Source organism: Pseudophryne corroboree, chromosome 3 (genome assembly GCF_028390025.1).
Source record: "Pseudophryne corroboree isolate aPseCor3 chromosome 3, aPseCor3.hap2, whole genome shotgun sequence".
NCBI lineage: Eukaryota > Metazoa > Chordata > Amphibia > Anura > Myobatrachidae > Pseudophryne > Pseudophryne corroboree.
The window spans coordinates 703,425,722-703,532,938 of NC_086446.1; the positions used below are offsets into that span (position 1 = coordinate 703,425,722).

At 46.1% G+C, this 107,217-nt stretch overlaps 1 protein-coding gene across 2 annotated transcripts; it reads left to right on the top strand.

Annotated features, from left to right (window-relative positions):
• Window positions 1-22,777: 22,777 nt before the first annotated feature.
• On the top strand, window positions 22,778-97,625 carry SLC35G1 (solute carrier family 35 member G1). Of its 2 annotated transcripts, none has more exons than XM_063962086.1 (3): window positions 22,778-23,225; window positions 90,318-90,495; window positions 93,966-97,625. In XM_063962086.1, exons 1-3 carry the CDS (start codon window positions 22,943-22,945, stop codon window positions 94,723-94,725), a joined length of 1,221 nt encoding a protein of 406 aa, XP_063818156.1. In that variant the 5' UTR covers window positions 22,778-22,942; the 3' UTR covers window positions 94,726-97,625. The 2 variants fall into 2 exon arrangements, with proteins under 2 accessions (XP_063818156.1, XP_063818157.1); XM_063962087.1 differs by lacking the exon at window positions 22,778-23,225 and adding an exon at window positions 45,755-45,943.
• Window positions 97,626-107,217: the final 9,592 nt, after the last annotated feature.

The window sequence follows — 107,217 nt, forward strand, 5'->3', positions numbered from 1 at the left end:
AAATTCCAGAAAAATAATTATTTTGAAAGTACCAGTGTGTAACTGATCTAGTCCTGCTCTACAAATATAAAATGAGAAGAAAGAAGAAAGAAGAAAGAAGAATACAGGTTGAGTATCCCATATCCAAATATTCAGAAATACGGAATATTCCGAAATACAGACTTTTTTGAGTGAGAGTGAGATAGTGAAACCTTTGTTTTCTGATGGCTCAATGTACACAAACTTTGTTTAATACACAAAGTTATTAAAAATATTGTATTAAATGACCTTCAGACTGTGTATATAAGGTGTATATGAAACATAAATGCATTCTGTGCTTAGACTTAGGTCCCATCGCCATGATATCTCATTATGGTATGCAATTATTCCAAAATACGGAAAAATCCGATATCCAAAATACTTCTGGTCCCAAGCATTTTGGATAAGGGATACTCAACCTGTAATAATAATAATAATAATAATAATAATAATAATAATAATAAATATTTGCTTGGTCCTAATGCAGCTTTAACATTGCATTGATTAGGTTTGGCCTATTAGTTGGAAAGTGACCAAGTAGACATGAGAATGTTGACATTGTCGTAATGTGAACAGAGAACATGTTGACATTCAACATGTTTACACTGATGAAATGTATACCTATTCACAGTGTTTCCAAGTTTGCCTAACCCTAACCGCAATCCCAAAACCTAACCTTAACTCTAATACTAATGTCGGCATTTCCACTATGTCATAATGTCATATATCTACATTTTGTCAATGTCTACATTTTCAATGTGTCAACATCTATGCTGACATTTTAACCATGTTGACATCATAACTGTCGACATTCTTGTGCAGACATTATGACATAGGGAAAGATGACTGTGATTGCATACCTGCTGATTCACATTATAATTGTTTTGTTAATGAGTGACATAGCACATACTGCCTTTGTTAGGGAAACATTTGTAAAAATCAGGGACACATGCCTATGATGCAGCTGAATATAGTCTTTCATGCACTAAAATCCCCCTGACCATGATATGTATGGTTAGTTATAATGTAATTATTCTTTTTCTTTTTCTTTTTTAAATGCACATCCTCAGTACATATTAATGTATAAACCCCATAGGTGAAGATCAGGTAATGATAGTTAGTGATGAAGAATACTCAATGAGAGGTAGTGATAAAGAATAGACAGTGAGAGGTAGTGATGAAATATAGGTAGTGAGAGGTAGTGAAGAAGTTCAGGAAGGGAGAGGTAGTGATGAACTATAGGTAGTAAGAGGTAGTGAAGAAGTTCAGGAAAGGAGAGGTAATGATGAAGAACAGGCAATGAGAGGAAGTGATGAAGAATAAGTAGTGATGAAGAACAGGTACTGATAGGTAGTGATGAAGAACAGGTACTGAGAGATAGTGATGAAGAACAAGTAGTGATGAAGAACAGGTACTGAGAGGTAGTGATGAAGAACAGGTACTGAGAGATAGTGATGAAGAACAAGTAGTGATGAAGAACAGGTACTGAGAGGTAGTGATGAAGAACAGGTACTGAGAGATAGTGAGGAAGAACAGGTACTGAAAGGTAGTGATGAAGAACAGGTACTGAAAGGTAGTGATGAAGAACAGGTACTGAAAGGTAGTGATGAAGAACAAATACTGAAAGGTAGTGATGAAGAACAGGTACTGAGAGGTGGTGATGAAGAACAGGTACTGAGAGTACTGAGAGGTAGTGATGAAGAACAGGTACTGAGAAGTAGTGATGAAGAACAAGTAGTGATGAAAAACAGGTACTGAAAGGTAGTGATGAAGAACAGGTACTGAAAGGTAGTGATGAAGAACAGGTATTGAGAGGTAGTGATGAAGAATAAGTAGTGATGAAGAACAGGTAGTGAAAGGTAGTGATGAAAAAAATACTGAAAGGTAGTGATGAAGAAGAGGTACTGAGAGGTAGTGATGAAGAACAGGTACTGAGAGGTAGTGATGAAGAACAGGTACTGAGAGGTAGTGATGAAGAACAAGTAGTGATGAAAAACAGGTACTGAAAGGTAGTGATGAAGAACAAGTAATGATGAAAAACAGGTACTGAAAGGTAGTGATGAAGAACAAGTAATGATGAAAAACAGGTACTGAAAGGTAGTGATGAAGAACAGGTACTGAGAGGTAGTGATGAAGAACGGGTACTGAGAGGTAGTGATGAAGAATAAGTAGTGATGAGACACAGGTACTGAAAGGTAGTGATGAAGAACAGGTACTGAAAGGTAGTGATGAAGAACAGGTACTTAGAGGTAGTGATGAAGAGAACAGGTACTGATAGGTAGTGATATAAAAATACTGAAAGGTAGTGATGAATAATAGGTACTGATAGGTAGTGATGAAGAACAGGTACTGAGAGGTAGTGATGAAGAACAGGTACTGATAGGTAGTGATAAAAAAAATAAGAATTTACTTACCGATAATTCTATTTCTCATAGTCCGTAGTGGATGCTGGGGACTCCGAAAGGACCATGGGGAATAGCGGCTCCGCAGGAGACTGGGCACAAAGTAAAAGCTTTAGGACTAGCTGGTGTGCACTGGCTCCTCCCCCTATGACCCTCCTCCAAGCCTCAGTTAGGATACTGTGCCCGGACGAGCGTACACAATAAGGAAGGATTTTGAATCCCGGGTAAGACTCATACCAGCCACACCAATCACACCGTACAACTTGTGATCTGAACCCAGTTAACAGCATGATAACAGAAGGAGCCTCTGAAAAGATGGCTCACAACAACAATAACCCGATTTTTGTAACAATAACTATGTACAAGTAATGCAGACAATCCGCACTTGGGATGGGCGCCCAGCATCCACTACGGACTATGAGAAATAGAATTATCGGTAAGTAAATTCTTTTTTTCTCTAACGTCCTAGTGGATGCTGGGGACTCCGAAAGGACCATGGGGATTATACCAAAGCTCCCAAACGGGCGGGAGAGTGCGGATGACTCTGCAGCACCGAATGAGAGAACTCCAGGTCCTCCTCAGCCAGGGTATCAAATTTGTAGAATTTAGCAAACGTGTTTGCCCCTGACCAAGTAGCTGCTCGGCAAAGTTGTAAAGCCGAGACCCCTCGGGCAGCCGCCCAAGATGAGCCCACTTTCCGTGTGGAATGGGCTTTTACAGATTTTGGCTGTGGCAGGCCTGCCACAGAATGTGCAAGCTGAATTGTACTACAAATCCAACGAGCAATCGTCTGCTTAGAAGCAGGAGCACCCAGCTTGCTGGGTGCATACAGGATAAACAGCGAATCAGATTTTCTGACTCCAGCCGACCTGGAAACATATATTTTCAGGGCCCTGACTACGTCCAGCAACTTGGAATCCTCCAAGTCCCTAGTAGCCGCAGGCACCACAATAGGCTGGTTTAAGTGAAATGCTGAAACCACCTTAGGAAGAAATTGAGGACGAGTCCTCAATTCTGCCCTGTCTGTATGAAAAATTAGGTAAGGGCTTTTATAGGATAAAGCCGCCAATTCTGAGACACGCCTGGCTGAAGCCAGGGCTAACAGCATTACCACTTTCCATGTGAGATATTTTAAGTCCACAGTGGTGAGTGGTTCAAACCAATGTGATTTTAGGAATCCCAAAACTACATTGAGATCCCAAGGTGCCACTGGAGGCACAAAAGGAGGCTGTATATGCAGTACTCCCTTGACAAACGTCTGAACTTCAGGAACAGAAGCCCGTTCTTTTTGGAAGAATATTGACAGGGCCGAAATTTGAACCTTAATGGACCCTAATTTGAGGCCCATAGACAGTCCTGTTTGCAGGAAATGCAGGAAACGACCCAGTTGAAATTCCTCTGTAGGGGCCTTCCTGGCCTCGCACCACGCAACATATTTACGCCAAATACGGTGATAATGTTGTATGGTTACATCCTTCCTGGCTTTGATCGGGGTAGGGATGACTTCATCCGGAATGCCTTTTTCCTTCAGGATCCGGCGTTCAACCGCCATGCCGTCAAACGCAGCCGCGGTAAGTCTTGGAACAGACATGGTCCCTGCTGGAGCAGGTCCTTTCTTAGAGGTAGAGGCCACGGGTCTTCCGTGAGCATCTCTTGAATTTCCGGGTACCAAGTCCTTCTTGGCCAATCCGGAGCCACGAGTATAGTCTTTACTCCTCTCCTTCTTATGATTCTCAGTACTTTTGGTATGAGAGGAAGAGGAGGGAACACATACACTGACTGGTACACCCACGGTGTTACCAGAGCGTCCACAGCTATTGCCTGAGGGTCCCTTGACCTGGCGCAATATCTGTCCAGTTTTTTGTTGAGGCGGGACGCCATCATGTCCACCTTTTGGTTTTTCCCAACGGTTCACAATCATGTGGAAGACTTCTGGGTGAAGTCCCCACTCCCCCGGGTGAAGATCGTGTCTGCTGAGGAAGTCTGCTTCCCAGTTGTCCACTCCCGGAATGAACACTGCTGACAGTGCTATCACATGATTCTCCGCCCAGCGAAGAATCCTTGCCACTTCCATCATTGCCCTCCTGCTTCTTGTGCCGCCCTGTCTGTTTACGTGGGCGACTGCCGTGATGTTGTCCGACTGGATCAACACCGGCTGACCCTGAAGCAGAGGTCTTGCCTGACTTAGGGCATTGTAAATGGCCCTTAGTTCCAGGATATTTATGTGAAGTGACGTTTCCATGCTTGACCACAAGCCCTGGAAATTTCTTCCCTGTGTGACTGCTCCCCAGCCTCTCAGGCTGGCATCCGTGGTCACCAGGACCCAATCCTGAATGCCGAATCTGCGGCCCTCTAGGAGATGAGCACTCTGTAACCACCACAGGAGAGACACCCTTGTCCTTGGAGACAGGGTTATCCGCTGATGCATTTGAAGATGCGATCCGGACCATTTGTCCAGCAGATCCCACTGAAAAGTTCTTGCGTGGAATCTGCCGAATGGAATCGCTTCGTAAGAAGCCACCATCTTTCCCAGGACCCTTGTGCATTGATGTACTGACACTTGGCCTGGTCTTAGGAGGTTCCTGACTAGGTCGGATAACTCCTTGGCTTTCTCCTCCGGGAGAAACACCTTTTTCTGTACTGTGTCCAGAATCATCCCTAGGAACAGCAGACGTGTCGTCGGAATCAGCTGTGATTTTGGAATATTTAGAATCCATCCGTGCTGTCGTACTACTTGAGATAGTGCTACTCCGACCTCTAACTGTTCTCTGGACCTTGCCCTTATCAGGAGATCGTCCAAGTAAGGGATAATTAAGACGCCTTTTCTTCGAAGAAGAATCATCATTTCGGCCATTACCTTGGTAAAGACCCGGGGTGCCGTGGACAATCCAAACGGCAGCGTCTGAAACTGATAGTGACAGTTCTGTACCACAAACCTGAGGTACCCTTGGTGAGAAGGGCAAATTGGGACATGGAGGTAAGCATCCTTGATGTCTAGAGACACCATATAGTCTCCTTCTTCCAGGTTCGCTATCACTGCTCTGAGTGACTCCATCTTGAACTTGAACCTTTTTATGCAAGTGTTCAAGGATTTCAGATTTAAAATGGGTCTCACCGAGCCGTCCGGCTTCGGTACCACAAACAGCGTGGAATAATACCCCTTTCCCTGTTGTAGGAGGGGTACCTTGATTATCACCTGCTGGGAATACAGCTTGTGAATGGCTTCCAATACCGCCTCCCTGTCGGGGGGAGACGTTGGTAAAGCAGACTTCAGGAACCGGCGAGGGGGAGACGTCTCGAATTCCAATTTGTACCCCTGAGATACTACCTGCAGGATCCAGGGGTCCACTTGCAAGTGTGCCCACTGCGCGCTGAAATTCTTGAGACGGGCCCCCACCGTGCCTGAGTCCGCTTGTAAGGCCCCAGCGTCATGCTGAGGACTTGGCAGAAGCGGGGGAGGGCTTCTGTTCGTGGGAAGAGGCTGTTTGCTGCAGTCTTTTTCCCCTTCCTCTGCCCCGGGGCAGATATGAGTGGCCTTTTGCCCGCTTGCCCTTATGGGGACGAAAGGACTGAGCCTGAAAAGACGGTATCTTTTTCTGCTGCGAGGTGACTTGGGGTAAAAAGGTGGATTTTCCAGCCGTTGCCGTGGCCACCAGGTCCGATAGACCGACCCCAAATAACTCCTCCCCTTTATACGGCAATACTTCCATATGCCGTTTGGAATCCGCATCCCCTGACCACTGTCGCGTCCATAATCCTCTTCTGGCAGAAATGGACATCGCACTTACTCTTGATGCCAGAGTGCAAATATCCCTCTGTGCATCTCGCATATATAGAAATGCATCCTTTAAATGCTCTATAGTCAATAATATATTGTCCCTGTCCAGGGTATCAATATTTTCAGTCAGGGAATCCGACCAAGCCACCCCAGCACTGCACATCCAGGCTGAGGCGATTGCTGGTCGCAGTATAATACCAGTATGTGTGTATATACTTTTAAGGATATTTTCCAGCTTCCTATCAGCTGGTTCCTTGAGGGCGGCCGTATCAGGGGACGGTAACGCCACTTGTTTTGATAAGCGTGTGAGCGCCTTATCTACGCTAGGGGGTGTTTCCCAACGCGCCCTAACCTCTGGTGGGAAAGGGTATAATGCCAATAATTTTTTAGAAATTAGCAGTTTTTTATCGGGGGAAACCCACGCTTCATCACACACCTCATTTAATTCATCTGATTCAGGAAAAACTACGGGTAGTTTTTTCACACCCCACATAATACCCTTTTTTGTGGTACTTGTAGTATCAGAAATGTTCAAAACCTCCTTCATTGCCGTGATCATGTAACGTGTGGCCCTACTGGAAAATACGTTTGTTTCCTCACCGTCGACACTGGAGTCAGTGTCCGTGTCAGTGTCTGTATCGACCTGAGGTAACGGGCGTTTTATAGCCCCTGACGGTGTTTGAGACGCCTGTACAGGTATTAACTGATTTGCCGGCTGTCTCATGTCGTCAACAGTCTTTTGTAAAGTGCCGACACTATCACGTAATTCTTTCCATAAGACCATCCAGTCAGGTGTCGACTCCCTAGGGGGTGACATCACTAAAACAGGCAATTGCTCCGCCTCCACACCATTTTCCTCCTCATACATGTCGACACAGCGTACCGACACACAGCACACACACAGGGAATGCTCTGATAGAGGACAGGACCCCACTAGCCCTTTGGGGAGACAGAGGGAGAGTTTGCCAGCACACACCAGAGCGCCATATATATATACAGGGATAACCTTATATAAGTGTTTTTCCCTAATATAGCTGCTGTTTAAACTTTTACTCTAAGCAGCTCAGGAGAGCCACCTAGATTGCACCCTTCTCGTTCGGGCACAAAATCTTAACTGAGGCTTGGAGGAGGGTCATAGGGGGAGGAGCCAGTGCACACCAGCTAGTCCTAAAGCTTTTACTTTGTGCCCAGTCTCCTGCGGAGCCGCAATTCCCCATGGTCCTTTCAGAGTCCCCAGCATCCACTAGGACGTTAGAGAAATAACAGGTACTGAAAGGTAGTGATGAATAACAGGTACTAAGCGGTAATGATGAAGAACAAGAACTGAGGGGTAGAGATAAAGAACAGGTACTCAGAGGTAGTGATGAAGAACAAGAACTGAGGGGTAGTGATGAAGAACAGGTACTGAGAGGTAGTGATGAAGAGCAAGTAGTGATGAAGTATAGGCAGTGAGAGGTAGTGATGAAGTATAGGCAGTGAGAAGTCGTGATGAAGTATAGACAGTGAGAGGTAGCGATGAAGTATAGGCAGTGAGAGGTAGTGATGAAGTGTAGGCAGTGAGAGGTAGTGATGAAGTATAGGCAGTGAGAGGTAGTGATGAAGTATTGGCAGTGAGAGGTAGTGATGAAGTATAGGCAGTGAGAAGTAGTGATGAAGTATAGGCAGTGAGAGGTAGTGATGAAGTATAGGCAGTGAGAGGTAGTGATGAAGTATAGGCAGTGAGAGGTAGTGATGAAGTATAGGCAGTGAGAGGTAGTGATGAAGTATTGGCAGTGAGAGGTAGTGATGAAGTATAGGCAGTGAGAGGTAGTGATGAAGTATAGGCAGTGAGAGGTAGTGATGGAGTATAGGCAGTGAGAGGTAGTGATGAAGTATTGGCAGTGAGAGGTAGTGATGTAGTATAGGCAGTGAGAGGCAGTGATGAAATATAGGTACTGAGAGGTAGTGATGAAGAACAAGTAGTGTTGAGACACAGGTACTGAAAGGTAGTGATGAAGAACAAGTAATGATGAAAAACAGGTACTGAAAGGTAGTGATGAAGAACAGGTACTGAGAGGTAGTGATGAAGAACAGGTATTGAGAGTTAGTGATGAAGAACGGGTACTGAGAGGTAGTGATGAAGAATAAGTAGTGATGAGACACAGGTACTGAAAGGTAGTGATGAAGAACAAGTAGTGATGAAACACAGGTACTGAAAGGTAGTGATGAAGAACAGGTACTGAAAGGTAGTGATGAAGAACAGGTACTTAGAGGTAGTGATGAAGAGAACAGGTACTGATAGGTAGTGATATAAAAATACTGAAAGGTAGTGATGAATAACAGGTACTGATAGGTAGTGATGAAGAACAGGTACTGAGAGGTAGTGATGAAGAACAGGTACTGAGAGGTAGTGATAAAGAACAGGTACTGATAGGTAGTGATAAAAAAAAAACAGGTACTGAGAGGTAGTGATGAAGAACAAGTAGTGATAAAGAACAGGTACTGAAAGGTAGTGATGAAGAACAGGTACTAAGCGGTAATGATGAAGAACAAGAACTGAGGGGTAGAGATAAAGAACAGGTACTCAGAGGTAGTGATGAAGAACAAGAACTGAGGGGTAGTGATGAAGAACAGGTACTGAGAGGTAATGATGAAGGACTGAGAGGTAGTGATGAAGAACAAGAACTGAGGGGAAGTGATGAAGAACAGGTACTGAGAGGTAGTGATGAAGAGCAAGTAGTGATGAAGTATAGGCAGTGAGAGGTAGTGATGAAGTATTGGCAGTGAGAGGTAGTGATGAAGTGAGAGGTAGTGATGAAGTATAGGCAGTGAGAGGTAGTGATGAAGTATAGGCAGTGAGAGGTAGTGATGAAGTATTGGCAGTGAGAGGTAGTGATGAAGTATTGGCAGTGAGAGGTAGTGATGAAGTATAGGCAGTGAGAGGTAGTGATGAAGTATAGGAGTGAGAGGTAGTGATGGAGTATAGGCAGTGAGAGGTAGTGATGAAGTATTGGCAGTGAGAGGCAGTGATGAAATATAGGTAGTGAAGAAGTTCAGGAAGGGAGAGGTAGTGATGAAAAACAGGTACTGAAAGGTAGTGATGAAGAACAGGTACTGAAAGGTAGTGATGAAGAACAGGTATTGAGAGGTAGTGATGAAGAATAAGTAGTGATGAAGAACAGGTAGTGAAAGGTAGTGATGAAAAAAATACTGAAAGGTAGTGATGAAGAAGAGGTACTGAGAGGTAGTGATGAAGAACAGGTACTGAGAGGTAGTGATGAAGAACAAGTAGTGATGAAAAACAGGTACTGAAAGGTAGTGATGAAGAACAGGTACTGAGAGGTAGTGATGAAGAACAGGTAGTGAAAGTTAGTGATGAAAAAATACTGAAAGGTAGTGATGAAGAAGAGGTACTTTGAGGTAGTAATGAAGAACAAGTACTGATAGGTAGTGATGAAGAACAAGTAGTGATGAGACACAGGTACTGAAAGGTAGTGATGAAGAACAGGTACTGAGAGGTAGTGATGAAGAACGGGTATTGAGAGTTAGTGATGAAGAACGGGTACTGAGAGGTAGTGATGAAGAATAAGTAGTGATGAGACACAGGTACTGAAAGGTAGTGATGAAGAACAAGTAGTGATGAAAAACAGGTACTGAAAGGTAGTGATGAAGAACAGGTACTGAGAGGTAGTGATGAAGAACAGGTACTGAGGTAGTGATGAAGAAGAAGTAGTGATGAATAACAGGTACTGAAAGGTAGTGATGAAGAAAAGGTACTTAGAGGTAGTGATGAAGAGAACAGGTACTGAGAGGTAGTGATGAAGAACAGGTACTGATAGGTAGTGATGAAGAACAGGTACTGAGAGGTAGTGATGAAGAACAGGTACTGAGAGGTAGTGATGAAGAACAGGTACTGAGAGGTAGTGATGAAGAACAGGTACTGAGAGGTAGTGATGAAGAACAGGTACTGAGAGGTAGTGATGAAGAACAGGTACTGAGAGGTAGTGATGGAGAACAGGTACTGAGAGGTAGTGATGAAGAACAGGTAATGAGAGGTAGTGATGAAGAACAAGTAGTGATAAAGAACAGGTACTGAAAAGGTAGTGATGAAGAACAGGTACTAAGCGGTAATGATGAAGAACAAGAACTGAGAGGTAGTGATGAAGCACAAGAACTGAGGGGTAGAGATAAAGAACAGGTACTCAGAGGTAGTGATGAAGAACAAGAACTGAGGGGTAGTGATGAAGAACAGGTACTGAGAGGTAATGATGAAGGACTGAGAGGTAGTGATGAAGAACAAGAACTGAGGGGAAGTGATGAAGAACAGGTACTGAGAGGTAGTGATGAAGAGCAAGTAGTGATGAAGTATTGGCAGTGAGAGGTAGTGATGAAGTATAGGCAGTGAGAGGTAGTGATGAAGAATAAGTAGTGATGAGACACAGATACTGAAAGGTAGTGATGAAGAACAGGTACTGAGAGGTGGTGATGAAGAACAGGTACTGAAAGGTAGTGATGAAGAACAGGTACTGAGAGGTAGTGATGAAGAACAGGTACTGAGAGGTAGTGATGAAGAAGAAGTGATGAAGAACAGGTACTGAAAGGTAGTGATGAAGAAAAGGTACTTAGAGGTAGTGATGAAGAGAACAGGTACTGATAGGTAGTGATATAAAAATACTGAAAGGTAGTGATGAATAACAGGTACTGATAGGTAGTGATGAATAACAGGTACTGAGAGGTAGTGATGAAGAACAGGTACTGAGAGGTAGTGATGAAGAACAGGTACTGAGAGGTAGTGATGGAGAACAGGTACTGAGAGGTAGTGATGGAGAACAGGTACTGAGAGGTAGTGATGAAGAACAGGTAATGAGAGGTAGTGATGAAGAACAAGTAGTGATAAAGAACAGGTACTGAAAAGGTAGTGATGAAGAACAGGTACTAAGCGGTAATGATGAAGAACAAGAACTGAGAGGTAGTGATGAAGCACAAGAACTGAGGGGTAGAGATAAAGAACAGGTACTCAGAGGTAGTGATGAAGAACAAGAACTGAGGGGTAGTGATGAAGAACAGGTACTGAGAGGTAATGATGAAGGACTGAGAGGTAGTGATGAAGAACAAGAACTGAGGGGAAGTGATGAAGAACAGGTACTGAGAAGTAGTGATGAAGTATAGGCAGTGAGAAGTCGTGATGAAGTATAGACAGTGAGAGGTAGTGATGAAGTATTGGCAGTGAGAGGTAGTGATGGAGTATTGGCAGTGAGAGGTAGTGATGGAGTATAGGCAGTGAGAGGTAGTGATGAAATATAGGTAGTGAAGAAGTTCAGGAAGGGAGAGGTAGTGATGAACTATAGGTAGTGAGAGGTAGTGAAGAAGATCAGGAAAGGAGAGGTAATGATGAAGAACAGGCAATGAGAGGAAGTGATGAAGAATAAGTAGTGATGAAGAACAGGTACTCATAGGTAGTGATGAAGAACAGGTACTGAGAGAGTGATGAAGAACAAGTAGTGATGAAGAACAGGTACTGAGAGGTAGTGATGAAGAACAGGTACTGAGAGGTGGTGATGAAGAACAGGTACTGAGAGGTAGTGATGAAGAACAGGTACTCAGAAGTAGTGATGAAGAACAAGTAGTGATGAAAAACAGGTACTGAAAGGTAGTGATGAAGAACAGGTACTGAAAGGTAGTGATGAAGAACAGGTATTGAGAGGTAGTGATGAAGAATAAGTAGTGATGAAGAACAGGTAGTGAAAGGTAGTGATGAAAAAAATACTGAAAGGTAGTGATGAAGAAGCGGTACTGAGAGGTAGTGATGAAGAACAGGTACTGAGAGGTAGTGATGAAGAACAAGTAGTGATGAAGTATAGGCAGTGAGAGGTAGTGATGAAGTGAGAGGTAGTGATGAAGTATAGGCAGTGAGAGGTAGTGATGAAGTATTGGCAGTGAGAGGTAGTGATGAAGTATTGGCAGTGAGAGGTAGTGATGAAGTATTGGCAGTGAGAGGTAGTGATGAAGTATAGGCAGTGAGAGGTAGTGATGAAGTATAGGCAGTGAGAGGCAGTGATGAAGTATAGGCAGTGATGAAGTATAGGCAGTGAGAGGTAGTGATGAAGTATAGGCAGTGAGAGGTAGTGATGAAGTATTGGCAGTGAGAGGTAGTGATGAAGTATAGGCAGTGATGAAATATAGGTAGTGAGAGGTAGTGAAGAAGTTCAGGAAGGGAGAGGTAGTGATGAACTATAGGTAGTGAGAGGTAGTGAAGAAGATCAGGAAAGGAGAGGTAATGATGAAGAACAGGCAATGAGAGGAAGTGATGAAGAATAAGTAGTGATGAAGAACAGGTACTGATAGGTAGTGATGAAGAACAGGTACTGAGAGATAGTGATGAAGAACAAGTAGTGATGAAGAACAGGTACTGAGAGGTAATGATGAAGAACAGGTACTGAGAGGTGGTGATGAAGAACAGGTACTGAAAGGTAGTGATGAAGAACAGGTACTGAGAAGTAGTTATGAAGAACAAGTAGTGATGAAAAACAGGTACTGAAAGGTAGTGATGAAGAACAGGTACTGAAAGGTAGTGATGAAGAACAGGTATTGAGAGGTAGTGATGAAGAATAAGTAGTGATGAAGAACAGGTAGTGAAAGGTAGTGATGAAAAAAATACTGAAAGGTAGTGATGAAGAAGAGGTACTGAGAGGTAGTGATGAAGAACAGGTACTGAGAGGTAGTGATGAAGAACAAGTAGTGATGAAAAACAGGTACTGAAAGGTAGTGATGAAGAACAGGTACTGAGAGGTAGTGATGAAGAACAGGTAGTGAAAGTTAGTGATGAAAAAATACTGAAAGGTAGTGATGAAGAAGAGGTACTTTGAGGTAGTAATGAAGAACAAGTACTGATAGGTAGTGATGAAGAACAAGTAGTGATGAGACACAGGTACTGAAAGGTAGTGATGAAGAACAGGTACTGAGAGGTAGTGATGAAGAACGGGTATTGAGAGTTAGTGATGAAGAACGGGTACTGAGAGGTAGTGATGAAGAATAAGTAGTGATGAGACACAGGTACTGAAAGGTAGTGATGAAGAACAAGTAGTGATGAAAAACAGGTACTGAAAGGTAGTGATGAAGAACAGGTACTGAGAGGTAGTGATGAAGAACAGGTACTGAGGTAGTGATGAAGAAGAAGTAGTGATGAAGAACAGGTACTGAAAGGTAGTGATGAAGAAAAGGTACTTAGAGGTAGTGATGAAGAGAACAGGTACTGATAGGTAGTGATATAAAAATACTGAAAGGTAGTGATGAATAACAGGTACTGATAGGTAGTGATGAAGAACAGGTACTGAGAGGTAGTGATGAAGAACAGGTACTGAGAGGTAGTGATGAAGAACAGGTACTGAGAGGTAGTGATGGAGAACAGGTACTGAGAGGTAGTGATGGAGAACAGGTACTGAGAGGTAGTGATGAAGAACAGGTAATGAGAGGTAGTGATGAAGAACAAGTAGTGATAAAGAACAGGTACTGAAAAGGTAGTGATGAAGAACAGGTACTAAGCGGTAATGATGAAGAACAAGAACTGAGAGGTAGTGATGAAGCACAAGAACTGAGGGGTAGAGATAAAGAACAGGTACTCAGAGGTAGTGATGAAGAACAAGAACTGAGGGGTAGTGATGAAGAACAGGTACTGAGAGGTAATGATGAAGGACTGAGAGGTAGTGATGAAGAACAAGAACTGAGGGGAAGTGATGAAGAACAGGTACTGAGAGGTAGTGATGAAGAGCAAGTAGTGATGAAGTATTGGCAGTGAGAGGTAGTGATGAAGTATAGGCAGTGAGAGGTAGTGATGAAGAATAAGTAGTGATGAGACACAGATACTGAAAGGTAGTGATGAAGAACAAGTAGTGATGAAAAACAGGTACTGAAAGGTAGTGATGAAGAACAGGTACTGAGAGGTAGTGATGAAGAACAGGTACTGAGAGGTAGTGATGAAGAAGAAGTAGTGATGAAGAACAGGTACTGAAAGGTAGTGATGAAGAAAAGGTACTTAGAGGTAGTGATGAAGAGAACAGGTACTGATAGGTAGTGATATAAAAATACTGAAAGGTAGTGATGAATAACAGGTACTGATAGGTAGTGATGAATAACAGGTACTGAGAGGTAGTGATGAAGAACAGGTACTGAGAGGTAGTGATGAAGAACAGGTACTGAGAGGTAGTGATGGAGAACAGGTACTGAGAGGTAGTGATGGAGAACAGGTACTGAGAGGTAGTGATGAAGAACAGGTAATGAGAGGTAGTGATGAAGAACAAGTAGTGATAAAGAACAGGTACTGAAAAGGTAGTGATGAAGAACAGGTACTAAGCGGTAATGATGAAGAACAAGAACTGAGAGGTAGTGATGAAGCACAAGAACTGAGGGGTAGAGATAAAGAACAGGTACTCAGAGGTAGTGATGAAGAACAAGAACTGAGGGGTAGTGATGAAGAACAGGTACTGAGAGGTAATGATGAAGGACTGAGAGGTAGTGATGAAGAACAAGAACTGAGGGGAAGTGATGAAGAACAGGTACTGAGAAGTAGTGATGAAGTATAGGCAGTGAGAAGTCGTGATGAAGTATAGACAGTGAGAGGTAGTGATGAAGTATTGGCAGTGAGAGGTAGTGATGAAGTATAGGCAGTGAGAGGTAGTGATGAAGTATAGGCAGTGAGAGGTAGTGATGAAGTATAGGCAGTGAGAGGTAGTGATGAAGTATAGGCAGTGAGAGGTAGTGATGAAGTATAGGCAGTGAGAGGTAGTGATGAAGTATAGGCAGTGAGAGGTAGTGATGAAGTATTGGCAGTGAGAGGCAGTGATGAAGTATTGGCAGTGAGAGGTAGTCATGAAGTATAGGCAGTGAGAGGTAGTCATGAAGTATAGGCAGTGAGAGTTAGTGTCACGCCGCCGCCCCGTCCGCCTTTCTTACCTCTCCGGGCGCGCTGGTCCTCCCTGCGGCCGTCCTCGCTGGCGGCTCCCGGCTTCCGTCGCTCGGCCCGGCGTCTGGGCGGGTGACGTCATCAGGCACTTCCCACCAACCAGATGGTGGTGGGAAGTATAAATTCAGGCGTCAGGCACTGCATCAGTGCCTGAGTATCATCTATTCTGCCTACAAAAGTTGTGATCTCCAGTGCTCCCGCATTCCTGTGGTTTCCAAGCATCTCCGTGCCTCCAAGCACCTCCGTGCCTTCAAGCACCTCCGTGCCTCCAAGTGCCTTCAAGCACCTCCGTGCCTCCAATCACCTCTGTGCCTCCAAGCATCTCCGTGCCTCCAAGCACCTCCGTGCCTCCAAGCACCTCCGTTCCTTCAAGCACCTCCGTGCCTCCAAGCATATCCGTGCCTCCAAGCATCTCCGTGTCTCCAAGCGCCTCAGTGCCTCCAAGCGCCTCAGTGCCTCCAAGCGCCTCAGTGACTCCAAGCGCCTCAGTGACTCCAAGCGCCTCAGTGACTCCAAGCGCCTCAGTGCCTCCAAGCGCCTCAGTGCCTCCAAGCGCCTCAGTGCCTCCAAGCGCCTCAGTGCCTCCAAGCACCTCAGCGCCTCCAAGCACCTCAGTGTCTACAAGCGCTTCAGCGCCTCCAAGCACTTCAGCGCCTCCCCGCACCTCAGTGCCTCCAAGCACTTCAGCGCCTACAAGCACTTCAGTCTCTCCAAACCCCAGTGCACTTCAGCGCAGCTTGTGCCTCCAGCAGCTGGTATTCCTCACTGATTCATCAGCACCTTTCAAGTTCTGTCTTTCAGGAGACCTTCAGCGTCCACGCGTGCCTCCTGTCTGCCGACCTGATCCTGCATGAGGAAAAGGTAGAGGCTAGATCCAAGTGGCCTAAGGGACCTTTTCCGTCAGGGGGAGGAGCCACGACACAAGGGGGAGGAGCTACACCAGCGGTACAGTTGGTCTAGTATCCACACCACCAACTATTACCTTTAGTAATTAGGTCCGCGGAGCGAGCCACCGTGCCCGAAGCGTGGCGAGCGAAGCGAGCCCGCGAGGGTACTTTTCGGGTACCTTGTTCAGCCGCAGCTCCTCCCCCTGGTGACGGGTCTCCTCCCCTAGGTACGTCAGAAGGTCCCTTCTCCCACTCCAATATAGAACCAACCATGAGGAAAACTTACATTCGGCCATCTCTGCTGCGGCCCAGTTGCGGTTCCTCTTCCCGGTAACCGGAAGAAACCCCGAATCCACAACACTCCCAAACCAGGTCAGTGATAGTATACTCAGGCCTCATGGACCCGGGGGATTGGAACACGGACTCAAGTGCCATCCAGAATCTGGCTTCCCGAGTACAAAGTCAGGAAGCGGCACAAGGTCAGGTGATGCAGTACCTCCAGGAGTTGTCCGGGCGTCTGGATCAGATTCAGGTGTCCCTAGCCTCGGTAATTCCAGCACCAATTCCAGTAGCCGCACCATTTGCCGCTTCCAGCAATGTTCGGCCATCGGCCGGTGCCACTCCGCGCCTTCAGCTGCCTACTCGGTCCCGTTATAATGGGAATCCTAAAACTTGTCGTGTTTTTTTATACCAATGCGAGGTACATTTCGAGCTACTTGCACATAACTTTCCTACAGACCGGTCCAAGGTGGCATATATTATTTCTCTGCTGGAAGGATCTGCCTTGGATTGGGTGTCTCCATTATGGGAACGTTCTGATTCACTGGTTTCCAATTACTCCGAATTCATCACGTCTTTTCGACGAATTTTTGACGAGCCCGACAGGATGACTTCGGCCTCTTCTGACTTGCTCCGCATCCGTCAAGGCTCCCGATCCGTGGGTCAGTATGTGGTTCATTTTCAAACCATTGCCTCTGAACTTCGCTGGAATAATGAGGCTCTGAGAGCTGCTTTCTGGAACGGTCTCTCTGATCGCCTGAAGGATGAGTTGGTCACTCGGGAGCTTCCGGATTCTTTAGAGGAATTGATCTCTCTCTGTGTCAAGGTAGATCTCCGGATGCAGGGACGTGGAGGTGAACATAGTCGATCGGATCATTCTAGGTTCCGGCTTCCCCCTGCAAGGCAAGCGGTGGTCCCAAGTCCGGACGAACCCATGCAGATTAATCGATCCCGATTGTCCCCGGAGGAGCGACAGCGTCGTCATGAAGGTAAGCTCTGTCTGTACTGCGGAGCTGCGGGTCACTTCATCAAGTCCTGCAAATCCCGTCTGGGAAACGGGCAGGCCTAGCCTGTTCCGGAGGAGTCAAGTTGGGGGTTACGACCAAATCTTCTCCGACTTCGGACTGTTTGCTTCCTGTAACGTTAACCACCAAGGTTACTTCCAAGTCTTTTGAAGCCCTGTTGGACTCCGGGGCTGCGGGGAATTTCGTTTCTTCTCTCTGTGTCCAAAGCCTGAATTTGGAAGTACGGTCCATCGAACGGCCTATTTCCTTGACAGCTATCAATGGTACTAGGATATCCAAGGGTATCATAACAGAGCGCACGGTTCCAGTTAAATTACAGGTCGGGGCTCTACATCAAGAATATTTGGAGTTCCTGGTGATTCCGGAAATGCATTACGATCTGGTTCTCGGAATGCCTTGGCTCAAAATTCACAATCCCCATATCGATTGGAAGACCGCACAGATTCGGTATTGGAGTTCTTTTTGTCATGCTAACTGTCTCACCCCTGTCTGTCCGCTTCGTGTTTCTACTAAGGCGGAGGAAGAACTTATCCCGGAGGCGTACCAAGAGTTCAAGGATGTGTTCTCGGAACAGGCGGCTGACCAGTTACCACCCCATAGGTCTTGGGACTGCCCCATTGACCTTATCTCAGGGAAAATGCCGCCCCGGGGTCGCATTTATCCCCTGTCCCTTCCAGAGACACAAGCTATGTCAGACTATATCAAGTCCAATCTTCAGAAGGGATTCATTCGCCCATCTATCTCCCCGGCTGGAGCGGGCTTCTTCTTCGTGAAAAAGAAGGCCGGGGGTTAAGACCATGTATCGACTACCGCGGCCTAAATTATATTACCATCAAAAATAAATACCCCTTGCCTCTAATCACAGAGCTATTTGATAGAGTTCGTGCTGCCCACATTTTTTCCAAGCTCGATTTGAGGGGGGCATATAACCTTATACGCATCAGAGAGGGAGATGAATGGAAGACCGCCTTCAATACCCGGGATGGGCATTATGAGTATCTGGTGATGCCGTTCGGTCTTAGCAATGCTCCTGCTGTCTTCCAGGGATTCGTCAACGAAATCTTCCGAGACATGTTATACCTAAGTGTCGTGGTATATTTGGATGACATACTGATTTTTTCCAAAGACCTTGCTGAACACAGGATACAGGTCAAAGAGGTACTCCGCCGTCTACGTGAGAATCATCTCTATGCCAAGATATCCAAGTGTACCTTCGAAGTAACATCAATACCGTTCCTCGGTTATATCATCTCGGGGATGGAGCTTCGCATGGACCCGGAGAAACTTTCCGCCATTCAGGACTGGGCACAGCCACTCTCCTTGAAAGCAATACAAAGATTCATTAGTTTTGCGAACTATTACAGAAAGTTCATTAGAAGTTTCTCCACTATTGTTGCACCCATTACCGCCTTGACGAGAAAGGGTTCCAACCCGGGTTTGTGGCCTCCCGAAGCCATAGAGGCTTTTTCCCACTTGAAATCGGCTTTTATGTCTGCTCCAGTACTCCAACAACCAAATTTCGAGGAACCTTTCTTCCTAGAAGTTGACGCATCCTCGGTCGGAGTTGGGGCCGTTCTTTCTCAGTACTCCTCAGATAAGAGATTACATCCGTGTGGTTTCCACTCTCGTAAATTCTCTCCGGCTGAACGAAATTACACTACTGGAGACCAGGAACTCTTGGCAATTAAATCTGCCTTGGAAGAGTGGAGATATCTCTTAGAAGGGGCCAAACATGTGATTACCATTTACACTGATCACAAAAATTTGTTGTACATCAAAACCGCACAGTGCTTGAATCCTCGCCAAGCTAGATGGGCACTCTTCTTCACTCGATTCTCTTTTGTTATCAAGTACCGAGCCGGGACTTTCAATACTAAAGCGGATGCACTGTCCCGTTCACAAACTCCCACAGATGAAGAAAATTCTTTTGAGCGGAGTTTAATTCTGAATCGAATTTCTGTCTCCGCTGCCTCAACTACTCCAGGTCCTCCCCCTGGAAGAATGTCCGTACCAGCTAAATTCTGGTCGAGGATACTACAGTGGGCCCATGTCTCCAAGTTTTCCGGTCATCCCGGCGCCCAGAAGATGTACAAGTTTCTGCAAAGATCCTACTGGTGGGATTCCATGAGGAAGGATGTACAGGATTACGTTAATTCTTGTCCACAGTGTACACAGCATAAATCTCCTCGCCTACCTAGTGATGAAGTATTGGCAGTGAGAGGCAGTGATGAAGTGTTGGCAGTGAGAGGCAGTGATGAAGTATTGGCAGTGAGAGGCAGTGATGAAGTATAGGCAGTGAGAGGCAGTGATGAAGTATAGGCAGTGAGAGGCAGTGATGAAGTATTGGCAGTGAGAGGCAGTGATGAAGTATTGGCAGTGAGAGGCAGTGATGAAGTATTGGCAGTGAGAGGCAGTGATGAAGTATAGGCAGTGAGAGGCAGTGATGAAGTATAGGCAGTGAGAGGCAGTGATGAAGTATAGGCAGTGAGAGGCAGTGATGAAGTATAGGCAGTGAGAGGCAGTGATGAAGTATAGGCAGTGAGAGGCAGTGATGAAGTATAGGCAGTGAGAGGCAGTGATGAAGTATAGGCAGTGAGAGGCAGTGATGAAGTATAGGCAGTGAGAGGCAGTGATGAAGTATTGGCAGTGAGAGGTAGTGATGAAGTATTGGCAGTGAGAGGTAGTGATGAAGTATTGGCAGTGAGAGGTAGTGATGATGAAGTATTGGCAGTGAGAGGTAGTGATGATGAAGTATTGGCAGTGAGAGGTAGTGATGATGAAGTATTGGCAGTGAGAGGTAGTGATGATGAAGTATTGGCAGTGAGAGGTAGTGATGATGAAGTATTGGCAGTGAGAGGTAGTGATGATGAAGTATTGGCAGTGAGAGGTAGTGATGATGAAGTATTGGCAGTGAGAGGTAGTGATGATGAAGTATTGGCAGTGAGAGGTAGTGATGATGAAGTATTGGCAGTGAGAGGTAGTGATGATGAAGTATTGGCAGTGAGAGGTAGTGATGAAGTATTGGCAGGGAGAGGTAGTGATGAAGTATTGGCAGTTAGAGGTAGTGATGAAGTATTGGCAGTGAGAGGTAGTGATGAAGTATAGGCAGTGAGAGGCAGTGATGAAGTATTGACAGTGAGAGGCAGTGATGAAGTATAGGCAGTGATGAAGTATAGGCAGTGAGAGGCAGTGATGAAGTATAGGCAGTGAGAGGTAGTGATGAAGTGTAGGCAGTGAGAGGTCGTGATGAAGTATCGGCAGTGAGAGGTAGTGATGAAGTATAGGCAGTGAGAGGTAGTGATGAAGTATTGGCAGGGAGAGGTAGTGATGAAGTATAGGCAGTGAGAGGTAGTGATGAAGTATAGGCAGTGAGAGGTAGTGATGAAGTATTTGCAGGTAGAGGTAGTGATGAAGTATAGGCAGTGAGAGGTAGTGATGAAGTATAGGCAATGAGAGGTAGATATGTAGAACAGGTAGCGAGAGGTAGCAATGAAAAAAAAAGGTAGTGAGAGACAGTAATGAAGAAGTAGTGACAAAGGGCAGGTGTTGAAGTGTAGTGGTGATAACTATAGGCAGTCAGAGCCGGATTAAGGGGTGTACGTACCCCGGGCCCTCTTCCTAAAAGGGCCCCCCGCTACAGATCAGAGCTCTTACCGATCTGCGGCGCTGCGCTGCATTCCCGGCTCCCATTTGGTTGCCCTGGCAACCTAACACTTGAGCCGTGGCGCCGGCTATCAGTACAGGACAGCTGAGCGACGGCTCAGCTGTCCAATAGTGTGTAATGTAACAGCCTGCGGCTCAGTCACCGTCTGAGCGCGCAGGCTGTATCAGAGACTGTAGTGCAGTTCTACTCCAAACACCGTACGGAGCGGTGTTTGGAGGAGAAGGAGAGGAACGAACACTCACTCTCCTGTCTGCTGTGCTACAGCAGCCTGCCAGCAACTGTAAGGCTGGATGGCTGTATTATTATGGCTCACGTCAACACGAGGAACCACTGCACTCGCCATTCCCAGGGGTTGGGGTGCGGTGGGCTGTGACCACTGAACTCAAATATACCAAACAGAAAACCCAGCACTCTCCTAAGCAGCTTCATTCACCTTAAATGCTTTAATATACATCTAAATAAACAATGGGGTTTCGGTTTATGATTGTACAATGCATGTAAGCTTGCGGCCCACTCCACGGGACCCCATTTCACCGCAAGTCCTACTCTATCACATAAACTTTCACATAGATTTTATAGAAACCTGGCAACTGCTGTCTCATAGAGGAAAATGTGCTTATCTGGTTTAAAGCTTACCTGCCACACTTATGGCTTTTAAAAGGTAAGACAGTCACCAACACAAATAACACAACTACACAAGTGTGCTTACCTGGTTTACAACTCACCTGCCAACAGACTACTGGCTTCCAAAGTGAGACAGTCACCAACACACCTAAATAGCAGCTGATCCAGGTTAAAGGTAAATGAGCTTAGGGGTGCATGAGAGAGAGATATGGTCACAAATGGGCCAATTAAAAATTAACCCTGTTATACAAACAAACACGAGGAACCACTGCACTCACCATTCCCAGGGGTTGGGGTGCGGTGGGCTGTGACCACCAAACTCAAATATACCAAACAGAAAACCCAGCCCTCTCCTAAGCAGCTTCATTCACCTTAATGCTTTAATGTTACATCTAAATAAACAATGGGGTTTTGGTTTATGAATTGTACAATGCATGTAAGCTTGCGGCCCACTCCACGGGACCCCATTTCACCGCAAGTCCTACTCTTATCACAAACTTTCACATAGATTTTATAGAAACCTGGCAACTGCTGTCTCATAGTGGAAAATGTGTGTGTGTGTGTGTGTGTGTGTATATATATATATATATATATATATATATATATATAATCTATCTGTGTCCGTGTATATATCTGTGTGTGCACAAACTGCACATACAGTATATGTAAACATACTGTATATGCGTGTGTATATATGTATTTATATGTGTATGCATGTATACATGTGCGTGTGTGTGTGTGTGTGTGTATGTATATATATATATATATATATATATATAACTCAGCTGCCTGCCTTTTAATTAGGGGCCTCGCTCTCTGAAGTGCCCCGGGCCCCCCAGAGCCTTAATCCGGCTCTGTAGGCAGTCTCAATTTATTTAACTGACTTGTTGAGTTGGAAAACAGAGAGAGAGAGAGAGAGAGGAGAGAGAGAGAAGAACAACAACAGGTACTGAGGGGTAATGATGAACAATAGGCAGTGAGAGGTAGTAGTGATGAAGTTAAGTATAGGCAATGAGAGTAATAATCCAGCACACAGAATAAGTTAGACTGTTGGAGCATAATATGCAGTTGGGGAATTTGGACACTAAGGGACGGATACACTGTAAACACCGGGCTGCTATTAGTAGCAGATGGCAGCAATGTAACCTTGCATTGTTCTTCTATGCCTAGGAGATGACACTGCTGTCTCGCCCACTTTAATGATGTCACTGCCGGGTCCTGCTCTCTGCTGCCCCCAGCGGCCGTCTCTATAATGCAGCCGCTCGCTTACCTCGCTCTCTATTACATGACTGCCGAGCCGGCCAGATGATCTGATCTCCCAGCCGCCATGGGCTGCGAAGATCGAGAGGGTAATGAAGACGAACCGGCAGAGCTGGAGAGACTGGGTGGGATCCCCCCTCCAGATAAGAATGGCTTCCTGCAGATCATCCCCTGGAGCAGTGACGGCAGCCAGCCAGGGGTCTGTGCAGTAGAGAGTGACAATGAAGATCCAGGTGACAGCAACCCTTTCACCCCTGACTGCCCCCCAACTCAGGACCATCACAGTGATACGAAGATCTGCTGTCCCCACCTGTCCTGTGTCCACCTAATAGTGACAGATGAAAAGACTGGTAAGAGACCGACTGGTTATATATCAATATTCTCCTACATTGTATTTATCATATATGTCATTTATAATCTCGCCCCACGTGCAGTCACCTCTCCTAGGGTGAGGGGCATAGATCCTGTATTGTGTATCATTACCATATCTAACTCACAGCTTACCTGAGAACTTTTTATGTTACAGTCACTATTACAGTACACTGTCTGCAAGCTTATGTCACTCAGCATCCTGTAAGTTGCATCACTCCCTCCTCTACTTCCTAAGCAGCAGTGGGCAGGTCATGCTGGGATTTATAGTTCCTCACTTTGATTCATTGTTTAGTCACAGAGATGACTGGCCATTTGGAGTGTTATGTCTTCAACAGTTCATGAAGTTTTTTTTAATTCATTATAATGTATTGTACATCATGTGTGTGTTTCAACTGTGTAGTCACAGGCAGCGGTTTGCTCCATGTATAATCCATGGTGAGAAGAAAGCTTCTGGAGTTGTGGGTAGTGCTCCATTATGACTTCTATAAGACTATTTACTAAGCCTTGGACGGGAGATAAAGTACCAGCCAATCAGCGTCTAACTGCCATGTCACAGGCTGGGTTTGAAAAATGACAGGAGCTGATTGGCTGGTACTATATCTCCAGTGACTTTATCTCCATCCAAGGCTTCGTAAATAGACCTGGTTCCGCATCCTTGAAGTTTTACTGGCCGTCTGTTCTTATTCCTATTGCCCTCCAGCATCACAGTTATTACAGCATGGGCTGTATAGATGTATTAATGTACTTGTACATATGTATTAAGAAAAATCTTGTCTCCCAAATTACAGAAATGATTAAGTTGTGGATAAAAACGAAGTTATGTTGTGTTGTTTTTATAACGACATACAGTATAAAAGCAGATGCACAGCGAGGAAAATGACCAGTTGCATAAGCATCATGTGCACAGTACAGTCTGGTCTGCAGACAGCACTTACTAGGGTACGGTACTGTTCTGCAAAGAGCTTTAGTCATAGACCTAAGCCTAAGGAAATTGGCATCAGAGTGACTCTGCATAAAATGATTCTTATGTAATTACAGTGCAATCCACCATGTGTAATATACGTGCAGTATTATTAGTTGTCCTGCAGTCTGAAGTGTATTTATTATCAACAGTATTTTTAATTAATAATTATGCTTAAGTATAGGGCATCACAAAATTCTGTACACTGTACAAGGCAGTAGTACAAAACAGGCAGACGCCATTCCAGTAACGTTACATAGTACGAGTGGTAAATAAGAAGCAGGGTAACATAATAGTGTTCACTCTAGGATTTTTTTAGGGCAGGGTGCTGATCACGGGGAGGGCACATTTTTCATTCGTGAGGGCACATTTTTCATTCGTGAGGGCACATTTTTAAGTTAGAAGGGCAAAATTAGGTACATACTGTAATGCTTGGTGCTCCCATTCCTATAGGTGAAAGCATGGCCAGTGCGCGCCGGAGGCGTGCAGCAAAAATTTAGGGGAGTTGTTTCGTGGGGAAGGGGCGTGACCACATAATAGTACCAAATCACATTATACCACACAATAGTGCTGCTTATACACATTGCACCAGGTAGAACCTCCTATACACACTGCGCCAGGTGTATACATATTGCGCCAGATAGAGCACGTTCTACACATTGCACCAGGTAGAACCTCCTATACACACTACGCAAGGTAGAGCACGTTATACATATTGCGCCAGGTAGAGCACGTTATACACATTGCACCAGGTAGAACCTCCTATACACACTGCGCCAGGTAGAGCACGTTATACATATTGCGCCAGATAGAGCACGTTATACACATTGCACCAGGTAGAACCTCCTATACACACTGCGCCAGGTAGAGCACGTTATACATATTGCGCCAGGTAGAGCACGTTATACACATTGCACCAGGTAGAACCTCCTATACACACTGCGCCAGGTAGAGCACGTTATACATATTGCGCCAGATAGAGCACGTTATACACATTGCACCAGGTAGAACCTCCTATACACACTGCGCCAGGTAGAGCACGTTATACATATTGCGCCAGATAGAGCACGTTATACACATTGCACCAGGTAGAACCTCCTATACACACTGCGCCAGGTAGAGCACGTTATACATATTGCGCCAGGCAGAGCACTGAGGCACACTGCACCAGGGAGAGAACACTAAGGCACACTGCAACAGGGAGAAAACACTGAGGCACACTGCAACAGGGAGAAAACACTGAGGCACACTGCACCAGGGAGAGAACACTGAGGCACACTGCAACAGGGAGAAAACACTGAGGCACACTGCACCAGGGAGAGAACACTGAGGCACACTGCACCAGGGAGAGAACACTGAGGCACACTGCACCAGGGAGAGAACACTGAGGCACATTGCACTAGGGAGAGAACACTGAGGCACATTGCACCAGGGAGAGAACACTGAGGCACACTGCACCAGGGAGAGAACACTGAGGCACACTGCACCAGGGAGAGAACACTGAGGCACACTGCACCAGGGAGAGAACACTGAGGCACACTGCACCAGGGAGAGAACACTGAGGCACATTGCACCAGGGAGAGAACACTGAGGCACATTGCACCAGGCAGAGAACACTGAGGCACACTGCACCAGGGAGAGAACACTGAGGCACACTGCACCAGGGAAAGAACACTGAGGCACACTGCACCAGGGAGAGAACACTGAGGCACACTGCACCAGGGAGAGAACACTGAGGCACACTGCACCAGGGAGAGAACACTGAGGCACACTGCACCAGGGAGAGAACACTGAGGCACACTGCACCAGGGAGAGAACACTGAGGCACACTGCACCAGGGAGAGAACACTGAGGCACACTGCACCAGGGAGAGAACACTGAGGCACACTGCACCAGGGAGAGAACACTGAGGCACACTGCACCAGGGAGAGAACACTGAGGCACACTGCACCAGGGAGAGAACACTAGGAGGAAGGGGAGGACGGGCACAGGGCAGATGCAGAGCGGCACTCACCGTTGCGGAGGAGAGCGCTGTGCCGGGTCAGCGGGGCCGGTCTCTTGATGCTGACGGCGGAGCCCAGGTCAGCGTGCAGCGCCATGGTGAGGGGGAATCAAACTATGCCGGAGGACTGGCGGGAGACACCGCAGGCTCTGATCGGCTGCTCCTCCCCACTACACGCTGACCCTGTCTCCGCCTTCAGCTGAGAGCTATCAGCGCGGCGGGGGGAGAAGTGACAGCGCGGCGGGGGAGGAGAAGTGACAGTGCGGCGGGGGGAGAAGAGCAGTCCTTAGCAGGGCGGGCACAAACGGGCAGGGCGGCATTCTGTCACTCAAAAAAGGGGCAGGGCGCAGCGCCCTGCGAAAGAAGCTTAGAGTGAACACTACATAATACAAGCAGTAAAGCAAACATTAAACGTAAACAAGGGTAACATAATACAAGCAGCAATACAAAACAAGGGTAACATAATACAAGTAGCAATACAAAACAAGGGTAACATAATACAAGTAGCAGTACAAAACAAGGGTAACATAATACAAGCAGCAATACAAAACAAGGGTAACATAATACAAGCAGCAATACAAAACAAGGGTAACATAATACAAGTAGCACTACAAAACAAGGGTAACATAATAGAAGCAGCAATACAAAACAAGGGTACCTTAGAAGGCTATCCAATTATCGTGGTAAATAACCGCGGATAATGGGAGTTATCCAATTAGCCCCAATGACGGTGCTTATCCCCTGATGCCGGCACTTATTAGGGATTATGATATCTCAGATAAAATGGGAATTTTAGAAAGCATAATGCATGGTAAATGCCCGTTTTATCCGGAATAGGTTCTGTGAAAATACATAGGTCCGAGGCTTTTCACAGGGACTTACTTCTTTTCGCACGAAAAACTGGGGATTTTTGTGCAAACTATTTTGATAGGGGGGATAAAACAATTGCAAAAAACACAATTTTTTTGCGGTCGCTTCATTATTGCGGGGACTTGGATACCCCTTTTAATGCGTGTAATACTAACAAAGACAAATGACAAGGATAACGTGGGTAGTAGAGTGTAGATAACATCCGAACAGGTATTTGTGAACCCTCCTAAAACTCTTCTACAGCTATAAACGGTTCCCCGTCTGAGCATAGTCTGGACTAATTCACCATGTAATGGAAATATTGTGGCTTAGCTCTTTTCACTGATACATACCTGGATATACGTGATGTATATTGGGGTCACTTAATTCTGTTACAGTATATCCCATGGAGATTGCAGGTTTGCATCATGTATGAATCTCCTTCTGTTTTTTTAATGTCTATTACAGAAATTGAAAGAATAGGACAGGAGACTTTTATATTCCTGACAGGAAAGTGCAAAGTGAGTTTAGTTTCCTCGATCAACTCCTACCCCCTGCACAGATAGGGATATATTCAATTGAAGTCGGATCCTCTCCGTCAGAAAGAATCCAACATGTCACTATTCAATGCCGGCCGTTTCCGGCAATGCAGATTCAACTTGATAACAAGTCGAATCTGCATCAGCGGTAAACTGTCGAAAACAGATGCGTTTTTGACAAAAACACATGGGGGGTCATTCCGAGTTGTTCGCTCGTTATTTTTTTCTCGCAACGGAGCGATTAGTCGCTAATGCCCATGCGCAATGTCCGCAGTGCGACTGCGCCAAGTAAATTTGCTATGCAGTTAGGTATTTTACTCACGGCATTACGAGGTTTTTTCTTCGTTCTGGTGATCGTAGTGTGATTGACAGGAAGTGGGTGTTTCTGGGCGGAAACTGGCCGTTTTATGGGTGTGTGTGAAAAAACGCTACCGTTTCTGGGAAAAACGCGGGAGTGGCTGGAGAAACGGAGGAGTGACTGGGCGAACGCTGGGTGTGTTTGTGACGTCAAACCAGGAACGACAAGCACTGAACTGATCGCACTGGCAGAGTAAGTCTCCAGCTACTCAGAAACTGCTAAGAAGTGTCTATTCGCAATTCTGCTAATCTTTCGTTCGCAATTTTACTATGCTAAGATTCACTCCCAGTAGGCGGCGGCTTAGCGTGTGCAAAGCTGCTAAAAGCAGCTTGCGAGCGAACAACTCGGAATGACCCCCATGGATCGGCAAATAACTCGCCGATCCACGTGTTCTCCAACAGTGCTGGTTTTTTTGACAGTCGAAAAAACGTCACTTTCATTGAATAAATCGAATGCATATTTGACCTAAAAACTGTTGAAAAGTGCAGTTTTTTCTACTGTGAGAAAAACCGGTACCAGTTGAATACCCCCCTTAGGGGTCTATTTACTAAGCCTTGGATGGAGATAAAGTGGATGGAGATAAAGTACCAGCCAATCAGCTCCTGTCATTTTTCAAACACAGCCTGTGACATGGCAGTTAGGAGCTGATTGGCTAGTACTTTATCTCCATCCAAGGCTTAGTAAATAGACCCATTAGTGTCTTAAATCATGACCTTAATAGCACTTGTGTGTAATACAATTTTACTAGACCTGCAGCCAGAACATGCAGTATAAGATACATACTGTAATAGAGGTTTTAAGTAGGGATCCGGTGAGAATCCCGGCAGTTTGGATCCTGGCAGTCTGAATACTGACGCCAGAATACCGACACTAATCAGAATGCCGACACCTGCATCATGGATAGGGTCACCGGCCCAGCGCAGGAATCCTGACAGCCGGCATCCCGAACAAGCATCCACCGGAACGTCTGACTGGTAAGCCGCAAGGGGGTGGGGGGTTTAGGGTTAGTCTGCTGGGGGAGGGTTAGGCTGTGGGCCAGGGGGGTTAGGTTTAGGCACCCCGGGGCAGGGTTATGGTTAGGCTGTGTGTGTGTGTGTGGAGGGGGGGAGTTAGGTTTAGGCTGCGGGGAAGGGGGTTAGATTGCTAGGAGGGAGGGTTAGGGGTCCATTGGGGGTAAGGTAAGTATACTGTTGGGAAGGTAAGTATACTTACCTTCCCCTGTTGGGATTCTGATCATCAGGATGCCGGCATTTTAATCCCAACCCTTTACGTATCCCCTACTAAGGTGGGCTGGTTCTACTGCTGTGTCCAACGGTTTAATGTGATTGCTGGTATTGTACATGTCTGAAGTATTACAATTCACTGCACTCTATATAAGGCAGCCTATAGATTGTTAAGTGATAATTATACCTTCTTCATGGGCTGATCACACTCACTCAAAAAATCAAGCATTTGGAAACCCCCCTCTAGAAATCCTGGGTTTGTCCCTTTCCTAGATAAGCCATCCCACCAGTGGCGCACACTGCAGAGGCGGAACTCCGGGAGACAGTGGAGTCATTTGCTGCCGGGCTCCACTGTCCCCCATTGCCTGACTGAGGAGCGGTACCACAGTGCAATGATGAGCTTTTTTGAGGAGGGTGGGAATTAGTCGCTAGTGGCGAATTCAGAGAGGAGGAGCGGGGCACCAAGGTACGTGCCAACCCATTTAGTTATTTCTCATTTATAATGCTGCCTCATTATTATGCCTGCCCTGGTGATCCAGTGAAAAATCCGCGAGTCCGCGACTACGATGCTCAGACTGGACTGACTGCCGAGCCGGCATGGGTATGTGATTCTATTACAGTCTGTCTCCTACAGGGCTTCTTTCTCACAGGGCTACGGAAGCCCTGTAGGTCCATATACTTTGTGATGATACGGCTCCTAGCCGGAGTGTACTGTATGCGGTGCTGACAGAGCAGCCGTCCCCACACATTGGTCACACTATGGTCACACATTGCCCGACTCACTGTGCCCCTACCTGGCTAGCTGAGTCCCGGCAGGCAGAAAGCAGTGCAGAGCCGCATGTAGCTGGTGAACGTTGAAGGGGGCGTGTCCTAATGCTGCAAAGAGACCGCCCCCATTGAAGACCTGCACTGGTACTGTCTCTCCCGCTCGCCCCTCTCTCTCTCTTACTGTCACATACACTCGCCCCCCCTCTCTCTCTCTCTTACTGTCACATACACTCGCCCCCCTCTCTCTTACTGTCACATACACTCGCCCCCCCCCTCTCTCTTACTGTCACATACACTCGCCCCCCCCCTCTCTCTCTTACTGTCACATACACTCACTCCCCCTCTCTCTATTACTGTCACATACACTCGCTCCCCTCTCTCTATTACTGTCACATACACTCGCTCCCCTCTCTCTATTACTGTCACATACACTCACTCCCTCCTCTCTCTCTTACTGTTACATACACTAGCCCCTCTCTCTCTCTTACTGTCACATACACTTGCTCCCCACTCTCTCTCTCTTACTGTCACATACACTGGCTCCTCTCCCCCCTCTCTCTCTATGGCATACTCGCTCTCCCCCTCCCCCTCTCTCTGAAACTCTCCACTCTTTCTCTGACACACTCTGTCTTCCCCCCCCCCCTCTCTAACACCCTACACTGCCTTGCTCCTCTCTCTATCTTTCTGACACACTCTCTCTTGCCCCACTTCTCTCTCTCTCTGACACTCTCCACTCTCTTGCTCCTCTCTCTCTGACACACGTCCTTTAGCTCCCTCTCTCTCTCTGACACATTCCACTCTCTTGCTCCTCTCACCCTCTCTAACACTCGCTCTTCCTCTCCCTCTCTCTTGCTCCTCTCGCTGAGTCTCCACACTCTCTCTTGCCTCTCTCTCTTTCTCTTGCTCCTCTCTCTCCCTGACGCTCTCTCCCTCTTTCTCTTGCTACCCTCTCTCTCTCTCTATCCCTCCCTAACACCCTCTCTCTCTCCCACATGATCCACCTACTCTCTCTCTCTCTCTCTCTCTCCCTCTCTCTCTCCCTAACATTCTCTCTTTCTCTCTCTGACACGCTCTCTCTGTCTTGCTTCACCCATCTCATGCGCTTTATCCCTGACACCCTCTGTGTCCTCTACCCCCTCTCTCTTTTTCTCTCTAACCAGAAGTCAGGTTTAAACTTGCTTTACGAAGTTGAAGAGTTGGCATGGGGCGGGGTGGTGGGGGGCACCAAAATTTTTCTTGCCTCCGGGCAACTGGGATGAAGTTAAGTCACTGGCACACTGATTTCAGTCACAGGGTTGTCTAGGTACTAAGAACCCACCACCACCCCTGTCTTGTTTAGTATCTAGAAAACCCAGTGACCAAAATCAGAACCCTGCACCTTATGCCATGATTTGTGGGTGTAGGTAAATTGCTGCATTATGCTGCGAGGGACAGGCCCTAATGCACAATTTACCTCTATCCTTCCCCCAAAAGCTGCTGCATTTCAAGGTGCAGTTGTGTCCTCAGACAGCTAGCCTCAGTACTCCATGTGACACGAGATGCTTGGCACAGCTGAATCGCCAGGTCCCGGTCAATTCTGCCAGCGCCGGACATGTTTTCACGTCTTTTTACCCAAAAATGCCTCTTAGTCACAAGGATGTTGCAAATAGGATGCATGTCTGTCCTCGCAAAGCCTGCGTTTGCCCCTGTCCACAGTAACTATGACATTAGGCTGTCTTCTCTTACTCCTATCTATTTTTCTTACATATACTGCTTGCTTCACCCCTCCCCCTCTTCCCTTTACCCTCTTATGGCTTGTCTCTCTCCTCCCTTTCCTATAAAAGATTAAGAAAAAACAATGGCCATTTTTATCCTCTCTCTGGGTTTCCTATTTTGGATTTTCCGTTATTGTATCAGCATTTTATGAACACTTGTGTTTTAGTGTTACAGATACAATAGTACATTAGTTTCATACTTCTGATGGTGGCATTTGGGACTTGTGATGTCTTTGGTATTGCATAATTTTCTCTTGTTCTTGTTTGTATCGAGTCCTTAAATAAAAAAAAATAAAAAAAAAATAAAAAATAAAAAAAAAAATATATATATATATTTTTTTTATATATATATATATATATATATATATATATATATATATATATATATATATATATATATATATATATATATATTTTATATTTCTCTAACGTCCTAGTGGATGCTGGGGACTCCGTAAGGACCATGGGGATAGACGGGCTCCGCAGGAGACATGGGCACTTTAAGAAAGAATTTAGGTTCTGGTGTGCTCTGGCTCCTCCCTCTATGCCCCTCCTCCAGACCTCAGTTTGATACTGTGCCCAGAGCAAGCTGGGTGCTTTTCAGTGAGCTCTCCTGAGTTTGCTGAGAGAAAGTAATTTGTTAGGTTTTTTATTTTCAGGGAGCTCTGCTGGCAACAGACTCCCTGCATCGTGGGACTGAGGGGAGAGAAGCAGCCCTACTCTCTGAAGCTAGGTCCTGCTTCTTAGGCTACTGGACACCATTAGCTCCAGAGGGATCGTACGCAGGATCTCACCCTCGCCGTCCGATCCCAGAGCCGCAGAGCCGGAAGACAGAAGCCGGGTGAGTATGAGAAGCAAGAAGACTTCAAAATCGGCGGCAGAAGACTCCGTTCTTCACTGAGGTAACGCACAGCACTGCAGCTGTGCGCCATTGCTCCCACACACCTCACATACTCCGGTCACTGTAAGGGTGCAGGGCGCAGGGGGGGGCGCCCTGGGCAGCATGTGGACCTCTTTTTGGCAAAAGTAAACATAAATACAGTTGGGCACTGTATATATGTATGAGCCCCCGCCAAGAAAGTGTATATTTAAGCGGGACAGGGGCCCGCCGTCGAGGGGGCTGGGCTTCTTCCTCAGCACTCACCAGCGCCATGTTTTTTCTCCACAGCACCGCTGAGATGAAGCTCCCCGGTCTCTCCCCTGCTTATACCACGGTAGAAGAGAGGGTTTTAAAGAAGAGGGGGGGGGGGGGCACATAATTCGGCGCAGATAATAACAGCGCTACTGGGTAAACATTAAATTGCTGTGTTTTTTCCTGGGTCATATAGCGCTGGGGTGTGTGCTGGCATACTCTCTCTCTGTGGGCGGGATGTATTAACATACATCGCCGCCCCTCGCCGGTTACCGCAGCGATGTTGATCGCATATGTACTAACATATGCGATCAACATCGCAATGCGGTGACGGAGGCCCCCCGCGATACCTGTTAGGTGGTCTGCGGGGGGTCTCCGTCACCTCCCCGGGGTCCCCACACTGGCTAGATGCCGGGAAGCAGCAGCAGGCTGCCCCCGGCACCTCCTCCTCCCCCCTGCAGCCGGAAGGACGTCCGGCTGCGTTGCTAGGGGGAGGAGGACACTACCTTCCGGGTCCAGGGCAGCCTGGAGGAAGGTAAGCCAGGGGGAAGGGGGGTCGGCGTCTGCGGCGGGGGTCGACGGTGTCGGCGGGTTGCGGCGGTCGGCGAAAAGAAGCCCATAGGCTTCTATAGGGTTTCGCCATCCAGAGATGGCGAAACCCTGGACGCCGAAAACGCTGCGGTAGGGTCTTAGTAAATATGAAAATGCGGTAAAACCCCCGTTTTCGGGGGTTTTACCGCATTTTTGCTTTAGTACATCCCGCCCTGTCTCTCCAAAGGGCCTTGTGGGGGAATTATCTTCAGATGAGCATTCCCTGAGTGTGTGGTGTGTCGGTAAGTGTGTGTCGACATGTCTGAGGTAAAAGGCTCTCCTAAGGAGGTGATGGAGCAAATGTGTGTGTGTGGTGTCTCCGTCGACAATGCCGACACCTGATTGGATATGTGAAATTAAGTGCTGAGGTAAATTTATTGCACAAAAGATTAGAGAACAGACAGGGAATCTACCCATGTCTGTCCCTATGTCGCAGAGACATTCAGAGTCTCACAACGCTCACTATCCAAAATAATAGACACTGATATCGACACGGAGTCTGACTCCAGTGTCGACTACGATAATGCAAAGTTACAGCCAAAATGGCAGGAAAGTATTCAATATATGATTATTGTAATGAAAGATGATTTGCATATCACTGATGACTCATCTGTCCCTGACACAAGGGTACACATGTTTAAGGGGAAGAAAGCTGAGGTAAATTTCCCTCCTCTCATGAAGAAAAAGAGCGGGAATCTCCAGACAAGAAGCTGCAGCTTCCCACAAAGAATTCTCAGGGAGTATCCTTTCCCTACTAGGGCCAGGATACGATGGGAATCTTCCCCTAGGGTGGACAAAGCTTGTCAAGTTTACCCAAAAGGTAGCGCTGACTTAACAGCTATCCTCAGTGATCCTGCAGATAGCATGCAGTAAAAGTACTTTGAAGTCCATTTACACACATGCTGGTACACTACTCAGACCGGCGATTGTGTCGGCATGGGGTTATAGCGCTGTAGCAGCGTGGACATTGAGACCCTAGTATGTGTATACATATATATATATATATAATATACACAATAGGAAGAAAAGTGTCGGCACTCCAGGCAAATGAAGAAAAGAAACTGACACGTAGTGTGCTGGTCAACGTTTCAGAAGCCTTCGCCTCTTTTATCAAGACATGACACATACAGAGTGAAGAAACATTTAAATAGACTCGCCAAACCGTGTGTGGACTCCCGCCGCGCCGTCCTGCTCAAAGCCGATGACCTCATCAGCGCGACACTGCGCTGAGAGCCCAGCTCGGCCGGGTAGGCGGGGCTGGTGTCCAAGGAAACCGTTGCCTAGAAACACATAAACGGTGCATCAAAACCAGTGAACAATATACCTTACTGGAAAACTGCTGCTGCCCTCAATATATTCAAACCATGTTTATGAAATACACATATAATAACACTATATCGAAAGCAATATGTGAACACATGGCTAATATGATCAAATATGGCAATGTACCGGAGCATCTGCATGTCCTAAATACATACATCAATCTGGCAAACAGATAGAGCCGAATGACTTCGATACACTTACTATGCTATATACTAAAACATACTATTCTGAATTAAACTAATGAATATATTATCTGAAAAACGGCTAAAAGGGTAAAGTCCTAATAAGACTCAATGTTAAAATAATTGTGTAAAGTAAGATGCTGCACTGTCGGGATCAATACAGATGTAATGACTACTATACTAATGGGGATAGGGGTCCCTATTTAGCAAGACTGCTTAATGACAAAATATTATCAGAAAAAACAATTAAGACTATTGGTCTCGTTGAGACCAAATGGTTGGACAGTCTGTAAAATATGGATCCATTTAGCTTCTTTTTTGAGCATAGCTTTCCCTCTGTCTCCACCCCGAATCTGTGGTTTAATCCAGTCTATAATTTTGTATCTGATAGAAGCCAGACTATGCTGGAACTCCTTGAAGTGCCTGGCCACAGGCTGATCAGAACCTCTTCCCTCTAGTGCTGCTCGAATGCTAGAACGGTGTAGGGCTATACGCTCTTTAAATTGCCTGATACTTTTCCCTACATACAAAAGGCCACAAGGGCATTTGATATAGTAAACAATAAAAGATGTGGTACAGGTCACGGGATACTTGATGGTGAAAGTTTTACCAGATCGGGAGTGTTGGAATTTGTTGCCAGATTCCAAACAGCTGCATGTAGTGCAGCCTATGCAACGATAATTCCCAGGTTTACGAGTTAAGAAATGGGTGGGTTTAGGGGTGGTAAATGTAGAAATGTCATTATGGACTACAATGTCCTTGATGTTTCTACCACGTTTGTACGCAGTCAAAATGGTACTGTCCTTTAATGCCGTTTAATTCCTTGTCTCTCGTAATAATAGGCCAAATACGTTTGGCATGCTTGTTAATGGCTCTGCTAGCTGTATGGAAGTCTTGTGTCCAAATGATGTTGTCCCTATTCATCTTTTTTGGAACCGACTTGAGTGCATCTTCCTGTGAAAAGGCCATTGCCCTGTTTCTTGCCTCTGTCAGGAACTTAGATTTGTACCCTCTTTGTAAGAATTTGTGGAACATCTTATCAAGGTGGAATTCAGCATCTTTCCGATCACTACAAATTCTGATGACTCTAAGGAATAGGGAGTATGGCAGGCCCCGCTTAGAGGCTTCCGGATGGTGGCTATTTGCTTCCAGCAACGTATTTCGATCTGTTGGCTTAAAATACATGGAAGTGCCAATGCAGCCATGAGCATCAATGGAGATTTGAACATCCAAAAAATGTATGGTGTCCATATGACATTCAAATGTAAACTTAATAGCCGGGTCTTGCTGGTTGATCTGCTCCATGACGTTATGGAAAGATTTTTCATCACCTTGCCAGAGAATGAGAATACCATCTATATAGCGGGTAAATAACTTGATACGTTGGCTGATGTCAGGGTTATCAAAAAACAGTTGTTGTTCTACCCTGCACATAAATGCGTTCGCGAAACTGGGTGCGACGCAAGATCCCATCGCGCACCCAGTCCGCTGGCGGTAGAATTTGCTGTCAAAAAGAAAATAGTTTCTTGATAAAGTCAAATCTAACAAATTAATAAAGTCAATGTTTGGACCATCGTAATCAGGTTGTGACCGTAAGAATAACTCAATGGTTTCTAGACCACGGTCGTGTGGAATGCTAGTGTACAGGTTTACCACATCTACTGTACACAGAAGATAATGTTCCGGCAGTGGGGAAATATCCTTAAGAATGTGAATCAGAGAAGTAGTGTCCTTGAGAAACCTTGGATGTTGCTGAATGAGGGGCTGCAAATAAAAATCTAAGTATTGAGAGACAGAGTGAAATAATGAATCACGTGCCGCAATGATGGGGCGGCCTGGGGGAGAAACTTGATTTTTGTGTTATTTGGGAATCGTATAGAATACAGGAACTATCGGCCAATCCTGTGTCAGCGCCACAGCTGTATTTTTAGTGATAAAGTCGTTCAACAGTGCTTGCTGTAAAATGCGATCTAATTCTGCCTTATACAAACTGGTCGGATCTTGGGCCAGCACTTCATAGGTGTCTGTATTATGCAGTTGTCTGTAGGCCTCTTCTTTGTATTGACTGAGATTTTGCACCACAACACCCCCTCCTTTATCCGCTGGGCGGATAATAATATCCTGGTAGCCACCAAGATTTTTTAGAGCCATACGTTCAGCTTTAGATAAATTCAATTTGCTGTTGGTAGAATGGCGGCTGGTGTCTTCTATGAAAGAATCCATACAGGCAGTGAAACTCTTGATGCTCTTATTGGTAGAAGAGGGATCAAATACCGATTTCTTATAAACTGGTAGGGACTTGTCTAGAGGGGGCGCATCTTTGAAGAACTTCCTCAGTTTCAGTCGCCTATTAAATTTAAACAGGTCCACTTTATCTGTAAATGGGTCCGGGGTGTGTATGGGAACAAATGACCTTGTCGCAATACCTGTAGGGGGCTTTTTTGATGCTATAGCTGAAGAAGTGCTTGCTGCTTCAGTATCATCAAAAAAGCCCCCTACTGGTATTGCGACAAGGTCAAAAAACGACAATGCAAAAGATCAAGAACCAGACGGTCAGGGCAAAACGCAAGGCAAGCGCGCCAAGAAAGCCACTAAGAAAACGTAGTTTTCAATCTATCCCAGCGGATTCTTACTGAAGACGAAATCAGAGTTCTCAATAAAGGCCTCTCATTTGTTCCCACACACACCCCGGACCCATTTACAGATAAAGTGGACCTGTTTAAATTTAATAGGTGACTGAAACTGAGGGAGTTCTTTAAAGATGCGCCCCCTCTAGACAAGTCCCTACCAGTTTATAAGAAATCGGTATTTGATCCCTCTTCTACCAATAAGAGCATCCAGAGTTTCACTGCCTGTATGGATTCTTTCATAGAAGACACCAGCCGCCATTCTACTAACAGCAAATTGAATTTATCTAAAGCTGAACGTATGGCTCTAAAAAATCTTGGTGGCTACCAGGATATTATTATCCGCCCAGCGGATAAAGGAGGGGGTGTTGTGGTGCAAAATCTCAGTCAATACAAAGAAGAGGCCTACAGACAACTGCATAATACAGACACCTATGAAGTGCTGGCCCAAGATCCGACCAGTTTGTATAAGGCAGAATTAGATCGCATTTTACAGCAAGCACTGTTGAACGACTTTATCACTAAAAATACAGCTGTGGCGCTGACACAGGATTGGCCGATAGTTCCTGTATTCTATACGATTCCCAAATAACACAAAAATCAAGTTTCTCCCCCAGGCCGCCCCATCATTGCGGCACGTGATTCATTATTTCACTCTGTCTCTCAATACTTAGATTTTTATTTGCAGCCCCTCATTCAGCAACATCCAAGGTTTCTCAAGGACACTACTTCTCTGATTCACATTCTTAAGGATATTTCCCCACTGCCGGAACATTATCTTCTGTGTACAGTAGATGTGGTAAACCTGTACACTAGCATTCCACACGACCGTGGTCTAGAAACCATTGAGTTATTCTTACGGTCACAACCTGATTACGATGGTCCAAACATTGACTTTTTTATTAATTTGTTAGATTTGACTTTATCAAGAAACTATTTTCTTTTTGACAGCAAATTCTACCGCCAGCGGACTGGGTGCGCGATGGGATCTTGCGTCGCACCCAGTTTCGCGAACGCATTTATGTGCAGGGTAGAACAACAACTGTTTTTTGATAACCCTGACATCAGCCAACGTATCAAGTTATTTACCCGCTATATAGATGGTATTCTCATTCTCTGGCAAGGTGATGAAAAATCTTTCCATAACGTCATGGAGCAGATCAACCAGCAAGACCCGGCTATTAAGTTTACATTTGAATGTCATATGGACACCATACATTTTTTGGATGTTCAAATCTCCATTGATGCTCATGGCTGCATTGGCACTTCCATGTATTTTAAGCCAACAGATCGAAATACGTTGCTTGAAGCAAATAGCCACCATCCGGAAGCCTCTAAGCGGGGCCTGCCATATTCCCAATTCCTTAGAGTCATCAGAATTTGTAGTGATCGGAAAGATGCTGAATTCCACCTTGATAAGATGTTCCACAAATTCTTACAAAGAGGGTACAAATCTAAGTTCCTGACAGAGGCAAGAAACAGGGCAATGGCCTTTTCACAGGAAGATGCACTCAAGTCGGTTCCAAAAAAGATGAATAGGGACAACATCATTTGGACACAAGACTTCCATACAGCTAGCAGAGCCATTAACAAGCATGCCAAACGTATTTGGCCTATTACGAGAGACAAGGAATTAACGGCATTAAAGGACAGTACCATTTTGACTGCGTACAAACGTGGTAGAAACATCAAGGACATTGTAGTCCATAATGACATTTCTACATTTACCACCCCTAAACCCACCCATTTCTTAACTCGTAAACCTGGGAATTATCGTTGCATAGGCTGCACTACATGCAGCTGTTTGGAATCTGGCAACAAATTCCAACACCCCCGATCTGGTAAAACTTTCACCATCAAGTATCCCGTGACCTGTACCACATCTTTTATTGTTTACTATATCAAATGCCCTTGTGGCCTTTTGTATGTAGGGAAAAGTATCAGGCAATTTAAAGAGCGTATAGCCCTACACCGTTCTAGCATTTGAGCAGCACTAGAGGGAAGAGGTTCTGATCAGCCTGTGGCCAGGCACTTCAAGGAGTTCCAGCATAGTTTGGCTTCTATCAGATACAAAATTATAGACTGGATTAAACCACAGATTCGGGGTGGAGACAGAGGGAAAGCTCTGCTCAAAAAAGAAGCTAAATGGATCCATATTTTACAGACTGTCCAACCATTTGGTCTCAACGAGTCCAATAGTCTTAATTGTTTTTTATGATAATATTTTGTCATTAAGCAGTCTTGCTAAATAGGGACCCCTATCCCCATTAGTATAGTAGTCATTACATCTGTATTGATCCCGACAGTGCAGCATCTTACTTTACACAATTATTTTAACATTGAGTCTTATTGGGACTTTACCCTTTTAGCCGTTTTTCAGATAATGTATTCATTAGTTTAATTCAGAATAGTATGTTTTAGTATATAGCATAGTAAGTGTATCGAAGTCACTCGGCTCTATCTGTTTGCCAGATTCATGTATGTATTTAGGACATGCAGATGCTCCGGTACATTGCCATATTTGATCATATTAGCCATGTGTTCACATATTGCTTTCGATATAGTGTTATTATATGTGTATTTCATAAACATGGTTTGAATATATTGAGGGCAGCAGCAGTTTTCCAGTAAGGTATATTGTTCACTGGTTTTGATGCACTGTTTATGTGTTTCTAGGCAACGGTTTCCTTGAACACCAGCCCCGCCTACCCGGCCGAGCCGGGCTCTCAGCGCAGTGTCGCGCTGATGATGTCATCGGCTTTGAGCAGGACGGTGTGGCGGGAGTCCACACGCGGTTTGGTGAGTCTATTTAAATGTTTTTCACTCTGTATGTGTCATGTCTTGATAAAAGAGGCGAAGGCTTCTGAAACGTTGACCAGCACACTACGTGTCAGTTTCTTTTCTTCATTTGCCTGGAGTGCCGACAGTTTTCTTCCTATTGCATATTACACCCACAGGTGTTAGTAGGGCACCCGGCTACGTTGTTACCATCATATGAGTGAGTGCCGGTCATTGTGTTCTGGAATATATATATATATATATATATATATATATATATATATATATATATATATATATATATATATAAACATGCCCAAAGAGACATTAGTCTACTGGGTTCTAGAGTCAACGCTATGTCGATTTCTGCTAGACGTGTCCTGTGGAACATGCACAGGTGATGCCGACTAAAAGAGGCATATGCAAGGTTTACCTTACAAGGCTGAGGAATTGTGTGGAGAAGGGCTCTCGTACCTGGTCTCCGCAGCTATAGCTGGTAATTCTGATCTTTTGCCTTATATTCCCGCACAGCCTAAGAAAGCACGACATTATCAAGTGCAGTCCTTTCAAACACAAAGCAAGAAAGTCCGAGGTGCGTCCTTTCTTGCCAGAGGCAGGGCAGAGGAAAGAAGCTGCACAACACAGCTAGTTCCCAGGAACAGAAGTCCTCCCCGGCCTCTACAAAATCCACCGCAGGTCGCTGGGGCTCCACAGGAGGCCTGGTGGGGGCACGTCTTCGAAATTTCAGCCACAAGTGGGTTCACTCCCAGGTGGATCCCTGGGCAATAAAAATTGTGTCTCAGGGATACAAGCTGGAAGTCGAAGAGATGCCCCCTCACCGATACCTCAAATCGGCCCGACCAGCTTCCCCCCACAAGAGGGAAATAGTGTTAACTGCAATTCACAAATTGTATCTTCAACAGGTGGTGGTCAAGGTTCCCCTCTTTCAACAGGGAAGGGGTTATTATTCGACCATGTTTGTAGTACCGAAACCGGACGGTTCGGTCAGACCCATATTGAATTTAAAATCCCTGAACGTATACCTGAAAAGGTTCAAGTTCAAGATGGAATCGCTGAGAGCGGTCATCGCAAGCCTGGAAGGGGGGGGATTTTATGGTGTCTCTGGACATAAAGGATGCATACCTTCATGTCCCCATTTATCCACCTCATCAGGCGTACCTCAGATTTGTGGTACAGGATTGTCATTACCAATTTCAGACGTTGCCGTTTGGTCTCTCCACGGCACCGAGAATATTTACCAAGGTAATGGCGGAAATGACGGTACTCCTGAGGAAGCAAGGGGTCACAATTATCCCATACTTGGACGATCTCCTCATAAAGGCGAGATCAAGAGAGCAGTTGCTGATCAGCGTAGCACTTTCTCTGGAAGTGTTACGGCAACACGGCTGGATTCTAAATATTCCAAAGTCGCAGTTGGTTCCTACGACTAGTCTGCCTTTCCTGGGCATGATTCTAGACACAGACCAGAAAAGGGTTTATCTCCCGATAGAGAAAGCTCAGGAACTCATGACACTGGTTAGGTACCTATTAAAACCAAAACAGGTGTCAGTGCATCACTGCACTCGAGTCCTGGGAAAGATGGTGGCATCATAGAGGCCATTCCCTTCGGCAGGTTCCATGCGAGGACCTTTCAATGGGACTTACTGGACAAGTGGTCCGGATCACATCTTCAGATGCATCGGTTAATCACCCTATCCCCCAGGTCCAGGTTATCTCTTCTGTGGTGGCTGCAGAGCGCTCACCTTCTAGAGGGCCGCAGATTCGGCATTCAGGACTGGGTCCTGGTGACCACGGATGCAAGCCTCCGAGGGTGGGGAGCAGTCACACAGGGAAGAGATTTCCAAGGTCTGTGGTCAAGTCAAGAGACTTGCCTTCACATCAACATCCTGGAACTAAGGGCCGTATACAACGCCCTGCGTCAAGCGGAGAACTTGCTTCGCGACCAACCGGTTCTGATTCAGTCAACCAACATCACCGCAGTGGCTCATGTAAACCGACAAGGCGGCACAAGGAGCAGAGTGGCGATGGCGGAAGCCACCAGAATTCTTCGCTGGGCGGAGAATCACGTAAGCGAACTGTCAGCAGTGTTCATCCCGGGAGTGGACAACTGGGAAGCAGACTTCCTCAGCAGACACGACCTCCACCCGGGAGAGTGGGGACTTCATCAGGAAGTCTTCGCACAGATTACAAGTCGGTGGGGACTGCCACAGGTGGACATGATGGCATCCCGCTTCAACAAAAAGCTACAGAGGTATTGCGCCAGGTCAAGAGACCCTCAGGTGATAGCTGTAGACGCCCTGGTGACACCGTGGGTGTTCTAGTCGGTCTATGTATTCCCTCCTCTTCCTCTCATACCCAAGGTGCTGAGGATAATAAGAAAAAAAGGAGTGAGAACAATACTCATTGATCCAGATTGGCCACGAAGGACTTGGTATCCAGATCTGCAAGAAATGCTCACAGAGGACCCGTGGCCTCTGCCTTTAAGACAGGACTTGTTGCAACAGGGGCCCTGTCTGTTCCAAGACTTGCCGCGGCTGCGTTTGACGGCATGGCGGTTGAACGCCGGATCCTAGCAAAGAAAGGCATTCCGGATGAGGTCATTCCTACGCTGATAAAGGCTAGGAAGGACGTAACAGCTCAACATTATCACCGTATATGGCGAAAATATGTTGCTTGGTGTGAGGCCAGGAATGCCCCTACGGAGGAATTCCAGCTGGGCCATTCCTTCACTTCCTACAGTCAGGAGTGAATTTGGGCCTAAAATTGGGTTCCATTAAGGTCCAGATTTCGTCCCTATCCATTTTCTTTCAAAAGGAGTTGACTTCTCTACCTGAAGTTCAGACGTTTGTAAAGGGAGTGCTGCATATTCAGCCCCCTTTTGTGCCTCCAGTGGCACCTTGGGATCTTAACGTGGTGTTGAGTTTCCTGAAATCCCACTGGTTTGGACCACTCAAAACGGTGGAGTTGAAATATCTCACGTGGAAGGTGGTCATGCTATTAGCCTTGGCTTCGGCTAGGCGTGTGTCAGAGTTGGCGGCTTTGTCACATAAAAGCCCCTATCTGGTTTTCCATGCGGATAGAGCAGAATTGCGGACCCGTCCATAATTTCTGCCGAAAGTGGTTTCATCCTTTCATATAAACCAACCTATTGTGGTGCCTGTGGCTACTACTGACTTGGAGGATTCAGAGTTGCTTGATGTGGTCAGGGCTTTGAAGGTTTAGGTAGCCAGAACGGCTAGGGTCAGGAAAACAGAATCTTTGTTTCTCCTGTATGCTTCCAACAAGCTTGGTGCTCCTGCTTCAAAGCAAACTATTGCTCGCTGGATCTGTAACACGATTCAGCAGGCTCATTCTGCGGCTGGATTGCCGCTGCCAAAATCAGTTAAGGCCCATTCCACTAGGAAGGTGGGCTCTTCTTGGGTGGTTGCCCGAGGGGTCTCGGCATTACAGCTTTGCTGAGCGGCTACTTGGTCAGGTTCAAACACTTTTGCAAAGTTCTACAAGTTTGATACCCTGGTTGAGGAGGACCTTGTGTTTGCTCAATCGGTGCTGCAGAGTCATCCGCACTCTCCCGCCCGTTTGGGAGCGTTGGTATAATCCCCATGGTCCTTACGGAGTCCTCAGCATCCACTAGGACGTTAGAGAAAATAAGATTTTACTTACCGGTAAATCTATTTTTCGTAGTCCGTAGTGGATGCTGGGCGCCCGTCCCAAGTGCGGACTTCTTCTGCAATGCTTGTATATAGTTATTGCTTCAATAAGGGTTATGTTATGGTTGCATCAGGGTTGGACCTGATGCTCTGTTGTCATACTGTTGACTGGTTGTTATAAACTCAAGTTATACGGTGTGTTTGGTGTGGCTGGTATAAATCTTGCCCTGGATTACCAAAATCCTTTCCTTGTACTGTCAGCTCTTCTGGGCACAGTTTCTCTAACTGAGGTCTGGAGGAGGGGTATAGAGGGAGGAGCCAGTGCACACCAGAACCTAAATTCTTTCTTAAAGTGCCCATGTCTCCTGCGGAGCCCGTCTATCCCCATGGTCCTTACGGAGTCCCCAGCATCCACTACGGACTACGAGAAATAGATTTACCGGTAAGTAAACAACATGACTTATTAGCATAAACCATTCATCCATTGTTCTCAGCTGCAATACAATACAGGGAACAATACAGCAGGGGATTAAGTCATTACAGCAGGGGCTAAATCCGACTGGCCAGTCTCAGTTAATCCTATTAAAAGTTAACATAAATGTGGACCCATCGTATCTCCCTCGTTACGTGTGTGTGTGTGTGTATGTATGTATGTATGTATGTATGTATGTGTGTATATATATATATATATATATATATATATATAAAGCAGAACTGAATCGGCACTCACTCCTACCATGGATTATTGCCCTGGTGCCATCCGGAACAATCCAATACTAAACACATCCAGCAGCGGCGGCACTCACGGGTCTTATTCACAGACAATAAAGTGCAAAAAGTGCTTTTAATTCATCACTTTGTGTCCGACGTTTCGGGGCCACAACGCCCCTTTTTCGAGGTGATATAACAAACATAAACTGACAAAACATACCTTTTAAATAGAAGAAAAAGACCCGCGAACGGGACGAGCTCCCGGCCCCGTGTATAGAACACTCCCCCGGCCTGGCTCTGCAGTGCTGAATGGTGACGTACTTCCGTCCCTGAGCCGTGGAGACGTCGGCTTCCTGGAGACCAGGGTTTGGTAGCGTCGCCTAGGCAACCAATGTATCCTGGCAACCGGGTGCATGACGAACCCCAGTGTCTCGGGCTGGAATGATACGAAAGTGCAATGATTAAAATAAACAGTGAACATGCTTGCGGAACCATAAACATCATAGACAGTATTAATCATAAATACAATTCGCTGAACTCATCAACAACTGATTTAGGAACGTGATCTATAATTTGGAATTTTAAATCACTTAACCAGTGGCTAGACACTATGCTGAGAAAAAACATGTTTTAAGCGATTTAAAATTCCAAATTATAGATCACGTTCCTAAATCAGTCAGGGGGGGTGACCGGGGGAGCCTCCTCCTAAAGATGGAGGCCAGGTGGATTTATACCCTCGGGACCATTAAACCGGCTGGACTTAATGATAAGATTTTGTGGAGCACATTCCAGTAAAACAGAGAAAAAATGTACATGCAGTCATCATCCAGCTAGTCCATATCCATAGTTCTGTGGTTCAGTATTGAGCGTTTGTAATATACTATACAGCATTATATCAAGTTAAGTGTTGTTGATGAGTTCAGCGAGTTGTATTTATGATTAATACTGTCTATGATGTTTATGGTTCCGCAAGCATGTTCACTGTTTATTTTAATCATTGCACTTTCGTATCATTCCAGCCCGAGACACTGGGGTTCGTCATGCACCCGGTTGCCAGGATACATTGGTTGCCTAGGCGACGCTACCAAACCCTGGTCTCCAGGAAGCCGACGGCTCAGGGACGGAAGTACGTCACCATTCAGCACTGCAGAGCCAGGCCGGGGGCGTGTTCTATACACGGGGCCGGGAGCTCGTCCCGTTCGCGGGTCTTTTTCTTCTATTTAAAAGGTATGTTTTGTCAGTTTATGTTTGTTACATCACCTCGAAAAAGGGGCGTTGTGGCCCCGAAACGTCGGACACAAAGTGATGAATTAAAAGCACTTTTTGCACTTTATTGTCTGTGAATAAGACCCGTGAGTGCCGCCGCTGCTGGATGTGTTTAGTATGTATGTATATGTATATATGTATATGTATATATATATATATATATATATATATATATATATATATATATATATTTATATATATATTTATATATATATATATATTTATATATTATGTTATCCTGCTGCTTGTCTCACACCGTTTTTTTTACATGACCTCTCTGTGTCTGCTTATTTATGAGACAATGTTATGTAGTATACGTTATTGCACTTGTTGCTTCTTGATCAGCTGCGCTCTTGGACATTTTCAGGCTCATTTGAGTTCCCTCTGTTGTCCCACAATGGAAGGTACTTCATTAGCAGTGTTCTCATATAAATTTGAAAAGATGTTGGCATGAAGCAGTAACTGGGTGGAGTCAGTATAATCTGGCCTGACACCGATAGAATTTTGGAAGACTCCTACCTGGCCGGGGTCAGATATGTCTTGCAACGGGGTGTAGATCATTAGATCTATACTGAAAAGGTCTACAGTCAATAGGTTGACCCAAAATGGTCGACATACAAAAGGTCGACAGGTTCAAGAAGACAACATGAATAGGTAGACAATAGAAAAGGTCAACAGGGTGAAAAGGATGATGGGGTCAAAAGGTCGAAATGGAAATTGTCGACACAAAAAAAAAAAAGGTTGACCATTTTCTTTGGATGTTTTGTCACTTTTCGGCCACAAAAAGCTCCATTAGTGTACTGCATTCGCTCTCCACGCCTCAGGCAAGGTTGTTATTCACAATTGTAGTACACATGGATGGTAATGTATGGGGAAAAAAAAACCCTATGGTGTCGATCATTGCCATGTCAATTTTTTGAACTTTTCGACCTTTTGTACTGTCTACTTGTTAGATGTTTACCTTTTGACCATGTCGGCCTAATGCATGTCGAACATCAGTGGTCTACCTATAGACACAGTGCACATCTGCGCTCTCCATCTAGCCTCATGCATCTATCCTCCTTTCTCTGACGTCCTAGTGGATGCTGGGAACTCCGTAAGGACCATGGGGGGAATAGCGGGCTCCGAAGGAGGCTGGGCACTCTAGAAAGATTTATGACTACCTGGTGTGCACTGGCTCCTCCCACTATGACCCTCCTCCAAGCCTCAGTTAGATTTTGTGCCCGGCCGAGGTTGGATGCACACTAGGGGCTCTCCTGAGCCTTTAGAAAGAAAGTATAGAAATTAGGTTTTTTTATTTTCAGTGAGACCTGCTGGCAACAGGCTCACTGCAGCGAGGGACTAAGGGGAGAAGAAGCGAACCTGCCTGCTTGCAGCCAGCTTGGGCTTCTTAGGCTACTGGACACCATTAGCTCCAGAGGGATCGACCGCAGGCCCAGCCTTGGTGTTCGGTCCCGGAGCCGCGCCGCCGTCCCCCTTACAGAGCCAGAAGCAAGAAGAGGTCCGGAAAATCGGCGGCAGAAGACATCAGTCTTCACCAAGGTAGCGCACAGCACTGCAGCTGTGCGCCATTGCTCCTCACACACACTTCACACTCCGGTCACTGAGGGTGCAGGGCGCTGGGGGGGGGGGGGCGCCCTGAGAAGCAATAATAACACCTTGGCTGGCAAAAATACCACAATATATAGCCCCAGAGGCTATATATGTGGAAAATACCCCTGCCAGAATATAGGAAAAAGCGGGAGAATAGTCCGCGGAAAAGGGGCGGAGCTATCTCCTTCAGCACACTGGCGCCATTTTTCCCTCACAGCTCCGCTGGAAGGAAGCTCCCTGGCTCTCCCCTGCAGTCTACACTACAGAAAAGGGTAAAAAAGAGAGGGGGGGCCACTAAATTTAGGCGCAGTATACATTTATATAGAAAAAGCAGCTATAGGGGACATAACTCAGTTAGTCCCTGCATTATATAGCACTCTGGTGTGTGCTGGCATACTCTCACTCTGTCCCCCCAAAGGGCTTTTGTGGGTCCTGTCCTCTGTTGGAGCATTCCCTGTGTGTGTGCGGTGTGTCGATACGGCTGTGTCGACATGGTTGATGAGGATAATGATGTGGAGACGGAGCAGATGCCTTTAGAAGGGATGTCACCCCCTGCGGGGCAGACACCTGAGTGGATGAGCTTATGGAAAGAAATGAGTACATAAGAAATTTGACGACATGCCAAATGTGGGACAGCCGACTTCTCAGCTCGTGCCTGTCCAGGCGTCTCAAAGGTCATCGGGGGCTCTGAAACGCCCGCTACCTCAGACCGCAGACCCAGATGTCGACACTGATACTGACACCAGTGTCGACGACGATGAGTCTAACCTGATGCCCACTAAGGCCATTCACTGCATGATTGAGGCAATGAAAGAGGTGTTACACATTTCTGATATAACTACAGGTACCACTAAAAAGGGTATTATGTTTGGGGAGAAAAAACTACCCGTAGTTTCTCTGACGTCCTAGTGGATGCTGGGAACTCCGTAAGGACCATGGGGAATAGCGGCTCCGCAGGAGACTGGGCACATCTAAAGAAAGCTTTAGGATCACCTGGTGTGCACTGGCTCCTCCCCCTATGACCCTCCTCCAAGCCTCAGTTAGATTTCTGTGCCCGACGAGAAGGGTGCACACTAGGGGCTCTCCTGAGCTCTCTGTGAAAGTTTTAGTTTAGGTTTATTATTTTCAGTGAGACCTGCTGGCAACAGGCTCACTGCATCGAGGGACTAAGGGGAGAAGAAGCGAACTCACCTGCGTGCAGAGTGGATTGGGCTTCTTAGGCTACTGGACATTAGCTCCAGAGGGACGATCACAGGTTCAGCCTGGATGGGTCACCGGAGCCGCGCCGCCGTCCCCCTTACAGAGCCAGAAAAGCGAAGAGGTCCGGAAAAATCGGCGGCAGAAGACGATCCTGTCTTCAGATAAGGTAGCGCACAGCACCGCAGCTGTGCGCCATTGCTCTCAGCACACTTCACACTCCGGTCACTGAGGGCGCAGGGCGCTGGGGGGGGCAGCGCCCTGAGACGCAATAAATCGATATAAAAACCTTATATGGCTAAAATAAATGCATCACATATAACTCCTGGGCTATATGGATGCATTTAACCCCTGCCAAAACATACAGAAAAAGGATGATAAGGACGCCGAGAAAGGGGCGGAGCCTATCTCCTCAGCACACTGGCGCCATTTTCCCTCACAGCTCAGTTGGAGGGAAGCTCCCTGGCTCTCCCCTGCAGTCACTACACTACAGAAAGGGGTTAAAAAAAGAGAGGGGGGCACAAATTAGGCGCAGTATATAACAATACAGCAGCTATAAAGGGAAAAACACTTATATAAGGTTATCCCTGTATATATATAGCGCTCTGGTGTGTGCTGGCAAACTCTCCCTCTGTCTCCCCAAAGGGCTAGTGGGGTCCTGTCCTCTATCAGAGCATTCCCTGTGTGTGTGCTGTGTGTCGGTACGTTGGTGTCGACATGTATGAGGAGAAAAATGATGAGGAGACGGAGTAGAGTGTCTGAAATAGTGTTGTCACCCCCTAGGGGGTCGACACCTGAGTGGATGTACTGTTGAAATTGCGTGACAGTGTCAGCTTTGTATAAAAGACAGTGGTTGACATGAGACAGCCGGCTACTCAGCTTGTGCATGTCCAGACGTCTCATACAGGGGCCCTAAAGCGCCCGTTACCTCAGATACAGACGCCGACAAGGGTACTGACTCCTGTGTCGACGGTGAAGAGACAACCGTGATTTCCAATAAGGCCACACATTGCATGATTGAGGCAATGGAAAAAGTTTACACTTTTCTGATAATATGAATACCACCAAAAAAAAAAAAATGGGGTATTATGTTTGGTGAGGAAAAACTTCCTGTAGTTTTCCTGAATCTGAGAAATAAAATGAGGTGTGTGATGATGCGTGGGTTTCCCCCCGATAACAATTGATAATTTCAAAAAAGTTATGGGCAGTATACCTTTTCCCGCCAGAGGTTAGGGTGCGTTGGGAAGCACCCCCTAGGGTGGATAAAGCGCTCACACGCTTGTAAAAACAAGGGCTCTACCCTCTCCTGAGATGGCCGCCCTTAAGGATCCTGCTGATAGAAAGCAGGAGCGTATCCTAAAATGTATTTACACACATACTGGTGTTATACTGCGACCAGCAATCGCCTCAGCCTGGATGTGCAGTGCTGGGTTGGCGTGGTCGGATTCCCTGACTGGAAATATGATATCCTAGATAAGGACAGTATATTATTGCCTATAGAGCAATTAAAAGATGCATTTCTATATATGCATGATGCACAGCGGAATATTTGCCGACTGGCATCAAGTATAAGTGCGTTGTCCAATTATTCCAGTAAAGTGGTCAGGTGATGCGGATTCCAAACGGCATTTGGAAGTATTGCCTTAAAAGAGGGGCTGTACCCCAGGTCGCCTCTCAAAATAAGACGCCGTATTATCAGGCGCAGTCCTGGTTGGCAAGCGGGCAAAAGGGTTCCTCTTTTCTGCTCGTGACAGAGGGAGAGGAAAATGGCTGCAGAGATCAGCCAGTTCCAAGGAACAGAAACCCTTTTCCGCCTATGCCAAGCCCTCAGTATGACGCTAGGGCTTTACAAGTTCAGGCACGGTGGGGTCCCGTTCTCAATGAATTTCAGTGCGCAGTGGGCTCACTCGCAAGTAGACCCCTGGATCCTTCAGATAATATTTCAGGGGTACAAAGTGGAATTCGAGACGTATTCCCCTCGCCGTTTCCAAAAGTCTGTTTTACCGACGTCTCCCGCTGACAGGGAGGCAGTTTTGGAAGCCATTCACAAGCTGTATTCCCAGCAGGTGATAATCAAGGTACCCCTCCTGCAACAGGGAACGGGGTATTATTCCACACTATTGTGGTACCGAAGCCAGACGGCTCGGTGAGACCGATTTTAAACTCTAAAATCTAAAATCTTTGAACACTTGCATACAGAGGTTCAAATTCAAAATTGAGTCACTCAGAGCAGTGATTGCAAACCTGGAAGAAGGGGACTACATGATGTCTCGGGACATCAAGGATGCTTACCTTCATGTCAAAATTTACCCTTCTCACCAAGGGTATTTCAGGTTATGGTACAGAACTGTATCAGTTCGGACGCTGCCGTAGGGATGGTCCACGGCACCCCGGGTCTTTACTGAAGTAATGACCGAAATGATGATATTCCTTCGAAGGAAGGGAATTTTAGTTATCCTTTACTTGAACGATTCCCTGATAAGGGTAAGATCCAGGGAACAGTTGGAGATCGGTGTAGCACTATATCAGGTAGTGTTGTGGCAGCACGATTGGATTTTCAATATTCCAAAATCGCAGCTGGTTCCGACGACTTGTCTTCTGTTCCTAGGGATGATTCTGGACATAGTCCAGAAAGAAGGTGCTTCTCCCGGAGGAGAAAGCCAGGGAGTTATCCGAGCTAGTCAGGAACCTCCTAAAACCGAACCAAGTCCCAGTGCATCAATGCACAAGGGTTCTGGGTAAAAATGGTGGCTTCCTACGAAGCAATCCCATTCGGCAGATTCCACGCACAGTGGAACCTACTGGACAAATGGTCCGGGTCGCATCTTCAGATGCTTCAGCGGATAACCCTGTCACCAGGGACAAGGGTATCCCTCCTGTGGTGGTTGCAGAGTGCTCATCTTCTAGAGGGCCGCAGATTCGGCATTCGGGACTGGGTCCTGGTGGCCACGGATGCCAGCCTGCGAGGCTGGGGAGCAGTCACACAGGGAAGGAATTTCCAGGGCTTATGGTCAAGCCTGGAGACATCTCTTCATATAAACATTCTGGAACTAAGGGCCATTTACAATGCCCTAAGTCAAGCGAAACACCTGCTTCAGGGTCAGGCGGTATTGATCCAATCGGACAACATCACGTCAGTCGCCCACGTAAACAGACAGGGCGGCACGAGAAGCAGGAGGGCAATGGCAGAGGCTGCAAGGATTTTCGCTGGGCGGAAAATCATGTGATAGCACTGTCAGCAGTGTTCATTCCGGGAGTGGACAACTGGGAAGCAGACTTCCTCAGCAGACACGACCTTCACCCGGGAGAGTGGAGACTTCACTCAGAAGTCTTCCACCTGATTGTAAACCGTTGGGAAAAACCAAAGGTGGACATAATGGCGTCCCGTCTAAACAAAAAACTAGACAGATATTGCGCCAGGTCAAGGGACCATCAGGCAATAGCGGTGGACGCTCTGGTAACGCCGTGGGTGTACCAGTCAGTGTATGTGTTCCCTCCTCTGCCTCTCATACCAAAAGTACTGAGAATAATAAGAAGGAGAGGAGTAAGAACTATACTCGTGGTTCCGGATTGGCCAAGAAGGACTTGGTATCTGGAACTTCAAGAGATGCTCACGGACGAACCGTGGCCTCTATCTCTAAGAAAGGACCTGCTCCAGCAGGGGCCTTGTCTGTTCCAAGACTTACCGCGGCTGCGTTGGACGGCATGGCGGTTGAACGCCGGATCCTGAAGGAAAAAGGCATTCCGGATGAAGTCATCCCTACCCTGGTCAAGGCCAGGAAGGACGTAACCACAAAACATTATCACCGCATTTGGCGAAAATTTGTTGCGTGGGGTGAGGCCAAGAAGGCCCCTACAGAGGAATTTCAACTGGGTCGTTTCCTCCATTTCCTGCAAACAGGACTGTCTATGGGCCAAAAATTGGGGTCCATTAAGGTTCAAATTTCGGCCCTGTCGATTTTCTTCCAAAAAGAACTGGCTTCAGTGCCTGAAGTTCAGACATTTGTAAAAGGGGTACTGCATATACAGCCTCCTTTTGTGCTTCCAGTGGCACCTTGGGATCTCAATGTTGTGTTGAGTTTCCTAAAGTCACATTGGTTTGAACCACTCACCACTGTGGACTTAAAATATCTCACATGGAAGTGACGAGTTAGCCCTGGCTTCAGCCAGGCGTGTGTCAGAATTGGCGGCTTTATCATATAAAAGCCCTTACTTAATATTTCATTCTGACAGGGCAGAATTGAGGACTTGTCCTCAATTTCTACCTAAGGTGGTTTCTGCATTTCACATGAACCAACCTATTGTGGTACCTGCGGCTACTAAGGACTTGGAGGATTCCAAGTTGCTTGACGTGGTCAGGGCCCTGAAAATATATGTTTCCAGGACGGCTGGAGTCAGAAAATCTGACTCGCTGTTTATCCTGTATGCACCCAACAAGCTGGGTGCTCCTGCTTCTAAGCAGACGATTGCTCGTTGGAGTTGTAGTACAATTCAGCTTGCACATTCTGTGGCAGGCCTGCCACAGCCAAAAATCTGTAAATGCCCACTCCACAAGGAAGGTGGGATCATCTTGGGCAGCTGCCCGAGGGGTCTCGGCTTTACAACTTTGCCGAGCAGTTACTTGGTCAGGAGCAAATACGTTTGTAAAATTCTACAAATTTGATACCCTGGCTGAGGAGGACCTGGAGTTCTCTCATTCGGTGCTGCAGAGTCATCCGCACTCTCCCGCCCGTTTGGGAGCTTTGGTATAATCCCCATGGTCCTTACGGAGTTCCCAGCATCCACTAGGACGTCAGAGAAAATAAGAATTTACTTACCGATAATTCTATTTCTCGTAGTCCGTAGTGGATGCTGGGCGCCCATCCCAAGTACGGATTGTCTGCAATACTGGTACATAATTATTGTTACCAAAAAAATTCGGGTTATTGTTGTAGTGAGCCATCTTTTCTAGAGGCTCCTCTATTATCATGCTGTTAACTGGGTTCAGATCACAAGTTGTACAGTGTGATTGGTGTGGCTGGTATGAGTCTTACCCGGGATTCAAAATCCTTCCTTATTGTGTACGCTCGTCCGGGCACAGTATCCTAACTGAGGCTTGGAGGAGGGTCATAGGGGGAGGAGCCAGTGCACACCAGGTGATCCTAAAGCTTTCTTTAGATGTGCCCAGTCTCCTGCGGAGCCGCTATTCCCCATGGTCCTTACGGAGTTCCCAGCATCCACTACGGACTACGAGAAATAGAATTATCGGTAAGTAAATTCTTATTTTTTCCCCCATCAGATGAATTAAATGAAGTGTGTGAAGAAGCGTGGGCTTTCCCTGATAAAAAATTGGTAATTCCTAAGAAGGTACTAATGGCGTTCCCTTTCCCGCCAGAGGATAGGTCACGTTGGGAAATACCTCCTAGGGTGGATAAAGCGCTCACACGTTTGTCTAAAAAGGTGGCACTACCGTCTCCGGATACGGCCGCCCTCAAGGAACCTGCTGATAGAAAGCAGGAGGCGATCCTGAAGTCTGTATATACACACTCAGGCATTATACTTAGACCAGCTATTGCGTCAGCATGGATGTGCAGTGCTGCCGCCGCGTGGTCAGATAAACTGTCAGAAAATATTGACACACTAGACAGAGACACGATCCTGCTAACCATAGACCATATCAAAGACTCAGTCTTATATATGAGAGATGCACAGAGGGAAATCTGCCGGCTGGCATCTAAAGTAAGTGCATTGTCCATTTCTGCTAGGAGAGGCTTATGGACTCGCCAGTGGACAGGAGATGCAGATTCTAAAAGGCACATGGAAGTTTTGCCTTATAAGGGTGAGGAATTATTTGGGGATGGTCTCTCGGACCTAGTTTCCACAGCAACGTCTGGGAAGTCAGCATTTTTACCCCATGTCCCCTCACAGCCTAAGAAGGCGCCGTTTTATCAGGTTCAGTCCTTTCGGACCCAGAAAAACAAGCGTGGAAAAGGCGGGTCTTTTCTGTCCAGAGGCAGAGGTAGGGGAAAAAGGCTGCAACAAACAGCAGGTTCCCAGGAGCAAAAGTCCTCCCCCGCTTCTTCTTCCAAGTCCGCCGCATGACGGTGGGGCTCCACAGGCGGAGCCAGGTACGGTTGGGGGCCGCCTCAAGAATTTCAGCGATCAGTGGGCTCGCTCACAGGTGGATCCCTGGATCCTTCAAATAGTATCTCAGGGGTACAAACTGGAATTCGAGGCGTCTCCACCCCACCGGTTCCTAAAATCTGCCTTGCCGATTGCTCCCTCAGACAGGGAGGCGGTGCTAGCGGCAATTCACAAGCTGTATTCCCAGCAGGTGATAATCAAGGTACCCCTACTTCAACAAGGCCGGGGTTACTATTCCACACTATTTGTGGTGTCGAAACCGGACGGTTCGGTGAGACCCATTTTAAATTTGAAATCCTTGAACACATACATAAAAAAATTCAAGTTCAAGATGGAATCGCTCAGGGCGGTTATTGCAAGCCTGGACGAGGGGGATTACATGGTATCCCTGGACATCAAGGATGCTTACTTGCATGTCCCCATTTACCATCCTCACCAGGAGTACCTCAGATTTGTGGTACAGGATTGCCATTACCAATTCCAGACGCTGCCGTTTGGACTGTCCACGGCACCGAGGGTATTTACCAAGGTTATGGCGGAAATGATGATACTCCTTCGAAAAAAGGGAGTTTTAATTATCCCGTACTTGGACGATCTCCTAATAAAGGCGAGATCCAAGGAACAGTTGTTGGTGGGAGTAGCACTATCTCAGGAAGTGCTGCACCAGCACGGCTGGATTCTGAATATCCCAAAGTCACAGCTGGTTCCGACGACACGGCTACTGTTCCTGGGTATGATTCTGGATACAGTCCAGAAAAAAGTGTTTTTCCCGGAGGAGAAAGCCAAGGAGTTGTCATCTCTAGTCAGAGACCTCCTGAAACCAAAACAGGTATCGGTGCATCACTGCACGCGGGTCCTGGGAAAGATGGTAGCTTCTTACGAAGCAATTCCCTTCGGCAGGTTCCATGCCAGAATCTTTCAGTGGGACCTATTGGACAAATGGTCCGGATCGCATCTTCAGATGCATCGCTTAATAACCCTGTCTCCAAGAACCAGGGTGTCTCTACTGTGGTGGCTGCAGAGTGCCCATCTTCTAGAGGGCCGCAGGTTCGGCATACAGGACTGGGTCCTGGTGACCACGGATGCCAGCCTTCGAGGCTGGGGGGCAGTCACACGGGGAAGAAACTTCCAAGGACTATGGTCGAGTCAGGAGACTTCCCTTCACATAAATATTCTGGAACTAAGGGCCATTTACAATGCCCTAAGTCAAGCAAAATCCCTGCTCCTACACCAGCCGGTGCTGATCCAGTCAGACAACATCACGGCAGTCGCCCATGTAAATCGACAGGGAGGCACAAGAAGCAGGATGGCAATGGCAGAAGCCACAAGAATTCTCCGATGGGCGGAGAATCATGTACTAGCACTGTCAGCAGTGTTCATTCCGGGAGTGGACAACTGGGAAGCAGACTTCCTCAGCAGACACGACCTCCACCCGGGAGAGTGGGGACTTCATCCAGAAGTCTTCCAGATGCTGGTAAACCGTTGGGAAAAACCACAGGTGGACATGATGGCGTCCCGCCTCAACAAAAAGTTAAAAAGATATTGCGCCAGGTCAAGGGACCCTCAGGCGATAGCTGTGGACGCTCTAGTGACACCGTGGGTGTACCAGTCGGTTTATGTGTTCCCTGCTCTGCCTCTCATACCCAAGGTATTGAGAATAATAAGAAAGCGAGGAGTAAACACAATTCTCGTGGTTCCGGATTGGCCAAGACGAGCGTGGTACCCGGAACTTCAAGAGATGATCTCAGAGGACCCGTGGCCTCTGCCGCTCAGACAGGACCTGCTACAGCAGGGGCCCTGTCTGTTCCAAGACTTACCGCGGCTGCGTTTGACGGCATGGCGGTTGAACGCCGGATCCTGAAGGAAAAGGGTATTCCGGAAGAAGTCATTCCTACGCTTATTAAAGCCAGGAAAGATGTTACGGCAAATCATTATCACCGCATATGGCGGAAATATGTTGCATGGTGCAAGGCTAAAAAGGCCCCAACAGAGGAATTTCAACTAGGTCGATTTCTGCATTTCCTGCAAGCAGGAGTGGATATGGGCCTAAAACTAGGCTCCATTAAAGTACAGATCTCGGCTCTGTCGATTTTCTTTCAAAAAGAACTAGCTTCAGTACCTGAAGTTCAGACATTTGTGAAAGGAGTGCTGCATATTCAGCCTCCGTTTGTGCCTCCTGTGGCACCTTGGGATCTCAACGTGGTGTTGAGTTTCTTAAAATCACATTGGTTTGAGCCACTAAAAACCGTGGATCTAAAATATCTCACGTGGAAAGTGGTCATGTTATTGGCCTTTGCTTCAGCCAGGCGAGTGTCAGAATTGACGGCTTTATCATGTAAAAGCCCTTATCTGATTTTCCATATGGATAGGGCAGAATTGAGGACTCGTCCCCAGTTTCTCCCTAAGGTGGTGTCAACGTTTCACCTGAACCAGCCTATTGTGGTGCCTGCGGCTACTAGGGATTTGGAGGACTCCAAGTTGCTAGACGTTGTCAGGGCCCTGAAAATATATGTTTCCAGGACGGCTGGAGTCAGAAAATCTGACTCGCTGTTTATCCTGTATGCACCCAACAAGCTGGGTGCTCCTGCTTCTAAGCAGACTATTGCTCGCTGGATTTGTAGTACAATTCAGCTTGCACATTCTGTGGCAGGCCTGCCACAGCCAAAATCTGTAAATGCCCATTCCACAAGGAAGGTGGGCTCATCTCGGGGGGCTGCCCGAGGGGTCTCGGCTTTACAACTTTGCCGAGCAGCTACTTGGTCAGGGGCAAACACGTTTGCAAAATTCTACAAATTTGATACCCTGGCTGAGGAGGACCTGGAGTTCTCTCATTCGGTGCTGCAGAGTCATCCGCACTCTCCCGCCCGTTTGGGAGCTTTGGTATAATCCCCATGGTCCGTACGGAGTTCCCAGCATCCACTAGGACGTCAGAGAAAATAAGAATTTACTCACCGGTAATTCTATTTCTCGTAGTCCGTAGTGGATGCTGGGCGCCCATCCCAAGTGCGGATTGTCTGCAATACTTGTAAATAGTTATTGCTAACTAAAGGGTTATTATTGAGCCATCTGTTGAGAGGCTCAGTTGTTTTCATACTGTCAAACTGGATATAGTATCACGAGTTGTACGGTGTGATTGGTGTGGCTGGTATGAATCTTACCCGGGATTCAAAATCCTTCCTTATTATGTCAGCTCGTCCGGGCACAGTGTCCTAACTGAGGCTTGGAGGAGGGTCATAGTGGGAGGAGCCAGTGCACACCAGGTAGTCATAAATCTTTCTAGAGTGCCCAGCCTCCTTCGGAGCCCGCTATTCCCCCCATGGTCCTTACGGAGTTCCCAGCATCCACTACGGACTGCGAGAAATAGAATTACCGGTGAGTAAATTCTTATTTTCTGATTTCCAAACCAAACCCTGGGGTATATTTACTAAAGGTTGATTTTGTTTGATTTTATTATTTGATCGTTGTTGGGCTTGCAGGGTTAAAACACACATTTACTAGCAGATGATTTTTTATATTAATTTTTAAATGCTAGTAAATGTGTGTTTTAAACATGGAAGGCCAACATCGATGAAGATCGATCATAAAAATCGACCTTTAGTAAATATACCCCCCTGCCTCTACCAGGCAGGGATCTCTGAGCCTGTCACAGTAACCTTAGCCATTCTGATTTTGTCTGTCAGATCTTTGGAGCAGGATAGTGCCGGGTAGCACGATCCTGGTTATGATATAATAGGTCGACACTCAAAAGGATAACAGTCTCACAACACAGTCGACACCAACACAAGGTTGACTTGATCAAAAGGTAGACATGAAAATGGTTGACACATGAAAAGGTCAACTTGAGTTTTTCATGGGTTTTTTGTGTCAAATTTCTCTTCCAGCACGTGGAACCCCAGTTAGTGCGCTGTGGGGGTGATTCAAATTTAGCACATCTACGATGGGCTAGTCCGCCGCGCATGTCAGGCCCTACCCTTCCCCCCCTTTCCACAAGTACAAAAGCATCCCACGGCGGCAATGCTTTTGTAGTAGAAGACTAGCTCCCAGCCAGCGCAGCTCCTGCGCGCTGGCAGGGAGCTACTCGTTGCTGCGTTGCCCATACCGCGCCCCCTAAACAGCGGCCAAATTCCGCCCGCCACCTCCTACCCAGCGACTGCCTCTGCCTGTCAATCAGGCAGAGTTGATCACAAGGCTAAGACATGCGCAGTTTAGACCTGATCGCTGCTGTGCGAAAACGCACAGCAGCGATCAGGTCTGAATTAGCCCCTGTGTCCTCTCACATGGCTCACTTTGCTTGCCATGCTTCGGGCTCCCTTCTCTGCCGCTGCGCTCGGCACATGTTACTATTCCCAGTCATAGTCCATGTGGATGGTAAAGTATGAAAAAGTCCTAAAAAAATAAAATTAACTCATGTCGACGATTTAAACCGGTCAACCTTTTCACCATTTTAACCATATCCATGTCAACCATTTGGTGTCGACCTTTTAATGGTCGGCCTATCATCCGGATACCAGATAATATCCATCTGTCTATATCTATCTATAGTATCTACCTGATACCTGAGAATGAAGCAGAGACCACAGGGCATGAAGCAGGTAAAGGACTGAGTAGTGATACAGCTGGAAGCACCTGAGGCACAGGTGAAGGCTTGGTGGTCCACGTGCAGCTCTCGGGCCACCTGTTGGCCATGACTGCTCTGTGTGATAGATCAAAAGTGTCGCATTCTAACAGCTTGGTACACTGTGTCAGCAACAGGCTTGATGTAGTGCACGCTGTCTGCTTATGGAACACAGTAGGGGCTGTAATCATTGATACCGATCATTTCCTAGTAAAGGGTTGTAAATTAGTAATTGAACAAAGTGCAAAGCTACTGAAAGGCAATTATTTAAACGGGCACTTAGAGATTAGTCACTTTGTCAGACAAATTGGTTTTGAACATATTTTTGGGTAATCAGTGGTGTCATACACAAGAGTCAGCTCATACTGTATGCCACGTATCACCCTAGCAGGTGTATAAATGTGCGCTCACATCATACTGTCTGGAACAGCCCCTAGAGGCTCAGTAGGTGCCTAGTGGTGTGGGACTGCAGGTCAGGCACGAAGCACATTTATTGGACAGCGTGAAGTCACTTCAGAGTCCTGCGTATTACCGTCTTGGTGGTTATCTAATGGGGTGTGATTTGTTTTAATTTTATTCAACTGGCTAGTTGGGTTGGGAAGTAGATTCAAAGACACACACACACACACACACACACACACACACACACACACACACACACACACACACACACTATACTTGTAGAGAAAGGGCACTCAAAGCTATATAGACACAATATACTTTTATTTTCACCCAGAAAGGGCACTGTAAAATCGTCTCAAGTGGTGAAGGCTTAACATAAACATCCAAATATAGCTCCACTGTAGCACCTGATGGTGCCTCAGACAAGACTTCAAAAAATGCATAGATAGGAAGGAATATTGCTCACTTATTGGTCCGTTGATCTCGGTCAGTAAATGACCGTATAAGACCCCAGCATCACGTCACTTTCACCTTCCACTATCAGGAGCCAACTGGGAACAACTCAACAAGCACCCAATATAGGTGGTCATTCCGAGTTGTTCGCTCGCTAGCAGTTTTTAGCAGCCGTGCAAATGCTATGCCGCCGCCCTCTGGGAGTGTATTTTAGCTTACAGAAGTGCGAACGAAGGGATCGCAGAGCAGCTACAAAATATTTTTGTGCAGTTTCAGAGTAGCTTCAGACCTAGTCAGCCCTTGCCCTTCAGACCATTCAGTTCCTGATTTGACGTCACAAACACGCCCTGCGTTCGCCCAGCCACGCCTGCGTTTTTCCTGGCACGCCTGCGTTTTTCCGAACAGTCCCTGAAAACGGTCAGTTGACACCCAGAAACGCCCTCTTCCTGTCAATCACTCTGCGGCTGCCTGTGCAACTGAAAAGTGCGTTCCATCACACTGCGCATGCGCAATGTCTTAGAGCGCTCATAGGACAACTAAATCCAACACAGGAAGTACTGTGTGTTCCACCAAAGGCATAATGCAGGAAGCGTGCGGCTCACCCAGTACACGTCACTTCCGGTGACGCGCTACTGCATAATCTAGGTTTACTTGTTGCCGAGGTGACCATTTCAGAAGACCACCTGGCGCTTATGTTACTGCATCCACAGGCATACTGATGCACACTGTGTCATGCCGCTGTTACCCAATATAGGGGGTAATTCTGAGTTGATCGTAGCAGGATTTTTGTTAGCAGTTGGGCAAAACCATGTGCACTACAGGGGAGGCAGATTTAACATGTGCAGAGAGAGTTAGATTTGGGTGTGGTGTGTTCAATCTGCAATCTAAATTGCAGTGTAGAAATAAAGCAGACAGTATTTACCCTGCACAGAAACAAAATAACCCACCCAAATCTAACTCTCTCTGCACATGTTATATCTGCCTCCCCTGCAGTGCACATGGTTTTGCCCAACTGCTAACAAAAATCCTGCGATCAACTCAGAATTACACCCATAAAAATAATAACTAACTAACTGGATGCTCACTCGGGAATACCACCTGCCCTCCATAGCTCAGCAAATACCCCGATTTTGTGGCTTCCCAGACTGTTGAACGCACTACCACGGCAAAAAGAGGTCAATGGTCAGAGCGAAAATTATGTATCACATCTTGGCTATTATAATAAAGCACAAGTCATATATCAATATCGGTGCTTGTTGACACATGCCCCCAGCTATGCATCCTGTTGACTATTTTTAAAGTGCCAAGTGCAAAAATTAACAACATAAAACATATACAGACTTGCCAATGACAACTTAAAATATACACCTTATACAATAATAAATTGCCAATAGACAAGGTATTCAAAACCCTATACTACACAAACACTTAAAAACAAACACACCATCATTACTTTCATGGTCACAATAATAAATGTATTATATTTTGGGGCAAAATGAGACATGCCGAAAGTACGGGACAGTTCCTGCTTACTTGTAAAGGTAATCGTGGTCATTCCAAGTTGTTCGCTAGCTGCATTCATTCGCTGTGCAGCGATGAGGCAAAAAAAACGTCACTTATGCTTATGCGGCGCAATGCGCACGCGCGGCATACTATTACAACGAACTAAGTAGTTTTACACAAGGTCTAGCGATGCTTTTCATTCGCACAGGCAGCCGCAGAGTGATTGACAGGAAGATGGCGTTACTGGGTGTTAACTGACCGTTTTCAGGGAGTGGTCGGAAAAACGCAGGCGTGGCTGGGCGAATGCAGGGCGTGTTTGGGACGTCAAATCAGGAACTGAATGGTCTGAAGTGATCGCTGAGTAGATCTGAAGCTACTCTGAAACTGCACAAAAATATTTTGTAGCCGGTCTGCGATCCTTTCGTTCGCACTTCTGCTAAGCTAAAATACATGGCATAGCATTTGCACGGCTGCTGAAAACTGCTAGCGAGCGATCAACTCGGAATGACCACCAATGACTGTACAGATTTGTCTGCATACACCTTTGCATACGGACTACGCATGCAGACTTTGGGGCTCGCATTACTTGTACAGTCAGTGCCTCTGTGCAGTGCTTAAAGTGGTCCTAGAGAGGTGGTGGAACTCACCCCCCGGCACCCATGCAATAAAAGTATTACGTGCGCTGTAGGCGCGTCCCCCGATAAAGGGGTGTGGTCTCAACAAGAAAGGGGTGTGGTCACACAATAATAATAATGGCCACAGTAGTAGCACCCCAAATACACAATGCCCACAGCAGTAGCACCCCTTTTACAATGACCACAGTTGTAGTGCCCCTTATGCAATGTCCACTGTACTGGTAGTGCCCCTTATATAGAGCCCATAGTAGTGGTGCCCCTTATGCAATGCCCCCAGTAGTAGTGCCCTTTATGTCCCCAGAAGTGATGCCCCTTATGAAGTGCCCCCTTTACAATGCCCTCATTAGTAGTGCCCCCATTAGTAATGCCCCCAGTAGTAATGTCGCCTGTAGTAATGCCCCCAGTTGTTTAGCACCCTGTAGTTTAGCCCCAGTAGTAATGCCCCTCAGTAGTAATGCGACCTTATAGTTATGCCCCCAGTAGTAATGCGCCCCTGTAGTTTAGCCCCATGTAGTTTAGCCCCTTGTAGTCTGCCCCCTGTAGCTTGCCCCCAGTAGTTTGGCCCCCTGTAGCTTGCCCCCAGTAGTTTGGCCCCCTGTAGCTTGCCCCCAGTAGTTTGGCCCCCTGTAGCTTGCCCCCAGTGGAATGGCCCCCTGTAGCTTGCCCCCAGTAGTTTGGCCCCCTGTAGCTTGCCCCCAATAGTTTGGCCCCCTGTAGCTTGCCCCCAGTGGTTAGCCCCCTGTAGCTTGCCCTCAGTAGATTGCCCCCTGTAGCTTGCCCCCTGTAGTTTGGCCCCCTGTAGCTTGCCCCTAGTAGTTTAGCCCCCTGTAGCTTGCCCTCAGTAGATTGCCCCCAGTAGTTTGGCCCCCTGTAGCTTGCCCCAGTAGATTCGCTGTACAGTCACACATATGTTTAAAAATAAAAAAAAGCCACCATACTTACCAAGCCCCGCTCCTGCGTCCGACCGCTGTGATCTCCTGGCGTCCGGCTTCCCAGCACTATGAGAGAGACGTCATGATGTCTCTCTCATAGGGGTGTATGCAATTGCGGTCGAATTGCCACAAATGTCGAAAAACGGGGCATTTTCGACAAAAAAAAACCTGTCGAATTGGATTCGACAATGCAATACAGTACCTTTCGACAAAAAAACTGCCGTTTCAGATTCAACATTTGTCAAATTCGACATGTCTGCAATGGTAAAAATGCGGCTTTTCGACAAGAGTATATTCAGTTGAAGGATGTCGATTCAACAATAGTGCTTTTCGACAGTCATTTCGTCAATTTCATTCCACCTCGTTTTGCTGTCGTGATCTAATAAAAATGTTTTAAAAACATTTTTTTTTTTTTTTGATTGCTAATAGCATATTTATTTATATTAGAAGGGGTTATCTACTTGGTTTGTCTATTTATGAGCCACAAGTATTATTTAATCGATTTTTTAAAAGAATATTTTTTTTTTTACTGACTAAAATAATATGGAGAGATCAGTGGGAAGGGGTGTGAATGGGTTAAAATTTCAGAAAAAAAATGCGTGGGGTCCCCCCTCCTAAGCATAACCAGCCTCGGGCTCTTTGAGCCGGTCCTGGTTGTAAAAATACGGGGGGGGGGGGGAATGACAGGGGATCCCCCGTATTTTAACAACCAGCACCGGGCTCTGCGCCTGGTCCTGGTGCAAAAAATACGGGGGACAAAACACGTAGGGGTCCCCCATATTTTTCACACCAGCACCAGGCTCCACTAGTCAGAGAGATAATGCCACAGCCGGGGGACACTTTTATATAGGTCCCTGTGGCCCTGGCATTAAATCACTAACTAGTCACCCCTGGCCGGGGTACCCTGGAGGAGTGGGGACCCCTTAAATCAAGGGGTCCCCCCCTCCAGCCACCCGAGGGCCAGGGGTGAAGCCCGAGGCTGTGTCCCCCCCCCCATCCAAGGGCGGCAGATGGGGGGCTGATAGCAAAGTGTCAAAAAAAATAATATTTTTTTTGTAGCAGTACTACAAGTCCCAGCAAGCCTCCCCCGCAAGCTGGTACTTGGAGAACCACAAGTACCAGCATGCGGGGGGGAAACGGGCCCGCTGGTACCTGTAGTTCTACTACAAAAAAAATACCCAAATAAAAACAATACACACACACCGTGACAGTCTAACTTTATTACATACATGCACACCTACATTCTTTTTTTCACACTTGGCTATCAGCTCTCCATCCGCCGCCCTTGGATGGTGGGGGACAGCCTCGGGCTTCACCCCTGGCCCTCGGGTGGCTGGAGTGGGGGGGACCCATTGATTTAAGGGGTCCCCACTCCTCCAGGGTACCCCGGCCAGGGGTGACTAGTTAGTGATTTATTGCCAGGGCCGCAGGGACCTATATAAAAGTGTCCCCCGGCTGTGGCATTATCTCTCTGACTAGTGGAGCCCGGTGCTGGTGTGAAAAATACGGGGGACCCCTACGTGTTTTGTCCCCCGTATTTTTGGCACCAGGACCAGGCGCAGAGCCCGGTGCTGGTTGTTAAAATACGGGGGATCCCCTGTCATTTTCCCCCCGTATTTTTACAACCAGGACCGGCTCAAAGAGCCCGAGGCTGGTTATGCCTAGGAGGGGGGACCCCACGCATTTTTTTTAAAGATTATTGAACACTTTTGTGCCGTCCATGAAGTCGAATCCAGGACGCACACTATCGTCAATTGGTCCGTTTTTCGACAGCGGGACTGTCGAATCCGTTTTTTATTGAATATGTCGAATTCGGGTCTCGGCGGGAGGGTTTGTGACTGTCGAATTGTGTCGAATTAAAAACGGTCGAATTCCAGCCAGAATTCGACCGCAATTGCATATACCCCATAGTGCGCACTGAGCCGGAAGCCAGAGCTCAGTACTGTAGCTTGCCCCCAGTAGTTTGCCCTCAGTAGATTGCCCCCTGTAGCTTGCCCCAGTAGATTTGCTGTACAGTCACACATATGTTTAAAAAAAGAAAAAAAGCCACCATACTTACCAAGCCCCGCTCCCGCATCCGACCGCTGTGATCTCCTGGCGTCCGGCTTCGCAGCACTATGAGAGAGACGTCATGACGTCTCTCTCGTAGCGCGCACAGAGCCGGAAGCCGGAGCTCAGTACTGAGTTCCTGCCGCCGGTTTCCACTATGCAGGGAGAGCCGAGCGCTGCTGATAACACAATCTCAGCGGGCGCCCAGCATCTCCCTGTGCGGCGCCGGGACACATCGGGTGAGGTGAGGCGGAACTGCGTTCCGTCTACAAGTAGAACTGATGGACGCAGTTCTGCCCCGTTCCGACTCGCTTTATCCCCTGCCTCTGTGTCTATGTGACTAAGGGGCTGACCTTCCCTGGTGGAGACTAATGCGTCCCAATGTGCAAGGACTGAGACGCCCACTATCAGCTTCTGTAGATGTTAAAATGCCGATTGGCAGGGGCTGGCAGCTCAGGTGGCCCCGACATTCCTACCAGTGCATGGCAAATGGGTGTGGCAACAAAACTGCAGGCGTGGATTCAGTTTAAATGTGTACTGTAATAAAATAAAAATCATTATGTCTCAGAACTGTAGCAAAATACAACACATTCCAGCTCTGTCTGACAATGAGACTATTCTACTGACTGATATAAAATCTAGGAAGCAATATACAATAACCACCCCATGGCACCTCCCCCAGCCCCTTCAGTGTCCCCCTCACAGCACCACATACTGTAATAATGTCACCAATCCCGTAACAAGGGACAAATGCGCCCTGTGTTGGCCCATCTTCCGTAGAACTTGATGTCATGACGTTGCATGCCAGACATCCTAGCGTTGCAGCCTGACATCATGACATCAAGCAGAAGGGGCGGGGCCCGCAGCTTTGGTAAGTGCATTGATGCCTGGAGCATTCTGAGGACGTTCCGATCGGCTGTACAAGCTGTCTGTCTGGAACGTCTACAGGGTGATCCGACGGTGCTGCAGCAGCGATCCTGGCTGCAGGGTGCCTAGCCAGAAGCTCTATGTGGCAGCACTGGTCACTAGGCATACACTATACAATTACGGTATCTGCCAGATCATCTTCCAGATCTGGATTTTTGGAATGAAAAGCCGGTAATGGATGAAAGCAAATTACAATCGACCATTTGCTCTCAAACCCTGGAAAATGGTCAAAAACTGTTAGTCCCTTATTTAATCAGTTTGTCTGGACAACAGGTTTTGTCTCTTTTTCAGTGTCTGGGAGCAAATGGTCATTTTGTTATGTACTATCATCCATTACCAGATTTTCATTCCAACCAGTGCCCAGTGCTGCCCAGTGCTACCCAGTACTATGGTGTGTCCAGTGGTGCCCCGTACTATGGTGTGTCCAGTGGTGCCCCGTACTATGGTGTGTCCAGTGGTGCCCCGTACTATGGTGTGTCCAGTGGTGCCCCGTACTATGGTGTGTCCAGTGGTGCCCCGTACTATGGTGTGTCCAGTGGTGCCCCGTACTATGGTGTGTCCAGTGGTGCCCCGTACTATTGTGTGTCCAGTGGTGCCCAGTACTATGGTGTGTCCAGTGGTGCCCCGTACTATGGTGTGTCCAGTGGTGCCCCGTACTATGGTGTGTCCAGTGGTGCCCCGTACTATGGTGTGTCCAGTGGTGCCCCGTACTATGGTGTGTCCAGTGGTGCCCCGTACTATGGTGTGTCCAGTGGTGCCCCGTACTATGGTGTGTCCAGTGGTGCCCCGTACTATGGTGTGTCCAGTGGTGCCCCGTACTATGGTGTGTCCAGTGGTGCCCCGTACTATGGTGTGTCCAGTGGTGCCCCGTACTATTGTGTGCCCAGTGGTGCCCCGTACTATTGTGTGTCCAGTGGTGCCCAGTACTATGGTGTGTCCAGTGGTGCCCCGTACTATGGTGTGTCCAGTGGTGCCCCGTACTATGGTGTGTCCAGTGGTGCCCCGTACTATGGTGTGTCCAGTGGTGCCCCGTACTATGGTGTGTCCAGTGGTGCCCCGTACTATGGTGTGTCCAGTGGTGCCCCGTACTATGGTGTGTCCAGTGGTGCCCCGTACTATGGTGTGTCCAGTGGTGCCCCGTACTATGGTGTGTCCAGTGGTGCCCCGTACTATGGTGTGTCCAGTGGTGCCCCGTACTATGGTGTGTCCAGTGGTGCCCCGTACTATGGTGTGCCCAGTGGTGCCCCGTACTATGGTGTGCCCAGTGGTGCCCCGTACTATGGTGTGCCCAGTGGTGCCCCGTACTATGGTGTGCCCAGTGGTGCCCCGTACTATGGTGTGCCCAGTGGTGCCCCGTACTATGGTGTGCCCAGTGGTGCCCCGTACTATGGTGTGCCCAGTGCTACCCAGTACTATGGTGTGTGCAGTGGTGCCCCGTACTATGGTGTGTGCAGTGGTGCCCCGTACTATGGTGTGTGCAGTGGTGCCCCGTACTATGGTGTGTCCAGTGGTGCCCCGTACTATGGTGTGTCCAGTGGTGCCCCGTACTATGGTGTGTCCAGTGGTGCCCCGTACTATGGTGTGCGAAGTACTATGGTGTGCCCAGTGTTGAATCTTACCTGCTGCCATACCAGTGTGTCCATGCTTGTCATGGGCTGCTCAGAGCTGCAGACACTATTGGTGGCCGAGTGTGACGTGCACTGTGTGCAGCAGCTGCTCAGAGTGCACCCAGCAGGGTGAAACAACCTTCTCCTTTTACATTCATGGGACAGACTGCCCTGATAAGCCACACCTTTTTCACACTCTCCAGACTGTTGGATCCTGGGAAAGGAAGTCTAGTTTCCCATAGGAGCCATATTTTAGTAGCCTGCTATAAGGCCAGCCATTTTCTGTTAGCCCCTGCTGCTCAGCTAGATGTTATAGCACAGAGCATTTAGAGAGCAGGTGGCTCTGGATCACTGTAGCAGCCTGGGTGCAGGTGGCATCCTGCTTCCCTACCCAGCACGCTCCTGCCAATTGGAGCGTCTTTAGAGGAACCATTGTTCGCACCATCAATACTTGCAGCTTCTCTGCACGAGTTCGGCCTCCTAGGTAAGGAGTATTTTAAAGGAAAACAAAGAAGAATAAAAGGGGAAAGCCTAACGTTATAGTCCAGCATTGCTTCAGTCTCCTGAATGATATGCTGTTTGCCTGTAGTACCGAGTGACTATCGTCAAAACTGCAGATTGCCTCTTTCATTTCTTTATGATATTTAACTTTACATAGGTTGTGTGACTAGATACCAGTCTACAATTAGGTTAATGCATGTAGTGTATAGAAATATATGGCCATATGTTTTACAAGTAAAGCAGGGTGGCAGGTACAGGTGGGGTCGGACAGGCCCACAGAGGCACAGGGGATACCCCTGGTGTGCCTTACTGCCCTTAGGCCATCCTCCACATCAAGGGATCAGGTTCCAGACTGTACTCTTGAATTATACATTATATACATGTTACATTATACTGCACAGGAATATGGTGTATTCTCTATAGTGTATTGCTGTTATTCTGGTACATTATACAGGCACTAGCAGTATTACTTTACATATTCATCTGGGGCCCAGTCCATGCCTTCACTAATGGTTAGCCAAACCTCTAAGCATGGGCCTCTACCACTGCATTACCCTGGAGGGCCCTTCATGCCCCAGTCTGACTCTAGATACAGGTGTGTTCTCACACATCTAGCCCCAGTACGACACACACCGCACGAATGAGCCGGCGGGTCTCGTCCAACTCTGCTAGTGTCAAGTGTCTTTTTGGCGATGAGACTAAGGCGCACAAGGAGACTGCTGATTAAATTGATATGTGACACTTATATCTGTGCACTACTGAGTCTTTAAATGAAACGCATTGTAACTTGGCACGTAAAAAGCTGCATCTGCTGCACTGTAACACTTCATCTGCAGAGTCAAAGACTCGCATATCACGCTCAATTCCTGTTCCCTCCTGCCATTGTTGCATTTCTGCTCTGATGCCAAGTGCACCATGCCTGGCGTTTGCCTTGTCTGCTGTGCCCAGTGTCTCCTTGTGCTTCCCATCTGTTGGACGCACTGTGGAGCACACAGCTGACACTAGCGGCTTGTCCGGCGCGGCTGTCATTACTGACATTCATCTGTAACGGCACTTCTCATTGCGTTACAGAAGGCTCCCAGTAATGATAGGAGTTTTCTCCACTCAGTGAGTCCTCTTTGTCCGACCGGTATCACCCTCCAGGGCTTCGTCAGGGAATGGGAATAGGTCCACAGCCACACCAGAAAGGAAGACCAGGTAAACACCTCATCAGGAGGAATATATTTCTTACCTAGTCCCCTTCTGTGATCCACTAATTGTGAGGTGCTATTGAATTTTGTAACTTTATACATAAAAAGATTACTTGCCACATAAACCAAAACAGGAGGATTTGTATACTGTATGTATATATTGTACACATCAATCCTAAACTGTGAGGTTGGCAGAACCCGTTTTAACGGAACACAGGTCTACGGACATTGGGCCCTATTCAGCATGGATCATAGATGTGTGAAAAATCGCACATCTACAATCCATTACACTAACATGCAGGGGGGGATGCCCAGCACAGGGAAAGTCCGCCCCGCATGCCGGGTTCCTGCATGTTTAGAGTAGCTCTCTACCTATGCAGTCTAGCTGCGAAGGCAGACAGCTACCCGCCATGTTTTGGGTCCCAGTGGCCACTTGTCGCGTCACGCAGCTGCTGTGGCCCGACCCGCAAACGGTCCGGACAAGCCGGACCGCGCCGCCCCAACGTCGCCGTTACACCCTTTAAACGCAACTGCAACACCACCTCCCGCCCTGCGAACACCTCTGCCTGTCAGTCAGGCAGAGGCATTCGCAGATGTAATATGCCGTCGCATCTCACAGTGTGCGCACGTGCAGTGTAGCTTCTGCGCATGTGCACACTTCACAGGGCATCAGCATGCGAATCCATGCTGAGGTAGGCCCATTAGCTATAAGCCAAGCAGGGAGTACATTGAGGTGTAACTATTCCATTACAAAATGTATAGATTTTATAATTTTATTCTGGGTACCTGGGTGTGTTTTGTTATTGTGCAATAAATTGTTAATTTAAGGGTGACATTTACTAAGCAGTGATAAGAGCGGAGAAGTGAGCCAGTGGAGAAGTTGCCCATGGCAACCAATCAGCACTGAAGTAACATCTATAATTTGCATACTATAAAATGATACAGAGCTGCTGATTGATTGGTTGATGGGGCAACTTCTCCACTGCTCACTTCTCCACTCTTATCACTGCTTAGTAAATGTCCCCCTTAATCTCATATGCAAAGGTTATCTCTCTTTACCTACAAGACCTCCCTCCCAATTTCACTCTTTCTCCCTGCCTAATCCACCTTTTTTTTTATTTCTCTGTCTAATCCCCATTTTTTCCCATCCCCAATAGTGTATAAGCGCCGTGAACACAGCTACAATAGAATCACTCTAAAGTATTATTCCTAAAACTAGGAGAAAGGAAACCTAGTAGTTCTGTACACCACTCCTAAAATAAAAGGTGTTGTGCAGATAGTTCCCCTAATCTTTTTGTTGTGGAGAACACATTGATGTCTTGAATGTGACTTTCCCTGTAATGGCAGCTATACACAATAAAAGACAGTGCGTCCTCCTTACACGCACTCCTGATTGCCGTTACAGATTACTGACATTTAAGAACATTTGAAGTTCACTTTGACTGATCCAGTTCAACCACTTCAAATATGTTCAAACTTGTAATGTACAGCCGGTATGTTTGCAGTTCGGGTCAGCTACATTAAAATCTTAAGATAGAAGTGATGATAAGAAAACAATTTAGAAGTACAATATAAATTGGAGTTAGAACTGGCTGCAAAGTGGAGATAGAGGTGGTCAGGGGCGGATTGGGAACAAAAAGCGGCCCTGGAAAAATTTGTACTAGTGGCCCCACATGGGCAGCACCAGAGGTGTACGGTCTAGCCATGGGCCATGGCAGCAGCACCCTCCCCCCAAGACTTTCCAGATAGTGGGCATGTCCAGCATCAAGGGGGAAGTTAAAAAGAAATAAAATTAAATATTATGAGCACATTATATGATACACCTTCAGAATTAAGGAAACTATATCATTCTTTAGAAATATATATTTTCTTGCTTATTATACCAACCGTATCCCAATCACTATTCACTCAATCTTACATGTCAGCCAAGTAGGCAGACAGAGCATACACTAGATCATCTGCAATCACAGGCTAAGTGGCAAAGTAATTTTCATATATGCAAATTATGTAGCTTCTTATTCATTAAGTCTATAAAAAGGACCACATGTCCTCAAACAAAACAGGCCCCACGGGTGCATCGGCCCACCGGGAATCTTCCCTGTGAGCCCTATGGGCAATACGCCTCTGGAGGTGGTAGTAAACTTGCGCTTGTAATGGAGATCACTATGATCTAGTAAACAAACCTAATGGAATCATCTGTTGTTTGCCAAATAAACTTTTTATGACATGATTGACATGCTGCTGGCGACATTTGTGGGCGGCGACAGGGAGCGTTTCAGTAAACAGGAGCGTTTCAGTAAACGGGCGTTTCAGTAAACAGGGGCGTTTCAGCCACGGTGTTTGGGTGTGCTGAACACAGTGGCTGCATGATTGGACACAGGTTCACAGGCACAGCAGCGCCGTTTGCCAGGTATCCCGAATAAAGTTAATATTTTCTTTTGTTACAATGTGGATCTCAGAAAACAAAACAAAACAACAAACTAATTAAATATCAAAAAGCTTTGTTATTAAGCATTGGATCTCCATTGACTAGTGTGTGTATTATTCATTTTTTGAATGTACAGATGGGTCCATATTTATCTTGGCCTTTAATAGGATTAACTGAGACTGGGCAGTTGGACTTAATCCCCTGCTGTAATGACTTAGGCCCTCATTCCGAGTTGATCGCTCGCTAGCTGCTTTTAGCAGCCGTGCAGACACTAAGCTGCCGCCCTCTGGGAGTGTATCTTAGCTTAGCAGAAGTGCAAACGAAAGGATCGCAGAGCGACTACAAAATAATTTTGTGCAGCTTCAGAGTAGCTCCAGACCTACTCCTAGCTTGCGATCACTGTAGACTATTTAGTTCCTGTTTTGACGTCACGAACATGCCCTGCGTTCGGCCAGCCTTGCCTGCGTTTTTATCTGGCACGCTTGCGTTTTTTCACTCACTCCCTGAAAACAGTTGACACCCAGAAACACCCACTTCCTGTCAATCACTCTGCGGCCAGCAGTGCGACTGAAAAACGTCGCTAGACCTTGTGTAAAACTACATCGGATGTTGTGAAAGTACGTCACGCAGGCGCATTGCACCGCTTACGCAGAAATGCTGATTTTTTGACTGATCGCTGCGCTGCGAACGAAAGCAGCTAGCGATCAACTCAGAATGACCACCTTAATCCCCTGCTGTAATGACTTAATCCCCTGCTGTATTGTTCTCTGTATTGTATTGCAGCTGAGAACAATAGATGAAGGGTTTATGTAAATAAACCATGGTGTGCCTAGGCGCAGCAAACTAGCCAAGATAACCGTGGACCTATCTATATTAGTTTGGCAAATTGAAACTTGGTTTAACAGTTGTCAGTACAGGCACTGGTGGCTACTGGCAGACTGGCACAGTAATGGTTCTGTCCTCCTAGCAGCTGGGAAGAACTTTGTAGGCATAGACCACAGTTACGTTTTTCGAGATTGTTAAAATTCAAGACATTTCTGTGAATTTAAAACTTTTGCAGTAATGCTTTAGGCTGGGTACACACCTGACCAACCTGTCCACCGACCCTCCGTCGGCAGACAGAATGGCCGATTAGTAAGCTGCGCATAATCCAACTGGCCGCTTGATATGTCACAACTGAACAGACATCATGTAAATTTACCTCCCTTCTGTGATGTCAGTGTTGGCGGTCGCTGGCAGCTAGTGTACAGGCAGTTGGCAGGTCGACCAAACGGTTCTCTTTACCCCCGGGGGTAGCGAGCTGAAATAAACTTGTCGCGCCCATCCACAGCAACATTAGGATACTGTTCCTGGGAGCGGTAGGGGGCGGGAGAGGGGGGCGGAGATTTGAATCTCGCCCAAAAGCATGAGTTCGGCATGAGTCATTTGTTCAGTGTTCACTTTGGACACTTTCATAGATATGTGGGCACAGCAGGACTTTTCTTACTCTCATATCATGTACTGTTTTGTAGTCTACCACTTTACGCAGCTACATGTTATCACATGCACAAAATAAACATAAAAACACTTCTCTATTGGGACAAAAAGTTAAAGCAAATCAAAATTAAGTACAGGTTGAGTATCCCATATCCAAATATTCCGAAATACGGAATATTCCGAAATACGGACTTTTTTGAGTGAGAGTGAGATAGTGAAATCTTTGTTTTTTGATGGCTCAATGTACGCAAACTTTGTTTAATACTAGAGATGAGCGCCGGAAATTTTTCGGGTTTTGGTTTTGGGTACGGTTCCGCGGCCGTGTTTTGGGTTCAACCGCGTTTTGGCAAAACCTAACCGAATTTTTTTTGTCGGATTCGGGTGTGTTTTGGATTCGGGTGTTTTTTCCCAAAAAACAGCTTAAATCATAGAATTTGGGGGTCATTTTGATCCCAAAGTATTATTAACCTCAAAAACCATAATTTCCACTCATTTTCAGTCTATTCTGAATACCTCACACCTCACAATATTATTTTTAGTCCTAAAATTTGCACCGAGGTCGCTGGATGACTAAGCTAAGCGACCCTAGTGGCCGACACAAACACCGGGCCCATCTAGGAGTGTCACTGCAGTGTCACGCAGGATGTCCCTTCCAAAAAACCCTCCCCAAACAGCACATGACGCAAAGAAAAATTAAAGAAAAAAGAGGTGCAAGATGGAATTGTCCTTGGGCCCTCCCACCCACCCTTATGTTGTATAAACAGGACATGCACACTTTAACCAACCCATCATTTCAGTGACAGGGTCTGCCACACGACTGTGACTGATATGACGGGTTGGTTTGGACCCCCGCCAAAAAAGAAGCAATTAATCTCTCCTTGCACAAACTGGCTCTACAGAGGCAAGATGTCCACCTCATCATCATCCTCCGATATATCACCGTGTACATCCCCCTCCTCACAGATTATCAATTCGTCCCCACTGGAATCCACCATCTCAGCTCCCTGTGTACTTTGTGGAGGCAATTGCTGCTGGTCAATGTCTCCGCGGAGGAATTGATTATAATTCATTTTAATGAACATCATCTTCTCCACATTTTCTGGATGTAACCTCGTACGCCGATTGCTGACAAGGTGAGCGGCGGCACTAAACACTCTTTCGGAGTACACACTTGTGGGAGGGCAACCTAGGTAGAATAAAGCCAGTTTGTGCAAGGGCCTCCAAATTGCCTCTTTTTCCTGCCAGTATAAGTACGGACTGTCTGACGTGCCTACTTGGATGCGGTCACTCATATAATCCTCCACCATTCTTTCAATGGGGAGAGAATCATATGCAGTGCCAGTAGACGACATGTCCGTATCCGTAATCGTTGTCAGGTCCTTCAGTCCGGACCAGATGTCAGCATCAGCAGTCGCTCCAGACTGCCCTGCATCACCGCCAGCGGGTGGGCTCGGAATTCTGAGCCTTTTCCTCGCACCCCCAGTTGCGGGAGAATGTGAAGGAGGAGATGTTGACAGGTCGCGTTCCGCTTGACTTGACAATTTTCTCACCAGCAGGTCTTTCAACCCCAGCAGACTTGTGTCTGCCGGAAAGAGAGATCCAAGGTAGGCTTTAAATCTAGGATCGAGCACGGTGGCCAAAATGTAGTGCTCTGATTTCAACAGATTGACCACCCGTGAATCCTTGTTAAGCGAATTAAGGGCTCCATCCACAAGTCCCACATGCCTAGCGGAATCGCTCCGTGTTAGCTCCTCCTTCAATGTCTCCAGCTTCTTCTGCAAAAGCCTGATGAGGGGAATGACCTGACTCAGGCTGGCAGTGTCTGAACTGACTTCACATGTGGCAAGTTCAAAGGGCATCAGAACCTTGCACAACGTTGAAATCATTCTCCACTGCGCTTGAGACAGGTGCATTCCACCTCCTATATCGTGCTCAATTGTATAGGCTTGAATGGCCTTTTGCTGCTCCTCCAACCTCTGAAGCATATAGAGGGTTGAATTCCACCTCGTTACCACTTCTTGCTTCAGATGATGGCAGGGCAGGTTCAGTAGTTTTTGGTGGTGCTCCAGTCTTCTGTACGTGGTGCCTGTACGCCGAAAGTGTCCCGCAATTCTTCTGGCCACCGACAGCATCTCTTGCACGCCCCTGTCGTTTTTTAAAAAATTCTGCACCACCAAATTCAAGGTATGTGCAAAACATGGGACGTGCTGGAATTTGCCCATATTTAATGCACACACAATATTGCTGGCGTTGTCCGATGCCACAAATCCACAGGAGAGTCCAATTGGGGTAAGCCATTCCGCGATGATCTTCCTCAGTTGCCGTAAGAGGTTTTCAGCTGTGTGCGTATTCTGGAAACCGGTGATACAAAGCGTAGCCTGCCTAGGAAAGAGTTGGCGTTTGCGAGATGCTGCTACTGGTGCCGCCGCTGCTGTTCTTGCGGCGGGAGTCCATACATCTACCCAGTGGGCTGTCACAGTCATATAGTCCTGACCCTGCCCTGCTCCACTTGTCCACATGTCCGTGGTTAAGTGGACATTGGGTACAACTGCATTTTTTAGGACACTGGTGAGTCTTTTTCTGACATCCGTGTACATTCTCGGTATCGCCTGCCTAGAGAAGTGGAACCTAGATGGTATTTGGTAACGGGGGCACACTGCCTCAATAAATTGTCTAGTTCCCTGTGAACTAACGGCGGATACCGGACGCACGTCTAACACCAACATAGTTGTCAAGGCCTCAGTTATCCGCTTTGCAGCAGGATGACTGCTGTGATATTTCATCTTCCTCGCAAAGGACTGTTGAACAGTCAATTGCTTACTGGAAGTAGTACAAGTGGGCTTACGACTTCCCCTCTGGGATGACCATCGACTCCCAGCAGCAACAACAGCAGCGCCAGCAGCAGTAGGCGTTACACGCAAGGATGCATCGGAGGAATCCCAGGCAGGAGAGGACTCGTCAGAATTGCCAGTGACATGGCCTGCAGGACTATTGGCATTCCTGGGGAAGGAGGAAATTGACACTGAGGGAGTTGGTGGGGTGGTTTGCGTGAGCTTGGTTACAAGAGGAAGGGATTTACTGGTCAGTGGACTGCTTCCGCTGTCGCCCAAAGTTTTTGAACTTGTCACTGACTTATTATGAATGCGCTGCAGGTGACGTATAAGGGAGGATGTTCCGAGGTGGTTAACGTCCTTACCCCTACTTATTACAGCTTGACAAAGGCAACACACGGCTTGACACCTGTTGTCCGCTTTTCTGTTGAAATACCTCCACACTGAAGAGCTGATTTTTTTGGTATTTTCACCAGGCATGTCAACGGCCATATTCCTCCCACGGACAACAGGTGTCTCCCCGGGTGCCTGACTTAAACAAACCACCTCACCATCAGAATCCTCCTGGTCAATTTCCTCCCCAGCGCCAGCAACACCCATATCCTCCTCATCCTGGTGTACTTCAACACTGACCTCTTCAATCTGACTATCAGGAACTGGACTGCGGGTGCTCCTTCCAGCACTTGCAGGGGGCGTGCAAATGGTGGAAGGCGCATGCTCTTCACGTCCAGTGTTGGGAAGGTCAGGCATCGCAACCGACACAATTGGACTCTCCTTGTGGATTTGGGATTTCGAAGAACGCACAGTTCTTTGCGGTGCTTTTGCCAGCTTGAGTCTTTTCAGTTTTCTAGCGAGAGGCTGAGTGCTTCCATCCTCATGTGAAGCTGAACCACTAGCCATGAACATAGGCCAGGGCCTCAGCCGTTCCTTGCCACTCCGTGTGGTAAATGGCATATTGGCAAGTTTACGCTTCTCCTCCGACAATTTTATTTTAGGTTTTGGAGTCCTTTTTTCTCTATCGTCCTAGTGGATGCTGGGGTTCCTGAAAGGACCATGGAGAATAGCGGCTCCGCAGGATACAGGGCACAAAAAGTAAAGCTTTAGGATCAGGTGGTGTGCACTGGCTCCTCCCCCTATGACCCTCCTCCAAGCCTCAGTTAGATTTTTGTGCCCGGCCGAGAAGGGTGCAATCTAGGTGGCTCTCCTAAAGAGCTGCTTAGAAAAGTTTAGCTTAGGTTTTTTATTTTACAGTGAGTCCTGCTGGCAACAGGATCACTGCAACGAGGGACTTAGGGGAGAAGAAGTGAACTCACCTGCGTGCAGGATGGATTGGCTTCTTTGGCTACTGGACATTAGCTCCAGAGGGACGATCACAGGTACAGCCTGGATGGTCACCGGAGCCTCGCCGCCGGCCCCCTTGCAGATGCTGAAACAAGAAGAAGGTCCAGAATCGGCGGCATGAAGACTCCTCAGTCTTTTTAAGGTAGCGCACAGCACTGCAGCTGTGCGCCATTTCCTCTCAGCACACTTCACACGGCAGTCACTGAGGGTGCAGGGCGCTGGAAGGGGGGCGCCCTGGGAGGCAATGAAAACCTATTTTTGGCTAAAAATACCTCACATATAGCCTCCGGGGGCTATATGGAGATATTTAACCCCTGCCAGAATCCGTTAAGAGCGGGAGACGAGGCCGCCGAAAAAGGGGCGGGGCCTATCTCCTCAGCACACAGCGCCATTTTCCCTCACAGAAAGGCTGGAGGGAAGGCTCCCAGGCTCTCCCCTGCACTGCACTACAGAAACAGGGTTAAAACAGAGAGGGGGGGCACTAATTTGGCGTTAGAAATATATAAAAAAGATGCTATAAGGGAAAACACTTATATAAGGTTGTCCCTATATAATTATAGCGTTTTTGGTGTGTGCTGGCAAACTCTCCCTCTGTCTCTCCAAAGGGCTAGTATGTCCTGTCCTCTATCAGAGCATTCCCTGTGTGTGTGCTGTGTGTCGGTACGTGTGTGTCGACATGTATGAGGACGATGTTGGTGAGGAGGCGGAGCAATTGCCTGTAATGGTGATGTCACTCTCTAGGGAGTCGACACCGGAATGGATGGCTTATTTAGGGAATTACGTGATAATGTCAACACGCGGCAAGGTCGGTTGACGACATGAGACGGCCGACAAACAATTAGTACCGGTCCAGACGTCTCAAAAACACCGTCAGGGGTTTTAAAATGCCCGTTTACTTTAGTCGGTCGACACAGACACAGACAGGGACACTGAATCCAGTGTCGACGGTGAATAAACAAACGTATTCCTTATTAGGGCCACACGTTAAGGGCAATGAAGGAGGTGTTACATATTTCTGATACTACAAGTACCACAAAAGAGGGTATTATGTGGGATGTGAAAAAACTACCGTAGTTTTTCCTGAATCAGATAAATTAAATGAAGTGTGTGATGATGCGTGGGTTCCCCCCGATAGAAAATATGGGGGGTATACCCTTTCCCGCCAGAAGTTAGGGCGCGTTGGGAAACACCCCTTAGGGTGGATAAGGCGCTCACACGCTTATCAGAACAAGTGGCGGTACCGTCTATAGATAGGGCCGTCCTCAAGGAGCCAGCTGACAGGAGGCTGGAAAATATCATAAAAAGTATATACACACATACTGGTGTTATACTGCGACCAGCGATCGCCTCAGCCTGGATGTGCAGAGCTGGGGTGGCTTGGGTGGATTCCCTGACTAAAAATATTGATACCCTTGACAGGGACAGTATTTTATTGACTATAGAGCATTTAAAGGATGCATTTCTATATATGCGAGATGCACAGAGGGATATTTGCACTCTGGCATCAAGAGTAAGTGCGATGTCCATATCTGCCAGAAGATGTTTATGGACACGACAGTGGTCAGGTGATGCAGATTCCAAACGGCACAAAGGTGTATTGCCGTATAAAGGAAGAGGAGTTATTTGGGGTCGGTCCATCGGACCTGGTGGCCACGGCAACTGCTGGAAAATCCACCGTTTTTTACCCTAAGTCACATCTCTGCAGAAAAAGACACCGTCTTTTCAGCCTCAGTCCCTTCGTCCCTATAAGATCATATCTGCCCAGGGATAGAGGAAAGGGAAGAAGACTGCAGCAGGCAGCCCATTCCCAGGAACAGAAGCGTTCCACCGCTTCTGACAAGTTCTCAGCATGGCGCTGAGACCGTACAGGACCCCTGGATCCTACAAGTAGTATCCCAGGGGTACAGATTGGAATGTCGAGACGTTTCCCCTGCGCAGGCTCCTGATGTCTGCTTTACCAAGGTCTCCCTCCGACAAGGAGGCAGTATGGGAAACAATTCACGAGCTGTATTCCCAGCAGGTGATAATTAAATTACCCCTCCTACAACAAGAAAAGGGGTATTATTCCACACTATATTGTGGTACTGAAGCCAGAAGGCTAGGTGAGACCTATTCTAAATCTAAAAAAATTTGAACACTTACAAAGGTTCAAATCAAGATGGAGTCACTCAGAGCAGTGATAACGAACCGGGAAGAAGGGGACTATATGGTGTCCCGAGACATCAGGGATGCTTACCTCCATGTCCCAAATTTGCCCTTATCACTAAGGGTACCTCAGGTTCGTGGTACAGAACTGTCACTATCCGTTTCAGACGCTGCCGTTTGGATTGTCCACGGCACCCCGGGTCTTTACCAAGGTAATGGCCGAAATGATGGTTCTTCTTCGAAGAAAAGGCGTCTTAATTATCCCTTACTTGGACGATCTCCTGATAAGGGCAAAGTCCAGGGAACAGTTGGAGGTCGGAGTAGCACTATCTCGGATACTGTTACAACAGCAGGGGTGGATTCTAAATATTCCAAAATCGCAGCTGATCCCGACAACAAGTCTCCTGTGCTTAGGGATGATTCTGGACACAGTCCAGAAAAAGGTGTTTCTCCCGGAAGAGAAAGCCAGGGAGTTATCCGAGCTAGTCAGGAACCTCCTAAAATCAGTGCATCATTGCACAAGGGCCATGGTAAAAAAATGGTGACTTCCTTCGAAGCAATTCCAGTCGGCAGATTTCATGCAAGAACTTTTCAGTGGGATCTGCTGGACAAATGGTCCGGATCGCATCTTCAGATGCATCAGCGGATAACCCTATATCCAAGGACAAGGGTGTCTCTCCTGTGGTGGTTACAGAGTGCTCATCTTCTAGAGGGCCGCAGATTCGGCATTCAGTTTTGGATGTTGGTGACCACGGAGGCCAGCCCGAGAGGCTGGGGAGCAGTCACACAAGGAAAAAATTTCCAGGGAGTGTGATCAAGTCTGGAGACTTTTCTCCACATAAATATAGCTAAGGGTAAATTTATAATGCTCTAAGCTTAGCAAGACCTCTGCTTCAAGGTCAGCCGGTATTGATCCAGTGGGATAAAACATCACGGCAGTCGCCCACGTAAATAGACAGGGCGGCACAAGAAGCAGGAGGGCAGTGGCAAAAACTGCAAGGACTTTTCGCTGGGCGGAAAATCATGTGATAGCACTGTCAGCAGTGTTTCATTCCGGGAATGGAAACTGGGAAGCAGACTTCCTCAGTAGGCACGACCTCCACCCGGCAGAGTGGGAACTTCATGAGGAAGTTTTCCACATGATTGTAAACCGTTGGGAATTACCAAAGGTGGACATGATGGCGTCCCGTCTGAACAAAAAACGGGACAGGTATTGCGCCAGGTTAAGAGACCCTCAGGCAATAGCTGTGGACGTTCTGGTAACACCGTGGGTGTACCAGTCGGTGTATGTGTTCCATCCTCTGCTTTTCATACCTAAGGTACTGAGAATTATAAGACGTAGAGGAGTAAGAACTATACTCATGGCTCCGGATTGGCCAAGAAGGACTTGGTACCCGGAACTTCAAGAGATGCTCACAGAGGACTTATGGCCTCTGCCGCTAAGAAGGGACTTGTTTCAGCAAGTACCATGTCTGTTCCAAGACTTACCGCAGCTGCGTTTGACGGCATGGCGGTGGAACGCCGGATCCTAAGGGAAAAGGCATTCAGGAAGAGGTCATTCCTACCCTGGTCAAAGCCAGAAAGGAGGTGACCGCACAACATTATCACCACATGTGGCGAAAATATGTTGCGTGGTGTGAGGCCAGGAAGGCCCCACGAAGAAATTTCAACTCGGTCGATTCCTGCATTTCCTGCAAACAGGAGTGTCTATGGGCCTCAAATTGGGGTCCATTAAGGTTCAAATTTCGGCCCTGTCGATTTTTCTTCCAGAAAGAATTGGCTTCAGTTCCTGAAGTCCAGAAGTTTGTCAAGGGAGTATTGCATATACAACCCCCTTTTGTGCCTCCAGTGGCACTGTGGGATCTCAACGTAGTTCTGGGATTCCTCAAAACACATTGGTTTAAAACCAGTCAAATCTGTGGATTTGAAGCATCTCACATGAAAAGTGAACATGCTCTTGGACCTGGCCTGGACCAGGCGAGTGTCAAATTGGTGGTTGTTTTTTTTTCTCAAAAAAGCCCATATCTGTTTGTCCATTCGGACAGGGCAGAGCTGCGGACTCGTCCCCAGTTCTCTCCCTAAGGTGGTGTCAGTGTTTCACCTGAACCAGCTTATTGTGGTGTCTTGCGCCTACTAGGGACTTGGAGGACTCCAAGTTGCTAGATGTGGTCAGGGCCCTGAAAATATAGGTTCCAGGACGGCTGGAGTCAGGAAAACTGACTTGCTGTTATCCTGTATGCACCCAACAAACTGGGTGCTCTTGCTTCTAAGCAGACTTTTGCTAGTTGGATGTGTAATACAATTCAGCTTGCACATTCTGTGGCAGGCCTGCCACAGCCAAAATATGTAAATGCCCATTCCACAAGGAAGGTGGGCTCATCTTGGGCGGCTGCCCGAAGGGTCTCGGCTTTACAACTTTGCCGAGCGGCTATTTAGTCAGGGGCAAACACGTTTGTAAAATCCTACAAATTTGATAACCTGGCTAAGGAGGACCTGGAGTTCTCTCATTCGGTGCTGCAGAGTCATCCGCACTCTCCCGCCCGTTTGGGAGCTTTGGTATAATCCCCATGGTCCTTTCCGGAACCCCAGCATCCACTAGGATGATAGAGAAAATAAGAATTTACTTACCGATAATTCTATTTCTCGGAGTCCGTAGTGGATGCTGGGCGCCCATCCCAAGTGCGGATTATCTGCAATACTTGTACATAGTTACAAAAATCGGGTTATTATTGTTGTGAGCCATCTTTCAGAGGCTCCGCTGTTATCATACTGTTAACTGGGTTCAGATCACAGGTTGTACAGTGTGATTGGTGTGGCTGGTATGAGTCTTACCCGGGATTCATAAATCCTTCCTTATTGTGTACGCTCGTCCGGGCACAGTATCCTAACTGAGGCTTGGAGGAGGGTCATAGGGGGAGGAGCCAGTGCACACCACCTGATCCTAAAGCTTTACTTTTTGTGCCCTGTCTCCTGCGGAGCCGCTATTCCCCATGGTCCTTTCAGGAACCCCAGCATCCACTACGGACTCCGAGAAATAGAATTATCGGTAAGTAAATTCTTATTTTTACTGATATTTGGTGTTTTGGATTTGACATGCTCTGTACTATGACATTGGGCATCGGCCTTGGCAGACGACGTTGCTGGCATTTCATCGTCTCGGCCATGACTAGTGGCAGCAGCTTCAGCACGAGGTGGAAGTGGATCTTGATCTTTCCCTAATTTTGGAACCTCAACATTTTTGTTCTCCATATTTTAATAGGCACAACTAAAAGGCACCTCAGGTAAACAATGGAGATGGATGGATACTAGTATACAATTATGGATGGACTGCCGAGTGCCGACACAGAGATAGCTACAGCCGTGGACTACCGTACTGTACTGTGTCTGCTGCTAATATAGACTGGATGATAATGAGATGTAGTATGTATAAAGAAGAAAGAAAAAAAAACCACGGGTAGGTGGTATACAATTATGGATGGACTGCCGAGTGCCGACACAGAGATAGCTACAGCCGTGGACTACCGTACTGTACTGTGTCTGCTGCTAATATAGACTGGATGATAATGAGATGTAGTATGTATAAAGAAGAAAGAAAAAAAAAACACGGGTAGGTGGTATACAATTATGGATGGACTGCCGAGTGCCGACACAGAGGTAGCTACAGCCGTGGACTACCGTACTGTACTGTGTCTGCTGCTAATATAGACTGGATGATAATGAGATGTAGTATGTATAAAGAAGAAAGAAAAAAAAAACCACGGGTAGGTGGTATACAATTATGGATGGACTGCCGAGTGCCGACACAGAGATAGCTACAGCCGTGGACTACCGTACTGTACTGTGTCTGCTGCTAATATAGACTGGTTCATAATGAGATGTAGTATGTATAAAGAAGAAAGAAAAAAAAACCACGGGTAGGTGGTATACAATTATGGATGGACTGCCGAGTGCCGACACAGAGGTAGCTACAGCCGTGGACTACCGTACTGTACTGTGTCTGCTGCTAATATAGACTGGATGATAATGAGATGTAGTATGTATAAAGAAGAAAGAAAAAAAAAAACCACGGGTAGGTGGTATACAATTATGGATGGACTGCCGAGTGCCGACACAGAGGTAGCTACAGCCGTGGACTACCGTACTGTACTGTGTCTGCTGCTAATATAGACTGGATGATAATGAGATGTAGTATGTATAAAGAAGAAAGAAAAAAAAAACCACGGGTAGGTGGTATACAATTATGGATGGACTGCCGAGTGCCGACACAGAGGTAGCTACAGCCGTGAACTACCATACTGTGTCTGCTGCTAGTATAGACTGGATGATAAATAATGATATAAAAAATATATATATATCACTACTGCAGCCGGACAGGTATATATTATATAATGACGGACCTGCTGGACACTGTCTGTCAGCAGAATGAGTTTTTTAATTTTTATAGAATAAAAAAACACCACACAAGTCACACGACGAGTGTACTTTTTTAGGCAGACATTCAATCACAATATACTATACTGGTGGTCAGTGTGGTCAGGTCACTGGTCACAGTGGTCAGTGGTCAGTCACACTGGCAGTGGCACTCTGGCAGCAAAAGTGTGCACTGTTTAATATGTACTCCTGGCTCCTGCTATAACCTATAACTGCTCCCCAGTCTCCCCCACAATTAAGCTGTGTGAGCACAGTCAGATATTATACATAGATGATGCAGCACACTGGGCTGAGCACAGATATGGTATGTGAGTGTGACTGAGTCACTGTGTATCGTTTTTTTCAGGCAGAGAACAAGAACAGAACGGATTATTAAATAATAATAAATTATAAAACTGCACTGGTGGTCAGGTCACTGGTCATCAGTCACTAGTATAACTCCTCCTAAGCTCCAGTAAGTAAATGAAGTGTCTCACTCTCACTCTCCTATCTATTTTAATTTCTAAACGGAGAGGACGCCAGCCACGTCCTCTCCCTATCAATCTCAATGCACGTGTGAAAATGGCCGCGACGCGCGGCTCCTTATATAGAATCCGAGCCTCGCGAGAATCCGACAGCGTGATGATGACGTTCGGGCGCGCTCGGGTTAACCGAGCAAGGCGGGAAGATCCGAGTCGCTCGGACCCGTGTAAAAAAACATGAAGTTCGGGCGGGTTCGGATTCAGAGAAACCGAACCCGCTCATCTCTATTTAATACACAAAGTTATTAATAATATTGTATTAAATGACCTTCAGGCTGTGTGTATAAGGGCCCTCATTCCGAGTTGATCGGTCGCAAGGCGATTTTAGCAGAGTTACACACGCTAAGCCGCCGCCTACTGGGAGTGAATCTTAGCTTCTTAAATTTGCGAACGAAGTAATCGCAATATTGCGATTACACACCTCGTAGCAGTTTCTGAGTAGCTTCAGACTTACTCGGCATCTGCGATCAGTTCAGTGCTTGTCGTCCCTGGTTTGACGTCACAAACACACCCAGCGTTCGCCCAGACACTCCTCCGTTTCTCCGGCCACTCCTGCGTTTTTTCCGGAAACGGTAGCGTTTTTTCCCACACGCCCATAAAACGGCCTGTTTCCGCCCAGTAACACCCATTTCCTGTCAATCACATTACGATAGCCAGACCGATGAAAAAGCCGTGAGTAAAATTCCTAAGTGCATAGCAAATTTACTTGGCGCAGTCGCAGTGCGGACATTGCGCATGCGCATTAAGCGGAAAATCGCTGCGATGCGAAGAATTTTACCGAGCGAACAACTCGGAATGACCCCCAAGGTGTAGATGAAACATAAATGAATTGTGTGAATGTAGACTCACTTTGTTTAATGCACAAAGTTATAAAAAATATTGGCTAAAATTACCTTCAGGTTGTGTGTATAAGGTGTATATGTAACATAAATGCATTCTGTGCTTAGATTTAGGTCCCATCACCATGATATCTCATTATGGTATGCAATTATTCCAAAATACGGAAAAATCCCATATCCAAAATACTGCTGGTCCCAAGCTTTTTGGATAAGGGATACTCAACCTGTATTAAAAAATACGAACATGAAGAACACAAAATCTAGATGTCATAGAGCACATAGGTCACCCTGATCTCTAGCAAAATGTGTACATTCCCTATAAACATGGTCCAATAAATGCAGGGATGGGATCTGTTCTAGCTGTCTGACCATGACAAGTATGACGGAATATATAAGGCTGCATTGGCCACTCTGTGCTGATCTAATATAGCTAGAAAAGAATGCATACAGTGTATAGCTTGGTTGGGGTGCAGTGGGCTGTGACCACCTGCTCAAATATACATATACATTGGGGTTTATCCAGTTGTATATTAAAGTATTAAGGTGAATGAAACTATAAGGAGAGTGCAGGGTTCTCTGTATATGCAGTTTTTATACGTTTTACATACATGTAGTTACTGGGGAATGATTTTACCCTACAGGTTTAGTAAATGACAGTGTAGTCAGGAAACATTGCTGAGTAATGCTGAACTGTGTAGGTCATTGGCTCATATGTCACAAGTTCTGCCAGGCATAAGAGTCAGGCAGTACCTTTTCACTTATCAGTTTCATTAGCGTTAACTGTGAACTTGTGGTCAGTTCACTAAATGGATATTGATTGCGAATTAAATGTATTTTATTTTGCATTAATATTGATGAATAATCCTAAAATCAGCCAGACCGTGCCAAGATTATCCACATTTCAGTGATTTATAACAAGTGACTCCTTCAGGTGTGTGAGGCAGGCATGTCTTTACTTTTCTGTTGTTGCTGAGAATAGAATGTTTAAGGGACAATTCAATTAGTATTGTGGGGATGGGTGTGGTATGCTATCCCGGTAGTCAGGATGCCAGCGGTCACATGACTAACACCGGCATCCCGACACTGAAGATCCTAGTGGCGGAAGGGGTAAGTATTCTTACCCCACATACCTACCCTAACCTTCTGGGGGTGGTGGCTAGGGCTAACCCCCCCCCCCACACACACACACACACACACACACACGGGTAGCAGCTAGGGCTGACCCTCAGGGTTTTGACGGCTATGGCTACCGCCCCCGTCCCCCACAGTACCTAAACCCCCCCCTTGTGCATAATCCTAATCTCCCCTCCTCCTGAGACCTAACCCTAAAGGTCTCCCTGATACTTACCTTCGGGATGTTGGCAATCGGTCTTCCGGCACTGGTCACCCGTGGTGTCTGTCACGCGTCTACCGGCTTCCCGTCCATCAGGTTGGTGAACATATCCCATGTGGATCTAGTGCACAGGTTAAGTGCCCGGAGCTATTCAACTGAATTAGTCACAGTAAACTGCATTTCCGAGCTAAGTGCCGGACACAATGCTGTTACCAGACACGGTAACATCGCAATTTGCCCTGAGGCACTAGATAACACAAGTTTCTGCTCGCAGGAGCGTAAGAGCAGAGGTCCGCTAGTTGCGGATTTACCTCACGTGCAATTTAATAGTCCCGGGAGCTACAGTACGTCCCCACAGTGCTAACTGAATTCTCCCCTTAAAGAGGTGGGCTACCAGGATGCATTAAGGCATTGCCACTTTTGGATACCCTATCTGTCTTGTATATCTAATTAAAAGGGAAAAAGAGCCGCCAATGTTTGGCAACTGTTAGGGTTATGGCTCCCCTATTTGAATTTTGGACTGCGCTGCAGAACCACCTCTGGACCTGCCACTGGCAGACGCCATGTTTCCGGGCACCTGAGCATGCACAGTAGACTCAAAACTAAAACAAAAGCAAAAAAACTTTGTTAACATTCTGTTGAACATAATTGACATTTTAACCATATTGACATTTATGAATGTCAACATTTCCCTGTCAACCTAACGTCCATGTTGATATTCTGACTGTTGACTTTCATACCACACTCCCTGCTCAGGACTGATGCAAGCTGCAAGTACTTTTTGTGGAGCCAAATTACTGGGCACTCTTTCAAACATCATTGGACACCTGCAATATGTTGATAATCTTGGCCTGTGAAATTAAATTGTGCTTTAGCGCTCAGCCCAAAGGGGATGTTTTGCGGCACATCGCTGAAAAACGCATTCTCTAAGTGTAGCATGCTGACTTGAATAGTACTGGGGTGATTTTTGTCTGCTGAATGCCACCTTGTTTATTGCCATTTAATATGTAGGACTGAGGTGACGGGTGTAATCTGCAGCGGGCGTATTCACACATCAACACTTATTAACATTTTCCCAGAATTGCCAATTATAAAAATGAACTTGGAGTTGCAGATTTCTTATTCAAACATTGTATAATTATTAAGCTGTTGATGTGGAGTCACGCATTCATCGTACCATGTAGACAGCCTCATTATGTATTTAGTTATTGGCAGAAAATATGGAATGCTGTGTATATTCCTACGCCGGTGTATTTTGTATGTTGAAATAAGACATAAGGCAATCAGTTCAAATGTCAATATGCATTCAATGCATATGTTGTAATTTACTTGCAGATCTCTGGCAAAACAACCTTAATATGTAATTAATATGAGAATTATTGGTCTGTTTATTAAGCACCGTAAAGCCTTAACTTTGGTGAAAACAGCTGGGGTTTATTGCTATTTATCAAGGGCTACCAGTGATGGCAGCTATTGGTGAGAATTGCCGGCAGTAGTCTTATTCAGCGATAGCTGCTGAATGTGGGAGGTTGCAATCACACGTTTAATGGGGGTAATTCAGGCGGGTTATTATGTTTCTGTGCAGAGTAAATACTGGCTGCTTTATTTTTACACTGCAATTTAGATTTCAGTTTGAACACACTCCCCCCTAATCTAACTCTCTCTGCACATGTTACATCTGCCCCCCCCTGCAGTGCACATGGTTTTGCCCAACTGCTAACAAGTTTGCTGCTACGTCAGGTCTGAATTACCCCCAATGTCCCTTATAAGCTGTCCTGCGATCGCTATTGTGGTAGTGGTGACTAATGAAGGGAAAATGTTTTATTGACAAAATTATATATTGTTAGTTCTTCTCTTTTTTTTTTTTTTTAATTAAATGTTTTTTTTATCAACGAAAATCAAAACCGGGATGTAATGAGAGACGATAATGTCACCCTGAAAATTATCGCACCACATCAGACATTACAAATATGCGTCTATTTCCCAGAACTCAGCTAATGTAATGGCGTGTCTATTTCCCGGCTTCTGCATATTGGATCCGAGTTGTTGTGGTATTTAGACTAGAAAATGTCTGATAACTGGAAAGCGTCTTTTAGTATAGGAGGACCACCGTGTCAGAAAAAGTTACCTATTGTACCCCAAAAGTCCCATGATTAAAGCAACACACATCCTAAATCAACCCCAGTCCTCCAGGATGCACAAGCAGCTTAGGCTGATTTAAATGATATGTGGCATGGCTATATTCTGTGCCTAATTGCGACTGTGTATCAGCATACCAAAATTTGTTACACTGTTTGGCTAGAATACACTGTAGCATAATAATTGTATGCAGATACAGTTGCTATTACACACAGAATATAGGTATGCTACATTTTAAACAGCAAGAGCTGCTTGTGCATCCTATTCACATTGTTTCATTTTAGAAGCAAAACGATACGAACAGGATGCACAAGCAGCTTCTGCTGTTTAAAATGACATGCAGCATGCCTATATTCTGTGTGTAATAGCAACTGTATCTGAAAACAAAATGTTATGATACAGTGTATTCCGATATGATACATTTTGCCGGTGTTTGGTATGCAACCCTGGCATCCCGAATGGTAGAATGCTGACAGATGTTGGGGTTAACTACCCTCCCCCCCTTACCCTAACCCTCTGTTGGTGGCGGCTAGGGCTAAATCTAAGGGGTGGCGGCTATGGCTACATTTTGAGGGGTGGCGGCTGCGGCTAACCACCCCCCTAGTGCCTAACCCTAACACCCCTATAATGCTATACTTTTGCTATTTTTGCTTTTCTTCTAAACATGAATCAGGCCCCCAGTACGGAGTGTACTGTCTAATCTGCACAGATACTTTCATAGGGTCATATTCAATCGACGTCAGATCCTCTCTGACGGAAAGGATCCGACACGTCTCTATTCAATGCTGGCCGGAAACGGCCAGCATTCCAACAAATGCAGATTCGACATGCATCAATGGCAAACTGTTGTAAACAGACGCGTTTTCGACAGGAACACATGGATCGGTGAGTAACTCGCCAATCCACGTGTTTTCCGACAAGTGCCGGTCTTTTTAAACAGTCGAAAAAAGGCACTTTCATTGTATAGTGCAAATTCGACCTAAAACTGTCGACAAATGCCGTTTTTCTGACTGTCGGAAAAACAGGCATGAATTGAATATACCCAATAATGTTGCGTTGGCTATGTGTCAGTCTCCATCCCTATCATGACTGTATTAACCCATATCCTGTTGTATGTTTTGCAGGGAAAAGGAAATGCATTTGTCCAGGGCTCGGCCTCGGCTACACCATCTTGTCCGCCATCTTCTTCTCATCGAGCTCCTTGTTGGTGAAGAAGATTGAAAATTTGCACTCGGTGGAAATCAGCGCCATTCGCTGTATTTTCCAGATGCTATTTGTGCTTCCAGGTTTAATTTATTACAAGTAAGATACAAAAGCAAAATATAAAAAACATTGGAACAGAACAGTTAGTACACATTCTGTTAGTACTTGTTGTTAAGTCACATCATTTGAAATATAACACACACTGGGGGTCATTCTGACCCGATCGCACGCTGCAGTTTATCGCAGCGCAGCGATCGGGTCAGAACTGCGCATGTGCCCCTGAGCTACGCCTCTGCCTGATTAACAGGCAGACGCGGTCGCTGGGGGGGGGGGGGGGCAGGCAGTCATTGAGTCTGTCTGGGATTACATGAAGAGACAGAAGGATTTGAGCAAGCCTACATCCACAGAAGGTCTGTGGTTCGTTCTCCAAGATGTTTAGTACAATCTCCCTGTCGAGTTCCTACTAAAACTGTGTGCAAGTGTACCTAGAATAATTGATGCTGTTTTGAAGGCAAAGGGTGTGTGAGGACCCCGGGTTCATATGTGCATTATTTTCGCCGTTTGCTCATTTCCGCCTTGAGAAAGGCTGAGTTCACAGCTCCGCATGGGCCCCCGTGGTCGCTATGGGTTCTGGGATCTCAGTAGTAAGCACGCAATAGCAAGGTACAAGAGCACCTTTATTACATACACACCAAATATACTGTACATGTAAAACTGTAACAACACTATGTACAATATAAAACATGTAGCATTAGTATCAAGGTACATTTAAGATAATTAGAAGTAAGAACCATGCAAATAAACTACACCCTAGACAGTCAATAATCACCTCAGGGAATATGTATGCTGAAATCGTGCACACTGGGAGACTCCTGCTGGTTGCTGGAAGGGCGCTGGTATCCGTGTTGCTGATCCTGACCGCGCGGCCTGTGTGGTCCTCTACTCCCGAGAGTAGGATGCGCTGGGAAGTCACCCGGCTTTTGGCCGGCACACTAGGCCAGGAACCTAGGACAGCTCCAGATGGAGCAAATGCTTGGCTGCATATACTGGCCCTCTCCGCAGTGTCAGGTCCCCAAATGGCAGGCTGACAGGATTTCACATCTCCTGGCAACAGTACCTCACACCTCCTGTCCCTCAGACCAAGAGCAACAACTCCTCTAGAAATCTGTGTTTGCCATTATAAAACCTCTGTTTCTACCTGATGTGGTGACACCCCTGAGGCCTGATATTGTGTGATTTGGATGAAAGGGCTGGCTACACAACAGTGAGGGAGCCTGTTTTTCCGCACCTCACCCCTGCGGATTTAGGTGCCTCGCTGTCTGAGAAAAGGCCTGCAAGTGCAAAGGACACCTAATTATGGTGATAAGGAGGTTGGATTTCCTGGGCCATAAAATGAGTCCCATTAACCCCTTGTAGTCATTTGTGATGTCAGCAGCCATTCAGGTAATCAGGGCTTCCTGTGAGGGGTGTAGTACGGGTGACCGGCGGTCTCCTGACCGCCGGTCACCTTACCGACGCCGGGATCCCGGCAGCATACCGACGCCGGGATCCCGGCGGGCTCGGTGGCGACCTGCGGTCGCCACGGGTTCTATTCCCACTCTATGGGTGTCGTGGACACCCACGAGTGGAAATAGTCCCTGTTGGTCGGCATGCCGACCATCGGGATAGTGAGCCGTCGGGCTCACGGAGGAGGTCATGTGACTGTCGGTCAGCCGACCGGCGGTCACATGACTACCACCCCCTGTGAGGGAGAGGAGATAGATGGGGGCTGTGTGGGGTGTCAGCTTTGACTTCCTGTACATCACACAGCCAGATAGACATAGAACACCTTGCCTGGCTGGGCACACACTTGACAACAAGACCTTACCCCCTTTAGTGCAATAGCAGTACATTCACACCTAATACATATATCACAGACATTTTGTAAGAAATATATCAGAGGTAGAAATATATTCCCAGGCAGGCACAAACACATACAGCATGAGGGAGTCACCATACAGTATGTGCAGGATATACATACAATATACTGTCCTGTTAATGTCCACAACAATAGGGGGTATACCGTTTTAACGAGAATGCAGGCAGTGTGTGCTATAGGATAAACCACAGTTATATGGCATTCTGCCCTTACATACTGAAGCGTGGAAACACGCTGGGAAAAAGTACCCCCTGGCACAGCATATGGTGAGTTGTAACAGGGTGGTCACACCAAATATTGATTTGACTTAGATTTCTCTTCTGTTCATTAACTTTGCATTTTATGAATTGATTAAAATAAACGATTAACACTTCTATTTTTGAAAGCATCCTTACTTTGCAGCATTTTTCCACACCTGCCTAAAACTTTTGCCCAGTACTGTACATTTATCAGGATTATTGTTCTTTTAAAATAATATATACAATATATGCCATTTATGCATATATTAAATAGGAAGTCTTCTCATTAGTCAGAGGAGTATATGAAATAATGGTCTCTAGTTTAGTTAGGCTTTTTGGCTGTGCCACATTATACACAGCAGTCCAAAAATATATAGTGAAATACATTTCACTGATTAATTCCTACAGATAGCTGAGGATGAACATCATGGAAAACTGGATATCCGTTCTCTAGGTCGACAAAATTTAGGTTGACGGTGTCTAGCTTGACCACTATTGGTCGACAGGCTCTCTAGGTCAAAAGGTCGACATGAGTTTTGCACATTTTTTCTTTCTTTTTGTACTTCCCAATCGTAGTCCACGTGGATTGTAAACGGTAACCTGGGGACACGGTGCACTAATTGGGGTTACCGGTCACTGTACGGCAAAAACGACACCAAAAGATTAAAAAACTCATGTCGAACTTTTGACCTGTCCACCTAGACCAAGTCGAGCTAAAGAACCTGTCGACCTAGTTACTGTCGACCAATAGTGGTCAACCTAGACACTGTCGACCTAAGTGTGGTCGACCTTTAATACCACACCCCAGACTGCGCCCATATGGATGGGTCATATTTTTGCATAATGAATATTATTAGAGCAGCACCTTACAACGTATTGTTACCCAAATGGCTTATTTAAAATGGAGTTAAGTTATTTTTTTTCTGTTATGTAGCGCTCATATATTCATGCAGCACTTTACAAAGAATATACACACACAGACACACACTTTGAAGGGATCCAGTTAACCTACCAGTATAATTTTGGAATGGGGCAGATAAACACAGTACCCTGTGAAAACTCATGCAAGCACTAGGAAGAACATACAAACTCCACATAGTAAGTCGTCGTGGGAATTTAAATCACAAGCTTAGTGCTGTCAGGCAGTAACGCTAACCATTACACCAACTGCGCTGCCCAAGTATACAGATGTTCTGTAACATGTAATCAAGAGTTTAGCTTTCATAAACATTGCTATTGAAATAACAATTATAGTGGGGTTGCTATGGGTTACAGCTATTTTGCTCGCAATTCACCATGCTACAGAGAATGTTTTCTCAACCCATGAAATTTTGTAGATTTTCAAGATTTTTTTTTACAGTATTTTCTCTGGTCCTAGGTTTAATTCTCTTTCTCTCCCTTGTAAATGACAGGGTTGGTTTCCTGGGACCCAAGGATCAAAGGATTTTCCTTTTCCTGCGAGGATTTCTTGGCTCCAGCGCCATGATACTGCTGTACTATGCTGTCCAGTCCATGCCGCTGGCAGACGCCACAGTGATCACATTTAGCAGCCCGGCCTTCACCTGCATATTTGCGTGCATATTCCTGAAGGAGAAGTGCACAGTCTGGGATATACTGTTTATGCTTTTCACTTTAACAGGAGTGGTTCTGATAGCCCGTCCACCATTTTTGTTTGGGTCAGACCTTGTTGTCCTTGAGGAGGATTACTCAGACCGATTGAAGGGAACCATCGCTGCGGTGGGATGTGCGATAGGTGCCTCAATAACTATGGTGGTGCTGAGAAAGATGGGGAAGTCCGTGCATTACTTGCTTTCCATCTGGTACTACGCTATTATCGGTCTCATTGAGTGCGTCATCGTACTGTTTGTCCTTGGTGAATGGAGATTGCCCTTCTGTGGACTAGACAGGTGGCTCCTGATATTGATAGGTGTTCTAGGCTTGGGGGGGCAGATCTTTCTTGTGAAAGCATTGCAGATCGAGAAGGCCGGGCCAGTATCTATTATGAGGACGATGGATGTGGTCTTTGCTTTTATATTCCAGGCCTTGTTCCTTCACCACACTCCCACCTGGCTGACTATTGCTGGAGCTCTGTGCATCATTGCCAGTACAGCTGGTACCGCTCTCCTCAAGTGGTACACAAGCACAAGAAAGGCAAATCAAAGCGAGCTGTAGCTCATGGCTGTACCGATAATACTACACGGCTGAATCATAAGGGTATTGTACCTGGCCGCAAGAGGTTGCGAAAAATCTTCATTACAAGACTCCAGATCTCACGGATCCAATGTTCTGTGGTTATTTATGGGCAATAATTAAGAGTCCTATTTTTTTTTTTTTTCGAATTGCGTAGAATCGCTCAACTGTTGTATTGCACAATTAGGCAATTGCTATTGACTTTCATCTAAATTGTATTTATTTATTATAGTATAGTTTTTCTAGCAGCTGGTGGAATGGTTGGATGTTAAATCCAACTGTCGCCGGTCAGGATAATAAACCTAGAATGTTTAAATTCTCAATTACACTTATACCTTGGGGGAGATTTCCAAAGCTTGGAGAGATATAAAGTGGAGAGATAAAGTTCCAAACAGTCAGCTCCTAACTGCCATTTTGCATGCAGTGCTTGAAAAATTTACTGGTAAAAGCTGATTGGTTGGTACTTTATCATACCTCCCAACTGTCCCTATTTCTTTGGGACAGTCGTACACTATCCCACTGCCCCCCCCCCCCCCTCCCTTCATGGGCCGCAGTGTCCCACGGGAGAAGGGAGGTTGGCGGTACAGACTGACACCACTGCTCTCTATGCAGCGCTGTGGTGAATGGATAACACACACACACACACACACACACACACACTGTGCCAGCTCTGGGAGAGGCTGGAGGCTGTGCAGCAGCTCTCTGAGCACTGGGGAAACACCCAGCATGACTAAAATGGAGGCGTGGCTTATGGGTATGGGTATTATGGGTTTCCTGCGAGACCATGCCCCCTTGTTGCTCAGCCACACACCCTAATTTCGGTTGCGCACCTTTGGTGCACGTACTTGTCCCAACCTCCTGCTCACGAAAGTTGGGAGGTAGGCTTTATCGCTTTCCAAGGTTTGATACAACTCTCCCTAACACTGCATTGCCAGTGGGATACACAATCGTGGACTGTGTTTGTGAAAACTGGCGCAGATATAAATAAAAAGGTAAATGGTGCTATAATCCATAGTAACCATACAGATTATAACACTAGGACATTCTAGAAAATGAAAGCAAGCGTCTTATTGGTTACAGCTTGTGTTTCGCATGTTTTACAGTAAACCAGCTACCTTTTTTAAAAGCTAGTTTACCCCATTGTTTTTACTCTTTAGCTCTATAATTCTGAGAAATTTGTTAGATAGAATAGTGAAGATTCAGAAGTATAGAAAATGAGTTATTTGTTTTGTTATCACTATTTTGCTTAATTCTCCTGAATTCATTCATTTTTATTTATTTTAGAAGGAGAGTAGCGGCAAATAATGGAACCGTGATATTTTAGTCAATTTGAAAGATAGTGTATTACAGAATGTTTTTATATATGAAGACTAGGATGAGCAATGGTTGACATTTTAGCTATTGTAGCTGTGTTACATTCGGATATGCAGGGTCACTGTGAGCTGAAAGACAGTGTACTGTAGTTTATGTAGCAAACACACAGGTTACCATGAATACACAATAATCTCTAATACTTGTCTATATCACTATCTGTTTTCCATTACTTTCATCTTTCATTTTATAACACTTGCCGCTGGCACCAGGGAACCTTTCCGAGAACTTCACTGTCAAAAATCAACATACACTGTATTCATATCTACACCAGGAAGGTTTAATAAATAAAGTAACAAGACCTCTTGTTGCAAAATATATTCAACTCGTACATTTACTCGTGCGTATAATATGGCCGTTGCCTAGATTATTTTTCCACATAGTCCTCATACACGTCTAAGCATTTGTTCTAATGGTATACCAAGGCATCTATCCCATCATAGGAGAAATCATTGTCACGTGCCTGAAGCCAGGACATAATGGCTGGCTGAACTTCACCATTCGTTGCGAATCTCCTTTCTCTTAGGGGCGTCTTCAATCAATTTATTATCTGTGGGAACCTGTGGAAACCTGTTTCCGTGCATGACGAATTCAGTGCACACCTTGACTGGTTGGCGATGAATTTCAGCTGCTGATGTGCCCTTAAGACACAGAAATCTGATCACACTAAGCACATCAATGTGTAACCATGTGTCCGCCAGCCCGGACATCTTAACCCTGATGCTAGGAGAGTGTGACTGATATGAGGTGTGGTCTAATGGCCGTGAGGGGAAGCAGTGGTGTACCTGCTCTGGCGGTAAATTAGAATGATATAGAGACCATTACACACACGCGAGAGGTCTTGTTTCCTTACTTGTTGAATCACCCTAGTGTGTGTGTGTGTGTGTGTGTGTGTATTTATATATAATTTTATTTTTGTGTTTCATTTCATGTAACATGTTTGTACTTCAGATAGCACCTTTTGGGAACTTTCTGTGACTATGGTCACACACCAAATACTGTAGGCTGCATATATTAATATCTAAAAACTAAAAGAACCTTTACACTAATTAGTTAGGAACTTTAGTACATTTAACTATCATGAAAAAAAAAATGTCCACGGAAGTGTATTATATGAATATAGTGAACCTGTCCCCCCACACCTTGGAGAATTATGGTGTGCTTTACACTTAGATTCATACGTAGTGAAGTATATTATTTATTTTGCAGCTGCTGGTCATTTATACAATTTCACTGGTCACGTGTTCTGGTGAGATACTAAATTTAAATCGGCAATTATTTTAGAGGCAAAACTAAGCGGGTTTTGCCTTTAAAATAACTGGCACTTTAAATCTAATACTATTTTTTTCTTTTAGCCTCTTCTTTGACACTATAGTTTGAAACAGCTGTTAAATGATAGAGGTAGTCATTCAGACCCGGTCGCTGATGCGGCCCGCAACACAGTTTGCCGATGGAGGCAAACTGTGCATGCACAGTGGCCGCATCCCCATACATCCACGATGGATTCAAATGCCACATTGACAGTGGTGGGGGAAGGGGGGGGGGGGGGGCGTTCGCGGGGTGGCAACGCAGTGTTGGGAGGGGGGGCATGCCAAACAGCAGCGAACTGGGACCGTTTTCGGGGTGGCTGCGTGACGTCACATGCAGCCGCTTCGGTTAAAAAATGGCGGCGAACTGTCTGACAGCACAGCCAGGGTTCACCCTTTGTTCTGATGCATCTGCAATATTATTGCGAACGCATCAGGAGGCAGCCTCACGAATGCTGTATTGGGCGGCCCCCAGCATGTGCGGAGATGGATGCAGGTCTGGCTGCGTATGCAGTGATCTACTTCATCTCTGTATAAGGTCCAGAGCCTGATAATAGCAAATTGCACCTCTTGAAGTAATTATAATATGCAAAACATTTAGGTCTTTTTGTTTACATTTTTTTTTTATACTCTGTGCCCATTATGTCATTGAGCACCATATGCTGGCTCATACACTTTCAGAATAATCCTCTCTATTAAACGTATTTATTACATTGCTATTAAACAGATTTCGTGATGTAATTTGTGTTTTGGATAACAAACTTTAGTATTTTTTCTCCTAGTGAAGAATTATGTCTTACATACATTTACTTTGGCTTTAAAAAGTATTCACTCCCCTTTGGCATTATTTATTTTTCTACATTTTATCTTAGTACACTATGGAGCCAAGTTGGATTTATTTTGGAATTTTTATCATTGACCACACAAAATACTCTGCAATTTAATTAATCAAAAGTCCAAAGACTGTTTATGAGTAGAAAAGGCATTGCCTGAGTATACAGTGTATTTACCCTCGGACACACATAAATAAACCCTGAGGCAATCTTTCGTCTTCAGAGGTAACATAATTATTTGGAATTCACCAGTGGATATTTAAAATGTTTTTAATTAATTCAGAATGAATATGTCTGTAAAGGCGGGTACTCCATATGGGGATGTGTGTCCGGCCAATATCTCGGGCGACGGGACCCTGCATCAGAAAGTGTATACACACTTGGCAATGCTGGGGGCCACGGGGGTTGCCATGCTGCATAGCATTGCAAATGATATGTTCTGGTTGGCTGGGGCACGCATATTGGGCATACACACTGAACCATCCGGCCAATATGATGTTTTCCGATTTGGCTGGAAACTACATATTGGTCTGTGATCGGTCTAGTGTGTACCCGGCTTAAGAGTTTCCCTACTTGTTTAGTGCAAACAGTCTAACATGGCAGAGATGGGAGGCCTGTCCCAGGTACAACAATAGCTCGTACACTTCACACATCTGCACTTTGTTGGAGTGTGGCATAACAGAAAACCAGTTATGGAAGTTCACCAAGCTTATGGGAGACCACCATACCAAGTGGAGAAAGACTCTTTTTGAACTCAGCAGTCGGAGCTTTGTTTGGCATAACCCAAATGCTACGTACCCATCACCCCAAGATCTGCTGTGAAGCATGTTTATTCCAGCGTAATGCTATGGTGATGCTTCAGGGACACGAAAACTTTGTCCAAATTGAGAACAAAATCGATGGATAAAAATCTAGGAGAAAAACCTGCTGCAGTTTGTAAGAGTCCTATGAGAAACTTTTTTTTTTTTTTTTTTACGTAGGGAAATGGCCCAAAGCCATCTAAAATATGGCAAAAACAATCTTAAAAAAAAAAAAGAATAATCAAAAATCCAATCAAAACTCTGTCTGTGGGGGATACCCAATTATCCCCGCTAAAACATCGGGTCCGGAAAACGTCCGTTTTCTGACGTTATTCTGACTTTTTTCCGATGTTTCACCAATTTTTTTTTTTTTTTTTTTACAGGCTATCCAGATTGATCGCCTGTTCAAAAAAAAAACGTTCTCCCTCGGATGAAAACGGGGCTGTTTCCGGGGATTCTGCATCGCCTGCCGGAAGCAGGTAAAACAAAATCCCCAATAACTTGCGGCCCGCGCCGGCTTATCGGGGCTAATTAGCTAGCCCCCAGCGGGACAGTTAGCCCCGGTAAATTACCGGGGGTAATTGGATATCCCCCCTGTATCCCATAAAAAATCTGCGGAATAATACAATGTCTACCAGCATTCCCCATCCAACCACATGGAACTTCCGCAATACTGTATCTCAAAAAAGAACAGTGATGAAAACTGCCAGAATGCATGGTTCAATATGGGGGAAGTGGTTTGATGCCTTTTAACCTTGAGCCTTAATCTCTGCCACATTCCTTACATATAGTGAAGGCAAACATTACTTGAATGGTGACGTTAACTCCTTAGCAGAAAGCGTGACACATAAGCACGGGCACATTGATAATAGTCTAACCGTGCACTTCTCATGGAATAAGAAGTGTCCTTCTCAAGAGACGTTTGGTGTCATTACTGTAGAATATACGTGGTACCTCTGGCCTGATCTTGTTTCGTCTCGGTGCCTTCTGATTATAATACCTCTAGCAGTGCTTCACAGAGCATGAGTCCCATTCTATGAGAAATACAAGAACAAAAAAGAATGGTAGAAAAACAGGATGGCCCCCAGATGACTCCCATGGCCCATACGCTGCACTATTCCTATATCCAGTCCCCTTTCACCCACCAGGATTTAAGGGTCTATTTACTATGGAGATAAAGTGGACGGAGATATAATACCAGTCAATTGTCTCCTGTCATTTTTCAATCCCAGTCTGTGACATGGCAGTTAGGAGCTGATTGGCTGGTCATTTATCTCTGTCCACTTTATCTCCATCCAAGGCTTAGTAAATAGACCCCTTAAACTGGTTTTAAAAGTGATGGAGATACAGGTGATAAATACGGAAATCTATTTGTTATACATTTATGATTTATTGCATTATCATATGCTATAAAGGCCACCGTTCACTTTCCCTGTGACTCACCGCTCACTTTATTTTTATAAGCAACTTACCAAGTTTTCCGAATAGAAATTATTGACATGTATAATTTGCATAAGCTGGTACGTACCCTCAACTGGAACACAGTGTCCTACTGTTTTTTTTTTGGAGACTTGAGAGATTAGACATTGAGAACTGAATTAATCACATTAAGAATGCAGTTTATTTGCTGTACAAAGCTGGTACAGGATGAAAGTTCTATTAATGTCTTGTCATTTCTCTGCCCAGGCCAATGTTATGAGGATCAGCAATGCAGGGAGTCCCTAACCCAGATTAAAGCTTCTGTTGATCCATTCATTTAGAATCTATGGAGGATAAAGGATATCGCTGCTTAGGAGACAGACCTAGGCCATTTATAGAGGTGGGCACAGGGCACTTCAGACGTTCAGATATACTTTCAGGTGCCAGAACAAATGATGTATGCGCTGAAAGTAACGTCTGTCTGGAAATAGTTTGAATGTATAAACTACTTGAGTTCATGTGGTGCGAGAAACTTTCTGTCTCTTGCACCAAACATGTTTACATCTATCTATCTATCTACCTACCGATGGAGCCACGCTCATTTAGGCTTCTCTGCTGCGCCTAGGTGCACCAAGGTTTATTAGCATAAGCCTTTCGTCTATTGTTCTCAGCTGCAATACAATACAGAAAGAACAATACTCAGGGGATTAAGTCTGACTGCCCTGTCTCAATCCTATTAAAGGCAAAGATGAGGAGGGCTCCATCTGTATATGTATGCATGTATGTATGTATGTATGTGTGTGTGTGTGTGTATATATATATATATATATATATATATATATATATACTCATAATATTCCTTTAATCTGGGGCATTAATGATATATGCATGTTCAGTCGCTGATTACAATCAGGTAAACTACTGTCTTCAGTTTATCCAGCCACAGAGACTGTTTAAATCATAGATGTCCTGAATTAAAGGGATATTATGGCAAGCCTCAATAGATAGTTTCACATGAGTCTGGGGGCGGGGTTAGGAGTGTAAAGCCTAATGCTGAGTCCCGAGGGTCGCACGGCGCCTGATACACAGCGCTGTTGATCCCCGGGGAGACCTGCCAACATATATATTACATACATCACAACATGTATATATATGTGTGCTAAGCGGTTTCCACCTGCACTGTGGTCAGGGTTGCAGCCGCCACTAGATAGATAGAATGTATCAATAAGTAAAAAAGAATTGTATAATCTTAATACAGAACAATGTTACAGTAGTTACTGGAATGACAGCATAATAAGATGATACTTATCAACAGCAGATGTCACGGTGCTCAGAAAGGCAAACTACTGCTCATCCTGATGGCCCAAGGGCCACTTCGGAGCAATCCGTGCTCTTATAATAGATAATATGTAACTACCAATGTTCCTGTTTTTCATTACTGACTAATCACACTTTAGAATTCCTCTTTCTGCTTCTTTTAGTCTTATTTTTGGGGCTTTGTACATTGATATTTATTGAAGTTTGCTCAATTTATATCGTGGGAACCTGCCTTGATGGGATTTGTAGTTCTCCACAGGTCCTCCGCTGCAAGTGATGAGCTGAGATGAATCAGCTCACCAGCAGGGCCCCTGGAAATGATTTGAAATGTTGCCAATGATGGTAATATATTACATGTATTTATGTCATAAGGATATTATTATTTTGGCTCCTGTGTATATTTTGGGAAATGTTATGAAATTACTTAATTTAAATTTGTTGAGTAAAATATTTGCATTACAAATCAGCGTCAGGTATTGAACACAATTGATAGTCTCTGTTGTGTTACCAGAATAATAGTTTCCACATCTACAGAATCAAGCTTTGACAACCTGTGGCTCTCATGGTTTTTGGAACTACAAGTCACAGCATGCCATGCCAGCCTCAGGTTGGCTATTGTCTACACTACATCATGGCTGACGTGAATTACAATCAGACTGAAGTGTACCAGCTGGCCTGTATTACACTTTAGATCCTGACTTAGGGGGATATTTACTAAAGTGCCTGTTGACAGAAATGGAGATGTTGCTAATGGCAACCAATCAGATTCTACTTCTCATTTATCTAGCACTTTCTAGAACATATCGAGAATCTGATTGGTTGCTCCACTTCTGTAAACACACACTTTAGTAAATATACCACTTGGAGAACTAGACATATTCCTCTCTATGAGAGTCAGTTATTTGCTTTCTTATGATTCATTCCCATATTTGATAATGTTTGGCCATGTTGTGGGCCTCGTAACGGTTCTAGGTCTTACTGTATTTGAACCAGGTAAAACGTTTTTTTTTTTACATTTATTTTAAAAGAATTAATCTAAAATAAAACCGCTTTGTAATGTTTGTCTGACCCTTTGAAAACTTGAATATTCTGTTTGTAATGGTGAAATGTTTATTTTTCTTCTCAGATGTCTATTTTCTTATAACGCTGTAGTTTAATTATACTTTTAATAAATTGCTCAAATCTACTATGGTCTTTATATTTTTTCTTTGTCCAGAAAGTTCTTTGATAAGGTTCACTTGCAATAATAAGTCAAGTTACAATACTTTTCTATACAGACATATTGGCAGACATATTATCCAGGTCTGGATAAGCTACAAGGTAGACCTTTGCAGTGTGCAGTGCGGCTTTTTTTTTTGGAGGAGGCATGGCCACGCCTCCTGTGTTTGTCTACGCCCCCCAGTACTCGGGGCCCCCCTCAGCTCTCAGCGCCATGCATATAGAGGCTGATTCTGAATCACTCGTAAAGTACAGTAACTGTATTTGAGGTCATCTGCCAAAGCCAAATATACTACCTTATGCTATTGCACAAATCTGTTGGTCTAATGCAGGGGGGCTTATTCAAAAAGGAAATCCATGCCATCAATTGATTTAACGCCACCGCAACAATCATTTTTAGTTGTACTTCCACCATTCCTATGCTAGGTATGAGAGATCTAACGGAAACAGGCTTCCCTTCCCCGTACGCACAACTCAGAATTGCAAGGAGCTTAGGGGGTCATTCCGAGTTGTTCGCTCGTTATTTTTTTTTGCTACGGAGCGATTAGTCGCAAACTGCGCATGCGCAATGTACGCAGCGCGCCTGCGCCAAGTAAATTAGCACAAAAGTTTGGTATTTTACTCACGGCGTAACAAAGATTTTTCATCGTTCTGCTGATCGGAGTGTGATTGAAAGGAAGTGGGTGTTTCTGTGCGAAAACTGGCCGTTTCCTAGGAGTGTGCGGAAAAACGTAGGCGTTTCAGGGAAAAACGCGGGTGTGTGGAGAAACGGGGGAGACGCTGGGCATGTGTGTGACGTCAAACCAGGAACGAAACTGACTGAACTGATCGCTATTTGTGAGTAGGTCTGGAGCTACTCAGAAACTGCAAAGAAATTTCTATTCGCAATTCTGCTAATCTTTCGTTCGCAATTCTGCTAAGCTAAGATACACTCCCAGAGGGTGGCGGCTTGGCGTGTGCAATGCTGCTAAAAGCAGCTAGCGAGCGAACAACTCGGAATCACCCCCTTAATGTACAGGACCGCAATAATCCCATGACATGCCCACAAGTCAGGCTGCTTATGTGCGATCACCGTGTCAGCACCTATTTCTCACCCCAAAACTCTTATTTCATGGAAGGACAAATCCGGCAAAGTTCCGGGTGACTCAGAGTAGAATGGACATGTAAATTTGCATCTGCTAATGTGCTGTATGCAATAACTCTCCATTTGCTCCCTTGAACAGAGATCCATCAGAATCAGGCCATAGACCGTAGATGCCTGAATGAAATAGAACATGTGTACCTGTGGTAGACCCGATAAATGAAAACATGGCAGAAAACATGATATACTGTATGTAACAGAAAATACAGGCAGAAAGCATTATATATGAAACAGAAGGATAGCAAGACATTACACATGTATATTTAATATAACATGCATGGTTTAGAACGTCTGAATTATAAAGCATTAATAAATGATCTAAAGTATAAATTGTATCATGAGGAGTTGTGTTGCTAGGCAACCAGTTTAAATAGGTAAGTGAAACGGGGTGAGATTTATAGTAAGATAAGTAGGTGATTCATTCAGGCACATTATACACCGACACAAAAAGTACAGAGAACATTGTGGAAACAGTGAAAGAAGCTTGGATCATCGGAGCAGTTGCAGACATCTCTTAAGTATTTTAAGGATAAGATCTTAAACCAGTAATAGGAACAAGGGTCCTCAGTGTCAGCAATTTCTGCCGAACATTCCAGCGGGATGGTAGGAAAAGTCTTATGACAGCTCTCCCAAACCGTGTTGGGGTTCTTTTACGCATGGATTTCACACATATATTGGGTGCAGGTAATCACCAATATACTGCAACAGTTTCCACGTGATAAATATTGTATATTCTTTCTCATTACAACTACTGTAGGTTTATAAGCTATAAACTGTTACAGGCAAAGTATCTCAAATATATGTACAGAAGTATAGATTTCATAGAAAGTAGATTGCACTTCACTTGTAGTATCCTAAGGTTTATTAGCTGTTCTATGTGTTGTTAATATAGTATTATCCTAAGGCTTATTAGCTGTTCTATTTATGCCAAGAAAATGTTTCCGTACATAGCCACAGTGACACCAACAGTCCATTAGAGGTTCTACAACTCACAAATACCTATTTATAAAATATATACTTTATAAATTATTTTGACTACCAGATGATTTTATGTAAAGTAGCTATTCTGCAGATAATGCTGATAAACTGTATATGAATGGAATGTTAAAAGTATGCAGAGACTAATGAAGTGCATCACTCGTGAAATAATGGGGTAAATGATGCAATCAGACGGACTTTGAACGTGGAAAGATTGTTGGTCCTTACAGTAGTGGTGCCAGAATGAGCAAAACAGCTGGACTGGTGAATTGTTCGAGGGCAGCAGTTTTTAAAGTGTACGTAGAGAGGACCAGCAGACAAAAAGCTGGGTCTGAGTGCAAGGCCTGTGGTAGTAAACCGCTCTGGATGCTTCAGTGGTACTTGAGAGTGGGCAGACTTGTTCAGTTCCACAGACTGGCAACAGTGCATTAAATTATGGACAATCTGAACCAGGGACCGAGATGGCCTCTCAACGAATGGTATGCTGCACGTTATGTTGTATAGGCTACAGAAGCAGAAGGCCTGTCTATACGCCATTGCTATCTGCTGCAAACAGGGTGAAACACCTCCAGGTTGCTCAGGAACACAGGAATTGGACAGCAAATTATTGGAAACAGATTATGTGGTCTGACAAATTACTTTTCGATCACAGAACCACCATGAAGATGGTAGGGTGAGTATATGGAGACAACGGCAAGAAAGCATGAATCTTTCTGAATCCTCTACCATCAAACCTTCAGGAAATGAAGGTTTAGTGGAATCTATGCCTAGAAGAATTCAAGCCGTATTAAGGGCAAAAAGCTGCCTAACAAAGTACTAAGACTGTGGTCATAACTAATGTGTCCACTCAGTGTAAAACTGGATTTGGAAAAAAAATAAAAAATCAGCTGGTTGCATATCTGTTTTTTCTTACTTTCTTAGTTTCACAAGTATGTAGGTTAATTTCACAACCATCATATCTTCAATGACTTTCAAAGCCCTACATGACCAGGACCCAAGGTTCCTGAAGCAGCTTCTGATTCCATATTGCTCTCTCAGTTACTGCGATCTGTAAATGAAGGACTTTTAGCAGTACCTAGAATCTCCCGTAATTCATCTGGGGGTCGAGCTGTTAGCAATGCGGCTCAGGCTCTATGGAACTCCCTTACTCACTCAGTTTGAGAGGCTCCCACTCTAGAATCCTTCAAAAACAAAATCAAGACTTTCCTGTTTACTCAAGCATTCCCTTAATGTCCCTTTAGTATCTCCATGCTCTCTGTACTTTGGGGGGTCATTCCGAGTTGATCGTAGCTGTGCTAAGTTTAGCACAGCTATGATCAGGCACTCAGACATGCGGGGGGACGCCGAGCACAGGGCTAGTCTGCCCAGCGTGTCAGTGCCCCCCCCCCCCCCCCCGCAGAAATGCAAAAGCATCGCACAGCGGCGATGCTTTTGCATTTGAGGAGTAACTCCCGGCCAGCACAGCTCCTGCGGCTGGCCAGGAGAACCCCTTCGTTGCCCGGGTCGCAGCGGCTGCGTGTGACATCACACAGCCCCCGCGGCCCGCCCCAACGGTCCGGCCACGCCTGCATTGGCCGGACCGCGCCCCCCCTAAATGGCAGCTTAGCGCTGCTGTCCAGCCCCCCCTCCCGCCCAGCGACCGCCTCTGCCTGTCAGACAGAGGTGATCGCTAGGGTACAACGGCCATCAGCCGTCCAGCATGCGCAGATCTGACCCGATCACTGCGCTTCGATAAACTGCAGCGAGTGATCGGGTCGGAATGACCCCCTTTGTGAAAAGCATTTCTGTACATCATTGTTTCTGTACTGCATTATGTTCATTTTATCTGTTAAGTGTCTTCAGTCCTATTGGATAAAAAGCGCTATATAAATAAAATTATTATTATTATTATTATAATATGAACATGGAGGAGCAGCAGAAGTAATTATGTTGCACAGTAACATAACTCCCAACGGGACACTCATGTTTTTCTAGGACTGTCCTGCTGCCCCTCCCACGGGTCACAGTGTCCTGTGGAGGGAAAATGGAAAATGAAGGGGGGGGGGCACTGCTACAGAGCAGCAGGAGAATATGGGTGGTCTTCTGTATGC

Coding starts and splice junctions, on each gene's coding strand:
- SLC35G1 (XM_063962086.1), top strand. CDS start 22,943: ATGGGCTGCGAAGATCGAGAGGGTAATGAAGACGAACCGGCAGAGCTG. Junction 23,226..90,317: donor AGTGACAGATGAAAAGACTG/GTAAGAGACCGA, acceptor TATGTTTTGCAG/GGAAAAGGAAATGCATTTGT. Junction 90,496..93,965: donor CCAGGTTTAATTTATTACAA/GTAAGATACAAA, acceptor TGTAAATGACAG/GGTTGGTTTCCTGGGACCCA.